The sequence below is a fragment of the Saimiri boliviensis genome, chromosome 20 (genome assembly GCF_048565385.1).
Source record: "Saimiri boliviensis isolate mSaiBol1 chromosome 20, mSaiBol1.pri, whole genome shotgun sequence".
NCBI lineage: Eukaryota > Metazoa > Chordata > Mammalia > Primates > Cebidae > Saimiri > Saimiri boliviensis.
In genome coordinates this window covers 11182218-11326396 of record NC_133468.1, presented here as the reverse complement: position 1 = coordinate 11326396, position 144179 = coordinate 11182218, and the positions used below count along the sequence as shown (strand labels likewise).

General features: G+C 48.2%; 1 protein-coding gene across 1 annotated transcript; it reads right to left on the bottom strand.

Annotated features, from left to right (window-relative positions):
• Window positions 1-26429: 26429 nt before the first annotated feature.
• SH3PXD2B (SH3 and PX domains 2B) lies at window positions 26430-133487 on the bottom strand. Its single transcript, XM_039460674.2, has 13 exons — window positions 133240-133487; window positions 100518-100598; window positions 84642-84717; window positions 76458-76534; window positions 66003-66094; window positions 58861-58886; window positions 51757-51891; window positions 47323-47427; window positions 42080-42197; window positions 37930-38156; window positions 34506-34555; window positions 33107-33232; window positions 26430-27971 (listed from the first exon to the last, which is right to left on the bottom strand). Exons 1-13 carry the CDS (start codon window positions 133312-133314, stop codon window positions 26430-26432), a joined length of 2730 nt encoding a protein of 909 aa, XP_039316608.1. The 5' UTR covers window positions 133315-133487.
• Between the last annotated feature and the right edge of the window lie 10692 nt (window positions 133488-144179).

Sequence of the window (144179 nt, the reverse complement as noted above, 5' to 3'; positions counted from 1 at the left end):
GTGACTGGCTGAGACTCAGCTACTGTTACAAAAGTGTACCCTAAGTTAGGCTTGTAGTTAGTTTACCTGCTAAGGTTACAATTTGTTCCATAAGGACTCAAGTACAGCGGCATCCTCAAGCCAAATTTAGTTTTAACAAGTTTTTCATTTTGGTCAACTCTCAAAAATTGAGAGCATTGATGCCACTCTCTGGCACCATTGCAAATGGACCTATTTGGTTTTAGTATGAAATTCACAAGTCACAAAGTCACAGCAGTTGAATAATTCTTGATGTTTCTGCTGATCTAATTGAAGTCAGACCATTGAACACTCAATGGATGGCTTCATATAGACATTTAAGATAGGCGTGGTGGCTTACATCTGTAATCCCAGCACTTTGTGAGGCTGAGGCGGGGGAATCACCTGAGGTCAGGAGTTCGAGACCAGCCTGACCAACATGGAGAAACCCCGTCTCTACTAAAAATCCAAAAATTAGCCAGGGGTGGTGGCACGCCCCTGTAATCCCAGCTGCTTGGGACACTGAGACAGGAGAATGGCTTGAACCTGGGAGGTGGTGGTTGCAGTGAGTCGAGATTGTGCCATTGCACTCTAGCATGGGCAACAAGAGTGAAATTCTGTCTCAAAAAAAAAAAAAAAAAAAGATAAGAGGATGCAGTGTACTAGGGGACCATTATGATGACTGTCAGGTGAATAATACTAAAAGACTGAAGAATACTCTTTAATAAGAGCCTTTATGAACCAAGCATCCAAATCCAACAAGTCAAGGTTCATACAATACAGGCATCTGAGTTCATTTGGTCATAGTCCTTGTTGGGGCACAATGGCAATTGAGGAACCATTCTACATAGTTCACTGTAGAATGAATCTGATTTAAAGAAGTATCCAGTTTTGTTGTTAGCCTATTGACACAAGTCATAGTAACCTGAAGACCCACTAGAAGAAGATAAAGATTGGAAAACCTTGGAAAAGCCAAGCTTGCCATCCACCGTTTTAGATGTCTGCAAGCCAACTGTTATTTGCTCCTGTAAATATATCATGTTTCCTTTTTCTTGAGAAATTTCCTTAACGTATTTGGTGGCAATATCTTAAAAAACAAACAAACAAACAAACAAAAAAAACAATATCAGGCTGGGTGTGGTGGCTCACGCCTGTAATCCCAGCACTTTGGGAGACTGAGATGGGTGGATCACCTGAGACTGGGAGTTTGAGACCAGCCTGACCAATATGGAGAAACCCCATCTCTAGTAAAAATACAAAACTAGCTGGGCATGGTGGCGATTGCACCCAGCTACTCAAGAGGCTGAGGCAGGAGAATCACTTGCACCAGGAGGTGGAGGTTGCAGTGAGCTGAGATCGCGTCATTGTAATCCAGCGTGGACAACAAGAGCGAAACTCCATCTCAAAAAACAAAAATCAGGGCCGGGCGCGGTGGCTCAAGCCTGTAATCCCAGCACTTTGGGAGGCCGAGGCGGGTGGATCACGAGGTCGAGAGATCGAGACCATCCTGGTGAACATGGTGAAACCCCGTCTCTACTAAAAATACAAAAAAAAAAAAAATTAGCTGGGCATGGTGGCACGTGCCTGTAATTCCAGCTACTCAGGAGGCTGAGGCAGGAGAATTGCCTGAACCCAGGAGGCGGAGGTTGCGGTGAGCCGAGATCGCGCCATTGTACTCCAGCCTGGGTAACAAGAGCGAAACTCCGTCTCAAAAAAAAAAAAAAAAAAAAAAAAAAAAATCAAAAACAAAAAAAACAATACTCTGCTGTTACCAAGAGTCAGCCTTCAAGAACCCTATTGGAATTGTTGCTCCATGGAAACTAACTTGTCTTCATACACTCAACAATTGCTCTTTTTTTTTTTTTTTTTTTTTTTTTTTTTTTACTGGAGTATAAACCCTCGCTAAAGCCATCCACAAGTTATGGTCCCATGGATTTTCCTGGAGCGAAAGGGAAAGGATTAGGGCAGCAGTGAAGAGGGGGTCAGGGAAGGATAAGGCTTTCATGGTGCAAAGACGTCTTGCTCCATGATCTTCGGAAAGATTCCACATCTGGAATGCCTTCTGATTCTGGAGGGAAAAGTTCACACATCAGCTTTTTTTTTTTTTTTTTTTTGAGACGGAGTTTCGCTCTTGTTACCCAGGCTGGAGTGCAATGGCGCGATCTCAGCTCACGGCAACCTCCGCCTCCTGGGTTCAGGCAATTCTCCTGCCTCAGCCTCCCGAGTAGCTGGGATTACAGGCACGCGCCACCATGCCGAGCTAATTTTTCGTATTTTTAGTAGAGACGGGGTTTCACCATGTTGACCAGGATGGTCTCGATCTCTTGACCTTGTGATCCACCCGCCTCGGCCTCCCAAAGTGCTGGGATTACAGGCTTGAGCCACCGCGCCCGGCCAAGGACAGTCTTTCTCTGATGTCATTTCCAAAAGACTCAATCTCTGAGTTTTGGACTCTGAGAGGTCTAGTTTTCATCTGCTAGTGGGTCATGAAGCCTTTTTTTTTTTTTTTTTTTTTTTCTACCTAGTGAAAATATGCTTTGGCACAATGCATTAAAGCCTTGCAGTATTAAACCATAGCAGATTTTATAAAAGTAAAAGATACATGAGGTTTTATTCTTAGGGGCATAGGCCTTCTAGGGACTGTTTCTTTCTTTTTCTTTCTTTCTTTCTTTTTTTTTTTTTTTTTTTTTTTTTTGAGTCGGAGTCTCTCACTCTGTTGCCCAGGCTTGCGTGCAGTGGCATGATCTCAGCTCACTGCGACCTCCACCCCACCGGTTCAAGCAATTCTCCTGCCTCAGCCTCCTGAGTAGCTGGAACTACAGGCACATGCCACGACAACCAGCTAATTTTTTATTTTTAGTAAAGACAAGATTTCACCATGTTGGCCAGGCTTGTCTCAAACTCCTGGCCTCAGGTGATCCTCCCATCTTCGCCTCCCAAAGTGCTGGGATTACAGGCATGAGCCACTGTGCCGGGCTCAGTGACTGTTTCATAGACAGTCAAGTTACATTTTCCACTGAGGGAGGACTCTGATTGCCATCAAGGCCAGTGGTAATACTGTTAGCCAAGACAATCCAGTCAATTCAGTTAACTGCCAGTTTCAGTTCCAAGATGCCATTTGTCCTTTCAACCTTTCCAGGAGACTAAAGGTGATAGCAACAGTAGTAATGCCATTGTGTTTTCAACACCTTATTTTATTGCTTTATAACTTTCCCAGTAAAATTGGTGCCTCTGCCAGTGGAGCATTCTCCAAGAATGCCCCATAAAGGAAACACAATTTTTAGTAAACTTTTAGCTACTGTTACAGTATTGGCCTTCCTCCATGGAAAGCTTCTATTCAGCCAAAGAACATAGACTATTAAAAGAACGTTCTTACATCCCATTGAAGGTGGCAATTGAGTAAAATCCCTGTGAAAATGTTCAAATGGCCCATCAGGTAGCAGAAATGAAGCAAAACCCAAAGTTTTGTCTTTACAGAATTGTGAGTTTGACAAACCAAACATTGGTTACCACATCAATGTTTTTTCTGTAATTTATATCATTTTTTTCTACTCCATGGTGAGCTATGGCGTGCATAACTTTTAATACTGGAATTTTTTTTAAAAATGTGATAGGGGCTGGGCGCGGTGGCTCATGCCTGTAATCCAAGCACTTTGGGAGGCCGAGATGGGTGGATCACCTGAGGTCAGGAGTTCGAGACCAGCCTGGTCAACATGGTGACACCCCATCTCTATTTAAAACAAACAAAAAAAATGAAATAGGGTCTCATTCTGTCACTCAGGCTAGAGTGCCGTGGCATGATCTCAGCTCGCTGCAGCTTCGGCCTCCTGCGTTCAAATGATTCTCCCACCTCAGCCCCTTGAGTAGCTGGGACGACAGGCATGTTCCACCGCATCCAGCTAATTTTTTTTTTTTTTTTGGATTTTTTGTAGAGATGAGGTTTTGCCATGTTGCCCAGGCTGATCTTGAGCTCCTGGACTCAAGCAATTTGCCTGCCTCAGCCTCCCAAAGTGCTGGGATTAAGACTTCATTTAGATTTTGATTTTGGGAACTTCATCAAAAATATCAAAGATTTAAAACATTTGATCAAAATAGGATCACAGGTCACTGTGAACAATAGTAATTCATTTAACCGAAGTGACAATTAAAAGCCTTCAAAAGCAAATACAGAAAGTTACATAGCTGTAAAAAAACCTTAGCTCAAGTGCATAAAACACTTTGCCTCCTGGGTTCAAGTGATTCTCCTGCCTCAGCCTCCTGAGTAGCTGGAAGGCTACTTACAGGCACGTGCCACCATGCCCAGCAAATTTTTGTATTTTTAGTAGAAATGGTGTTTCACCATGTTGGTCAGGCTGGTTTCGAACTCCTGACCTTATGATCTGCCTGCCTCAACCTCCCAAAGTGCTAGGATTACAGGCGTGAGCCACCATGCCTGGCCTGATCAGGTTTTTTTTTGGTTTGTTTGTTTGTTTGTTTGTTTGTTTTTTACAACCATGTACCTTTCTGTATTTAATCAATTAAAGTGACCAAAAACCTAATAAAAACAACATGAGGGCCAGGCGCAGTGGCTGATGCCTGTAATCCCAGAACTTTGGGAGGCCAAGGTGGGCGGATCACAAGGTTAGGAATTCGAAACCAGCCTGACCAACATGGTGGAACCCCATCTCTACCAAAAACAGAAAAAAATTAGTTGGGCATAGTGGTGCACACCTGTAATCCCAGCTACTCAGGAGGCTGAGGCAGGAGAATCACTTGAACCCAGGAGGCAGAAGCTGCAGTGAGCCAAGATTGCACCACTGCACTACAGCCTCGGTGACAGAGCAAGACCCCATCTCAAAAAAAAAAAAAAAAAAAAAAAAAAGAAAAGGCAACATGAGGCTGGTTTCAGTGGCTCACTCCTGTAATCCCAATACCCTGGGAAGCTGAAGTGGGAGGATCAGTTGAGGCTGGGAGTTTAAGACAGCCTGGCCAACATAGTGAGACCACATCTTTACAAAATAAAAAATAAAAAATTAGCCGGGCATGGTGATGAGCACCTGTAGTTCTAGTTACTTGGGAAGCTGAGGCATGGGGATTGGTTGAGCCCAGTAGTTCAAGGCTACAATAAGCTGTGATTATGCCATTGCACTTCAGCCTGGGCAAGAGTGAGACCTGGTCTCGTAAAAAAAAAATAATAATAAATAAAGCACAGGAAAATTTCTTGATAAAACACAGAATCTTTTTTTCCCCCTAGGCCAATTACTAAAAGGTAAAGAAAATATGTTCACAATTTTCTTTTTTTTTTAAGACAGAGTTTCATTCTTGTTACCCAGGCTGGAGTGCAATGGCACGGTCTCGGCTCACCGCAACCACCGCCTCCTGGGTTCAGGCAATTCTCCTGCCTCAGCCTCCCAGGTAGCTGGGATTACAGGCACGTGCCACCATGCCCAGCTAATGTTTTGAATTTTTAGTAGAGACGGGGTTTCACCATGTTGACCAGGATGGTCTCAATCTCTTGACTTTGTGATCCACCCGCCTCGGCCTCCAAAAGTTCTGGGATTACAGGCTTGAGCCACCACGCCCGGCTTCTTATTCTTTTTTTTTTAGGAGATGGGGTTTCACCATGCTGGCCAGGATGGTCTTGATTGCTTGACCTTGTGATCTGCCTGCCTCAGCCTCCCAAAGTGCTGGGATTACAGGCATGAGCCACTGCACCCTGTCTTTTAGTAGAGACAGGGTTTTACCATGTTAGCCAGGATGGTCTCGATCTCCTGAACATGTGATCTGCCTGCCTTGGCCTCCCAAAGTGCTGGGATTATACGCGTGAGCCACTGCACCTAGATCACAATTTTGCATTAAGAGCAGAGGCCAATACTCCAAGAAAATGTTGTTTTAACAGAAAGGATCAAATTATAGTTTTGGTCAGTGTAATTTTGCTATTAGTGCTCAATTTTTTAGAAAAAAACTTCTAAATAATTCCCTTCTAATCTTAGTCAGCTAGATCACACATAACATTTATATTACAAAATTCATCTTCCACACACCTACAACCTTCTTATCCATTCAGGTTTTGCTCCTTTGGAACAACTAACCATTCTCATTTGGAACAATTAACCATTCAACTTTAAGAAAAAAAATTACTCTCTTTTTCCCTTAACAAAAACACATTTTTCATACATTACCAAAATATGTAATATTTACCAAAAATATGTCTTACTTTCCTTGCATGCAGAGAGTTGTTTTCCTTATTATTTCTAGCTTTTTTTTTTTTTTTTTTTTTTTTGAGACAGGGTCTTGCTCTATCACGCAGGCTGAAGTACAGTAGCATGAGTAGCATGATCATGGCTCACTGCAGCTTTGACTTCCCAGGCTCAGACAATTATCCCACCTCCGCCTCCTAAATAACTGGGACTACAGACACATGCCACCATGCCCAGCTAATTTTTTCATTTTCTTTTCTTTCCTTTTTTTTTTTTTTTTTTTTTTGGGACAGAATCTCAGTCTGCCACCCAGGCTGGAGTGCAGTGCCGTGATCTTGTCTCACTGCAGCCTCCATCTCCCAGGTTCAAGTGATTCTCCTGCCTTAGCCTCCCTACTAGCTGGGATTACAGGTGTGTGCCACCATCCCTTGCTGATTTCTGTAGTTTTAGTAGAGACAGAGTTTTGCCATGTTGGCTAGGCTGGTTTTGAACTTCTGACCTCAGGTGATCCTCCCACCTCAGCCTCCCAAAGTGCTGGGATAACAGGTGTGAACCACTGTGCCTGGCCTAATTTACACATTCTTAACAAATATGCTTAAATTTCTCAGTAAATAAAGCTAGCCATTGAAGGAGTTCAGGAAATGCCACCCCTAAATATGTATATTGGGTACACATATTTGTAATATATTGATTACTTCAAGCTGAAGGCACTTGAACGGCAAAATACAGAGGTTTTCTGAGTTCCCCTCCATCTGCCTAAAATCAGAGATCCTACTAAAGGGTGGTGAGGGGAGTTTCACCATCTTTGCCATGCTGATCTCGAACTCCTGACCTCGAGTGATCTGTCTGCCTCAGCCTCCCAAAGTGCTGGGATTACAGGTGTGAGCCACCATGCCTGCCACATCAACACTTCTTTCAATTATAGCCATCCTGCTGGGTGTGCAGTAGTATTTCGTTATGGTTTTCATTTGAATTTTTCTGTTGGCTAATGAGCTTTATTTCAGGTGGTTGAAATACAATGTTGGCCATTTGCGTATCTTGGAGAAATATCTGTTCAGTTCTTCCGCCCTTAAAAAAAAAAAAAAAAGCCTCTGAAGATTAACTTTTACCGCAGGAGAGGAGGCCAGAAGTCCACCTCAGCCAGCTAGACTCTGTCACAAACCATCATCTAGTCTTCTAAGTGTCCATTTCTCTTTCCTGGTAAGCATTTACTCTGAGGATCTCTCTTTTCTTCACCCCCTGACCATTTTACGCATTCTAAGAGGGATTTGAGAAGAGTTTCAGTCAACAGAGAGTTTCCCATGGGAAGTGTCTACTTAATTCAGACACAAGGGTCTTTTAGAGTTGATTTGAAATCTTCACCAAAAAATATTATTTTCCCTCTTTGTCTCTGAGAGACTGATGATTGTCCCAGTAGTGAAGCCTTTGGGAGCTTCTTCAAGTGGAAAAATAGGGCAGGCTAAAGGGAATGGATAATTTCTTTTCCAGTGCCTGGCTGTTTGTTTGTTTATTTATATATATATTTGAGATGGAGTATTGCTCTGTTGCCCAGGCTGGAGTACAGTGGCGTCATCTCAGCTCACTGCAACCTCTGCCTCTTAAGTTCAAGTGATTCTCCTGCCTCAACCTCACAAGTAGCTGGGATTACAGGCATCCACCACCACACCCAGCTAATTTTTTTTTTTTTTTGTATTTTTAGTAGAGATGGGGTTTCACCATGTTGGCCAGGATGGTTTCGAACTCCTGACCTCAAGTTATCCACCCTCCTTGGCCTCCCAGAGTGCTAGGATTACAGGTGTGAGCCACTGCACCCGGCTGCTGGCTGTTTATGATAAAGGCAAACACCTCAGAATACAGGGTTCTTTTGCCTGGCACCCCTCAATTTGGTTTAAAATGTGTATGAGGAAGTCCTCTCGTCCCTTAGCTGTTGTGGTTATGAAGACACATGTCTGTTTGCCTTTTGCAAGGAGTTTCCCCACTCTGGCCACCGTAACCCTAAGTTACCTTTGCTAAACTTTACCCATTTCTCTAGAAAAGGATGGGTTCTGGGCTTATTCCTCTTAAACATGAAATTGGCTGCCAGGCACGGTGGCTCATGCCTGTAATCCCAGCACTTTGGGAGGCTGAGGCAGGTGGATCGTGAGGTCAGGAGTTCAAGACCAGCCTAAGCAACATGGTGAAACTTTGTCTCTACTAAAAAATACAAAAATTAGCCAGGCGTGGTGGGGTGCGCCTGTAATCCCAGCTACTCAGGAGGCTGAGGCAGACGAATCACTTGAATCTGGGAGGCCAAGGCGGTGGTGAGCCAAGATCTTGCCACTGCACTCCAGCCTGGGCAACAGAGTAAGACTCCACCAAAAAAAAAAAAAAAAAAAAAAAAAGAAAGAAAGAAAAGAAAAGAAAAGAAACTGGCTTGAGTTCCAGATGGAGTAGTTCTAGACTCTTTGGTTCCAGATGAATCCAGTATTTCCTGTTTTCTTTTCTTTCTTTTTTTTTTTTTTGAGACGGAGTTTCGCTCTTGTTACCCAGGCTGGAGTGCAATGGCGCGATCTCGGCTCACCGCAACCTCCGCCTCCTGGGTTCAGGCAATTCTCCTGCCTCAGCCTCCTGAGTAGCTGGGATGACAGGCACGTGCCACCATGCCCAGCTAATTTTTTGTATTTTTAGTAGAGACGGGGTTTCACCATGTTGACCAGGATGGTCTCGATCTCTTGACCTCGTGATCCACCCGCCTCGGCCTCCCAAAGTGCTGGGATTACAGGCTTGAGCCACCGCGCCCAGCCAGGTCCCACTTGTAAGTACCATGCGGTGACAAGCCAACCCTTTCTTCCTCTACTTACAGCACTAGCGAAGAGTGTATTTGAGAGTTTCTCTCTTCCTGAGACTCTCCATCTCATCCCCCATGGGGCATCTGGTTTGGATTGATAATAAGCACACAGAGTAAGTACACCTGGAAAGAGAAAGTCTCCTAATTGTGTTTGTCCTACTTGCCAGTGGCAGGATTAATCACTTAGTTTCTCAAACTTGACCTATTCAAGTTCCCTCGGGGACCCGGCCCTGGTGCCTGGCCCGAAGCAGCCCACTGCAGCCAACATTTCTTTCAAGTCTGCAGTTTGTCTTAAAAATTCAGATGAGGTGTGAATTCTGATGCATGACATATTCTTGTTTGTTTTAATATGAAAATGTCAAAATAACTTACTGGTTAAATTGCTTAAATCTTTATTCCCCAATTTTTTTCCTATTGCCAAATCTTTGGGTAAAAATGAAGTTTTGCAGGAGCAGCTTTAGGTATCTCTTAACACATTGCTGCTGTATGCCCCTGGGAGCCAGCGCCAGTGTGAAGGCGGTTCCCTGGGTGATCCCAGCAGTTTCTGAATAACTTCCAGAATACACACAGGGCTCTGGACACACTCCCCTACAGGAAGAGGGGAGACTGGTGGCAAAGAGATTTTTCAACCAGAGAGCACCTGCCTATTCATCCGAGAGTCTGGCACAGTTAAAGGAAAGTTTAGGATTAAATAGGACAACAGTTTCTCTCTCTTTTCTTTCCCTCCCTCTCTCCCTCCCTCCCTCCTTCTTTTTTTCTTTCTTCTTTCTTTCTTGCTTGCTTTCCTTCCTTTCCTTCTTTTTTTTTTTTTTTTTTTTTTTTTTGACAGGGTCTTGCTCTGTCCCCAGGTTGGAGGTGAAGTGGCGAAGTCTCGGCTCACTGCAACCTCTGCCTCCCGGGTTCAAGCGATTCTCTTGCCTTAGCCTCTCAAGCAGCTGGGATTACAGGTGTGCGCCACCATGCCCGGCTAATTTTTGTATTTTTAGTAGAGACGGGGTTTTGCCATGTTGGCCAGGCTGGTTTCAAACTCCTGACCTCAAGTGATTGGCCCACCATGGCCTCCAAAAGTGCTGGGATCACAGCAGGGAGCCATCGTGCTCGGCCTCTTCCTTCCTGCCTCCCTCTTCCTCTTTCTCTCTTTCTGTTTTTCTTCTCTGTCTTTCTCTCTTCTCTCCCCTCCCTCTCTCCCTCTTTCCTTCCCTTCTCTTCCTCCCTTCCTCTCTTTCTCTGTCTTTTTAGAGTCGGAGCCTCATTCTCTCACCCAGGCTGAAGTGCAGTGATATGATCATAGCTCACTGCAGCCTGGAACTCCTGGGTTCAAGCGATCCTCCCGCCTCAGTGCCCATTGATTACAGGCACGCACCATCACGCCTGGCCCAACACTGTTTCTTAAGTTGGATATAAAACCTCCCTATGAGACTACATTTTTTAAAAATGGAAAAAGACCTTCTCTATGAGAATGTTTAAATTCTTAGTTTCCATTTCAATGACATTGTAAAAAAACAATAGATTGGTAAAAGCCCTGAATTCAACACTATGCAATGTATCCATGTAATAAAATTACACTTGTACCCCATACATTTATAAAAACAAAATAAAATAAGTAATAGACAGATAGGCATATTCCGGAGAATCTGAACATTGGCCCCAACAACTGAGTTCTGCTGGCAAGTGAATTAAGATCTCAGGCTAGGACTTCAAATTTCATGAGCTAAGGAGAAAAGAATCAAGTCGACTTCATACATTAGTGATATATTGGTGCCAAATGAGTGTTAAATACACCACTATGTGCTGCTTTAACAAAGCTTTTCCCAGTATTTCCATTAGAGAAAAATGAGTCGTCACAATACTCAGAATATGTAGGCAGATTGATTCCAAAAACCTACTCCAGTGCGCTTGCCTCCATCCTGTCGGTGTGAGTGGAGATAGAATTTCAGCAAAGCTGAAAAAAAATCAGTGTATGTATGTATGTATACACATTTGTATGAATTAAAAATAAAAAGCACCATCAGGTCTCCTGTTAATGTTGTTAAGGTAAACTCTGTTGGTTTTGTGCTTAACCTGTAAAAGTATCTTTTTTTTTTGAGATGGACTCTTGCTCTGTCGCCCAGGCTGGAGTGCAATGGCATGATCTTGGCTCACTGCAACCTCCGCCTCCCAGTTTTAAGTGATTCTCCTGCCTCAGCCTCCCAAGTAGCTGGGACTACAGGCATTCACCACCAAGCCCCACTAATGTTTGTATTTTTAGTAGAGAAGGGGATTCACCATGTTGGCCAGTCTCGTCTTGAACTCTTGACCTCAGGTGATCCACCCACCTTGGCCTCCAAAAGTGCTGGAATTGCAAGCATGAGCCACTACTCCTGACCCAGTATTCATTTTTTTTTTTTTTTGAGACGGAGTTTCACTCTTGTTGCCCAGGCTGGAGTGCAATGGCGCGATCTCGGCTCACCGCAACCTCCGCCTCCTGGGTTCAGGCAATTCTCCTGCCTCAGCCTCCTGAGTAGCTGGGATTACAGGCACACGCCACCATGCCCAGCTAATTTTTAGTATTTTTAGTAGAGACGGGGTTTCACCATGTTGACCAGGATGGTCTCGATCTCTTGACCTCGTGATCCACCCGCCTCGGCCTCCCAAAGTGCTGGGATTACAGGCTTGAGCCACCGCGCCCGGCCCAGTATTCATTTTTTATTTGCATAATAGCTACAAGGCAGCATGTTTATGTCTGGCTTATGTATATAATATACATTAATGTTATAATTAAAATCATTTAAGTTTAAATACTGGGAGTCTATACAAATTGTATTATCTTTAAAATGGGTGGGTACAAACTCAAATTTGAAAAACTGTTGTCTTAGTCTATTTTGTGTTGCTATAACAGAATACCACAGGCTGGGTACTTTATAAGGAATAGGATTTATTTCTCACAGGTGTGGAGGCTGGGAAGTCCAAGGTCAAGGGGCCTGCATCTTGTGAGGGCCTTCTTGCTGTGTCATCCTGTGGCGGAAGCAGAAGGGCAAGAACGGCATATGCAAGAAAGGGAAGGGGACTCACTCATCCTTTTATCAGGATCCCGCTCCTGCAATTCATGACCTACTTCTGATTCACTTCCAAAATGTGATGGGAAATTGAAGTGAAAGTGGAGGTGTGGCCGGGTGTGGTGGCTCACACCTGTAATCCAAGCACTTTGGAGGCCAAGGCAGGTGGATCACCTGAGATCGGGAGTTCAAGACCAGCCTGACCAACATGGTGAAACCCCATCTTTTAAAAAAAAGAAAGAAAGAAAGAAAGAAAGAAAGAATAAATACATAATAATAATAAAATAAAAAGAAAGCGCAGGTGCTGTGGAAAACACTAAGGTGGTTCTTCAAAAAAATTAAACATAGGCCAGGTGCGGTGGTTCATGCCTGTAATCCCAGCACTTTGGGAGGCCAAGGTGGGCGGATCACTCTTGAGGCCAGGAGTATGGGACCAACGTGGCCAACATGGTGAAACCCTGTCTCTTAAAAAAAAAAAAATTAAACATAGAATTATCATATGGTCCGGCAATTATACCCAAAAGAATTGAAAGCAAAGACTAGAATAGTTATTTGTACTTAAGTACATAGCAGGATTATTTACAGTAGCCAAAAGATGACAGCATCCAAAGTATCCAGTAATATATGAACAAATGAACAAAACGTGGTTGATATAGTTTGATTATATCTCATGTTGAGATGTAATTCCCAGTGTTGAAGGTGGAGCCTGGTGGGAGGTGTTTGGGTCATGGGGTAATTTATAAAGAATAGGGATTTATTTCTCACAGTTGTGGAGTCTGGGAAGTCCAAGGTCAAGGGGCTCACCTCTGGTGAGGGCCTTCTTGCTGTGTCATCCAATGGCAGAAGCAGAGGGGCAAGAGAGACAGGTGCAAGAGACAGGGAAGGATCCCTCATGCCTTGGTGCTGTCCTTGAGTGAATGAGTTCTCATGAGATCTGGTTGCTTAAGCGTGTGGCACCTCCCACCCACTCTCTCTCTTGCTCTTGCTTTTGCCATGTGAGATACGGGCTTCCCCTTTGCCTTCCACCATGACTGCAAGCTTCCTGAGGCCTCCCAGAAGCTGAGCAGATACCTGGCACCATGCTTTCTGTACAGCCTGCAGAACTGTGAGCCAATTAAACCTCTTTTCTTTATAAATTACCCAGTTTCATGTATTCCTTTCTAGCAGTGCAAGAATGGCTTAACACAGTGATCTAAAATGACAATGGAATATTAACCTTAAAAAGGAAGGAAATTCTGACACGTGCTACAAAATAGATGGACCTTGAGGACATTATGCTGAGGGAAATAAGCCAGTCACAAAAGGACAGACGCATATATGAGGTACCTAGAGTAGTCAAACTCATAGAGCCTGAAAGTAAAATGGGCCAGGTGCAGTGGCTCACGCCTGTAATCCCAGCACTCCGGGAGGCTGAGGCAGGCGGATCTTGAGGTCAGGAGTTTGAGACCAGCCTGGCCAACCTAGTGAAACCCCGCCTCTACTAAAAATACAAAAAATATTAGCCAGATGTGGTGGCAGACACCTGTAATACCAGCTACTTGGGAGGCTGAGGCAGGAGAATCGCTTGAATCTGGGAGGCATAGATTACAGTGAGCTGAGATTGCGCCACTGCACTCCAGCCCAGGTGACAGTGCAAAACTCCGTCTCAAAAAAAAAAAAAAAAAAAAAAAAAAAAAAAAAAAGAAAGAAAGTAAAAGGTGGGTTGCCAGGGAGTTGGGGGAAGAGGGGAGAGTTGGCGGGTTAGTTTAATGGGCACAGAGCTTCAGTTTGGGAAGATGAAAAATTTCTGAAGATGGATGGTAATGGTGGTTGCTCAACAATGTGTAGCTAACACTGCTGAAGTGAATACCTAAAAATGATTGAAATGATAAGTTTTATATTATGCATATATTATCTCAATAAAAAAATACTGTAAAAGTAGTTTAGCAAATTCATGTTCACAGCAGCATGGACATGACCTGGATCTCAGATCTCCATGGAAGCCCCCATGTGCTTCCCAAGAGCTGCCTGAATCTTGATTTTTCTAAGAGGGACTTCCACAGGGCTCCAAGTGAATGTTCTTATGATCCTGGATAAATGCAGGGAGAAAAATCAGCAAATCTTCAGTTCTTTCCAAACAAAAGACTAACGTGGCCTGGGACTTCGTCTGTTTGTCTATAACAGAATACCACAGACTGCGTAATTGATAAAGAACAGGGAGTTATTTCTCACAGTTCTAGGGCCTAGGAAGACCATGATCAAGGCCCTGGCACGTGGTGATGGCCTTTTTGCTGTGTCCTCACCATGGTGAAAGGCGGAAAGGTAAGAGGGGGATGATTGCTGTGTCCTCGAAGAGCAGAAGAGCAGCTGGAACCCACTTCCTCTGTCAAGCCCCTTTATGATGGCAGCTAATTCCACTCACGAGGGAGGGGCCCTCATGGCCTAATCACCACTGAAAGGCACTACCCCTTAATACATAAAGGCCAATGTCACACTGGCAACATCTGAATCTTGGAGGGACCACATTCAAACCATCGCAGCCTGGTTCCCCTGCTGAGGATAGTAACTAACATGCACCACCCAACCCAGATTCCTCATATTTATTCATCGTAAGGCATAAACTAAATTTAATATAGTGAAGTTCTGAATCATGCTTAAAATTTAGGATCTACAGCAGCATACATTCCAAAGTATGTTCTGTGGGATGTTCATAAATGTTACATGTGAAAGAGCATTCTGTTGTCAAAGATATTTTGGAAGTAACTGGATTGAACTAGGTGAAACAGCTTGTTAATTGCAGGCTTTGGAGTCTTTAATGTGGCAGTGTGTGGCCCTCAAGGAGGGAGATTTGGAGGATATTCAGACAAGTGTTTGTCAAATAGATTTGGCCACAGAACAGCTTTTCATGATCATGTTGAAGGAGAGTGTTTCATAAACACACTTTGGAAAGATGTCCATTTTGGGAAAAAATAATAAAATAGAAGATAAATATATACTGGGCAGGGGTCGATAAGCTATATGGTCCTTGGGCCTAAACCTATCCAGTTGCATGTTTGTTTTTTTTCACAGAGCTAAGAATTGTTGGTACATTTTCAGACGATTGTTATTTTGAATAGTTATGTAAGTACTTGGATAACATTTTGGTTTTGCCTCTTGGTTTGCAAAGCCCTGAATATTTACTATCTGACCCTTCAAGAAAAAGTTTGCCAACTCCTGTACCAGGCAATAAAAGTGTCTGAAGTTTTTTTTTTTTTTTTTTTTTTTTTTTTTTTTGAGACAGAGTCTCACTCTGTTGACCAGGCTGGTGTGAAGTGGTATGATCTTGGCTCACTGCAACTTCTACCTCCTGGGTTCAAGTGATTCTCTTACCTCAGCCTCCCAAGTAGCTGGGATTATAAGTGCCCACCACCATGCCTGGCTAATTTTTGTATTTTTAGTACAGACAAGGTTTCACCATGTTGGCCATGCTGGTCTCAAACTCCTGACCTCAGGTGTTCCGCCCGCCTTGGCCTCCCAAAGTGTTGGGATTATAGGCATGAGCCACTGCACCTAGACTGAAGATTGTCAATTTGAAGATTCTACTTTTCACAGAAACAATAATAATTATTATGTGCTATCAGAAGGGCCTACTATGTGTTAGGTATAAATTATTTCCATTAATCTTTACAATAATTCTGTGAGAAAGCCACTACTGTCCCCATCTTATAAATGAGGACATCGTTTTAGAGAAGTGAAATGCATAATTTGAGCCAGAATTCTAACCCGAGTCTAACCCTAAAGCCCAGAATTGTTCCTTTGTCAGTGGACAAAGTGGATTCCATGAATCCCAGGGAGTACATAAGACAAGCCATTGGGGCACACTGAACCTTCGCTCTTTTCATTGTGTATTTTTTAGCATATCATTCAGGCATGTTTAATTTTGCATATATATTTTATTACAATACATAACACATCAACTAAAATTAGCCTAACCAGTAACCAAAAGACAGTTTCTTTATTTTAGAGTCAGGGTCTCACTCTGTCATTGAGGCTGGAGTACAGTGGTACGATCATAACTCACTGAGGGGTCAATCTCCTGGGCTCAAGGGACCCTCTTGTCTCAGCCTCCTGAGTATCTGGAACTACAGGTGCACACCACTGCAGTTGGCTTTTTTTTTGAGATGGAGTCTTGCTTTGTCACCAGGCTGGAGTGTAATAGTGCAATCTCGGCTCACTGTAACCTCTGCCTCCCATGTTCAAGCAATTCTGCTTTAGCCTCCCGAATAGCTAGGATTACAGGCATGCAGCACCATGCCTGGCTACTTTTTGTATTTTTAGTAGAGATGGGATTTCACCATGTTGGCCAGGCTGGTCTTGAACTCTTGAGGTGAAGTCAAGAGTTTCCGAAAGTGGTAGGATTATAGGTGTGAGCCACCACGCCTGGCTGTAACTGGCTGATTTTTATGGAGATAGGATCTTGCTACGTTGCCTAGGCTGATCTTGAACTACTGGCCTCAAGTGATCCTCCTGCCTTGGCCTCTCAAAGTGTTAGGATTACAGGTTAGCCACTGCTTCCATCCACAGTAGACAGTTTTTAAGGAGGCTAACAAATAGCTCCCTGTTCTCCTCCCCTGAGTTCAGAATTAACTGAGAGAGAGGAATCCGAGCGATAGAAAACAAAATGTTAGGTTTATTCTTGAGAGGACCGTGGAGAATCTGGCTTAGGTGTGATGCCTGGCAGTCGTGGTGTCTCAAGCTCGAATCTGAGAATGAAGACATGCTCACTGACGCAGTCACAGGCACCCCTGAAAGGCACTGGCCTTCTCCCACAGCCAGGGGTCAAATGGAATATGTGTCCCTGCACCAGCTGATCCTGAAGATGAGAGAGGCTGAGCTATGCATGCTGGTTCCTGCTCCCCTAAATCATATCAGTCATTCTTTCCTAGGGAGAGAGAGGGCTGGAGCCTGACTGTGATTGCAACTCCATTCACATGGAAGGGAACAAACCAAGCATGGGATGTTTGTAAGTTTCCCACCTAACAATATTGTCCATGTCATTTATTTATTAATCCATGTATTTTGTACATGTTAACATATATATATGTATATATGTATATATATGTGTGTGTGTGTGTGTGTGTATGTATATATATATATATATATATATATATATATATATATACACATATAATTTTCTTTTTTTAGATGGAGTCTTGCTTTGTCATCCATGCTGGAATGCAGTGGTGCTGTCTCGGCCCACTGCAACCTCCATCTCCCCGGTTTAAATGATTCTCCTGCCTCAGCCTCCTGAGTAGCTGGGACTACAGACATGCACCACCACACCTGGCTAATTTTTTTGTATTTTTAGTAGAGATGAGGTTTCATTATGTTGGTGAAGCTAATTGCAAACTCCTAACCTCAAGTGATCCAATCACCTCAGCCCCTCAAAGTTCTGGGATTACATTAGCCACTGCGCCCAGCCACATGTTAACGCTTTTACTGAAGGGTATGCAATGAAAACTGAAGTCCACTATTCTATACTATAATGTAGAAGTATCAAAGGTCTGGTTCCATGTAGCTGAAAGGGAATAAGAACATAGTTTATTGTAGGATCTGGGCCTCCTGGATCTTAATAGGAGATGAACGTGGGCTTTATTCATAGAATATGTATGTTCTGTACACTGTCATCATTTTGCAAGTCTCTAAAGGAAAACGTGTTTAGGAGGTAGAAACATTCCCTACCTGGTGGCTATTTTCTGAAGTTTCCTATATGTGGCAATCTCACTACAGGTTGAGTATTCCTTATCCAAAATGCTTAGGACCAGAAGTGTTCTGGATATCGATTTTTTTTTTTCTTTCAGATTTCAGAATACTTGCAGAATACACATACTGGGTAAGTATATCTAATGCAAAAATCTGTAATCTGAATGCTTCAATGAGCATTTCCTGCGAACATCAGGTCATTGCTTCAGATTTTGGAGTATTTCAATTTTGGGTTTTGAAATACTCAATTTGTATGGCCAGGCACTGTGGCTCACGCCTGTAATCTCAGCACTTTGGGAGGCCAAGGTGGGCAGATCACGAGGTCAAGAGATCAAGACCATCCTGGCCAACATGGTGAAACCCTGTCTCTATTAAAAATACAAAAATTAGCTGGGCGTGGTGGCACGTGCCTGTGGTCCCAGCTACTTGGGAGGCTGAGGCGGAAGAATCACTTGAATCCAGGAGGCGGAGGTTGCAGTGAGCCAAGATTGCACCACTGCACTCCAGCCTGGTCACAGAGCAAGACTTCGTCTCAGAAAAAAAAAAAAAAAACAACAACTCAATTTGTATGGGAAAATTCTTTCAGACAACTCCAAGGTAGACCAATGGCAAATAGGAAACCTTGAAGTTGATGAGCAGCTCTCTGTTGCAGTGAGTTACAAACAGAATTTGGGTGAGGGATGTGGCTAAGGTTAGACAGGTGTTATGGTTCAGGTAGAATGCAAAGCAGAGCTGAAATTTAAAATTTGACATTTTCCAGAGTTTATTTCATGGAACTGCTCCTGATAGATGCTCTGTGAATTGAATCACCATCAAATACATTTGAGAAACCCAATATAAATAAACCCCTTCTCAGACATTCACATTGCACAGTCTTATGTAAGAAGCTGATTACGCTTACATAAGAAGTCCTGCAGTAGCCTTTATTTAACACAGTAGTTCTCAAACTAATATATCCACAGAACACTAATTTCCAAATTCCTACTGACATTTGCTCTGGAAAACACTTTGGGAAATGCTAAGTGGGAAGATTATAGATTTGGGGACTTATAGTAAGGGCTTTGGGTTCAGATGTCTAAGTTTATCGTCTTACTAGCTGTGACCATGGGTAAATTAATCTCTCAGACTGTTAATTTCCTCACTGGTAACATGGATATAATATTTCCTATCTGTAAGAACTGTAGTGAAGATGAAAAGAGATAACAGCTATAAACTTCTCAACTAATAGCAGGTACTCAATAAATGTTAGATCCTGGCTGGGTATGGTGGCTTACACTTGCAATCCCAGCACTTTGGGAGACCAAGTGGGAGAATCACTTGAAGACCAGAGTTCATGACCAGCCTGACCAACACGGTGAAACGCTGTCTCTACTAAAAATGCAAAAATTAGCTGGGCATGGTGGCACACATGCCTGCAATCCCAGCTACTTGGGAGGCTGAGGCAGGAGACTTGCTTAAACCTGGGAGGCAGAGGCTGCAGTGAGCCGAGATTGCATCACTGCACTCCAGCCCGGGTGACAGAGCAAGACTCTTGTCTCAAAAAAAGTTAGACCTTTTTCTTAATTACAGAGCTAAGTTTGGGGAAGAGAAAATATTTCTTGAAGAAGATTTGGAATCCCAGGAAATAGTTTTATCAGGATGAAAGATGCGCTTTGATTAACACTGGGGAGGGGACATAGCTGCCACGAAAGGACCAGATTTAGTACCAGCTACACCAAACACTAGCTACGCGAGCCTGTGTCCAGCACCTTTATCTTTACAAAATGTAGTGCCTTCATATGTAAAACGTAGATCTCTACTTCACATTTTGCATTTTGAGGTTGGAATAAAATAGTGTATATATGGCCAGACGTGGTGGCTCATGCCTGTAACCCCAGCTCTTTGGGAGGTTGAGACAGGCATATCACTTGAGGTCAGGAGTTTGACCTCCTGGCCAACATGGTGAAACCCTGTCTCTACTACAAATACAAAATCTAGCCAGGTGTGGTGCTGCACCCTGGTAATCCCAGCTACTTGGGAGGCTGATGGTGATTCCAGCTACTTGGGAGGCTGAGTCAGGACAATCACTTGAACTCAGGAGGTGGAGGTTGCTGTGAGCTGAGGTCTCACCACTGCACTCTAGCCTGGGCAACACAGAGAGATCCCGTCTCAAAAAAAAAAAAAAAAAAAAAAAAAAAAAAAAGAAAGAAAGAAAGGCGAGAAAAGAGACAGTGTATGTAAAATGCCTTACAGTCCTGGAAATCAGTACCAGAGTATCATTTTTGAACATGTAGACTACACCAGGTAAGGTGCAAAGCCCAGCCATTTCTCAGGATGGAGCATGTGGATTATTTCCTTAGAACAGATTTTTCAGGATATTTATTCCTGCTGAGTTAGACTTTGAGGGAGTGAAGCTGAGAAATCTGTCTTTTAACAAACTCCCTGGTGAATCATTAAGGTCATTAAAATTTGAGAACCATTGATTGGGAAGCATGAGTTGCAAGATGCTGAAGAATCCCACGTGGACCAAATGGTACTTGGATGTAGAAGACCAAGGACCTGCCGTGATGGGACTCTTGGACCCAGAAACTCACCTTAGAGGAGGGAGTGTTTGCAGGTATGTGAGGGTGAGACAGCTGGGGCATGTTTAGCATGGCTAAAGCAGTGTGATGGGGCCGGGCATGGTGCTTCATGCCTGTAATCCCAGCATTTTGGGAGGCCAAGGTGGGTGGATCACCTGAGGTCAGGAGATTGAGATTAGCCTGGCCAATATGGTAAAACCCCGACTCTACTAAAAATACAAAAATTAGCTGGTGGTACATGCCTATAATCCCAGCTACTCGGGAGGCTGAGGCACAAGAATCGCTTAAGCCTGGAAGGCGGAGGTTACAGTGAGCCAAGATTGCACCATTGCACTCCAGCCTGGATGACAAGAGTAAAACTCCTTCCCCCAAAACCAAACCACACCAAACCAAAACAAAACAAAAAACAATATGACAGGGAAAGGTGAGTGTGACACTTCCAAGTGAGACCTGAACGAAGGTCGTGGGGCAGAAATGTAGTGAGAGAGCATGTAGCTCACAAAGAGAAAGCCAGGTTGGGTTCCTGATCATAGTCCCGTTGCCATCCCATCCCAGGAGGCTGATGCCCCTTCAAACCCAGCTGGGAAACCCACACCATTGCCGGTCCTGTTATCATTAAGCACTCTTGGTTTGGAAGAACTTGGTGAACCTGCTCCCATGGGGGCTCAGAACACATGACTTTTTCCTTTCTTTCTTTCTTTTCTTTTTTTTTTTTTTTGAGACACAGTCTTGCTCTGTCATCCAGGCTGGAGTGTAGTGGTGCGATCGCAGCTACTACAACCTTGAACTCCTGGGCTCAAGCAATCCTCCCACTTCAGCCTCCCAAGTTGCTGGACTGCAGGTGTGCAACACCACAACTGGCTACACTTTTTTTTTTTAACTTTCAGTAGAAGAAAAGTCTTGCTATGTTGCCCAGGCTGGTCTCAAACTCCTGGGTTCAATGGATACTCCCACCTTGGCCTCCCAAAGTGCTGGGATTACAGGTGTGAGCCACCACATCCTCTGACTTTTTCCTACTAATAGGAACACAGATTAACATATTTTAATATATTAATAACTATTATTCCAATGCAAGCTCTGCTGGAAGGTCATTATATTGTTTCCTCCAAGCAAGGATGAATATTGCATGTAAATCCCTTCCCTCCAAGTTCTTCTGTTCAGTGACTCTACTGGTTTTCTTCTTTCCTTAGGAAGGTGGGGTGGTGGTGTCCTGTTAGTCACCTGGGACCAAGGGGGCTCCACACTGGGGTTGATCTTGCCTTGGCACTGTCTTTGGGAAAGTACTAAAACATTAGGCAGTACTCTCCACCACCCAGATGGCTTGTGCAGTCCTGTGGCCCTAACGTGACGGCATTTCCCACCCCCCACTCCCAACCTCCACTGAGTATTTTTTTTTTCTTAAGACGAGTCTCGCTCTGCCACCCAGGCTGGAGTGCAGTGGCGTGATCTCGGCTCACTGTAACCTTCGCCTCTGGGATTCAAACGATTGTCCTGCCTCAGCCTGGGGAGGAGCTGGGGTTACAGGCACCCATCACCATGCCCTGCTAATTTTTGTATTTTTAGTAGAGATGGGTTTTGCCATGTTGGCCAGGCTGGTCTCAAACTCCTGACCTCAGATGATCCGCCTGCCTTGGTCTTCGAAGGTGCTGGAATTACAGGTGTGAGCTATCGTGCCTTGTCCCCTACCGAACACTCCCGATCATCAGAAGGCAACGGCAGCAAGAGGTTCACAAATCTCTGGACACAAAGGAAGCTTTCCCCTGGTTTGAGGACATTGTAGTTAAGAGAATGAAGGTGCACTTTGGCCCAGAGAGCGGTCACCCCTATTTCTTGGCAGTGTTCAGACACAGTTGGCATACGTTTCTGTTCTTGGATCCCAAAGACCCCAGGGCACAAAGCTATGTACCCTTTCTCCTGCCAAATAAAATCCACGGACACTGCATCTTGGCGATGAAGCTTGAAACCAGTCAAGCATTTTTATTTAAAAAAAAAAAAAAGGGAAAAAATTCCAATGGTAAAGTATATAGCCTATACATGCTGCAGCTAGTTCTCACCCCTCCCCTCATAGCCTATGTATCGTTTATTTAAAGTGTTAAAGGAAACAAAAGCCACCACCAGAATGCCAATTTGCCAAGAGGGTAGAGCGCAGGGATCTCCAGCGTCCTCCTATGAGCAGACACGAAGTGGTGGGCGGTGCCCACTGTTCCGGGAGGGAGGTAAGAAATGACCCTGTTACTCAGAAGCTCCCCAAAGCAGGAAATGTGGGTTGTAGTCAAAGTGACCATAGTTTATCGTCACCCCTCTAAGTGAAAGGGGTGCTAACAACAATTACATGGGCACAAAGGCGTACAAGGGCACACACTGGGGGGAAATACGGACACCACTGTTACATTAGAATTGCTTATTGCTGACGTAAGCCTGGTGGGGTACGTTCTTTTTTTACATGAATAGGACGTCTGAAAGTGAAGGCTACTGGCTGTGGCACTGTGGTTGGCCTCTCTGAGGACAAAAGAGGTCGAGCCCCTCATCCCTGATTGGAGCTAAGAAGGCTTACTTTGGAGTCAAGGATAGAAATGGGAAGATGGAATGTTGAAACACGAAGAGGAGCTCGATCACTTGGCAGGATAGCACCGGAAACCAGACGTCACCCCACGGAGCTGGGCAGTCCATTCTGTAGAAAGGTGCTCTGAAGGAGGTTTATGAGTAGGCAAAGATGTGGAGCCTCCAGTGCTAGCTCTGTGGTTCTGCCTGGGACCCTCGTGGAGACTTATTCTAGTTAGCAGCAATTCCTCCAGGCCAAGGGAGGGTGCCCTGCACCTCGGGCCTCCATGCATGCGGTCTACCTCCCATCAGCCCAGTCTGACACGAGGTCATCTTTGGTCTGTGGTAAGGTATGGTTGTCTGCAGTCTCTACAGAAGCCCTGCACATTGGGCCTGGACAACCCTCGGGGGATAAGACTGCCACGCATGGTTCAGGCTGTTTGGAATCCACTGTCACAGTCCAAAGAGAAGGGTACGGCCTCCACGGGGACAGCTTATCCCAACATGTAAGACACTTGGGCGCAATGAAAGGACAAGAGCCCACCTACGAACTTTTTTTTTTTTTTTTTTCTTTTTTTGAGACAGAGTTTCACTCTTGTTGCCCAGGCTGCAGTGCAATGGTGTGATCTGGGCTCACTGCAACCTCTGCCTCCCAGGTTCAAGTGATTCTCCTGCCTCAGCCTCCCGAGTAGCTGGGATTACAGGCATGTGCCACCACACCGAGCTAATTGTGTATTTTAAGTAGAGACAAGGTTTCTCCATGTTGGTCAGGCTGGTCTCGAACTCCTGACTTCAGGTGATCCAACCGCCTTGGCCTCCTGAAGTGCTGGGATTACAGGCGTGAGGCACCATAGCCAGTCTAATGTTTTCGTTCTTGATGCCAAGTTGCCAGCTATTGGAAGGCAGGAGCAGTTTCTTCTTTTTCCCACTCCGTGAGGGGTACCTGGGAGAGGCTAAATACCAGACTGTCCACTCCTCAGCCTAAGGTCCTTCGCAAGTCCTGGCATACTCAGCACTTGCTCTTTAATGTGGCACAGGTGTTCCCCCATTTTCTCCCTGGTAGTGAAATCCCCAGTGGGCACAAACGTTTTAAGGCCAAGAATATTGCCTTGGAAACGGATTCTCTGGCGTGGCCCTGTGGCGGAGGTTTAAAATGACTACTGTAACTTGGCATGGGCTCTAACAATCCCCAGATAGGGAAGGGCCATTAAAAGCGGTTTAAGCTAGAGCTCAGCTCTCCCCAAGTCTCAGCCGAGACAATGATACACACCCACCAAATGGTAAAGAAAGATTCTGAGCAAAAAATGTGAGCAAAGGCCTCTTATCGAGAGGTGGTCCTAAGACTCAGATTTTCCAAATTTTTGGAGGTACCACCAGCTGTCCCTTTGCCCTGCGATGTAAGGTAAAGTCATCACAATTGTGATGATAAGCAGGGGTGAAGAGAAGAAAAAAAAAAATCTTTGCCCACCTTTTGGGCTGCCATTTGGCCTGTGACCTACTGAAATGTGTGACCAAGAGGTGGAGGGAACAGACACAATTCAGAGGGAGGGTCACTTGATTCCCTGGAAGCCCTATGCACATTTCCCTACGAATGGCAGAGGAAAAGTCATGGGCAAGAAGATATAATAAAGAAACCCAAACCCTAGATCTGAGTCCCAGCTTGGCCACTATTTGGGCAAGGCTGGGACATGTGACTAAAGATGTTACAGGTGAGCAGAGGAAGCTCCTTCTCATGCAGAAGCAGCCAGCGCCCACGTGCCAGGGGGTAGAGCTGGGTGGCGGGGCAGAAGGCTGTACCAGAAAAACTCTGGCACTGTAAGCAGTGCACATCTCCCCAAAACACTGGCTTTGTGGGTCCAAAAGTATCTCAGCAGATGAACACTGTGAACTGGAGATCTCGGGCAGGGCAGGACTACCTCGGTTGGGTAGAATGAGAAGGAGTTCTGCTCTGCTCTCTTACTCTGGGCTGGGAGCTAGAAATGCTGGGTCCTGATTTGGTTTTTGCAGGGACTCAGCCATGCCTCTCCATGTCGCAGTTTGACAGATGACCACATCTGCCCTGGGCTTCGTCCAGGGAGAAAACAAATTTGTAGGTGCATGAAAAAAGGGCGGGGGGAAGACAAATGCCAGAGAGGTGTAGGAAGCAGCTCTGCCTGGCCCTGCGTTCCCTGTCTCCTTATGGGACTGCCGCATGCTATGCTTAGTCCCTCGAGGCCGGCCCGTGAGGCCACCTCAGCTCCCACTGCTCCATCAGCTCTATTTCCCAGGGGCAACAGCTTAGAAGCAGGGAACAGGGCTCTGTGCCAACCACCAGGACCCTGGCATTCTCCTGCTATGAAGACGCAGCTGTTGAGTCCAGGACAGCCTTTGGTATAAGCTGCTGTGGGCCAGAGGGATGGTGGGTGTGGGAGCAGCCACAAAGGCCCCCTCACCCCCACCACAATGAAGCCACTTGGCCACCTGCTCCTGGCACCTAGCCAGCTTCTATCTCTTCCCTGCCTGGTTTGCCTTTTATAGAGGGGAGAGCACAGGTATTGAAGTCAGGCAGGCCTGGACTCAAATCCTCTTCCCTCTTCTCCCTGGCTGGTGTGTCTCTTTCACATGGAGCCCGAGTTTCCTTATCTATAAAGGGGATATAATGTCACAAGGGAGGCTGTGAGGGTCCAAACATGAATGCAAAGTGCCAAGTACAGTGTTTGGCACCACCGAGGCACTCAGCAAAAGGGTGCTCACGAGGGCACGACTTGTGAATGGGCCTCTTACTCAGACTTTGAGATTCTTGCTTTAGGTAGGCAAAAATGAAATGCTCGAAGCTGGGGAGGGAATTCTTATTGAGAAGCCCCGGCGGAACCGGAGCCTACAGCAGGAAAATGTAGCACGTGCGGGGCTGGAACCACCCTTCAGGGCTGACCATGGTCCAAGACAGAAGGTGGGAGGCAGGGCTGCCAAGCGGACCTCCAGGCCCATTCCTGGGGGAGCTGCATCCAGTGGAACCTCAGAGGCGCACGGGCCTGAGGCCTAGGGGAGGGACACTTTCCCTGGGACTGGCAATGGAATGGACTTCTTCAGGATAAAGGTCTTTCTGGTACCAGGCATTTTAGGAAGAGTGAATAAAGCCACTGGGCTTTTAGAAACATGAAGTTGGAGCAAGTCATCAAGGACTGGGTGGGCTGCCCCTTACTGTGCCATGTCCAGGCCATGAGACCCCTGCTGGAGTTTCTCCAGGTGATGGGCTCCAGGCCTGGAGGCCTTGGAGAGTCCTGGTCCCACTGCTGGGTGGCAATGCCATTGGCCAGGAGGAGTTCTCTTAAGGCAGGGATGCTGACATGGACAGAAAGCAAGGGCTGTGGCTGCTGAGCCTCCAGGGATGCCGTGATGGGAGGGATCAGACCCAGGGGCACCCGAGGCATCTGAAACTCACTCTCTGCCCAAGGGAGGCAAGAAGCCACGGTATCCCAGAGTCTGTCTGCCTTGGAAGCTGCGTGGAGAATGATAAATTAAGAGGTGTATTAAATATGCGGTAAAGCCAGCAAGGACCAGCGGGCCCTCTAGGCAGAAAGGGAGTTGGCTACGGCTTCTTTCTAAGATAGTTGGAAGGAATCCACCCTTCCCAAGAAGGGGCTCCACTCAGGACCTGGCAGAACCACCAGCCACTGCTGTTCTTCTCCCGGACTTCAAACACCGTCCCTTCCTGGAAGCTGCTGGTGTCTTTGTCTCCTTCAAAGCTGGCCACGGCCACATACAAAGAGTCCTTCAGGCCATCGGCATTGGGGACGGAGGCTACAGCTGCTTTCTCCCAGTTTTCTCCGATCTTGCCGGTCCCCCGTGGCCCCAGGCTGCCTTTGCTTCGAATATCATCCTCGCCCCCTAAAGAGTTGGAGAGAAAAGGTTTGGCTTTTGGAGGGACTTGGAGAGCATGGCCTGGGGTGGGAGCGGCCCTGCTTTCTTGGGCTTCACGCTGTGGACCTCTGATCTCTAGGAGAGGCCCGGCTGACGAAGAGGTTTTCTTGGGAGGGGGTGGTCTCCGGGGTGGGACCACAGGTCTCTGCTGGGGAGCCTCTTGGAGAGGAACAGGCGCGCTCTTAGACACAGGATCTGTGGTCTTGGCTGGCCTCGGAAAGGCTCTGCAGGACATCTCTTTTGGACTGAGCCCATCCGGTTTGCCCGTCCTGTCCTGGGTGCGGCCAGGCCCCTCTCCTGGGAGGAAGCTTCGGCTGGAGGCCACGTCTTGACCCCCTGCTGCCTGAGGGCTCTCCCCATCCAACAGTGACTTGTCCTGGGATTTGGCAGGCCTGAGCTTACTCCTGAGGTTGCAGATGTCGACTTGGTCTTCGCCCTGAGGTGGCTCTGTTTTGGGGGATGGAGCTGGTTTTGGCCTAACCTGAGGTCTGGACTTCAAGAAGGGATTCTGGGGAGTGGCTTCTGGCTTCTCCTCCGGCAGGTCAGTTTTGGATTTGGAGACAGGTCGCAGGTTGGGCTTCTTCACTTCCTTGGCCAAGACCTTGTGGCCACACTCCAGCCCCATGTCATTTTTCAGCTGGAGCAGTTTGCTTTTGTCAGGTTTGGGCTCTGGCCTCTTACTGTCCCGGGCTGGAGGGGCGTGCTTGGCTGGAACCATCGGCAAAATCACGCCCGGAGGCTTGGGGGCGGGGGCCCGGAGCTGCTGCGTCCTCTGCCGCTCACGCTCCAGCAGCTCCTCTTCCGACTTGATGATGGATTCCTTCCGCGGAGGGAGGCTGGGCTTCTCCTCCATGTCAGGGTCGGAGATCTCCTCATAGCCTGCTGACGCAGACATGTCTGAAGACGCCTTCCTCAGGACCTCCTTACCGCCCTTCCAGTCTTTAGACCACGGCAACCCTGAGTCCATGGCCCCATGTGGTGCCTCAGGCAGGGGCCGGGAGGGGCCCGTGGCTTCGCTGCCCATGCTGCTCTCTAGCGCTGCTGCATCCCCCAGCCGGAGCTGGGTCACCTCATGGGGCAGGGGAGCCAGAAAGTTGGGTCTCGAGGCATTGCTGGTCTTCTTGTACTTGTCAATGAAGGTTGCCGGGGCCCACCCTTCCTTATCTTCAATCTGAATGTACCACCAGCCACTCAAGTTTTTCTCGATCACCTGCAAGGGAGCATAGAGAAAGGCACTTGGGTGCGATGCCACAGCCAGCAGATGGAATGGTTTGGGAGAACCCAACTGGAGCTCTAGAAGCTGTCACTTTGTACTTAGCAGCAACTCCTGCAAGTACAAGGGGACCACCAATGGAGATGTTACCATGTTCTAGGAATCTTTTACTGGGGGTAGATTCTTGTCTAACTGAATTCCCCCTAAAGCATTCCATGAGACATGGATTTGCGTATAGGTACTTTTGTGTGTGTGTGTGAGACGGAGTCTCGCTCTGTCACCAAGCTGGAGTACAATGGCACGATCTTGGCTCACTGTGACCTCCGCCTCCCGGTTCAAGTGATTCTCCTGTCTCAGCCTCCCGAGTAGCTGTGACTACAGGTGCACACCACCACATCTGGCTAATTTTTGTATTTTTAATAGAGACGAGGTTTCACCATGTTGGCCAGGATGTTCTCAATCCCTTGACCTCATGATCTGCCTGCCTCAGCCTCCCAAAGTGCTGGGATTACAGGTGTGAGCCACCGCGCCCGGCTGGGTATAGGTACTTAATTTGAGAGCTGGTCCTAGAAAATACAAGTAAGGAAGTAGAGAGAGAAAGAAGGGAAGGAGGGAGGCCAATTATGAGCAAGTTATTGCTCTGGGCCATGGGGTTTGATCTGCCAGGGACCCTCAGAGAGACCATGAAGACAGTGCCTCAGAATGGTCCCTCTGGGGAGGTGCGCATTTATCTATTAACTCCCAGCCCCTCTCTACCCAGGGCATTAACTCCTCTCCCTTTCTGGGAAGCTGTCAGCTTGCAGGGACCTGTGTGTAGGTGCAGGTGAATTCAGGTGGATCAGGGCACTGGCAGTGCCTGTTATAATTCTAAAGACAACGCACAAGCCAAAGCTACCCTGGATCCTAGCTTCTCTGGGTAAGCACTGGATGAAAAAGTTAGCTAGTATTTATAGAGGCCACAACATATGAAAAATACCTGCCTTGGTCAGGTGTGGTGGCTCACAGCTCTAATCCAAGCACTTTGGAGGCTAAGGTGGGCGGATCACCTGAGGTCGGGAGTTCAAGACCAGCCTAACATGGTGAAACCCCATCTTTATATATATATGTAAGAAGAAAAATATCTACTGTTTTTTTGAGACAGAGTCTTGCTCTGTCACCCTGGCTGAAGTGCAGTGGCATGATCTCAGCTCTCTATAACACCTCCCAGGTTCAAGGGATTCTCATGCCTTAGTCTCCCAAGTAGCTAGGATTACAGGTGTGTGCCACCATACCTGGCTAATTTTTGTATTTTTAGTGGAGACAGGGTTTCACCATGTTGGCCAGGCTGGTCTCGAACTCCTGGCCTCAAGTGATCTGCCCGCCTCAACCTCCGAAAGTGCTGAGATTACCGGTGTGAGCTGCCACACCTGGCCTGAAAAATACCTATCTTTGAACACAGGAATTACACTCAGCTCTAAGAGATGCTCGTGTTTATAAACAGGGGACCTGGAGCTGGTGGAGTAGAGTAGAATTTCATCTCATCTCTGCTTCCCTGTGGATACTCGCCTGTCGGATGGAACGGTGGGTGGAATCACCCATGTTGTTTAAGATCTTGTTCTGTCTCTTGTCCAGCACTGTATGGCTGAATTTACACAGGTGAAAGGTGTGCTTGCTATTATGGGCTGAATTGTGTCCCCCTACCCAAATGTGTATGTTGAAGCCCTAACCCCCAGTACCTCCAAATGTGACTGCATTTGGTAACAAGGCCTTTAAAGAGGTGATTAAAGTTAAAATGAGTCATTAAGGTGGGCTGACAGAGTTTGGATGTTTGTCCCCACCCAAGTCGCACGTTGAAATGGAATCCCCAGTGTTGGCGGCAGGGGCTGGTGGGAGGTGTTTGGGTCATGGGGGTGGATCCCTCATGAGTGGCTCGGTGTCCTTCCCATGGTAATAAGTTCCCACGAGATCTGGTTGTTTAAAAAGTGTGTGGTGTCTCCTTGCTACTCTCTCTTGCTCCACTCTCACTATGTGACATGCCTACTCCTGCTGTGCCTTCTGCCATGGGTAAAAGCTCCCTGAGCCTCCCCAGAAGCCACGCAGATGCTGGCGCCATGTTTTCCATACAGCATGCCGAACTGTGAGTCAAGTAAACCTCTTTTCTTTATAAATTACCCAGTCTCAGGCATTTCTTTATAGCTATCCAAGAATGGCCTAATATATGGGCCCTAGTTCAATATGACTGATGTCCAGATAAGAAGAGGAGATTAGAAAACACACAGAGGCTGAGGGATGACCGCATGAGAAAGAGTGGGCAGGCATCCATATAGAAGCGAAGCAGAGAGGACACAGGAGAAACCAAACCTGCTGACACCTTGATCTTGAACTTCTGGCTTCCCAAACTGGGAGACAATAAACTGCTGTTGTTTGAGCCACGCCACCCAGTCTGGTATTTGTTTATGCAGCCAGCAGAGATGCACACTGCAATTCCCTGGTAGGCTCTCTCTGTACTTGGAAGACACCCTGTGAGTTGGGGACTGTCACCTCACTTTACACATGCAGAACTGAGCCTCGGGAGAGCTGACCGACACACAGCAGGTCATGTAGAAAGTCTGGCAATCGGAGGAGAGTCAAAGGCAGGAGGGTGGGCTTCGGAGTCACCCAATCTCACCTCTCAGAAGAGACCCTGCTTGGAGAAGGGCTATGTCTGGGGTGAGAAATTGCAGAAGGAGCAGAGATGGCTGCGGGCACACTGTGGCCCCTCTGGGAGAGGGATGCCAGCCACAGACTCAGCACCAGGATGCAAAGTCTGGGCTCTGGGCCTGCAGTCCTGGGTTCTAGTCTTGGCTTTTCCGCTTACTGCCTGAGAGGCCCGGGGCAAGCCGTGTGCCTCAGATTCCACATCACAGAAGGAAGCCGATAAGAACAATTTAACACCCACTTGTAGAATTTTTGGAGCCTCAAGCGCTAGGGCATACAACAGCACTTGATAAACGCTGTGCACTTGATAAACGCTGTGCACTTGATAAACGCTGTGCACTTGGTAAATGCTCCTGTGATCAAATCTGAGTGAAGGTCACGAGCCAGCGGGATGCACTTGACAGGCAGCACTTAATGAGTCCCACTGGAATCTCCAGGAAGGGCCACTGATAAATGTAAGCTCTTTATGTGAGGAAGACTGGCATCTTATCAACACTTGATAGCTCTGGTAAAAATTACAGGCCATGCTAGGCATACAAGTCGTTGTCAGCACATTCATAAATTCAACATTAATACTTAATTCTGTGAGAAACTGAAAATAGGATAATCAATATTAGATGTATCAGTAAGATTTGTCAAGCTTACACTCCATGCAAAGTGTTGTGGTAGAAGCTCTGAACACGTGTGTTCTGAACCATGATAAATCGAGTTTTCGTTTACTAGAGGGAGGCCACGAGCTACTATGAATAAAAGCAAATGTGAGATCAGAAGCCAGGCATGGTGGCTCACACCTGTAATCCCAGCACTTTGGGAGGCTGAGGTGGGCAGATCACCTGAGGTCAGGAGTTTGAGACTAGCCTGGCCAACATGATGAAACCCCATCTCTACTAAAACAAAAAACAGAAAACAACGCTGGGTGTGATGGTGGGCACCTATAATCCCAGCTACTTGGGAGGCTGAGGCAGGAGAATCATCTAAACTTGGGAGGCAGAAGTTGCAGTGAGTCAAGATTGGGCCATGGCACTCCAGCCTGGGCGACAGAGCAAGACTCCATCTCAAAAAAAAAAAAAAAAAAAAAAAAAAAAAAAAAAAATCACAAGAATGAGGGAAAAGAAAAGAGAGTGGGCTTTAAAACCAGAGAGTCCAGGGGGCAGGGGAAAAACAAAACAAACAAAACAACAGAGAGAGCTGGCTTCACCTCCCAACTCCACCGCTTACTAGCTGTGTTACTATAGGCAATTAATTTACCTAACGCCTCTGAGGCTCATCTATAAAACATGCCGACAGAAAAACAAAAAGAAAAACCCACGAACCAACGAACCAATGCCATGCTGCTGGTAGTGACGTCGTGGGACTTCTGTGAAGATCAGTTATCAAGGAGGTAAGGCGCCTGACACAGAAGAGGTGCAGAGATGAATACATTAGACCTCTGCCTTCCCGGGTGGCGTGGGGAGGATCTGACCAACTCTTACGATGACAGATGGACTTGGTGATACCTGTGATTGGCTCACCTGCTTCTGAAACTGTCTCAAGAACCATCTTTGCCGCGGGGCGCAGTGGCTCAAGCCTGTAATCCCAGCAGTTTGGGAGGCTGAGGCGGGTGGATCACGAGGTCAAGAGATCGAGACCATCCTGGTCAACATGGTGAAACCCCGTCTCTACTAAAAATACAAAAAATCAGCTGGGCGTGGTGGCGCGTGCCTGTAATCCCAGCTACTCAGGAGGTTGAGGCAGGAGAATTGCCTGAACCCGGGAGGCGGAGGTTGCGGTGAGCCGAGATCGCGCCATTGCACTCCAGCCTGGGTAACAAGAGAGAAACTCCATCTCAAAAAAAAAAAAAAAAAGAACCATTTTTGCCAAAGGGTTCCAAACCCTGGCCCTTGTTGCCATCCCCTTACTTATAGGTTTTCTTGGAAATATGAGAAAGAACTATCTTTAAGCTCCAACCCCATGAAGAAAGGAAAGAAAAATACAGGAAGAGAATCCAGGGAATAAAGCCAACAAGCAGAGGGAGTGGGAAGAAAAGGAGAGAGGAGAAGCAAGAATGGAGGTGGGAGGTGGTGAAGAAAGGCACACAGCCAGTCTCACAAGACCACATACTGCGGGATTTCATCTGTGTGAAATGTCTAAAACAGGCACCTCTATGGAGACAGGAAGTGGATCAGTGGCTGCCTAGGGCTGGCAGGGACGATTGAGGGGAAATGGAAGGTGACTGTTGATGGATAAGGGGTTTCTTTTTTTTTCTGGAATTAGATAGTCGTGAGGGTTGTGCAACCCTGTGAATATCATAAGCCACTGAATTTTTACACTTCAAATTGGTAAACTGTATGGTATGTGAACTATAAAACTGTTCATCTCCACCCACCCAATGAAGTAGGAGGTGACAGGGGAGAAGGAGGAGGTGATGCCTGGAATCAGGAACCACAAGTAGGCAAAGGAACACCAGGGCCACTCACCTCGACCTTCAGGCCTGCCTGGAAGCTGATGCCATCTGGGATGGTGGTTTGGAACTCGGCGATGGTGTAATACTCTTCCTCCACTTGGGGCGGGATGGGTGGCTTCGGCAGGTTGAGGCCTCGAGGCTGGTATGATCACACACAGTGTTATCCCCAATGCTAAGTGCACTCCTGTGACCCTGTGCCAGGGGAGACTGAGGGCCTGGGGCATGCAATCATCCTTACGAGGGTGCTGGGGACCTAGTTGGATTCTAAGGGACAACACAAATAGGACCACGCAGATTGTCATTTCCTCGGTAAGATCTCACTGGCCCATTGGCTTTAGGGAGATGAGAAGAAACATGGGGCATCTGGTTACAGTCATGAGAATTTGGCGCAAGACCGTATTCTCTGAAATAAGAGGCAGTGAGGGTTGTGGCAAGAACTTGGGTTTGTTGGTTAGATCCATTTGGGTTGGAAATGCTGACAATGGGAGTGACCTTGGGCAAATCAACCCCTTCTAGAGCCTCAGTTTTCTCTCCTGTAGAGTGGGCATAACAGTGTCTACCTGGTGAAGTTGTTCAAGTATTAAATGAGTTAATGATGTGAGGCACTCAGCACACTGCATGGCACGCAACAGGTGTTTGAGAAATGGCAGACATTAAAAAAAATACAATCCCGACAGCGCAAGACCCCCATCTCAAAAAAATTAAACAAAAAAACCCCCAAAACCCAACAACCCATTGTTCAAAGTACTGGCTAAAAAGGTGCCTAGAATTTTACAAAATGGAGTATGAACGCAGACATAGACGGAGTATCAACACAGATGATATTTGTGTCTCACCTCAGCTTGGGCCACGTTGCTTGACCCAAGAAGACCAATCTAAGACCCAGAGAAGGGCTCAGGGAGCAGAAAGCAGGTCCCAAGGCCCAACTGCCACGAGAGCACTCTGGCCCTGTGGGCAAACTGTTGCACCTGCCTGCCCCTCAGTCTTTCCACCTGAGAATGGGACTAGCGTTTATAGAGCCTGTTTCTCAAGGCTGTTGTGTGGACAGGCAAGAGAGCATTTCTGGGCTGAGTGTGGTGGCTCGCACCTGTAATCCAAGCACTTTGGAGGCCAAGGCGGGTGGATTCACCTAAGGTCAGGAGTTCAAGACCAGCCTGACCTGACCAACATGGTGAAATCCTGTCTTAAAAAAAATTTTTTTTTTGTTTACATAGGTGAGGTTAGAATTGCCTCAGTAATGCTGGACTGCCTCAGTAATGGCAGACTGCCTCGGTAATGATAAAATTTTAATATTTAAAAAAAAAAGAAAAAAAGAGCATTTCTGGAAGGGTGAGGGGTGTGTGAGGGGCTGGTAGACACCCTTCACAGCCTTCAAGTCAGTGGCCACTCCCCAGTAGCAAGGGTCGACTTACAATGGTCATGTCCCGGCGAGGAGGGGGTCTCTGCCTCATCTTTGGTGATCCTATGAAGAAATGAGAGCTTATTACACTCACGTGCAGAGTGCTACAGATGAGATTCCTGAGCTGGGCACCAGGACAGATCTATTCTCTCCTGCAGAAGATTGAACACAGGCGTTCACATGCTGCTGCAACCCTTCCTGCGAGAAGAGCCTGGGCAGGAAGGAGCTGCTCACGCGTGGCTCATGCTTGGCTCAGGACTCCCTCCATATAGTTTTTCCTGGATCTTTTCTACACAGGAGTGAAAGGGGATGGTGGTGAGTTCTCAAGTAATGAAAACTCTCCAGAAAGGGCAAAAAGCAAAGTCTTCAGAATAACACATGGATGGGTTCCAATCCAGCTCCAAGGCTCGCGGCTGCTGGCACTGGACAGATGACTGGACTCTCTGAGCCACAAGGCCCTCATCTGTAGAACTGGCATAGTGTGTGCCACCCAGGGCAGCGGTGAGGATAAAAGGAAACATCAGTGAAGCTCTTGGCATGTGGCAGGCGTACAATAAATGTTAAGTGCACCTGGTTTTGTGCTCTGGAACAGCCCAAACACAACAATACACAAACACACTGAACCAAACACACTTGGGCTGATGACTCAGGGGTTTATACTCTGGAGGGGGCTGCCCTAGCTCTGGGTCTCAGGGCCAGGAGGATGAGGACTTTGCAGTGGTCCAAGGCTCCTGGCTAAAGGCGGAATGTTGACCAGGTTCAGCACGGGTCCATACAGAAGGGTAGTTTAGAGTTGGGGTGTAGAGGAGATTGCTAATCCCTTAAATTCCCATTTACCTGTCTTCTACTAGAAAAAATAGCAACAGCGTTTTGGCCAAGACACTTAGCTGCCTATATAAAGACTTCATTTCCCAGACACCCTTGCAGCCAGGTATTGCCATGTGACTCAGTTCTGGCTAATGGGATGTGAGACAAAGCAGAAAGTGTGTAGCTTCTGAGCTGTGCCCCCATTTCTCCCCCACTGCTTTTCATTGGCTGGACTTACAGTAGTGAGCCATTCTGGATGAGATGGATGAGGGCAACATGACACATGCAGAGTGATAAGACTCTTGATTGCCCAGAGCTGCCATACCAGCTCTGGACATATACACAGAGTATTTTGTGAAAAAGAAATACATACCTAGATTAACCTAGATTATTTGAGCCACTGTTATTGGATGTGGGTATATGTGTGCACTCAGTGGTGGTGGGGGGGTGTCTTTGTTTTAGCATCTGAATCTATCTATCTATCTACCTATCTATCTATCTATTTTTTGAGAGATAGAGTCTTGCTCTGTTGCCCAGGCTGGAGTGTAGTGGTGCAATCACAGCTCACTGCAGCCTTAATCTCCTGGGCTCAAGTGATCCTGCCGCCTCAGCCACCCTAGTAGCTGGGACTATAGGTGCATGCCACCATGCCCAGCTAGTTAAAAAAAAAAATTTTTTTTTGGTAGATAGGGTGTCTCACTACATTGCCTAGGCTGGTCTCAAACTCCTGGCCTCAAGTGGTCCTCCAGCCTCAGCCTCCCAAGGCACTGGGATTACAGTTCTGAGCCACTGAGCCCAGCCTGAACCTATATACTAACAAAGACATTGAGGTTGCAGAGTTTCATATGCTCCTGTAGTCTTAATGGGAATACACCTATCCTCTTGGCCATGATTGACAGATTAGAATCACACAAACTCAGCTGGATGTGGTGGTTCACACCTGTAATCCCAGTACTTTGGGAGCCTGAGGTGGGTGGATAACCAGGTCAGGGGTTCAAGACCAGCCTGACCAACATGGTGAAATCCTGTCTCTACTTAAAAATACAAAAATTAGCTGGTAGTGGTGGGTAGCTATAATCCCAGCTACTTGGGAGGGTGAGGTAGGAGAATTGCTTGAACCTGGGAGGTGGAGGTTGTAGCGAGCCGAGAGCACACCATTGCACTCCAGCCTGGGTGACAGAATGAGACTCTGTCTCAAAAAAAAAAAAAAAAAAAAAAGAATCACACAAACTCGGGGCTGGCCAGAACTCCCACCACAGCACGTGAGAAAACATGATCAGGCTGGGCATGGTGGCTCACGACTGTAATCCAAACACTTTGGAGGTCAAGGCGGGCGGATCACCTGAGGTCAGGAGTTCAAGACCAGCCTGACTAATGTGGTGAAACTCCATCTTAAAAAAAAAAAAAAGAAAGAAAACATGATGAGTGACTTCTCAGGGCAGCTGAGCAGAGTATGAAGCTTGAGGGACTGAAGGTTGAGGGACTGAAGAAATTCATTGCTACTTAAAAATAGTGGGGAGAAGCCCAGCCAGGGGTGGTGGCTCTGTGGGTAGCTCAAAGTACTTTCTTAACAGACAGAGTCCACTGCCCTGCATGACCAAGACAGGATCATGGGCACTGTGCATGAGTCCCGGGCACCAGTGTGCCCATGCAGACATGGTACGGTAGCCAGTGTGACCAGGCTGACCACAGTAATGAACTCTACTCTCAGGTGTGCTGGGAACATTAAATAGTAAAATATACACCAGGAGGCTTTGAATATACACTAGGAGGCAAGATGGGAGAGGCACTGGTGCCGTAGTAAACCCTACAGGGTCGTCTTCTTCCTCTGGCTTAGAAACAAGGCCACATGGAGGAATGGAGGGCACAGCACTGCCAGGTTCAAGTCCCTGTCGCTGACGTCTGCTAGCTGGGGGCCTTGGGCACACCCTCTCACCCGTCAGACTCCCAATCTGTAAAACAGAAAAAGTAGCAATTCCCTCAAAGGTAGTTAGGAGTCGTCGATGAGACTGATTAGAAGGTTTCTGCCATGTAGCAAGTGCTTGAAAAATAGTAGCCAGTGTGGCGACTGTGAGATAGTGGAAAGGATGTCACCTGGGGTAGGAAAGCAACAGCTCTTTTTTTTTTTTGAGATGGAGTCTCGTTCTTGTCACCCAAGTTAGACGCAATGGTACGATCTTGGCTCACTGCAACCTCCACCTCCCAGGTTCAAGCAATTCGCCTGCCTCAGCCTCCTGAGTAGCTGGGATTGCTGGTGCCTGCCACCACACCCGCCTACTTTTTGTATTTTTGGTAGAGACGGGGTTTCACCATGTTGGCCAGGCTGGTCTCGAACTCCTGACCTCAGGTGATCCACTCACCTCAGCCTCCCCAAGTGTTAGGATTATAGGTGTGAACCATTGCGCCCGGCCAGCAATGCCTCTTGACTCAGATTCTGCAACTCACGGGCTGAGTGATCTGCAACAAGTTATCTGGGGTTTCTGAGCCTGTTTTCTTATCTAGAGGATGGTGGGGTGGGCAGCTGGGCAGCTGGGCCACTGTGAGGATGAGGGATGATGTGAGGAGTCCTAAGCACAGAGCTGGCACACAGGGGGCCACGAGCATTGGGAGCTTGGGTGGGCATCACTCACTCTGCTTGGCATCGCTGTCGGGCACCGGGCGGCCTTCAAACCTCCCATCCTTCTGGCTGCTGAGCAGCTCCTTCTCCCTGCCCACCACGTTTGGTTGCCGGGAAACACCATCCGAGTCGAGGGCACCCAGATGGGCGGGTGAGCCGGGACCTGGCTTTGGGGGCAAGGGCTCCCCACTGTTCTTCTTTAGGTAGGAGGCAGGGGCCCAGCCTTCTTTGCCCTGGTACCTGTGAGGAGGAGGAAGGATGCTGTCAAACTGTTTTGCCAGGCCCAAGGGAAGAAGGCTTGCTCCTACTGGGAATCACATGACAGGTCCCAGGGAGCAGGAACAGGTTGTGACTGCCCAGAGCCAGAGGTTGGCACACCATGCACTTCCTCTTGATGGAGCCTAAGCCCTCAGCTTGGCATTTTCAAGGCCTTTCCAACCCGGCCTCTACTTTCCCCCTCACAGCACCCTCCATGTCCCACCCACCCAGAAAGGCTGGGCTTGGAAGCTCTGTGCTTTGCTGCCTCTTCCCTCCAGCCCCATTTCTGGGGCCGAAGCCTGGCATAGACAGCCGGAGCTCTGTTCACGCTGGCTAACACGGAGATTAAACACGTTTTCACATGGGATTAGCAGGTCAAGGGCTGGGTCCAGGGCTTACCAAGTGTCAGCTGGCCGTCACTAAACTGCAGAGTGATTGAGAACTTGACAGAACAGCTTGGTGTCCTCCCAAAAGGGAATTCGATGAGTGTCATCATCACCTAATCTTCTGCAGGACAGATTCAGTTTTTGAGCTAGGGTCTCCCTGTCATCCAGGCCAGAGTGCCGTGGTTCAATCATGGCTCACTGCAGCCTTGAACTCCTGGGCTCAAGCAATCCTCCCATCTCAGCCTCCTATGTAGCTGGAATTACAGGTACATGCCACCATGCCCAGCTATTTATTTATTATTGCTTCTTGTAGAGATGGGGTATTGCTGTGTTGCCCAGGCTGGTCTCAAGCTCCTGAACTCAAGGGTTCTTCCTGTCTCAGCCTCCCAAAGTGTTGGGATTACAGGCATGAGCCACCATGCCTGGCAAGATTTCAGTTTAACAGCAATGATCAGAGGGGTCAATGCAGACCAGGGGTGTGCTGCAGTCAGTCACACCAGCTGTGACAGCCAGTCGGGCACATCTCTCCCAATCTCTACACTTGGTCACATCACACTGATAGCTTGAAATCGACCACAGTGGCAGTATTTGCACCGTGGCAACTGGTGAACATCATAACTCACAGTACTTTTCCTTGGAGAGCTGGTTGTTAAACATTTACCAGCACCCACAAAACAGGTGTCCAGACCTTTGGGGAAAGCTGAATAGACCCAAAGGTAGGGCCAAAATTCTTGTCAAGAATTAATTCAAGAACTAAATAGCACTGGGTTTTAATGCAAAAAAAAAAAAAAAAAAAAAAAAAAAAAGTTCTTTCTTGACTGGAAGCAAATTTAAAAGGAGGTAGAACTCTGCAGTTTAGTGTCTATCAATATTAAACTACGTGCTGAGAGGGAATATCCTAATTAGAAGATGTCAGGCTGTATATCTGTATATAACCCACACCCTCAGTGTGACACTGTTCATTGTTTGGGGACACAGAGACGTAAGATGGGAGGTGATGTACAGTGCTGAGTGGGCTCTGAAATCCTGACTGCCATTTTCCAGCTTCAGTCAAATCTTCAGATGATGGCAGCCCTTATTGACTTCCTAACTGCAACCCCGGGAGAGATCATGAGTTTAATTAAGCTACTCTTGAATTCCAGAGCCACTAAGTTTTGGGACAATTTATTATGTAGCAAGATAACATACTATTCAATAAATGTTATCCCTTTTATTTTTTTTGAGATAGAGTTTCACTTTTGTTGCCCAGGCTGGAGTGCAATGGCGTGATCTTGGTTTATTGCAACCTCCACCTCTCGGGTTCAAGTGATTCTCCTGCCTCAACCTCCCAAGTACCTGGGAGTACAGGCATGCGCTACCATTCCCAGCTAATTTTGTATTCTTAGTAGAGACAGGGTTACTCCATGTCCGTCAGGCTGGCAAACTCCTGACCTCAGGTGATCTGCTCGCCTTGGCCACCCAAGGTGTTGGGATTACAGGTGTGAGCCACCATGCCTAGCTGTTTGTTATGCTTAAAAAAAAAAATTAATGTCTTTAATTTTAGAGATGGAGTCTTGCTGTGTTGCCTAGCCTGGAGTGGCACCATCATGGCTCATTGCAGCCTCAAACTCCTGGACTGGAGCGATCCTCCTGCCTCAGCCTTCTGAGTAGCTGGGACTACAGGCATGCAGCACCATGCCTGGCTAATTTAAAAGATTTTTATATAGAGATAGGATCTTGCTATGTTGCCTGGGCTGGTCTTGCTTTCCTGGCCTCAAGTGATCCTCCTGCCTTACCTCCTAAAGTACTGGGATTATAGGCATGAGCCACTGTGCCTGGCCCATGTTTGCTATTTGAGATGGTTTGGCTGTGTCCCCACTGAAATCTCAACTCGAACTGTAACTCCCAGAATTCCCAGGTGTTGTGGGAGGGACTCAGGGGGAGGTAACTGAATCATAGGGCTGCTTTCCCATGCTATTCTCGTGAGAGTGAATAAGTCTCACGAGATCTCATGGTTTTATCAGAGGTTTCTGCTTTGGCTTCTTCCTCATTTTCTCTTGCTGCCACTGTGTAAGAAGAGGTGCTTTTTGCCTCCCGCCATGATTCTGAGGCCTCCCCAGCCATGTGGAACTGTAAGTCCAATCAAACCTTTTCTTTCCCAATGTTGGGTATGTCTTTATCAGCAGTGTGAAAACAGACTAATACACTATGACTATCATTATCCTTCTTCAAATTTAAGTTCTGAGATCTCCCCCAGGAGATCTTCCTGACCCCCAAGCTGAGGAGCCCCTCTTCTGTATACCAAAGTCCCCATGCATCCCTCCAACACACGGCCAACCACCTGCTCTATCACTGTTTATGGGTTTGTCTTCTTCACTGGGTGGTGTGAGCTTCTGTGTCTCGCTCACTGCTGACTCCCCAGCTCCCAGAACACGGGACTGGGCCCAACAGAGATTCTTGGTGTGTGTTCGCTGAATGAATGAATGAATGTATTACTACATGCTCAGCTTTCTGGAAGTGGCCTGAAGGTCCTGAGACAATCACGGTGCAGACACTAGATCACAGGAACGTTGGCTTCCTCTCTCGCCCTAATTTCCTGTGGCCACACCCTGCTTATTGGGGGTGATGAGGAGGGGTTCCCAGGACTTTTATTACTAAAGTTGGAGAAGTAGCTGGGTGTGGTGGCTCATGCCTATAATCCCAGCACTTTGGGAGGCTAAGGTGGGTGGATCACAAGGTCAGGAGTTTGAGACCAGTCTGGCCAACATAGTGAAACCCCGTCTCTACTAAAAGTGTGAAAAAATTAGCCAGGTGTGGTGGTGTGTGCCTGTAATCCCAGCTACTTGGGAGGCTGAGGAAGGAGAATCGTGTGAACCTGGGAGGTAGAGGTTGCAGTGAGCTGAGATTGTGTCATTGCACTCCAGCCTGGGCGACAGTGTGAGTCTGTCTCAATAAATAAATAAATAAATAAATAAAAAATAAATAAATAAAACTGAGGAAATCCCAGGCAAGTCAGGATGAGCTGGCCACCCTGCCTGCCTATTTCATCATATAGGTGATGATTTCATCACATAGGTGAGGCTCTGATTTCATCACATAGGTGAAAGCTACGAAAGGTGTTTGGAATGCAGATGCCCTGCTTTTACCGTTGGACTTTGAGAGATGAAGGCAGATTATCAGCTTAGGATGAATTACAGTCCGTGACATGTTTATGCTCCATCTTGTTCTCAGAATGGGGCTGGAGGGGGCAGCTTTGGTCTTCAACCACTCATTATGAGAAACATCTGGAGGTGGAAACCAGCCTTGCTTAATGGGGTTGCTGCTATCTGTGGTTCAGTTGTTTGGAGAAGGTTTTGCTTATTACGGACTTTTAGGGAAGGATATGGGTAGGGAGGGAGACCAAACAACCCAGAGGAGAAGTATCCTTTTATGGTTCAGGCGGAAACTTCACCCAGATGCAATCACTTACTGACCTCTCTGAAGCCGGAGCCCATGTGACCCCAAACCCACCCAGTGACAGCGGGAGGCAGTGGCGGGTACCTGATCTTCCACCAGCCTTCCAGGTTTTTCTGGATGACCTCCACCACAGCCCCTCTCTCCAGGTTCATTTCATCCTGGTCCCGAGCTGTGTACGGGTAGATGACTGTGTACTTCTCCTCTGTGGGGACAAAAGGAAGCTGGGGTCAGAAGAAGACACCAAGAGGCCTGGGAGGCTGCAATCCCTGTGATGGCCTTGCTCATCGGAGGGAAGATTTCCTCCAGAGAGTTCTGGGCACACACCTGGCCCCAACCTAGCCCTGGATGGCCCTGCAGGTAGCAACAGAACACAGGATAAAGGGCAGGTCTCTAGCCCTCTGAAACCCCTCAGAGCCACACACTCAGCCTCACCTGCTCAATCTGTGCTTCGAGATCACCTTCCTCGACCACCTTACACAGTATTTCCATCCATGGCATTCTCATCCCCCTTATCCCAATTTATTGCCCGCCACCCGTACCAGGAATTATTTGGCTTATTTATTGTGTTTCGTAAGGGTGTGTCTCTTTCCTCTGCTAGAATATGAACGCCATGAAGGCAGGGCTTTGTCTGTCTTATGCATTCCTATGTCTCCAGCACTGGGCATGGTGCTTGGAATGTTTAGCAAATCAGTCAATATGCAGTAAATGAGCAAGACCTGAAGCCCCGGTGGGAGCCACTTTGATCACACAGAGGGGGTTAAGCTGTCTGCGGCTCTTTACCAGCTCCTGCTGGTGGAGAAGCCGAACTTTGGCAGTGAAGGGTTTCAGGCTGAAATCACTCCCAAGGAGGACACGGCTCATGATTTTCATTACCTTGCTGGTGGCTGATCTTCACTTTTTATTATGTTCAAGTCTTTGAATTCGGCCATGCTCAAAGCCTGAACTTTCATTCTTGTGACTGGAATGTCTTCTGCCCCACTCTCTGCGGTCCCCCTGACCCCTGAAGCCGTTCGACCATCCTTATGGCCTCACCCTCCTCCCTGAGAGCAGCCCACAGCTGTGTCCCCTCCCACAGTAGCCCTGGAGGGCCTGGGCTCAGCGGGTCGGCTTGCTCATCATCGCACTCTGGCAGGGTGTCCCACAGAGCCAGGAACAGCTCCCACCCGCAATGTTATCTGCTATGGCAGCTGAAATGGAGAAAAATGGATTTGTGTCTCAAGGGAGCCAGGCAAGGCAAGGAGAGGGCTCTTTTGTTTTGGTTACATTTCTGCCCCCGGTGAGTGCCTGAGCCAGCTGTGGCCTGGTGTCATGGTTAATATGCTGCTGCAGACGCTATCTCTTTGGGAAAACACCACATGCCGTCTGAGGCCTGCCCAGCTGGTGCAGAGGCAGGCGGAAAACACACAGGGCGTTTATTTACTGATTGATCTAGCCTGCTGACCTGCTCGGTGGGGGGTGAGCTGACTCAGGCTGCACATATCCTGTGCTCAGCACAGGCAGCTGCCCCCTCCTTCGTGGAAGCTGCAGGCTGGACTGCTGGGCTGGAAGCGGTGGAGGAAGAATCCAACCCTAGGTGCACAGAAGTTCTGTTTGGTCCAGGTGGGAAAGGGTGCCACCTGGGTCTCAGAATGAGTGCAGTCAGTCCTATGAGCCTGGACTCCTGGGGCCCGCACCCTTCAGCTGAGCTGCACGGAAGGATTTTCTATCACTGGAGTCCCTCTCTGAGATCCATGGGATGCTCAGTGATTGCACACACAGCAGAGGCTGGAAGACCTGTGGACTGCATGCCTGCGGAGGCTTCCTCCCTCGCGTGCATTTGCCCTTCCTCTGGTGGTGCTATCAGCCTCTCTCCCCATGGCTTAGTGAGGCCAAGCTCACCACCTCCTGGAGGGAAGGAGTAGGTGTGAGACCCTGACCTGGCCAAAGTGTTGCAACTCCCAGCCACTGTGACTGGCTTCATGGATGGCAAGTGACCCTAGTGGGTCAGCTGGAAACAATCCTAGGACTTGTGTTGAAGGAGAAGCTCTTTCTTTGGTGATGTCCCTGAAAGGTACTTGGAACTGCTGTCATCACGAGAGAATGGTGCCAACAAGCAGAGAGGTGGTGAGAGTTCCAGGTCCTGATGACAGTGTCAACCCCCTGGATCCAGCTCTGCCTGAAGCTAGCCCTACCCTGGGTTTTTCAGTGATATAAGTCAATATACTTCCCCTTTTGCTTAGCCTGGTTTATGTGGATTTCTTTCCCTTGCAAGTCAAATGAGCCTGAATGAAGAAACAGGTCACTGGTTCAGCCTTATAGAAACCCGCCGGCATCATTTTTTAACCCGAGACACTTTAGAGCCCCAAGGCCAACAATACCCCAGGCCCACTCCTCCCAAACCCACATGCCAACAACATACACGTCACACAAGACAGACGAGATCACTGTTTCTCACATGCAACAAGCACGGGCGGTCCCAGAGCAGGGAGGCTCATGCAGGTGCAGGGACCTGGCTCCAAACACCAAACGGGGAAGAAAACTCCGAGGTAGGCACCTTGACGCCAGCTGATGGCATACAAGTCCCCCAGAGTCCGGCGGCGGCCCACGGGCCGGGGCAGAGACCAATACCTCCATGAGACTGGATGGGCAGCATGTAGGGGGGAAGGGCAGAGGGCAGAGGTAAGAAGAAAGCACCACAATGTGTAGAGGCAAAGGTGGCACGAAGCACATGTCCCCACCCGGGATAGCATTATTTCTGAGTCTATTCCAAGCCCCAGACATCTTAGGAAGACCAAGTTCCTCGTATTAATTGTGAACTGGGGTGAAGAGGCTTCCAGTAGACATAATTCCATTCCTAGCATGTATAAAGAGGTGCTAGGCTGAGGTGGGAGGATCACTTGAGCCCAGGAGTTCACGGCTGCAGTGAGCCATGATCATGCCACTGCACTCCAGCCTGGGTGACAGAGCGAGACCCCATCTCAAAAAAACAAAAACAAAAACAAAAACAAAAACAAACAGACAAACAAACAAAAAAAAACGCCAGGTGCTGTGGCTTACGCCTGTAATCCCAGCACTATGGTAAGAGTCCGAGGCCAGCCTGGCCAACATGGCAAAAACCTGTCTCTACTAAAAACACAAAAACTAGCTGGGTGTGGTGGTGCCTATAATCCCAGCTACTCAAGAGGCCGAGACAGGAGAATTGCTTGAACCTGGGAGGTGGAGGTTGCAGTGAGCTAATGCCACTGCACTCTAGCCTAGGCAACAGATAGAGACTCCATCTCAAAAAACAAAACAAAACAAAACAAAAAAAGGTACCACGTGTGGTTGAGGGAAGAAAATAAATGTACAAACTCAGGAAAATGTGGTCTTCTGGCCGGGCGCGGTGGCTCAAGCCTGTAATCCCAGCACTTTGGGAGGCCGAGGCGGGTGGATCACAAGGTCAAGAGATCGAGACCATCCTGGTCAACATGGTGAAACCCCGTCTCTACTAAAAATACCAAAAAATTAGCTGGGCATGGTGGCGCGTGCCTGTAATCCCAGCTACTCAGGAGGCTGAGGCAGGAGAATTGCCTGAGCCCAGGAGGCGGAGGTTGCGGTGAGCCGAGATCGCGCCATTGCACTCCAGCCTGGGTAACAAGAGCGAAACTCCGTCTCAAAAAAAAAAAAAAAAAAAAAAAAAAAAAAAAAAATGTGGTCTTGTTCTCGTCTTCTGGCTGTGTGACCCTGGGCAGGTCTCCTTCCTCTCAGACCTCATTTCCTCATCTGTAAAATCGGGACTGTCGTGAATGCCTGACAGAGGCGCTCTCACGGTGGTCATCATGAACCATCTCAGGGGCTCTAGTTTCCATGCAGCAAATCACTAAGGGATGAATTTAACCCCTTAATCTGAGTTAATTCTGGTGGTAACCTCGTGTTACCCCCAGTGCCTGGCGGGCCCCACAAACACAGAGCAAACCAACAGATGTTTTACTCTGAGGGGTGTTGGCTGTAATAGAACTCAATGCAAAACCCTATGTCAATTTTTGCTAACCTTTGAATATAGAAATATCTCCCTTCTCCTCATCCTCTTATCTGATGAAGATATGTTTTATATGGCTTTGTGCTTTCTCATAACAGTCAACTAAAAGCCAAGAAAACTCAACTCTAGGTCAGGTATCGCTGATACAATAATAACTGTTCCTGGTCATTTACTGTTCTAAGTTTCTTTGCATGTGGATCTCATTTAATTTTTTTCAAAAATCCCATGATATAGATATCACTGTTTCCATTTCTAGATGAGGAGGCTGAGGTTTAGAGAGGTTAAATTACTGGCCCAAGATCACTGAACCAGTAAGTGGCGCAGTTGAGATTAAAATTCAGGCGTGTCTGATTCCTAAACCCCTGTGTTTTTTTGTTTGCTTGTTTGTGTGTGTGTGTGTGTGTGTGTGTGTGTGTGTGTGTGTGTGTTTTGAGACGGAGTTTTGCTCTTGTTGCCCAGGCTGGAGTGCAATGGTGTCATCTCAGCTCACGGCAGCCTCTGACTCCCACGTTTAAGCGATTCTCCTGCCTCAGCCTCCTGAGTAGCTGGGATTACAGGCATGTGCAACCATGTCCAACTAATTTTGTATTTTCAGTAGAGACAGAGTTTCTCTGTGTTGGTCAGGCTGGTCTTGAACTCCTGACTTCAGGTGATCTGCCTGCCTTGGCTTCTCAAAGTGCTGGAATTATAGGTGTGAGCCACTGTGCCCGGCCTCCCAAAACCCCTGTTTCTAGTGAAGGTGAACTCATGCCCTAGTTTTAGGAATGTTTCTATGGGAGAAAGGGAGTTGGTTAGGATTTAGCATTTCTGGCATGGCAGAAATCACCATTCTGGACATGTGTAGGGAGGGTTCTGTGGGAAACAATGGAATGTGAGTGTGTGGGTGAGTGGAGAGGGACACCTGGTCAGGGCCACTGAAACCCACAGAGAAAGCAGAGGCCTTTAAATAGATGGGGTCAAATGTCTTGCAAATGAGCTGAAGCAGCTCCACAACCTTGGCCACCAGAATAATTCTAGGGAGGAACAGTGAACTGCTGTTGGGGATCAGGCTGATCTGACCCCTCCCGGGGTCCCATGGAAGGGTTAGGGCTTGAGCTCTGGCCAGGCTCACCTAGGTTGCTAGTAAAGGCCCCTAAGAGAGGGTGGGCTTGCTCCTCTGCCCTAATACCATGGCCTGGTTTTTGGTTCACAGGCTATGGAGCCTGAGCCAGTGAGCTGCTGTGATGCAGAGGCAGAGGCCAAAAGAAGAGATTGGGTGAAAAGGCAACCCAGTATGGGTGATGACTCTACAGGTCCTCTCCAGCGAGCAGAGGCTGGAGCTCCTTCCTACCTTCTTCAGGCTGCAGGGAAAATTCATCCTGCACCCCATCCTGGCCTTCGAGGCACGTTGCAGGGACCCAGCCTTGCTCCTCAGCAGTGCTGACGAACCACCAACCTGGGGAAGCGGGAGTGCAGAATGGTGTTAGTTGGGTCAAGTGTGAGGTATAGGGGTCAGAACATAATAATCTATTCAGCCAGTACACCAGTGAACTCCTGGGATAAGGCTAAAGTTACCATTTTACTGGTAGAACACAACTACCAATGTTACCTGCTAATTGCTAAAAGCAGGTCCAGAAACTTGCTCCTGAACCCGAGACAGGGAAGAATAAAGTTCTCCTAAATGACAACAATAAAGAGGCTGGGCATGGTGGCTCATGCCTGTAGTCCCAGCATTTGGGTGGATTGCTTGAGCCCAGGAGTTCAAGACCAGCTTGGGCAACATGACAAAACCCTGTCTCCACAAAAAGTTTAAAAATTAGCCAAGCATGGTGGTGCATGCTTGTAGTCCCAGCTACTCGTGAGGCTGAGATGGGAGGATCACCTGAGTCCAGGAGGTCAAGACTGCAGTGAGCTATGGTTGCACCAATGCACTCCAGCCTGGGCGACAGAGTGAGATCCCATCTCAACAACAACAACAACAACAACAACAACAACAACAACAACAACAACAAAGTTCACCTTCACTAAGATGTGTGATGCACCCATCATTTTACTTGCATTAAATGTAATCTTCACATTATCGTCCCAATTGTACACATGAGGAAACAGGCTCAAAGAGGCAAACAGACTCATCCAAGTTCACATGGCTTGTGGAAGGGCCGTGATTTGTGCACAGGGCTGTTTGATTCTAATGGCGTTGTCCTTATCTGAGACGCAGATTTAGCATCTGCTTCACAGGTCTCTCACCCTGGGAGGCTCAGACATTCCCTAAGGAGAAGGGCCTGCGTGGGGCCTGTGGTAGGGAGAATAATGACCCTTTCCCCGCAAAGATGTCTCTGTCTGAATCCTCCAAACCTGTAAATATATTAAGTTACATGGCAATCATTAAGGCTGCTAATCTGCTGACCTTAAAGTAGGGAGTTTATCCTAGATTCTCTGGGTGGGCCTAATATAATCCCAGGGGTCCTTAAGTAGGCAAGAAGGAGGCAGAAGTCACGGGGACATGTGGCCGTTGGGGAAAGACACAGAGAGCTGCAATGCTGCTGGCAGTGAAGAAGGAAGAAGGGGCCATGAGCCAAGGCAGCCTCCAGGATCTGGAAAAGTCAAGGAAACAGATCCCACTGGGAACCTGAAGAAAGCAATGGGGCCCTGCCAATTCCTTGATTTTAGGCCAGTGAGACCATGCTGAACTTCTGACCCACAGATTGTTAGGTAAACACGTGCTGTTGGCCGGGTGTGGTGGCTCCTGCCTGTAATCCCAGTTACTAGGCGGACAGAGGCAGGAGAATCACTTGAACCCAGGAGGCAGAGGTTGCAGTGAGCTGAGATCGTGTCACTGTAGTCCAGCCAGCCTGGGTGACAGAGTGAAGCTCTGTTTAAACAAACAAACAAATACATAAGTACTGTTTTAAGCCACTGAGTTTGTAGTAATTCATCACAGCATCAATGGGAAACTATATAGGGACCAACTGGCTCTGTATAAAATAAATGGAAAAAAGAGATCTGTTCCCCAAGATCACACACCTCCAAGCCCTAGAGACCCCAGAGGAGAAGAGAAGGAGGGAGCAGACTCTTGAGCCAGACTGCTGGTCTCACAGAGAGGCCCGTGCTCTCCACCTTCCCGAAATGGAAGCTGCCTTCGGCTTTCCTCGATGTCAGGTTCCAAAATACCTGTGATGGTGGCTGATTGTTCTGTGTGTGTATGTGAGTGAGAACAAATGGAACTCTGGGGCTATGAAACCTGTGGAAAACCAGGAATTAGAAAATAGGCCCTACGATTTTCTAAAGATTCATATTTGTAAATATTTGTATGAAGATAAGGAAACGGTCATAAAACAGTAATAGCAATGACAGCATTGACGTGTCAGATACCGTCCAGGGTGCTGCACGTCCACTCCTACCTTGCTACAGCCCCACCACAGCCTTATGAGGTGTGTACTATTACTGCCCCCATTTCACAGATGGGGAAGTCAAGGTTCAGCAACTCTCTCAAAGTCACAAAGATAGAAAGTAGCAGAGCCAGGTTTCAAACCCAGGCTGTCTCTGAGCTCTGAACTATTTTTACTAATGCCTCACGCATTGCTAGAGGGAGGATAAATCAGAACAGCCACTATTTTGGAAGTAGATAAGTTGATGGTATCTTAAGACTTAAATATGTGTATCTTGGCTAGGCACAGTGGCTCACCTGTAATCCCAGCAGTTTGGAAGGCCAAGGTGGGTGGTCAGGAGTTCAAGACTAGCCTGACTAGTATGGTGAAACCTTGTCTTCACTAAAAATACAAAACGTAGCCAGGTGTGGTGGTGTGAGCCTGTAGTCCCAGCTACTCAGGAGGCTGAGATAGGAGAATTGCTTGAACCAGGGAGGTGGAGGTTCAATTGAGCCAAGATCGTGCCATTCCACTCCAGCCTGGATGATACAGTGAGACTCCATCTCCCCCGCCAAAAAAATAAATAAAATAAAATATGTGTATCTTATAGTCCAGCTGTTCCACTTCTTGGAATCTAACCTAAAGAAACTGACATGCACACTGTGGCACTGTTCACAATGGAGTATGAGTGCAAATATATGAACATGGCTTATTCAGGCACTGAATACTATGCAGATGTGAAAAAGTATCAGAGGAGCTAGACAGTAACTAAAAAAAAGTTAGCTGCAGATCAAAATGTATACAATAACACTACTGGGTTTTTGTGTATATGTGCATGTATGTATGTATGAATGAGTACATGTGTATGTGTATATTCACATGTACACACATACACGTGTGTATATAATATATTCAAGAAAGGGTCATACCTAATGAATAGAAGGGTTATCTGGGGCTCAGAAAGGGGGTTAGGGTTGAAGCTGGTGGAAAAAATAGATTTTAGTTTTATCATTAATGTTTTAAGAATAATGTATCCAGGCATTACTTGGATAAGTACAATATAATTAAAAATAAATGTCGTTATTGTGTTGGCTACTTGAAGATGTACGCACTCATCCTCTCCCTTCTTTCTGCTACCCTCTGGACATACCAACGCTCATTCCTGGCCCCCACTCTTCTTCCCAGTAACCCAACTTTCCTTACTTCCTGCAAGCTGGGGGCTCAGGGCAGTGGGTGCTCCTGTCTTCTGTCTTTATGTCCCCATGGTGTGTCCTAGCCACATCACACAATCTGCACACATTCATTCTCAAGAATTGGAAAGTCACATGGCCTTAGGGGCTGCTGGAGTTGGTTTGGAAGTCCAGCTCTGCAGCCTGTTGTGAGATGTGGGGTGAGTGACTGACTCACTTGGAGTCATGGTTGCATTAGCTGTGAAGCAAGGATGGCAAGTCCTATACTGAGTAATGAAGGAAGTTTGGCTGGCTGGTGCTGGTCTCATGACTAATGCCACCATGATCCAGATGATGTTGGAAACATCGTCTTTCCCCTGTTCTTTGGATCTCAACTAGCCATTGGGCTGTCACAGAGACTGACACACTAATGATATGATTAGCTAACATCACATGTTAGCCACAGCAAACCCAGTGGTTTCCACTGCATTTTCTCAGGGAGGATCTGCTTATTTTCTGCCCTTTGCCTTCAGTGGCGTGCAATGGCTGCTTTGTGGCTAAGGAAGGCAAAGGGGAAGGAAACTCACATTTTTTGAGCATCTACTATGTGCTAAGCACAAGTTTAAGCACTCTTTACATATTATGTCACTTCATCTTTACAATCACTCTTTAGAGCAGAAGTTTTTATTTTGTTTAAGAAAAGTAACAGAATAAAGCTACCTGAACCACTGTGAAATGTGGAATTCCGATGGAAATCCAGGTTAAGTGTCTCAATCATAACACATTCTGCCCTAGACCCAGCCAGTGTCCATGACCAATGGTCCCTGTGAAGGGCAGGTAGGCTAAGGACACAGGGAATGTGTCTGTCCCATTCATTAGAGCCCAGAGTGATGGAGCTTTCTTGAAGACTCCCATGGGTAAGCAAAGGCAAATCAACAGAGCACATTTCCAGTGGAGTGCTGGACTCTGTGTCTGCAAGTGCTTTAGAGCCAGAAGGAATGTTTATAAAATGTGAACGTCAGAACAAATAAGTACCATCTGACCCAACAGGATACTGGTGAGTGGTGACCAGGTGGGATATTCGAGCACAGTGATCAAACAGGGGCCACTTTCTAAGAGACCTTCTGCCAGATCTATGGGAAGTGGCCAGCCTGGATTGGCCATTTCCGTTTCTGAGTTTCCAAATGTTTCCTGTCCTAGGGGCTTGGTGACAGGGTAGTAGGAGAGGGAGGTGGTCTAGGTCCCCACCTGACTCATTCTTCTCGATGATGTCCACCACCTGCCCCACGCCGAGGCTGATCTCTGAACTCTCCTGCTTCTGGTAGTTGGCCACCACCACATACTGCTCCAGGACCATGGGGTCCACTGAGGTTTGGTCACCTCCTGTGGATAGGAAAGAGACATGACATCTGGCCACCACCCATGCATGAAAGAGCAGGAGCCAGAGCAGTAGGGTGGGTCAAGAGGGCATTCCAGATAAAAAAGAAGCAGTTACAGGACTCATCCCAAAAGTGACTTCATCCATTCATTCTTCTATTCATGTGCTTATTCAACCACCCAAATTGACCCAGTGCTATTCTGTGCAGGAACAGGGGATTCAGAGTTGATTAAGATATGGTACCTGCCCTGAAGATGCTGACACCCTAGTGGAAAAACTCATTCATTCATACTTAGCTATCCATCCATCCATTTTTCCATCCATATGTCCATCTGTCCATCCATACGTCTGTCCATCCATCCATCCAGCCAGCCAGCCATCATATGCCATCATCCAACCATCCATCCATCCATCATCCAGCCATCCAACCAAACATTCATCTATCTGCCCTCCATTCAACCATCTATCCACTCATGATAGATCCAATTAAACACCATCCTCCATCAACCGTCTCATCATCCATCCAAAATCACTCGCCTATTAATCTATGAAATCACCAGTGATGTTGATTCCAGATACTCTGAAGAGTACAAAGGTGAATAAAACAGCTGTGACTCCCAGCCTCAAGTAATTCAGTCTAGTCACAGAGATAGACACATACATATGTGATTGATAAGATATAGAATTATATAAGCATGAGTTTATGATAAATTGCTGGAAACAACCAGGATGTTGGTACAGAAAATGAAGGGAAAAGACAATGCTGTATTAAACGGGGTGGCTGGCAAGACCTGAGGCAGGAGGAGGGATCATGATGAGAATGGGGGGAGAGTGGTGTAGGCACACTCTGAGATGGGAAAGGACTTGGGACCTTCGGGACTGGGAGGAGGCCAGGCAAGGAAGTGCGTGGAAAGAGTGGTTCTGAGTGAGGTCCCCAAGGTAGGCACGGGTCAGATCAGGCAGGATCTTCGGGGCCAACTAAAGAAGTTGAATTGCTTTTAACCTTGAAGAGGAAAGTCGATCAAGGGCTTTAAGAAGAGAATTACAAGATAAGAGTTACATCTTTAAAAAGATAATTCTGGGTGGGGCATGGTGGCTCACGCCTGTAATCCCAGCACTTTGGGAAGCCAAGGAGTGTGGATCACCTGATGTCAGGAGTTTGAGACCAGTGTGGCCAACATAGTGAAACCCCATCTCTACTAAAAATACAAAAAATTAGCTGAGCATGGTGGTGCACACCTGTAATCCGAGCTACCCAGGAGACTGAGGCATGAGAATCACTTGAACTCGGGAGGCAGAGGTTGCAGTGACCTGAGATTGCACCACTGCACTCCAGCCCCGGTGACAGAGTGAGACTCCATCTCAAAGACAAAAAAAGACAATTGTGGAGTAGCGCATGAAAGCCATCACACAGAACTGACTTTGTGCCTCTCTCCCACTCTGTTGGGTGGCATCGTGTTGGTAGCTTGAAATTGGCCATGGTGGGAGTATTTACACCACAGAAATTGGCAAATGCTACAAAGCAGGGCTTCCCCACTGGAGAGCTGGTTGTTATGTATCTACCAGCATATCACTGCACTCCAGCATCTGCAACCAGAAGCAGTACAGAAGCCCCTTGTTAGAGCCATGCGGTCTGGATTTTTGATATGAACAAGCAGAATAGGGCATTGTAGCTGGGTGAAGGGTCCTGCTTCTTAGCTCTGTGCCCATGCTCTGGCCACTCCCGCTTCCTGCCTGATGGTAACAAAGAAATGGGAGGGCCTTTAAGCTGGGGACAACCCTGCCACTTGCACCCTGCATAGAGAACGCACAAGGAGAACAGAGGAAGAGAGCAGGAAAGAAACAGAAAGATGCAGACTGACAGTTCAGAAGAAAGGGCAGGAAGCAGCCTTCATGAGGGCCCATTACCGGCCACAGACAGCACATAAACCATCCCAGCGCATCTGCCCTGCAAGCTGGGTACTGCCACCTGCATTCTGTGGGCATGTGCCACAATGTCTGGCTAATTTTCGTGTTTTTAGTAGAGATGGGGGTCTCACCATGTTGACTAGGCTGGTCTTGAACTCCTGACTTAAAGTGATCCGGCTGCCTTGGCCTCCCGAAGTGTTGGGATTGCAGGCTTGAGCCACCATGCCCGGCTACAATCTGTTTTCAATATAGCAGCTAGAGCAATCCTTTTAAAAGATGTATCAGAACATGTTTCTCAAAGGTCAAGTCTCTGATGGTCTTCACCTCACTTGTGAAAAGCCTCAGTGGTCTACAAGGTGCTGTCTAATCTGCCTCTGATCACTTTTCTTTTCTTTTCTTTTTTAAAATAGAGATGGGGTTTCGCCATGTTGCCCAGACTGGTCTTGAACTCCTGGGCTGAACCAATCCACCTGCCTCAGCCACTCAAAGTGCTGGGATTACAGGCGTGAGCCACTGCGCCGAGCCTGTTTTTATATTTTTTAAGCGCTGTAAAGAAGGAGGAGAAGATTGAGAGGATGAGAAATAATTATTATTAGTAGTAGTGACAGCAACTGTGTGTGGCCCATGAAGGCTAACATATTCCCTATGTGACCCCTTAGACAAAGTCTGTCAACCCCTGGCCTAGAACATGGATGACTTCTTACCAGGGCTCAGTAAGTGTCTGAATGAAGGAAGGAACCAGTTTAAAACTCAGCTTTGCTGGGCATGGTGGCTCACGCCTGTAATCCCAGCACTCTGGGAGACAGAGGCAGGCGGATCATGAGATCAGAAGTTGAAACCCCATCTCTATTAAAAATGCAAAAATTAGCCAGACATGGTGGCACATGCCTGTAGTCCCAGCTACTTAGGAGGCTGAGGCAGAAGAATCGCTTGAACCCAGGAGATGGAGGTTGCAGTGAGCCGAGATCATGCTACTGCATTCCGGCTTGGGCAAGGGAGTGAGACTTCCTCTCAGAACAAACAAACAAACAAACCCCTCTGCTTGAATGACTTCCTATCTCAGGGAGCATTCAAATGCTTCCTTCACATTTCATTTTGTTTACACAGGTGTCTTTTCTACTAGACTATGAGAGTGGTTTCCACCTGGGGACCTAGAGCACTGCCAGGTACAGATACAGTTCCTCATTCAATATTAAGCACCTAATAGGTGCTTAAATAAATTATAAATTAGTTATACATTAAATAAATATTGAATGAATAACCATACCTGTCTTGTTCATTCAGCATCCAGCACAGGTGTGCAACAGACATTTGTCAGGTGAATGAACAAAGGATAAATGAAGACTTCTAGAAACCCTTCCTACTCTATACAAGAAATGTATGTAGAAAGAGGGCTTCAGTTAAGTGAAGATCCAGTTGTCAGGTTACTCTGTCCGAAAAGCTCAACTTTTGCCACCCAGTTTTAACACCTGATGGTGGCACAGTTGCACCACACACAGTTTTCAGGACTCTGATGAATGCGCCGGGCATTTCTGCACTAACTCTCCTAAACAGTTTGCCAAGGGGATTTGGCAAAACTATGAGCAGTGACAGAATGACAGAACCAAGGAATCATATTTGCTGTGAGCAAGACATCGAGCCAGGAAATGAGGAGGGCAGGGAGCTCTGGGTTGGGACTCTGGGTTAGCTGGAGCAGAGCATGGACTGGCACAGGGCTCAGGGATGGCACTTCCTCCAAGACTTGCTCTGGGACCAGGTCCAAGACTACCATCTCCTTGCTATTTTTCCGTGGCAGTAGCTTAGACTAGCTCTCTGCCATGAAGTGGTTTGGAGAATGCATAGAGTTGCTGTTTCAGCACTAGTTCTTCCAGAGTAAGTTGGTTGATTTTACTCAGAGCACTCAACTTATTGAAACTGATGAAAAAAGTTCATTCATTTGATCCACCAGGAGTCTCAAATTAGGCTTCAGGCTATTTACTTGTTAAGTGAAGACACCTACTGGTGGAGGGTGATATTGCGGCCAAGCTCTATAATGCCACAGTAATTGCAATGTCTAAACGTTGAGGCAGGCAGCTAAAGCGAAATTCTAGGAGTTGCCAAGTGTGAAGTCAAAGGATTCCTAGGCAAGGATATCACTTTTGTGGTCCAGTCAGAAATATGAGAGAAGAGGTGATGAGAAAGAGGAAAGTCTGACATTGGAAGGGCGATTTTATTATAAAGTGTTATAAAATATTCTTAAGATGTATAGTGCCTAACCTACCACAGAAGTTTTCTATTTGGGCACATTTTTTCTTCATGATGATATGTCTTGAATTTTTAAAATGACGGGTAAAGTGGGATTTTCCTTCCAAAGATTTCACTATATTGCCAATCTTGCTAAAAGAGTCAGTAAACAAAGAATGCTTTTAAGTAAAGGTTAGAAAAATCGGGAAGAAAGATGCTCCTCAAATAATTGGATGATCTCTTGACTTTTGGTAAGAAGATTCATTTTCTGCAATTTGAGACCATATTAGCCAAAGTCTGTAGGAGCCAGCCAGCCAGTCATGACCGGGAAATGCCAGAGGCAGACAGACCTTCCCCAAAGCAGAGTTTTGGTACAGAGATCTCAGGAGTTTGTCTGTCAATGTTAGATCCTATTAAAATTCAATCCAAAAGGCCAATTCTAAAATAAAGGAAGTGTTCAAAGGTCAATAAGATACACGGCTAATCCCAGCTTGGGTTCTTAGTTTGAATGAAGAAAGATGCTATTTTCCACCGAGTTGAATTATAAATAATCTGTCCCCATCATTTCAGGTGAATGATACAACAACAGTCACCACAAATTAGAGCTTCTTCCCCCTTTTCCAGACAAGACCCTTCATCAAGCTGGTTCCGACTGGACATTTGTGTTTGTCACAAACCAGAGCTGTCTCTTTCCTCTCTTCTCTCCCCTCCCACACTCATTCCTTCTAGGGAAAGTCTCTACACACTCAAAACCAGAAACTCTGCCAGCCCAAGAGTGGCAGCTCCTCTTCTCTCTGCTCTTTTCTAAGAAACATATAATTATCCCCGGGGCTCAGGAACTATTTGCAGCTTTAGCAGGATACCACAGCTCTGGCCAGTACCTATTAAACTAGAAAGAAGAGCTATAAACAGACTGGTTGGGAAAAGGCTGAAGTTAATTCCGACGCCATTCCTTGAGGCAGAGAGAATGACGGTGGGGCCTGTCAGGTTGACCACAGGGCCCGTACTCAGGGGCAGCAAAGGTACTGGGGCTGTTTACTTTGGAATTTCTACTTGATATGGTTTGGATCTGTGTCCCCACCCAAATCTCATGTCTAATTGCAATCCCCAATATCGGTGGTGGGGCCTGGTGGGAGGTGATTGGATCATGGGGGTGGGTCCTTCATGAACGGTTCAGCACTATCCTCTTGGCGCTGTTTCGAGATGGAGTTACCAGGAGATATGGTTGTTTAAAAGTGTGCAGCACCTCCCCTCTCTCTCGGTCCTGCTCCTGCCGTTTAAGAACTGCTCACTCTCCCTTTGCCTTCCACCATGATGGAGAGCTCCCTGGGGCCTCCCCAGAAGCTGAGCAGAAGCCTCTATGCTTCCTGTAAAGCCTGCAGAACCATGAGCCAATTAAACCTTTTTTCTTTATAAATTATCCAGTCATAGGTATTTCTTTATAGCAGTGCGAGAATGAACTAATACACCACTGCTGGTCAGGGGCACCCATGTACTTTAAGTAATAGTAGGAGTAGCAGTAAAAACAGCATCAAACATACATCACCGGCCATGTGCCAGGCACCGTTCTAGGTACCTTACGGATATGATTATAAATCCTGTAATAATCCCCTAAGGCAGCCTGCCATGATAAACCCCATTTTACGATGAGGAAACTGAGGCCCAGGAGAGGATGCATCCTTTTTCACATCTAGGATCTCTGCTTGCACCCCTGATCCTTATCAACCCTCTCAAACCTCCTGGAATCCTAGGAAATTAAACAGTGTTGGATTCTGGAAGTTGTGAAGTCCACATTGGCTCCAGGTGACGTATAGGTTGGGGCCTTTGCAGATGACCTTGGGTGGCAAGAAGAAGTTGGGCCACTGTTTACATAAAGTTATAAACCCCAGGGGAGAGCTCAATCATTCCTCTGTGCATTCCCAAATCCCACCTTCTCTTTCTCCATGCTTCTGAGAGAAGAGTTGTGTCATCTAGGCAATGGAAAGATGATTAGGAAGGAATGTAATGTACTTTAGGGAGAATGGCCATAGGGATGGGAATTGCTTGACACTGCATCTGTCATTGCCCAAAACAGGGGCTGGGCCTGGTGCCGAGGATGTCCAGTGGATACGGCCCAGATCTACCACACATTCCTGCCCCCCAGCCTGTGCCTGGCCATCCCCTCAGCCCAGGATGCCCTTCGCTCTGTGGAAAGCTCCAGCTCCTTCGTCGAGACCCAGGAGGAAACTGAGGCCCATGAAAGGGTGCATCCTTTTTCACTTCTGGGATCTCTGCTTGTACCCCTGATCCTCATCAACTTCCTCAAACCTGGAATCCTAGGAAATTAAAGACCGCTGAATTCTGGAAGTTCTGAAGTCCACATTGGACTTCCTTCCGACCCCTTATCACACCTGCAAAGAATGCTCTCAGCTCTCAGCTACCACATTATTCTGTATAAAGTGGAACAAAGGCATGTACCTCCCAATATCATAGCTAGGAAGAAGTCTGTCTCCCCATTTCCATGAAGGCATTCCCTGGAAAAGACTCCAAGTCTCAACCACTTGGCAGTTTTTTGGTGTATTAGATGAAACAACCTCAAATACTATTTTTGGGAAATGGGATTGGGGTATTACCCAATCAATCAAACATCCATCCATCCATCCATCCATCCATCCATCCATCCATCCATCCATTCACCCATCCTTCCTTCCCTTCCCTCCCCTCCCTCCCTCCCTCCTACCCACCATCCATCCATCCACATCACTGTATCCCCAGCATGGAACCCAGGACCTGGCACACAGTAGGTGCTCAGCTGGAGTTTGCTACACACTGAATAAAGAGAAGAAAATAGAGAATATTCTTACCAGATTTCTTTTTCCCAGCGTGCTCCCTGTACAGGAAAGAAAGGGAGTGGGAAAGAGAAATGAGTCAGTACTTGCCATGTATTAACATGAGTTATTCTGCTAGAAAACTGACATTCTCCACCCCCGACAACATCATCAGTGAATGAATAAAATCCAGGCCAACTGGAGGGATGCTGACTTCTTCAAAGAGAAAGAATTTCTCTTAATTCTGCCCCTTTGCCTGATCAGTGCTCTGGTGCCCTGGGGACCAGTGTCTCCACTTACTTGTAGACTGGAAGCCCTGGAGAGGAGCTGAAGGGGGATGCACAGTTTGAAAATAGGAATTAGGTCCCCCCGCCGCCATGAGCCTGATGCCTACCTCATCAGCACAGCACAGGTCCCTGCCCCATTTCTTGGGGTCCCCTAAGCCGTAGACATGGGGCAGAAAGTGCTTGAGACTAAGTATACAGGGAACACACTAAAACTGGGCAGAAGTCTGGACAGCAGTGAATACAGTACACCTCCCCAGTAGAGACGGGGGGGACACTACCATGGGCTGGAATTCATGGGGAATGATGAATAGTGACTCCCTTACATTTGTCGACCATGTCAGAGTTTATAAATGCAACTGTATCGGTCAGGGGCAGCGACTCATGCCTGTAATCCCAGCACTTTGGGAGGCTGAGGTGGGTGGATCACCTGAGGTCAGGAGTTCGAGACCAGCCTGGCCAACAAGGTGAAACCCCATCTCTGCTAAAAATACAAAAATTAGCTGGGTGTTGTGGTGCACACCTCTGGTACCAGCTACTCGGGAGGCTGAGGCAGGAGAACTGCTTGAATCTGGGAGGCGGAGATTGCAGTGAGCCAAGACAGCAAGATTCCAACCTGGGGGGTGGGGGTGGGGGCGGGAAACAACGGCATCCCAAATGCAGCATTACAAATTAGGGCTTACAAAGCACTTTTAAAGTAAGTGATCTCATGAATAATGTTTCCAGTGGTTGGGCTGGGATGGACATTGTGGCAACAGTAGCATTAGCTAATATTACTAAATGCGACTAGACCTGGTGCCAGCACCCTGCTAGGCACTTGTAGTTTACTCACCCAATACTCACGATGATCCCCGGAAATAAGTATTATTATTATTATTATTGAGACAGAGTTTTGGTCTTGTTACCCGGGCTGGAGTGCAATGGCGTGATCTCGGCTCACCACAACCTCTGCCTCCCGGGTTCAAGCTATTCTCCTGCCTTAGCCTCCCAAGTAGCTAGGATTACAGGCATGCACCACCACGCTCAGCTAATTTTGTACTTTTAGTAGAGATGGCGTTTCTCCATGTTGGTCAGGCAGGTCTCAAACTCCTGACCTCAGGTGATCCACCTGCCTTGGCCTCCCAAAGTACTGGGATTACAGGTGTGAGCCGCTGTGCCTGGCAGGTATTATTCTTATTCCCACTTTACAGATGTGGAACAGAGAGGCTAAGTAATTTGCTCAAGGTCACACAGCTTGCAAGTAGCACAGCCAGAATTTGAACCCAGCTCTGACTAACTTTAAAAAAACTGAAATATTACTGACAAACCATAAACTCATCTTTTAGGCTAGGAGCAGTTGGTCACACCTGTAATCCTAGCACTTTCGTAGGCCCAGGGTGGGCGCATCATCAGAAGTCAGGAGTTTGAGACTAGCCTGACCAACATGGAGAAACCCCATCTCTACTACAAATACAAAAATTAGCTGAGTGTGGTGGCATGTGCCTGTAATCCCAGCTACTTGGGAGGCTGAGGCAGGAGAATCGCTTGAACCTGGGAGGCGGAGGTTGCAGTGAGCTGAGATCATGCCATTGCACTCCAGCCTGGAAGACAGAGATGACTCTGTCTCAAAAACAAAACAAAACAAACAAAAACTCATCCTTTAAAAGTATGCAATTTACTTGTTTTCAGTATATTCACAAGGTTGGCCAACCATCACCACTAATTCCAGATCACTTTCATCACTCCAAAAAGAAGCCCCGTACCCATCAGTAGTCACTTCCCATTCTCCCTCCTCTAGCGGTTGGCAACCACAGATCTGCTTACTGTCTCTTATCTGCCTATTCTGGACATTTCATGTAAATGGAATCATACAATGTGTGGCCTTTTGTGTCTGGCTTCTTTCTTTCTTTCTTTTTTTTTTTATTTATTTATGTCTGGCTTCTTTCATCTGGCGTAATGTCTTTGAGGTTCGTCCGTGTTGTAGCATGTATCAGTACTTCACTCCTTTTGTTGCTAAGTAATATTCCATTGTGTGGATGGACCACAATTTGTTTACATCTGGGCTCACTCATTACATCTCACACATCCCTCTGAAGATTACTCTATTTTGTAGATGGAGATACTGAGGCCCAGAGAGGTGAGGTATGAGGCCTAAGACTGGAACCCAGGAAGCCTGGCTGGAGCCCACTCTCCTGACCACCACCTGGACCGTCCTGGGACTGAAGTTCCCCACTGGGCTGCTGTTCCAAGATGCACTAACCAAGGTCCCTTCAGTCTGCTTCACAGAAAGCAGCAGCTGCCGGAGTTGCCTGCGAGCTGAGCCGTGGTCTGGGCTTAAGTACTGGGCTCTTACCGGGCCACGCACCCTGGCTTCTATTGTCCCAGGCAGAGCAGGGGAATGGGGCCGGCAGGAGACTCCAGCGTTCAGGCAGCTGCAGCATGTGTTGGCTCAAGCAGGTGCGTCATCTTCTTGGTGTGACATGCTTGGGGTGTTCCCACGTTTTCCTATTCATGGCAGCCAAAACCCTCCTCCAACAGCACCAGCTGGCTAGGAAAGACCCCCAAAGTCCATCTCAAGCCCTAACATGGGATGAGCTTCAGGATCCTGACCAACAGAGCAACCCCACTGAGTATAACCTTCAAGTTCACTATCCGTAAACCAACAACCAGGGCCCAGATGAGACTGCCTGCTGCGGCTCCAGAACCATCTCTTGGGCCCTTGGCAACCTCCCCACCTTCCTTCCTTTTCAAATCCTGGCTTAAAGACAGGACGACATCACTAGGTAGGCACCTGCCCTGTGCCAGACACCGTCCTTTATGGGCGGGATCTTGCTTAGTGCTCACAACAAGGCTGTGGGCCAGGGCAGTGGCACCACTTTACTAATAAGGAAATAAGCTCAGAGAAGTCAAGTCATTTGTCCGAGGTCACACAGCTGGGAAGGGACAAGGCGATCTGAACCTTCCCTTTCTTTCCAGGAAGGCTGTCAGAACCAGATACACATACTCCAGCATGACGCCTGCTAGCTTAGTTCAGCTGTTTCTTGGCACTTTCTTTGGTACAGTCTAGGCTGTGTTTTGTATTTTTAGTGGATGTTCTATTTGTGTATGCATGGGTGCCTGTATACCCACGTGTTCACGCCGCCTTTCCCACCACTGTGGAAGTCAGCAGGCCCTCCTCATCTGCTGATGAATGAAGAACAAAGCCAGTGGCCTTGGCTGGATGCAGCATGGGCTGAGAAATCCTGTCCTACAAGCTCCAGCCAGCAAGCTAGGGAGGCTGCCTCTGCCATCAAAGAGAGGAAGCCAGAGAGTGCAACAAAGCCACCATGCAGCCTCCAGGAATTCCCACCTCCTCTTAAGGGCTGGCTCCCACCCTGTGTCCCGGGGTGTCCTTCCTTCTTGTAGATGACCAGACTCCTCCCAAGCACAGCAGCTGCCCTGGCCTGGCCCTCTCCCCTCTATGTGTCTAAGTTGGTCTGATGCCTGCTCAGAGAGTGGGGCCACTGCAACCACCTTTGCCAGGGAGAGGCCAAAGCCATGCTAGCACCAACATTCGGAAGGGCTGCCAGGGCTGGGCTGCTTCGCTTCGGGTCTATGTACAAGATTCTGCACAAATGAGGACCCCCTGAAACTGCAGGTGCAGTTACCTTCCCTTTCAGGAAGAGGGAAGAAAGCTTTTGCTGGAATCTCTAAGTGGTCCATGATGCTCCCCAAAGCTAAAGTCTCTGGGACACTGAGATAAGGGAGCAGAAAATCTGGCTATCATTGAATCCAGGGGGCCGAGGAACGGAAACCAACGTCAATACTACTCTCACGGCTGGTGTTTTCTCCTTTCCCTGCCCTGGGGCAATCAGGTCTGTAGAGCTTGTCCCAAGTGCTTTCCTCTACATCTCATTTGATTCCCCAAGCAATGCCGTGAGGGAGGTGTCATCAAGCCCATTTTACATAAGAGGAGACTGAGGCAAGGCGTGGAAAGACCTGCCCAAGCTCACCCAGTTTGAAAGTGGCTCCAGTAAACTGAGTTCATACGTGGAAACCCTAAACCCCAGCTTGATGGTGCTTGGAGATGGAGCCTTGGTGGGTAATTAGGTCATAAAGATGGAGCCCCAGGATGGGATTAGCACCGTTATGAGAAGAGAGGATCATTTGAGCCCAGGAGTGTCAGACCAGCCTGGGCAACATAGCCAGACCCTGTCTCTACAAAAAAAATTTTTTTTAAAAGAGAAGACATAAGAAAACAGGCTTTCTCTCTCTCTCTCTCTTTATTTCTATCATGTGGGGACATATCTGCAAACCAGGAAGTGGCCTTCACCAGGCACTGAAATAGCTGGCACCTTGATCGTGGACTTCTAGCCTCCAGCAAGTGAGAAATACAGTTTTGTTCCTTAAGCCACCCAGTCTGTGGTGTTTTTGTCACAGCAGATGGAACAAACTAAGACAGCGGTCAGGTGATTCTTCCTGCTGAGTGTGTATCGGGCTGGGCATCTTGATCAACTCTTAAGAGGCAGTCCCGGAATAAAGACAGCAACGTCTGGGCATTCCGAGAGGGGCAGTACCATGAGCTGCTACCTCCTGAGCAGCTGGCATGGTCTTAGAATTTTTCCCTGTGGCAGTCACTCAGTCCTCACCATTACCCTAAAAAGTACAGTTACTCCCATTTCACAGTGGAGCAAGTGTGGAAGCCCAGAAGCAAAGCGAGGAAGGCCCATGCCACACAGCCCAGGAGTGGTAGAGGCGGGATTCGAACCTGGGTGTACTAGATTCCAAACTCAAGTTCTTTTCTATTAAGTAAGCCTCTTGTGTGGGACTGAGCTTAGGTTCAGACTCAGACTGACACAGGAAAAATTCATCTTCACCTCTTCAAAACTGTGCCCCTCTTTCATTATTATTTTGTTAAAAGTCTCTTTTATCATTCTGAACCTCAGCTGCCTCATCTGTAAGCGAGGAATGACAGGTTTTCTGTTTGTTTTTGAGACAGAGTCTCCTCTGTTGCCCAGGCTGGAGCGTAGAGGCGGTAATCACTGCTCACTGCAGCCTCGACCTCCTTGGCTGGAGCAATTCTCCCATCTCAGCCTCCTGAGTACCTGGGACTAGGCACCACGCCACCATGCCTGGCTAATTTTTTTGATTTTTAGTAGAGACAGGGTCTCATTATGTTGCTCATGGTGGTCTCAACTCCTGTGCTCAAGCAATCCTCCTGGCTCAGCCTCCCAAAGTGCTAGGATTACAGGCGGGAGGGAATGACAGTTTTTATGTGGCAGTTTTGTGAGAAAATGAAGTGGAAAGGGAACACAATGAGCTCTGTATCCTTTGATTCACCTTGTGCAGAAATTATCATTGAAGCCAGAGGCTATGAGCCTGAGTGGCAGTTCACTCCCGCGCCCGGGAGGACTGCAGACAAAGGCGGTCTGAGAACGTTTCCCCATATTTCCTGATGGCGATACAAGTCGGGAAATGCTCACCAGATACCAATGCCAAAGACACTAAGAACAAAAACATTAACCAGCATGAGCTTAACATCCCAAATGATCAGATTTATATTCTGTATCCTTATGATTATTTTTAAATTTGTGAAACCGTGTCTTGGCTCCTGTGTTGGCAAGACATTCCCTTGTGATGTGTGATTCAAAGGGTTACTGCTGCCTCTTACAGAATGTCCCCCTTGACTCCAAAACCACGCGCTTCTGTGCACTGACTGTGAGAAGCTGTATTTACTCGCTCCGTGCTCATCACAGGAAACGGTGCATACTGGAATGTATTTTTGCAGGAACTTAGGTCTACTCAGCTGTGTGCTAGCAAACCATCCATCCTGAGTGGTGCACTCGGAGATCTGTGGCCTGTGAACTTGATTTTGGAGGTCACTGTGTATATGCATAAATTATAAATGGCCTGACTTCGCTTGTTAAAACACTTTGATGCTTTCCCCTCACGAGTCTATTTCAAACATTTTTGTGACTCCAGCAGATCACTTCCAAAAGGCAGCACGTGTCTTTCTCTCTCGATACATGTACGGTGCTCAGCACACCGCCCGTCACGCTGGCTGTTCGGCAAACTCACCCTTGGTTATGGCTGCTGCCTGGGGCATCCAGCGAGCACAGGGCTAAGAGCGGCTGTGCCTACTTCTGGAACAGAGCCTGGCTGGCACTTTTTAGCCCTTCTCAAATGAGCCCGGACGGACCCCAAACTCTGCCCACTCTTGCTCCTGTGACCCCAGGACACTCCCAGCACCGTGGGCAGGTCTCTTTTCCCCACTGCTATTTCTCCATTAGCCAGATCCCTTCCTGCTTTCCCCAAAGCAGCATGCGTATGTCTGTTTCGAGGCAGCCAGGGTGTTGGTGTGTAAATGCAGGCAGGCAGACGGTGCTTGGGTTTTATGTGGTGTTGCACTGTGGCATCTGGGCATGTGGCCTGTCCACTGCAGGGAGAAGCGACAGGGAGGCAGGGCTGTGGTGGCCATTTCGGGCAGCTTTGGAGCCTCGCTGAGCAGGATAAAATACTGGCCCTGTCACTTGCTGGCAATGGGATCATCATCGGTTTGGTTTGCTCCTGCATTCACACCCCCGGCAGTTCCGGAGCACACCCACCTCTGTGGACAGAAGCTAGATGAATCTACGGCTCAGCCCCTGCCTCGCAGGCCCAGTCTGCCCAGTTTTGACACACCCTGGTAAATGCTGTGGGCAGGTGCAGAGTATTACGAGATGACAGGAGTGGCACTCAGCCAGTTTCCTTCACCCGTCAAACGGGACACTTACTATCCGCTCACAGTAACTCTGAAGGCTACGTCGAGTGTGGTCTCACAGGGGCTCAGCTGATGAAACCCACTTTGGGCTGCATTTTGCTTTACTTGGGGGTGGCTGGACTGGCAGGAGGGAGGGCTGTGGGGCTCCACCTGGGGAAGCCCACAAATGAACTTACTCTTTGGGGGGATTCAAGTCTTCAGGTCTTGTCTCAAAAAACTGCAGCACCTCATCACACTGAGAGATGTAGGGGGGCAGCTGGATGAGGGCCTGGAGAAGAGAGAGACAGGTGAGTGCAAAGGAGGAGAGAGGGCTGGGCGTGGTGGCGCACACCTGTAATCCCAGCTATTTGGGAGGCCGAGGCAAGAGGATTGTATGAATCTGGGAGGTGGAGGTTATAGCGAGCGGAGATGGTGCCACTGCACTCCAGTCTAGGTGACAGAGGAAGACTTTGTCTCCAACAGATACACACACACACACACACACACACATGCATGCACACACACAAAACAAAAAGCAAAGGAAGGAGAGAGGTGTTAGGAATGCCATACACCAGTGCTCTCAAACCCAGGAAGGCACCAGAATCACCTGGAGGGCTTGTTAAAACAGATCGTGGAGCCCCACCTGAGTTTCTGATGCAGCAGTTCTGTGGAGGAGCCTGAGAATGTGCATTTGTAAAAAAGTTTCCTGGTGATACTGCTGGTTTGGGGAACAACACACACACACACACACACACACACGCGTCACAGTATATTTGTTCAAGTAATACATCCACATTTAGGCAAAATCAGACCATACTGTACAGGCTATTTTGTAAACTGATGCTTTCACTTAGCTATAAATTGTCAACTTCATGACATTTCATTATTCTTATTTATTTATTTATTTTGAGACATGATAGTGGTGTAATCTCAGCTCACCACAACCTCTGCTTCCCGGCTTCAAGCAATTCTTGTGCCTCAGCCTACCAAGTAGCTGGGATTACAGGCATGTGCTACCGTGCCTGGCTAATTTTTTTTGTATTGTTCGTAAAGCTGGGGTTTCGCCATGTTGACCAGGCTGGTCTCGAACTGCCAGCCTCAAGTGATCAACCCACTTCAGCCTCCCAAAGTACCGGGATTACAGGTACCTGGCACATTTCATTATTCTTTTATAACATCATCTATACTGGATATTGGATGTCTATCTATAGCTGTATCACACTTTATTCAACTAGTTGTCTACTGGTGAATCTTTAGGTGTTTTCCAACATGCTCACATATATGTCTTAACTCACGAATCTGAAGCATTAAAGTGAAGGGACTGTTTTATGATTTGGAAAGAGGTTCAAAGTCTCCAAGTTAATAAGGGGTTGAAATAGATTTTCCATTAGCCAAAGTCCACATTAATCTGCCCCAGGGACTCACTGGCTGTGTCACAGAGCGTCAAGTGTGTCTGGCAATAGGTTGGACAGAGGGTAGGTGAAGGGCACAAAGTAGCCCTCCACAAAGTTGGTTTAACTACTAGCAGGTATTCATTCAATTATTCAATGAGCATTTTCTTTTTTTTTTGAAATGGAGTCTCGATCTGTTGCCCAGGCTGGAGTGCGGTGGTGCGATCTCGGCTCACTGCAACCTCTGCCTCCTGGGTTCAAGCGATTCTCCTGCCTCAGCCTCCTGAGTAGCTGGGATTATAGGCATGCACCACCACGCCTGGCTAATTTTGTGTTTTTAGTAGAGACAGGGCTTCTCCATGTTGGTCAGTCTAGTCTCGAACCCAACCTCAGGAGATCTGCCTGCCTCGGCCTCCCAAAGTGCTGGGATTACAGGCGTGAGCCACCATGCCCAGCCTCGATGAGCATTTTCTTTGTGCCCAGCACTGCACTAGTTTCTGTGCCAAATATAAGAGAACTGCAGGGGACACTCTGCTCATTAAGGGATCTGAAACTCAGACATGGCCGTCACGAACAAACAGCTCGGTTTAACAAATATGTACTTAAGCCTCCTTTGGCCCAGGTCCTGGACCAGGGTAATGAGGATGCAGATCTGAGGGTGGTTCAGGTGGTTCACGCACACGTTCTGCTGCAAACCCCTGTGCAGACAGCACATGTGCATATGCATGAATTGCACAGGTGATTCTGCCAGCCAAGCCACCCAGGCAGTGCCTGCTCTGCATGAGGCTGGATTCTACTCTCCTGGAGAGCCTCCGTTTCCTGGTGCCTCTCCTGTGCCTTCTCACCATGCTCAGCCTGAGTTTGGAGTCTGGGTTAGAACAGAATGTGTCTTGCATTTTCTACATAACCAGCCCGTAATAGCTCACCACCCAGCTCCCGAAGTGACATGCCAACCCTGCAGCAGTCCTGGACTCTCATGGGCCAACGGAGAGACGTACGGAGTCTCCAGTGTGGTACCTTTTACTGGGCTTCGGGGATATTTTGTCCCTACATGATTATTTCTCCCATTAAAAAAATTAAATTGTGGTAAGTACACACAGTAAAAAGTTTACCATCTTAACCATGTTCCAGTGTGCTGTTACAGTGCACGGAGTATTTAACACATTCACACTGCTGTGCTACCAGCACCGCCATCCACCCACAGAACTCTTTTTTTCTTGCAAAACTGAAACTCTGTACCCATTAAATAACAACTACCCTTCCACCCTCCCCCTGGGAACCACCATTCTACCTTCTATCTCTAGGGATTGATGATTCCAGGTAGCTCATGTAAGTGGAATCACACGGTGTTTGTCTTTTTGTGTCTGGCTGATGTCATTCAGCATGCTCATCCATTCAAGGTTCATGCTTGTAGCAGGCATCAACACTTCCTGCCTTTTAAAGGCTAAGTAATATTCCATTGTATGGATACACCCCCTTTTGCTTAGCATTCACCTGTTGAGGGACACTTGGGTTGCTAATCCTACATGACTTTGAGTAAGGCTCTAACTTTAAGCCAGCTCCCCTGAGGTGCGATCTGCTCCAGACTCAAAATGGAAAAACACATCTTGAGGGATGTGGATGGCTTAATAGGGCACCCTCCCCGGTCACTGTCCACCCTTCTATCCTTCTGCAGGGTGACTAAAGGGCTCACCGACTTTTAATTTTTTTTTGAGACGGAGTTTCGCTCTTGTTACCCAGGCTGGAGTGCAATGGTGCGATCTCGGCTCACCGCAACCTCCGCCTCCTGGGTTCAGGCAATTCTCCTGCCTCAGCCTCCTGAGTAGCTGGGATTACAGGCACGTGCCACCATGCCCAGCTAATTTTTTTGTATTTTCTTTAGTAGAGACGGGGTTTCACCATGTTGACCAGGATGGTCTCGATCTCTTGACCTCGTGATCCACCTGACTTGGCCTCCCAAAGTGCTGGGATTACAGGCTTGAGCCACCGTGCCCGGCCAGGGCTCATCGATTTTTAACATTAGCCTTTAAGTAGCTCCTGCTCTGCAGCAAATCCTTAAGGACGGACTGTTTCCAGAGCTGAAGCAGGAAGTCCCAGAGACAGGACAGGCCTTCCCTCCCCCACCTCCTGTTTCTGGTCCCCCTTCATTTTCTGGTTAGAGCAGTGAGTGGTCATTCTCCTGGCCAGGATGAGCTGCTGCCGGCTCCCCACTCCCCAACGGCCTCTTTTGCCTCTGAAATCCCGCAGCCCTTGCAGTTGGAGCCACGTCATGAAGGAGCTGATTATATGCTGGACTGTGGTGTGTCCTGGCTGCTTTGTGTGCAAATATCTTGTGGCTCCCCCAAGACTGCAATAACAGCACTCCCCGACCTTGGCTCAGCACTGGGTGGCTCCTGAAAAGTGTTCATCTGTGTCACTTTACGTAACCCTGGGAAGCCTGGCCCATGTAAGAAATGGGGAAAGGGAGGCTCTGGTGAGGTGGCTCGGACTTGAGAGTTTGGGAAAGGCCGACTGCAAACCTGTACCTTTAATCCACAAAAGGCGGCAGGGTGGCAGCTGTTCCTCCACCACCTTCCCTGTGTGCCTAGACGGTGCTGGGGAGACCCTAAATAACGTGACGGAACCACCTGGTGCTGGCCATGTGTCTCTGTTAGAGGAGAGCTGGGTGGGTGTGGGGCCCCACACCTGGAGGTGGTCACTGTCTCTGCCTGGAGGGGGCCTCCTAGGATGGGCAGAGGCCCCATATGGACCAGGAGGGGAAGGGACATGACGCCCATGGAAACCTCCCGATGATGCCAAGTTCTCTTCTGGTTTTGAGCTATTCCTGGGAAGTAAAAGCCAAACCAAACCCCCAAACCATAAAAGAAGTCAAGTTAGTAATAAAAGGCAGGGCTGAATGCTTTGATGTTGGCCCGTTTCATTTGGGATGGACTTGGCCACCAGTGAAAAGTGACCCGTGGTGGAGAAAGCATTCTGCTTCTGCTTCCAGGACTGTCCTAGGTTCCGTCAGTAGTGACAAAGAACCACAGCTCCAGCAAACTCAGTCCTGTTCTGGAAGGAATTCTGGCGCTTTGGACAGAGGTGGCTGATGCAGGCACAAGAGAGGAGAGCAAGGCCTGCTTGCAGAGGGAAACAATAAAGGTCAGACAGAAACAGCTCCTGATTCCAGCCTTGTCACTTCCTGGCTGTGAGATTCAGGCCAAGTCCCACTGCCTCTCTGAGCCCCAGTCTGCTCATCTATAAAGTGGAGCTAAAGAACACCCATCTTGGAGGGCTGTGCTATAGAATGAGGAAGTGGCTGAACTGTTTCCACCGTACAGCAGCTGCTTGACAGACGCTGGTTAACCCTGTTGGCTCTCTATACTGCCCCAGGTACAAGAATATAGTGGTTTCCAAAGACAGTTTCAGAGGCAGCCAGATGACTACGTTAAACGACAATGCCTTGGTTAGAGAGAAGGTTCAGGTTTTTTCAGTTCTCTTTCGACCCTCTTTGTTTATTTATTTATTTATTTATTTAAAGACAGGGTTTCACCATGTTGGTCAGGCTGGTCTTGAACTCCCAACCTCAGGTGATCCACCCGCCTTGGCCTCCATTACAGGCGTGAGCCACCATGCCCAGCTGACCCTCTTTAATTTAAACAAGAATGCCCCAGAGAATAACACTTGTCTAACTTGCTTCCTGAGAGCAGGACGGGTTCTGCAGAGCCTCTGGTAGGCAGGCAACAGCAGCTAGCTAGATTTAAAAATGTTCTGTTGTTGTTTCATTGCTTTTATTTTTACTTTTATGGCAGGCACATAATACTCATTTTTGTTTTGTTTTGTTTTGTTTGTTTTTGAGACGGTGTGGCTCTGTCCCTCAGGCTGCAGTGCAGGGTAGGATCTCAGCTTACTGCAGCCTCCACCTCCTGGGCTCGAGATCCTCCTACTTCAGCCTCCTGAGTAGCTGGGATTATAGGTGTGCATCACCATGCTTGGCTAATTTTTGTAGTTTTAGTAGAAATGGGGTTTCGCCCTGTTGCCCAGGCTGGTCTCAAACTCCTGGGCTCAAGTGATCCACCTGCCTCGGTCTTCCAAAGTGTTGGGATTACAGGCATGCGCCATTATGCCCAGCTGATACCAGTTTTATGTTATGGTTGGGATATAAAGTTTCCTCTAATATATATGTTTTCAGAAGTTCAAAAAGTGAGGAAGCCCTCTTAGCACAGTAGGCAGCACATCAGTCTCATAATCTGAAGAAGTTCAAAAAGTGAGTTGAAGAAAAATATTAATAATAATACAGGTGGGTAGTATATGACAGAACTCCAGGAGGGAAGTCTCAAGTGACTGGAGCCTGGTAAATCTGCTGTTATGTTGCCCGTAGTTTAAGATACTACAGCAGGGGGATGCACACTCACATGTGTGTAGGTTTGTGTGTGTGTTAGATTTAAGCTATACCATAGGAAGGTTAGTTAATACCTGAAGTTCCCTCATTGGGAATGAACACTGGTGCAAGTGAAAGACTCTAATTAGAAGTCCTTATTTCAGAATAGGCTGCTTCAGGGCTTTAGCTGTCTTCATAGTGGATCAATGAAGTTAGTCCTTTATTCATTAGTCTAACTGTTGTTAGAAAGAATTTTTTTTTCTACTGGTAAAATGATCCTAGAAATATTCTCAGAAACTCTGGCCCTTGCATGAACAGAACCTGGTGAGCCCACTACTGTATCTCCTTCAGAACAGGGCCCTGGGTCTAGGATTTGGGGTTCAGAGTCTTCTTGAGGATTTTACCGTCAGACCACGGTTAGGATGAGCTGATCCTGCCTCTAGAACGTGGCTGCATCTGCCTCGAGGAATCACTCATGCAAAGAGGTATCAAACAGACAGCTGGTATTTCAAGGAGCTTCCAGAAAAATTTGAGTAACTTTTATGAGGCAGCTTGATAATAAATGCTTGTATGCATGGCAGGATTCAGCTGACTCATATTTTCATTGTGTCTTTCTCAATGAACAGAAGTTCTTATATTTAATGTATTCAAATAAATCAATCTTTTTGTGCCTGGTATGCTTTTTGTACCTTTAGAAATCTTATACCTAGAGATTATAAATATATTTTCCTATGTTATCTCCTAAAACCTTTTGTAACATTGCCTCTTACATTTACGTCTTTAATTTTCTTGGAAATGATTTCATGTGTGGTGGGAGGCAGGGGTTAGTTATCTTTTTTGTTTTTTCTTCCCTTGTGGATACCCATTTGTTGAGGAATGATCTGCAAGGCTGCCTTTGTCAGTATCACAGTGTCTATCCAAATACACACAGACCTGTTTCTGGGTTTTCTATTTGTTTCAAGGGTTTGTCTATCCCTTGTGCTAACACTGTGCTATGTTAATTACTGTAGCTTTATGATAGGTCTGGTAAAGCAGAAAGTTTCTTCCATTGCAAAATACACCTGGTAGCTAGCTTTGGGATATCATCTATAGCCCCCATCTATCTCTATCTGTTAGAGACCTTCAATTTCTACTAAAATAAAGCTAATTGTGATAGATCAAATCGGCTTAAGTTGGTTCGCAACATCAGTAACAGATACCCAAATGTCATGTAACAGCCTATGCAGTCTATAAAAGAAAGAGATCGTTTCATCTCTCTCCAGGAGGGCAGTTGCTTTGAAGCTGAGCCCAGGGAATCTGGCCAACCAAAACTCCAAATATCCGCTCTATTTCTTACGTTTCATTAATAGTGGGGGTAGTAACTTCCATGTGGCTCATTTAACATAAGCAGTTTCCTCCCTGTGGTTAGTCCAGGTGAATTGATTATCTCTGTACCATTCCAAGCATCAGGCAGATGCAGTCAGCTGCTGCTATCCTGTATTACTTCCGGATTTTAAATTTCCTTTTCAAAACCGAAAGACTAGGAGTTGGTGAAGCCCTGGGTACAAGGAAAGTCTGACTCTGGAGAGAAGTCAGGTAGGCTAGGGAAGAGGCAAAACAGGCTGATTTGGGCTGCAGGACAACAGATTCTGGGGAAGGTATGAACTGGAATTTCCCAGCTGAGCAAGGTGACCCTTTTTATTTATTTATTTATTTTTTTGAGATGGAGTCTCACTCTGTTATCTAGGCTGGAGTGCAGTAGTACCACAATCTTGGCTCACTGCAATCTCCAACTCCTGGATTCAAGCTGTTCTTCCATCTCAGCTTCCCAAGTACCTGGGATTATAAGCATGTGCCACTATGCCCAACTAATGTTTGTATTTTTAGTAGAGATGAGGTTTCACCATGTTGGCCAGGCTGGTCTTGAACTCCTGACCTCAAGTTATCTGTCTGCCTCGGCCTCCCAAAGTGCTGGAATTATAGGTGCAAGTCACTGTGTCTGGCCGTTTTGTTAATGTGGTACGTTTCGAGATATAGACGTCTGTAAGACCATTTAATTAAGTTCAGTTTTTATCAGTTTTTTTTTTTTAAAGGCTCACACTTTTGGGGTCATAGCTAAAAACTGCCCAACTCAAGGTTGTGATAACTTTCTCCTATGTTTTCTTCTAGAAGTTTTACAGTTTTAGCTCTTATATTTAGGGTTATGATCCACTTTGAGTTGATTTTCATGCATGGTATAGGTGTCTAACTTCATTTTTTTATGTGTATAGCTATTGTGGGCTTTATTGTTTTGCTCCCCGCCCCCATTCATATATTAAAGTCCTAACCCCTAATCCCCCAGAAGGTGAATATATTTGGAGACAGGCTCTTTAAAGAGGTAATTTAAAGTAAAATGAGTCATTAGGGATGTGCCTTAATCCAATATAACTGTGTCTTTATAGGAAGAGGAGATCAGGACATAGATAGGTATAGAAAAGACCTTGTAAAGACACAGGGAGAAGAGCCGTCTCATCTATAAACCAAGAAGGGAGGCTGCCTACACTTCCAGCCTCCAGAACTGTGAGAAAATAAATGATGTTGTAAGCCACCCAGTCTGTGGTATTTTGCTACGCAGCCCCAGGAAACTAATGCAACAGCTAACTGTCCCAACTGTTTGTTAAAAGACTATCCTTTTCGGTCCGGCATAGTGGCTCATGCCTGTAATCTCAGCACTTTGGGAGGCCGAGGTGGGTGGATCATTTGAGGTCAGAAGTTCGAGACCAACCTGTGCAACATATAGTGAAACCTGTCTCCACTAAAAATACAAAAAAAAAAAAAAAAAAAAAAAAAAATTGCCAGGCCTCGTGGTGGGTGCCTGTAATCCCAGCTACAAAGGAGGCTGAGGCAGGAGAATCACTTGAACCCAGGAAGCGGAGGTTGCAGTGAGCCGAGATTGTGCCACTGCACTTCAGCCTGGGCAACAGAGCAAGACTCCATCTCAAAAAAAAAAAAAAAAAAAAAAAAAAAGGATGATTCTTTTCCCATTGAATTGTCTTGGCACCTTTGTGGAATATCAACTGATCAAACATTCTGTAAGATTTTATTTCTGGACTCTCAATGTTGTTCAGCTGATCTCTATGCCTATTTTTGTCAGTACCATGTTATCCTGATTACTGTACCTTGTAGTGAGTTTTGAAAATGGGTGGTATGGCTCCTCTAACGTTCTTTTTTAAAAGTGTTTTGACTGTTCTGGGTCCTTTATATTTCTACATACACTTTAGGATTTGCTTGTCAATTTCTTTCTTTTTTTTTTTTTTAAATAAAGACGGGGTTTTACCATGTTGGTCAGGCTGGTCTTGAACTCCCAACCTCAGGTGATTTGCCCGCCTTGGCCTCCAAAGTGCTTGGATTACAGGCGTGAGCCACTATGCCCAGCCTTGCTTATCAATTTCTATTAAAAAAACCTATAAAAAAGATTTTGACAGGGATTGTATTGAATATGTAGATTCATTCTGGGAGGAGTTCCATTTTAACAATATTGAGTCTTTCAACCCATAAGTATGGAATGTCTCTCCATTAATTTAGATCTTCTTTAATTTTATTAAAATGTTTTGTAGTTTCAGTATATAAATCCTGCACTTCCTTTGTTAAATTTATTTCTAAGCATTTCATTATTTTTGTTGCTATTGGGAGTTGGACTGTTTTCTTAATGTCACTTCTGGATTATTTGTTCCTAGGATATAGAAATACAACCGTTTTCTGTATATTGAGGTTTTATCCTGATCTTACTAAACTCAGTTATTTGTTCTAGCATTTTTTTGATGATCTCTTATGATTTTCTACATAGAGAATCGTGTCATCTGTGAGTTAAGAGTTATATTCCTTCGTTCCCAAACTGAATGCCTTTTCTTTCTTTTTTTTTGTGCTTATACTGACTAGTGCCCCAGTAAAACGTAGAACAGACGTGTAAGGGTGAACATACTTGCTTTGCTCCTGATTTGAGGCGGAGTTCGTTCACTCCTCCATTTAAGAAACATTTCTTGCTATTCCTACCCCTCTCCTATCAGAATTGCTAGTGATTTTAAGTTGGAGAAATAAATATCAAAGATAAGAAAAGCTGCTGAACAAAATAAAAACATGCTTCGTTCTGACTGTAGCCTCAAGATGAATGAAATATAACCAAAAGGCAGGTCCCTTGTTTTTTAGAACATTCAAGGGACAGGAAGCTGCTGTACCATCAAACAAAAGGGGTTAGTTAAATAACTTCTGAAGCATGCATGTATAACGGAATACTACACAGTCATTAAAAGTAGGCTTAAGATTTTTTTTTTTTTTTTTTTTTTTTTTTTTTTTTGAGACAGATTCTCGCTGTGTTGTCCATGTGGGAGCGCAGTGGTGCAATCTCGGCTCACTGCAACCTCTGTCTCCCAGGTTCAATCGATTCTTCTGCCTCAGCCTCCCAAGTAGCTAGGGCTACAGGCATGTGCCACCACACCTGGCTAATTTTTGTATTATTAGTAGAGACGGGGTTTCAACCTGATGGCCAAGCTGATCTTGAACTTCTGAACTCAGGTGATCTGCCTGCCTCGGCCTCCCAAAGGGCTGGGATTACAGGCGTGAGCCACCATGCCCGGCCAAGAGGATGTTTTAATAGAAGGGAAATTCTCATATACGAATTAGGGCAAAAGAGAAAGACAGATACAATAACAAATATTGAATGGTCTCAACATCATTAAGAAATGCACATAAAGAAAAGGTGGAAAGGAAATACATAAATCCCTTAACAGCTGTTGTCTCTCTCGGTTTAATGATTTTCCCCCCTGATTTCTTTACATTCCATTGAATTGCATAAATTTTTATCAGTGAGCATCTCATAGTCAGAAAAAGAAAAGAAAACAGAATACAGCTACAGGGAGGGCTGTGTGGGCATTTCCCAGCCTTACCTTACAGTATTCATCAATCGGTATCAGGCGTTTGACAGCCACGTCCCGGATGTGGCTTCGTCTGAAGAGAATCTTACCTGCAGAAGATGAGAGCAAGGACAGTGTTGTCAGGGAACAGGGACAAGCGCTCAGCAACCTGAGAGCGTGTGGACGTGGCCGTGTCTAAGGCAGGTCTGAGTGGTGCCCGAATTCCTGACTGTGGTGAAGGTACCCCTGCTGGACTTCCGCGGGGCTTGGATGAGCCCACGTTAGGTCCCCTGACCCCCGTTCACAGCTTTAGCTCAAGAGCTTGGGGGAGTCGGATCCATGGAATAGGTTTTGGCGAGATAAGGGAGGCTGAAAACCACTGTGGAAGGCGGCCACTCCCACCCGATGCAGAAGGCTGGACCCAAGGATGCGAGGCGCTGTCCAACTCCAGGATTCTGACCGGGCGAGCAGGACAGTGGCTAAGCAGACATGCCCTTAGCAATAGTTCCGTCTCCTTCCCCCGTTTCTTCATTCACCTTCTGCTTTCTCCTCATGTTCCCTAAGCACCCATGCTCGACCGTTCTGAGCCCTCCCCTCGGCGCGCACACAGCCCGCGCAACGCATCCCACAGGTTCAGCGTTCTTGGCTCTTTCTGACTGCTCGCATTATTCATTTTTATAGCACGTCTTTTAAATTTATTGAATTAAATTTTAATTTAAAAGAATTTATTTAAATTTATCTAATTATTTAATATTTATATACAATATATACTTAAATATAAATTAATTAAGTTTAAAATTTATTTTTAATTTTTAAAAAGCACTTCTTTTTAATTTTACAGCACATTCCTCCCTCCCTCCCTTCTTTCCTTCCTTTCTTCCCTCCTTCCCTCCCTCCCTCCCTCCCTCCCTCCCTCTCTCCCTTCGTCCTTCCTTCCCCCCTCCCTTTCTACCAGTCCTATCATATGCGCTGCACGGATAGGAACTGACTGCATCTCGGTCCATTTGGTGACACTAATGTTTGATAAATGTCTGAATGTAGCTTCCACCTACAAAGATGACAGATCCCTTCAGTCCCTTCCCCAATCAGTGTCTGTAAGAGAACGGTTTTGAGTCCTGTTTCACCCAGTATTAACTACCTGCTTTATGACATCTGAAACTCTGGGGCATGGGGCTATGAACCACCAGTATGACACATGGGTAGAGAATGTGGGTCACAGGAAAACATGGGTATACACATGATGCCACTGAAGATCTCTGGAAATATCCAAGACACTGACGTATCATGGGCGACGTTTGTTTAAAGCAAATCAGTGGGCTCAGAGTCTAGATAGAATATCCTCTCTTTGGGAGATGGAGGCGGAGCATACAAACTAAAGACTAAGATCACCTGGCTCACCATCCTGGATCTACCACAGTCGGAGGTGGGGGAAATCGGAAATAAGACATAAAGAAGGGCCAGAGACACGGGGGATGGAGAGAAGCACCTCTACCAAGCTCATGCAAAGTGACCAGGGGGACTCTATGGGTAGGTCAAGGGGAAGGCGTGGGAAGACCACAGCTGCTCTGGAGAGCACAGCATGGAGACCTATTAAGAGCTCTCTATATTTTCTGGTCCTAGGATGTTGGTTAAAAAGACGAATTTGGGTCACGAGCCTGGCAAGGTAAGGAGAGATTACTATTGATCTAAGATGGTTTCTGGTGAGACGGCTGTCTCCACAGATCAAGCCTGGGTGAGCAGGGATAGGATGGCATAGAAAAGGCTAGTAAGGGCCGGGCACGGTGGCTCATGCCTGTAATCCCAGCACTTTGGGAGACCGAGGCAGGTGGATCACTTGAGGTCAGGAGTTTAAGACCAATCTGGTCAACATGGCAAAACCCTGTGTCTACTAAGAATACCAAAAAAAAAAAAAAAAAAAAAAAAATCAATCAGCCAGGCATGACAATGCATGTCTATAGTCCCAGCTACTCGGGAGGCTGAGGCAGGAGAATCGCTTGAGCCCAGGATGTGGAGGTCGCAGTGATCTGAGATCACGCCACAGCACTCCAGCCTGGGTGACAGAGTAAGTGAGGCTCCCTTTCAAAACAAAGCAAAACAAACAAAACAAAAACGGTTAGTACAGTCAGAATTTTCATAATATGACAGAACTGGAAGGGAAGCTGAAAAACAACCCTACTGACTTTTGAAGATTGGCAATGCAAAGTAGTAAAGGAGGTTTGCACCCAAAAAGACCATATGGCTAATCCAACATTTTAAATAATTGGACAACTTTCTCTGGTGCCAAAGGACACTATTTGGAAACTAGGTAGACATGGTAAATAATAATTTAAAAAAAAGAGATAGAGAAAGCCTTCTTTTCTCTCTCATTTTCACCAATTTAAAAAATATCTAGGCTGGGCACGGTGGCTCACGCCTGTAATCCCTACACTTTGGGAGGTGGAGGTGGGTGGATCACCTGAGGTCAGAGGTTTGACACCAGCCTGGCCAATGCGGTGAAACCCCGTCTCTGCTAAAAATACAAAAATTAGCTGGGCATGGTGGCACATGCCTATAATCCCAGCTACTAGGAGATTGAGGCAGGAGAATCACTTGAATCTGGGAGGTGGAGGTTGCGGTGAGCCGAGATCGTGCCATTGCACTCCAGCCTGGGAGACAAGAGCAAAACTCTGTCACAAACAAACAAAATCTAGATGAATCAGCTTCACAGAGTTCAAAGTGCTTGTCTTTGAGGAATAGAAGAGAATTCTGGTTTTCTTTTTTACACTTTCTCCTCAGTTCCTGCTGTAAACATTTATTGCTTTTAGAATCAGCAAATTTTCATGTCATTAGCGAAAAAAGGAAATGAGGCAGTGAAGCGGGAGGGTTTTTGAAACTGGATTTCCCTGGAGCCGATGATCTTACTCACTGAACAGGTCCAGTCTCCGTGTGAGCCCTTTCTGTGCCATGCTTTGGGGCTAGTGGGGAGCAAGACGGCTGTGGCCTGCCCTCCTGGTGCCCACAGCTGGTGTTTCCCAGAAGCAGGGGAGGGGACCCTGCTGGAGTTTGGGTGGGGCAATGCTTCCCGGGACTGGCCCCGCCCTCTAGGGTGTTTAGCATCCTTGGTCCAAATCCAGATGAAGCTGGTAGCCTTCCCAACCCCACCCACCTCCAGTCATTGTGACAATCAGATACTCCCCATTCCATTTTATTGTCCTCGTAGGTGGAACTACTTGCAATATAGAACCCCAGGAATGTCCTCAGCTTTCAGGAAAAACAAAGAATGTGTGCCTATGAAGAGAAATCCTACCCAGCAAATGCTCCCTGCACTCGAATTTATGTCTCAAAATGGGAGAGGGGTCCCTAATAAAAGATATTTTGGTCCCCTTCTGAAAATTTTTCCTCTGGAAAACAGGAAGGGTGGAGGGTGGGTGTATAGCCATCTTACTGAAAAGGTCGTGAGCAGGCTCAGAATATCTCCAACCTCACGGGACAGCACTGGCCCATGGCAATAGGCACAGGCGTGTCCTGAGGCTGCCCCCGACTAGAGACCAAAGGTAAGGATCCACGCAGGGCTCGGTCTACAGGAGCTGAGAGGGAACGGAAGACTCGGGCGCACTTAGCATTTCCTAGGGGGTGACACAAGGACAAAAGTGTCACTCCTATACCTGTGTGACCTCAGTGAGATGGGAATCTCTGGGCGCATGTCTGGTATCTTGCCAGCGATGAGGGCAGGATGCCCTGTGGCAGCCCCGGGGCCTACTGGAGAGGCTCTGCAGTCAGTGAGGCCCTGGCCAACCCCAGGCAGCGCCGCTTTGGGGAATGCATTTACCTTCCGGAGCCTCAGTCTCCTCATCTGTGAAATGGGACAGCAGTCCCTAGCTCTTAGAGGCCATCTCCATGATACCCAGCACAGGGGTGGCCCTTAGTAGGTGCTTGCAAAGGGGCAATTCCTTCTTATTTTTTTTTAGACTTTAGATGACTCATGCACTCCCAGCTTTCTTAAACCTGCCCCCTATGGGCTAATTTGTCATTTATCCATAGCAGAGCCCGAGTTGTGGCTCAGGTCCTGGCTGTGGGGCAGAACCGTGTGGCCAGTGGTAGGCACGGGAGCCAGCACCTCCTTGGCCCGGCCTCCCTGGTGAGGTGCCATGGGCAGCAGCCCTGGCCTGGGCCTGACGTGAGGTGTTTCTGAGAGCATCTTGGGGAAGGAGGGGGAGCCGGCTGCCTTCCTGGAGCGGAAAGGGTGTTCAGAGGCGAGCAAGGCCTTTGGTGGGAACGGTCGGCTTTTGTTTTCCACCGTGGAGGAAGGCCAGACTGTAATTCCTATTTTTCAGGCAGCATCCTCTGCCAAGTTGGCTTCCCCAGCTCCTGCTGGGATGGAAAACTGTGCAGGCTGCTCCCCTCCCCTGCCTTTGTGCTAACATGAGACCGGCTTTTGTTCTGCTGACGCGGCAGTCTTGGCAGAAAACTGACCCTAGAAGAGGGGGCGCCTCTCTGTGCTTCCCTGCCTTGGCCTCACCCTCAGCCTCCAGGAAAAGCTAAGAGGCGGCTCAGAAGGGGTGGTCTGGGGTCCTGGGGCCCAGCGGGACCTCTCCAAGCCACAAGTGGGTGACTTGAGCAGGGACCAAGTCCCTGGGAAGGGCATTTTGATTAGTTCTTTGGTGGAGAAGGGTTACGCAACCATGAAAGCGTTTTAAGAGCTTGGGAGAGGGTCGGCTCAAGTTCTTCTCTGTCTTGGCTAGTTTTCCAGAGCTGGTTTTGCCGTTTTATCCAGTAAAGAGTTAGAAATCACTGCTTTCCTTTCCTTTCTTGATTTTTTTTTTTTAAACCCCACATTTGGAGTCCAGTTTACCTTGAATATCCAGAACGGTCATTTAAGGAGGTCTCTAACATGTGAAACCAAGAGATTCCAGAAGCATCCCAGGACCCTGTTTCTGCCTTTACCAAGAATCTACTATGTGCCAGGAACTGGATCTTGTGAAGTAGGGGTCACTGTCCTGTTTTTAACAGATGTGGAAACTGAGGCTCAGAGGGGGATGTCGTTTGCTGGAGGTTGCAGGCTGGTCCGTTTGACTCTGAAGCACACGCTTTGGAGCGCTGACATTTGGCTGTCGCAGCTGGCCAGCTGGGTTTTTTTCCAGCAGGAAAGAAAATTCCAGCATGGTTGTATACTTTGCCAGTGGAAGAACCACAAATGTTAGCTTTTTTAGGTGAAGGATTCTCCCAGCAGAGGCGGCCTGGCAAACATATGTGCCCTGTCTCTAAACCCATTAAATGGTGGCAATACCTGAATAACCCACTATGTCCTGGACTAGGTGGTTGGGAGACCGGACTTGTGTGACCCAGGGAGTCCCCCACCATCTCTGAACCTGTTCCCTTCTCTGAAAAAAGATGTTTTTTTTTTTTTTTTTTAAATTTCTGAGATGGAGTTTCGCTCTTTCGACCAGGCTGAAGTGGTGCAATCTCAGCTCACAATAACCTCCACTCCCTGGGTTCAAGCCTCAGCCTCCTGAGTAGCTGGGATTATAGGTGCCCACCACCATGCCCAGCTAATTTTTGTATTTTTAGTAGAGAAGGGGTTTCGCCATGTTGGCCAGCTTTGTCTCAACCCCCTAACCTCAGGTGATCCACCCACCTCGGCCTCCCAAAGTGCTAGGATTACAGGTGTGTGCCTGGCCTTGAAAAAATATCTCAAGGGCCCACCCAGCTCTAAATATCTGTGACTTAGGGTGATTGTCAGACTGTTGATTTTCAGTACATAAAAATCATCAAAGTGCTTGATGGCTGTTAGCGACCTGGTAGGCATTTACATAATCATCATAACAACTTCATTATTTTAGTACCATTGTTACCTCCAATTTGCAAATGAAGTCATCTACCCAAGGTGACAGAGTTGGTGAGGGGGGCATGCTGGGATTGGAATCCAGGTTGTCTGACTCCAGGCATGAATTTTGGAGCCAGCCATACCTGTGTCTGAATCCCAGTTTTGCCATCTGTGCAAGGGCCTATAGGTTCCCTGAGCCTCAATTTACTCATCTGTGAAATGGGCACAGTAATACCTACAATGCAGGGCTGCTCTGAGGACCAAATGAGGTAATGAATGTAAAGCACTCAGTGACTAGCCCGCAATAGGGAGCTATTATTATACTTGAAGCAGTAATGCTGGCTTGGGTAACCCTCTCTTTTTTTGAGACAAAGTCTCGCCCTGTGGCCCAGGCTGGAGTGCAATGGCGAGATCTTGGCTGGCTGCAACCTCTGCCTCCCAGGTTCAAAGAATTCTCCTGCCTCAGCCTCCTGAGTAGCTGGGATTACAGGCGCCCGCCACCACACCCAGCTAATTTTTTTTTAAATTGCATTTTAGGTTTTGGGGTACATGTGAAGAACATGCAAGATTGTTGCATAGGTACACACGTGGCAGTGTGATGTGCTGCCTTCCTCCCCGTCACCTATATCTGGCATTTCTCCCCATGCTCTCTCTCCCCAACTCCCCACCCCACTGCTGTCCCTCCCCTATTTCCCCCCAACAGACCCCAGTGTGTGATGCTCCCCTCCCTGTGTCCATGTGTTTTCATTGTTCAACACCCGCCTATGAGTGAGAACATGCGGTGTTTGATTTTCTGTTCTTCTGTCAGTTTGCTGAGAATGATGGTTTCCAGGTTCATCCATGTCCCTACAAAGGACACGAACTCATCGTTTTTGATGGCTGCATAATATTACATGGTGTATATGTACTACATTTTCCCTGTCCAGTCTATCATCGATGGGCATTTGGGTTGGTTCCAGCTAATTTTTATATTTTTAGTAGCGATGAGGTTTCACCATGTTAGCCAGGCTGGTCTCGAACTCCTGACCTTGTGATCTAACCACTTCGACTTCCCAAAGTGCTAGGATTACAAGTGTAAGCCACTGTGCCCAGCCAGGGTAACCCCTCTCTTTGAGCTGAAGCCATGACACTATTCTTTGGTAAGAAATTTGGGGGGATGGAGACTGACTGCCTTGGGAACAGAGACTACGAATAATTGCATGAAACACTGCACAGCAGCTGGTGTGGTACCCGGTAAGCTGTGTGAGGTAGGTTCATAAACTTTCTAAAATATGCCCCAAAGATGTGCCGCCCTAATCCCCAAAGCTTGTGTATGTGACGAGCTATCATATGCCTTATACCTTAAAAGAGGGAAATTATCCTGGATTAGTCAGGTAATAATCGTATGAGTCCTTAAAAGCAGACAGCTTTCCCTGACTGGTGGCAGAAGCCGAAGTCAGAGGGATCCGAACCCAAGTCAGATTTGCTGCTGGCTGGGAGATGGAGAGGGCTCCTGTGATGAGGGATGCGGGAACCTTTTAGAAGCTGAGAGGGTGACAGCCAGCAAGGAAGCAGATCTTGGTCCTGTAGCCATGAAGAACTGAGCTCTGCCAACAATCTATGTGGAGGCTGGAAGCAGACTTTTCTCTAAGTGTTCCAGATAAGAGCTTGCTTAGCTGACATCTTGCCTTTAGCCTCATGAGACCTTGAGCAGAACCCAGTTGGACTAAAAACTCTGCCTGCACTTTTGGCTCACAGACCTGTGAGGTCATATATGGGTGTTTTAAGCTGTTAAATTGGTGGTCATTCGTTATGCAAGAATAGAAAACAAATACCATAGCTATAGAAACAGAAAGCACTCACTACAAAAACTTACTGAGGCCGGACGTGGTGGCTCACGCCTGTAATCCAAGCACTTTGGAGACCAAGGCAGGCCGATCACCTGAGGTCGGGAGTTCAAGACCAGCCTGACCAACACGGTGAAACCCCCGTCTTAAAAACAAACAAAAAACAAACAAAAAAACTTACTGAGCTTGAATTATTCCCATTTTAGAGATGGGAGCCAGTGAGGATCCCAGAGGTAAAGGGTTTTCCCAAGGTCATTCATCAGCTAGTAAATGGTATAGCCTCTAATGTCAAAACCCAAGTACTTAGTCATTAACCTGCTTATGCTTAGCGTTCCATTATTGGAATGCTAAGTATGTGGGAGTTATTTATCTCCTACTGCTTAAGGTCACCACTAAGGTCTGATTTTTTCACTCACGCAAAAATTAAAAAAAATTGCAACCTCTGGCATAAATGGGTTAATTTCTACAAATGGCTGAGATTCTGGTCAGTGGGATGGGGTCCCCTGAGAAACGAAGAAAAGCTGATAAAGTGTCCCAAGGGTCTGGGAGTCCTCAGTGTTCCAGACTGAGAGCACCCATCTCACCTACCTGGCAGAAAGGGAATGATCCGCTGCTTCGGGTCCTTCTGTCCTCCTTCCATGGGAAATTTGTCCAACATCTGCATCTAAATAGGGGGGAAAACACCAATAACAGAAACCTTTCATAATACAATAAACAACATCTCGGACCTTTTAAAGGAAGGATGTGAAATATGTGATGTGACATACAGAAAGTTCACTTCATTCAGCTTTCCAGAAACCCAAGCTAATGGGAAAGGCAATTTCAATTGGATCTAGAAACTCCATAAAAATAATGTTTATATCGACAGCTGCCAGATTTGTGAAGGTTCAGAGTTAAGAGAGACCATTCCTGGCTTTCCCGGGGTTCTCTATCCACAGGATCTGAAACGTGAACAATACTCTCAGGGCCACCAGGATTTCACGGACAGCAGGTCATCCTGTTTTTTGAGAATTGCTGGGTTGAGGTAAGGAATGAATCACTAATATTCAATCAATGTGGTTAGGTTTACGCTTACGAGAGAACTGTATTCCCCTGACCCAGAAAGAATTCCCCAGGTTGGCTCAACAGACAGCTTTGGGTCTGGCTCTGTGCTAGAGGTACAGGGTACAGCAAGGAAAAGATTCATAGTCTAGAGAGAGGACTGAGAAGAAACTGATCATTACAAGGTGGTCTAAAGAGAGGGAGGTGTAGGCTGCTGTGGGGGAAGAGGAGCAACAGGGCAGAGTCCCCAAAACAAAACATTTATGGTACATACCATCAATGTATCTTCTGGCGCTTCAAGGACTTAATGTGAAATATCTGATTTGGCATACAAAACCACAAGGATCTGCTGCTTACTCCCCATGGGGTCTCAGGAAAGTGACATAATGCTTTAGGGTCTCATCTTTAAGCCTGCCATCAGGACACCAACTTGCAGCGTTATTTTATGGATTAGAACTGGGCCGCAGAAGTCATTAATGCTGTTGTCAAGTATTTCTGGTTCTTCTTCTGAGTACATGGGACATTTGTACTTTCCCCAGTCCGTTGAAGAGGGATGTGGCCAGTTTCATGTGAGCTGGAGACATGTGTCACTTCGGGGTGGAAGATGATGACTGGGCTATTTCCCTCTTCCTTGGGGACTGACCACGCTCCACTCCAGAGCCTGGCTTCTCTGCTAGCCGCAGTCATGGGATGAGGTCCAAAGACCCCAGTGACCTCTGCTGGACATGTGGCCTGAGTGAGCGACGACAAGATGCCCTTGCTGTACAGCGAGGTTATTTGTGTGAGCACCACCTTCACCTACCCTGTTTAGTACTCGGGTCAAGGAATCAAAGCAGATGGGAAGGCAGTCTCAGGCCTTGAGGAGTTATGGTTGGAATGTGAAAAGTGAAAAGCCTGCTCATAGGAAAGTCACTCTGGCACTCGAGATCCGTCCCTCTCATGTAATAAAAGAAGCTTTGAAAAGTCCAGGAGAAATATGTGCAGCTATGGTGCGGGCATCTGGGGAGGAGGGGGGGACCTGAAGTGGGAGAGGCGAGAGATACATACATCGAACACCCACCATCTGTCAGACATGGGCTAGGTTCTTTAGAAATATTCCCTCATTACATCCTCACATCATTCCTTTAAGGAAGACATGACTGTCCAGGAAACTCAAGGCCTGTAGCCACCAAAGTGCAGGGACCAGAGACTGAAGGCCACGTGCTTCATTAGCATCGAATCACCCCCGGCTGAAATGCTATTTAGACAATTAAAAAGGACAGGGCTGCTTTTCCAGGCTGGAGCACCCAGCCTCTTCGGTGCTGTGCCACAGGATGCCCTGGGCAGGTGGGTCAGCCTCAGCTTGGCCGGGCATCCTGGAAGATGCCGCGATGTGCGGCCTTGCCCCAGAAGTCTTTAAACTTTTAAACTGTGGGTTTTCTTTTTCCTCCTTCTCTCTTTTTCTCCTTGGTCTCTAGCTAGGAGTTTATTAATCTGTATCGTTTCAAAGAACTTACTTTTAGTTTCACTATTTTTCTTTATTGTTTTTCTGTTCTCAATTTCTTCTTTTTTGAGACAGGGTTTGCTGTGTCACCCAGGCCGGAGTGCAGTGGCACGTCACAGCTCACTGCAGTCTCGATCTCCCCAGGCTCAGGTGATCCTCCCAGCTCAGCATCCAGAGTAGTTGGGACTATAGGCGTGTGCCACCACGCCAGGCTCCTTTTTTTTGTATTTTGTAGCGATGGCTTTTGCCGTGTTGCTCAGGCTGTCGATCTCTTATCTTAATTACTGCCTGCCTTTTGTATGCTCTGGGTTATCACTTTTTTCTCTCTTTTGTTGCCCACACTGGAGTGCAACGATCACAGTCTCGGCTCACTGCAGCCTCCACTTCCCAGGTTCAAGCAATCCTCCTACCTCAGCCTCCCAAGTAGCTGGGACTATAGGTGCACATTGCCACACGAGGCTAACTTTATAGTTAGTAGAGACGGGGTTTCACCATGTTGGCCAGGTTGGTCTTGAACTCCTGACCTCAAGTGATCCACACGCCTCGGCCTTCCAGTGTTGGAATTCCAGGTGTGAGACACCGTGCCTGATCCGGGTTTTCACTTTCTAGTTTCTTTTTAATTTTTAAAATTTAATTTTTAATTGACACATAATAATTGTATATAGTCATAGGGTACATTAGTAATGTTGTGATTCACATAATACGTAGTGATCACATCAGCATATTTAGCATGTCCATCATCTCCAACATGTATCACTTATTTGTGTTATAACTATTCAATGTTTTCTTTCCAGCTATTTGAAACTATGTAATACACTATTGTTAACTACAGTCATCCCACAGTGCTATACAACAGTAGCACTGGCCTGGCATGATGGCTCACGCCTGTAATTCCAGCACTTTGGGGAGGCCGAGGTTGGTGCATCACCTGAGGTCAGGAGTTCGAGACCAACCTGGCTAACATAGTGAAACCCCGTCTCTACAAAAATACAAAAAAATAGCTGGGCATGGTGGCGGGTTCCTGTAATCACAGCTACTAGGGAGGCTGAGGCAGGAGAATCACTTGAACCCGGGAGGTGAAGGTTGCAGTGAGCTGAGATCACACCATTGCACTCCAGCTTGGGCAGCAAGAGCTAACCTCGGTCTCAAAAACAAAACAAAATAAAAAACCCCAAACATTAGAATTTATTCCTCCTATATAGCTGTGACTTTGTATCCTTTTACAAATCTCTATCTCCCCACTTCTCAGCCTCTAGTATCCTTTGTGCTACTTTTTACTTTTATGAGATCAACTTTTTAAGCTTGTACATGTAAGTGAGAACTTCTGTTCCTGGCTTATTTCACTTAACATAATGTCCTCCAGTTGCATCTATGTTGGTGCAAATGACAAGATTTCCTTCTTTTTGATGGCTGAATAGTGTTCAATTGTGTAAGCATGTCACATTTTCTTCTTTCCTCTTTTTTTTTTTTTTGAGACGGAGTTTCACTCTTGTCACCCAGGCTGGAGTGCAATGGTTCAATCTCAGCTTACTGCAGCCTCCATCTCCTAGGTTCAAGCGGTTCTCCTGCCTGAGCCTCCTCAGTAGGTGAGACTACAGGCATGCACCACCAAGCCTGGCTAATTTTTGTATTTTTAGTAGAGATGGGGTTTCACCATGTTGGTCAGGCTAATCTCAAACTCCTGACCTCAGGTGATCCACCCACCTCGGCCTCCCAAAGTGCTGGAATTACAGGTGTGAGCCACCATGCCCGGCCCATACCACATTTTTTTATCCATTCGTCTGCTGATGGGCACTTAGATTGATTCTACACCTTGGCTGTTGTGACTAGGGCTGCAATAAACGTGAGATGTATTATCTCTTAGATATATTGATTTCCTTTCCTGTGGATAAATGCCCAGTGGTGGGATTGCTGGATCACATGGTAGGTCTCTTTACAGTGTTTTGAGGAACCTCTACATTGTTTCCCATGGAGGCTATACGGGTTTCTGTTCCCACTAACTATGTAGAAGTGTTCCCTTTTCTCTACCTTCTTGCCAGTATTTTAAACGTGGTTTTATTTGTGGTTTCTAGTCATTATCCCCTGCTCAGTGCTGCCTGGTGAGGTGGAAATGCTTGGTCCACTGTCATTCAGAGACAGGTGAGGCCACACTGGGGCCTTGCTGGAAAAGGCAGCCTTTCTTTTGTGAATCCAAGAGCTCTCCAATGCCAGCACATAGTAGGTGCTCAACAAAAACTGGCTGAACCGGATGTTGCTAGGGGGAGGCTGTGAGTAGGGAGGACAAGGGGGTATGTCCTGTACTTTCCAGTCAATTTTTTCTGAGACCCTAAAACTTCTCTAAATACGGAAGTTTATTAATTAAAAAAAAAAAAGGACTGAACCAAGGAATGCAACTGAGTGAACGCTTTGGGAGGCAACTTCAGGAGATGCTTGCTAAGTAACTCTGAGGAGTCATATTCATATTACTAATATTAAATAATAATTAGTAATCACAACCCACATTTCTATAACAGTTCACGGTGAACACGTCCTCTCATATACAGTTTCATGTGACCTTCACAGTAACCCTGTGAAATAAATGTTACAATCCCCTTGTCACAGATGAGGAAACTGAGGAGCAGAGAGGGCAGTGAACTTGCCTGAAGTCACACAGCTAAGTGGTGGGCCAGCCAGCCCAAGCATCTTTGTCTAAATTCCATTCTTTTTGCCTAAGACCACTCTTTGAAGCAGCTGCAGAGTGTCATTTGAACACTAAAGTCAGCCTGAGATGAGGTGAGTTTAATATTCTGTGCACATGTGGACAGCATGCTTTCTTTTCAAAAGCAGAGCCATTAATCAGTCTCAGCTGTGGAGTATTGTAGAGGTTTATAGGTTTTTGCCTAACACTATCTACTTTTTCCCTTCTCAATTTTATTTGTTAAGACAATGAAACATCGTTAAGGGGAACTTTTTTTTTAAAGAATGCACCAGTAATCCGTCCACCCTAACACGACCATTTCCAATCTCCGAGTTCCTTTGCAGTCCTTGCCTGAGTGTACATGTCAGCCAATGAGTCCCCGGCACTGCTGTGTTTTCAGTCCTCAGAGGGGTCAGTACTGCCTGGTCTTAGGAAGCTACTTTCTCGCCCTTTGTCCTGACCTGGTTTTACCCAGATCGGCATGGCCCAAGGAGTGGACGGGCTTCCCTTTGTGTTATTTATTTATCGGAGGAGGCATTTCTGGGTTTAAATGCTGCAGAGTCTAACCACAGACATGACTGCTGGGGATCCAGCAGCCCTGGGGTTCAATCCTGATGCTTCTTCATGCCAGCTGTGTGTCCTTGGCCAGACACTTCATCCCCCGGGCCTGTTTGGTCATCTGCAGGATGAGGGACACGGTCTGCTCCACAGCAGGGCTTGGCAAATGAGTGCCGTGTGGAAACTCTGGAGCACACCAGATGCTCAGCAAGAAATCCCCCTCCTTGCACTCTGCCCATATCGAATATTATTTTGAAAGTTATTTGGGGATAACGTTTAGTGGTCTGTGAGGCTGTATGGTTTCTTTAAATTGTGTTAAATACATAAGATTTACCATTTCCACCACAGTTAAGTGTACAGTTCAGTGGCATTAAGCATATTCACAATGTTGTGCAAACATCACCACCATCCGGAACCTCTTCACCATGCAAAACTGAGACGGTACTCATGAAACTGTGCTTCCCCCCACCTCCCTCCCCCTGGGTCCTGCCATGAAACTGTGACTCCCCCCACCTCCCTCCCCCTGGGCCCTGCCATGAAACTGACTCCCCCCACCTCCCTCCCCCTGGGTCCTGCCATGAAACTGTGACTCCCCCCACCTCCCTCCCCCTGGGGCCTGGCAACCCCAACTCTGCAGAACGTCTCTATGAATCTGACTGCTCTAGCTACCTCCAGTAAGTGGATCACACAGTATTTGCCCTTTTGGGACGGGCATATTTCACTTAGCATACGATCCTCAAGCTCCATCCATGTTGTAGCATGTGGCCTAATTTCCTTCTTTTTTAAGGCTTAATAGTATTAGATTGTGAGGCTGTGTTTTAAGGTTGGCAAAAAAGCCTCTCAGGACTGCCCAGGTAGTCCTGTAGCTGGAGTGGGGTGTCTGCTGGAACTTTCTGCCATGACGGAAGTGTTCTACATCTTGCTGTCCAACCCAGGGGCCACCAGCACCCAAGTAGCTATTTTTTTTTTTTTTTTTTTTTTTTTTGAGACAGAGTTTCACTCATTGTTTCTCAGGCTGGAGTGCAATGGTGCGATCTCGGCTCAGCACAACCTCCGCCTCCTGGGTTCAAGCAATTCTCCTGCCTCAACCTCTCTAGTAGCTGGGATTAAAGGCATGCACCACCATGCTCGGCTAATTTTGTATTTTTAGTATAGACTGGGGTTTCTTCATGTTTGGTCAGGCTGGTCTTGAACTCCTGACCTCAGGTAATCCACCTACCTTGGTCTCCCAAAGTGCTGGGATTACAGGTGTGAGCCACCAAGCGTGGTGCCCCCAGGTAGCTATTGGGCATGAGAAATGCTGCTCCTGCAACTCAGAAGCTTGATTTAAAATTTTTCTTTAATTGACTTGAATTTACATTTATTTTATTTTATTTTTTTTTTGAGATGGAGTTTCGCTCTTGTTACCCAGGCTGGAGTGCAATGGCGCGATCTCGGCTCACCGCAACCTCCGCCTCCTGGGTTCAAGCAATTCTCCTGCCTCAGCCTCCCTAGTAGCTGGGATTACAGGCACGCGCCACCATGCCCAGTTCATTCTTTGTATTTTTAGTAGAGACGGGGTTTCACCATGTTGACCAGGACGGTCTCGATCTCTTGACCTCGTGATCCACCCGCCTCGGCCTCCCAAAGTGCTGGGATTACAGGCTTGAGCCACCGCACCCGGCCTTGAATTTACATTTAAATACCCTCATGTGACAAGTGGATACCATCCCGGACAGTGCAGGCTGGACTATGACAATTATCCTCCTATGTAAGCCACATCCAGTGTTCTCTCACTTTCTTCATCACGGTGTCAGTGTTAATGGCCATCTGGAATTTTGCTAGTTGCAAAGACTAGGACTCAGCGTAAGAAGGTGGGAGGAGATTAGAGATTTGCAAGCTTTCCTTTCCGAGCTTGGTGTGCCCAGGTGTACCCGCCACCAACTGCATCTATGTGGAGAACTGTAACACTAGGCACCCGAAGGCCTTGAAGCAGGTTCTCCAAGGGACCAGGCCCAGGCTGTGTGCAGCACCAGGAGCGGAGGCACGCCCCTCAAAGTCTAACCAATGTCATCCTTGGTAATGAGAAAACCCACCACCCCTGCTCCCTGCCAGACAGCAAAAGAAGGGGTGCTCAGGGGGAGGAGGACTGGGAACTGAAGAGGAAGATGAGTCATTTGGGGAGCAGGAAGGGAGAAGGAGTCACATCAAGTTGCCACATCACAGGCTTCCAAGAAGAAAGAGAGAACACTCCATCAGCAGTTTCAAGACATCAGCTTGCGGTAGAGGGAATGCGAGACACGTTGTCCAAAGAAAACGCCAAGGAAGCTGCCACCGCACGTGGTTTGTGTTAGCGGCGGCCGTCAAGGCCAAACTTGGGAGGGGTTTACCCCCTCAACATCACAAAAGCCCCAAGTCCCAGAGGAGCCCGGGCAGGAAGTGGAGAGAGGCCTGGGACCATCACGTGCAGCTGCAGGCTGGGCCTCGTCACCATCTGTGCCTTGTTGTCTTTGAGGATTCTGCCCCTGCCACGAGCTGGTCTAACTGTCAGTATACCTGGCGTCCTGATGGACACGCCGCACGGAGGCTGCTACCACCTCCGGTCGACTTCTCTCCATACTTAGTGCTCCCGCTAAGTCCGTGTTTGTATCTTCTCAGTTCCCCCTCCCTACTAGTCCGTTTGCCCTCTCTTCTGCCCCACTACCTCCTCACTGGTACATGCAGGCACCTGTTAGATAGCTGTGTGAAGAATGAATAAATACACGAAGGAGCGAATGAATGAAAAAAATGAATGAGAAAAAGTGGTTAACTGGTTTGGTGAACCACTGTCTGGGAAAGGAAAAATTACATACCAGGTGGCAGCAACGGGGCCTGGACCTCAGCTTAGCTGCAACTGCCCAAGATAATCATGCCTCTTTCTATTTTAGAAATAAAGAATTGCTAACTGTGTGGAAAAAGGCAACTACTGTATTTTCCCAGCGACACACCTTCCATATGGTAATAGCTTTTAGTGGGAAGGGAAAACTATTCCATTTAAGTATGCACAACATGTTGGAGGCATACTCCAATTTCAGAAGATAATGTCTGGGGAAAAACTGTGTCTGAGGATGGAGTCAAGGCAGTATTAGGAGAAATACGGTTGGTGGAGGCTTGGGCCAGATGTTGGCTGGGATCTTGCTGGGAAGGCTTCCCGGCCAGGCAAGGCCTGCCTAGGGAGTGAAAACTCTTCGATTCTGCCAGCCCCAGACCTGTCCTCAGAAAAGCTGGAAGAAAACACTCCCTTCCCTTTGGCCTCTGTGGTGGACCATGCGGGCTTCTGAGCAGACAGTCCTATAAAGCACTGTACGTTTGGCGCTGTCAAACTCCCAAGAGGGCCGGGGTGGAAAGACCAGGATCTTAGAAGGGGACAGGTCAAGGCTGGGTGTGGTGGTTCACGCCTGTAATCCCAGCACTTTGGGAGGCCGAGGCAGGTGTGATTGCTTGAGGTCAGGAGTTCAATACTAGCCTGACCAACATGGCAAAACCCCGTCTCTACTAAAAATACAGAAATTAGCTGGATGTGGTGGTTTGTGCCTATAATCCCAGCTACTCGGGAGGCTGAGGTCGGGGAATCGTTTGAACCCGGGAGGCAGAGGTTGCAGTGAGCTGAGATTGTGCCACTGCACTTCACAAAAAGGAAAAAAAAAAAAAAAAAAAAGAAGGGAATGGGTCAGTCTTAGCTCAGTGGAAACTGGAAACAAGTGGTTTTTGCTGCATGACTTGGGACAGTTTCCGGAGAGACAAAGGCATAGTTGGAGGGGCAGCCTCCACCTGATTTGATGCATCTAAGAAGTGCTCAAGCTGCAAGCCCCTGTGCCTACCAGCAACCCTGCAGCACGGTGTGCAGAGCAGGAGAGGAGCTGGAAAGGCGTCTCTGGATTTCTGCAGCATGAACTTCCCAGTACGGAGTATTTCTTCTTACAGATGCGGCTGGCACTTCTCCCAAGGGCTCCCTAACAGGCAGAGTGACTCAGCTGGCTCTGTGCCCCCTGCCAATGTCAGAGTTCTGGAAGATGCCTAGCTAAGGCTGCTCTATCACACCTCTGCACCTTTGCGTATAAGGCGTCCTCTGCATGCAGTGCCCTGCCTGACTCGGAGGAGGGGTAACTCCTTATTCATTGCGAAGACCCTGCGCGGATGTCACCTCCTCCAGGAAGCGAGCCCTGCCTGAGCTCCCTGGCTAGGAGGGAGGTCCCTTTCTGAGCACCTGGGTTTATTTCTATCTGAAATAACATGTGCATATTCCCACTACACTGGAGGCTTATGGAAAGCAGAGATCCATCTGGGTCCCTTATGGCGGCTCAAGGTCTGGGTCTGCAATGTTTAACTGTGCCTTGGGTGAGGGAAGCCCTAGCTCCAGTAATGACCATGACTCTTGGCCTGGGTGACACAATGAACCAGTGGGAAACTCAGAAGGCAAAGATTGCACAGCACAGTGTAGAGTGCACCCCTTACTGGTCTGAGATCTGTTTGCAATGTGCTCATGTTTTGGTCAGAACTGGCCTCTGCGGGATAGATGCTGCCTGTATCTTAGAGGGAAGAGCTAAGTGGGCCTTAAGAAGGGTCAGCGGTGGGCAGGACTCTATGTGGGCAAGTCTCTTTGAATAGACAGATTCAGAGATAATCTGGGAGCCAAAGGAGGCTGGGAGGTTTGAAGCGCAAGCAGCCACACCTGGGCTTGAATCCCGGCCGTGCTGCTTTCTGGGCATGTGACTCTGCCTTTCTGAGCTTCAGTTTCCTCATCTGTGAAATGGATACAATACTGACCTCATGCTCGTGAGGACTGGAGGAGAGGGCATATAAGACGGGCATCTGGCACCTTCCAGTTAATGACTGCTCAACCTGCCAGGCTCAAGGGGGATCCTCCCACCTCAGCCTCTCGAGCAGCTAGGACTACAGGTGCGCACCATCGCACCTAGCTAATTTCTAAATGTTTTGTAGAGATAGGATCTTGTTTTGCTGGCCAGGCTGGTCTTAAATTTCTGGGCTTAAGTGATTCTGGACTGAGACTGTCTGCCTCAGTCTCCCAGAGTGGTAGGACTGCAGGTGTGAACCATTGCACTCAGTGACCCAGGGAGCCTGGGTCATGCCTCAACTCCTGAGTGGCCTCTCTGAAGGCTGTTTTCTCTGCCTGAACGTCCTGTCCCCATTGGAGGGGGCATATTGTTTTCTATCACCTACAGGCTATTTCCATGATGTTCTCCAAGGAACCTACCACTGCTCGGTTAGTCTCCATGCATTGGCAGGACACTGATTCCACTTTTAGTCCCCAGGCTGGTCCCGAATAGGCTGGTCATGTGACCCAAAATGAACCAATGAGACTTTTGCTTCAACTGTTAGGTGTTCTCTCTTTCCCTGAAGTCACTGTGCTGATCTGTGGGATGCAGCCTGGAGCTGTGCCTGCCACCAGACTGGACACCACGTGGCCTGGGCACAAAGAAAACCAAGAAGTGAAGAAAGCCAAGTCCTCATTGACAGTATGGCGCCTAGATCCAGCCACACCTGAAGCTGCTCTCCTTAGACTTCTCAGTTACATTCAGCTAATCAATGCTCTGTTTGAATAATCCATCTTGACTGGGCTTCTGTCATTTGTACCTGAAAGAGTTCTGATGAAAACAAGATCTCATGGCCAGCAAGTGGCAGAAGTTGGATCAAAGCCCAGTCCTGTTTAATCTGAAAGCCCAGGATCTTCAGCACTCTATTGACTGGCATCATCTCCTCCTTTAATCTTAATGCCAAGTCCTAGCAGCACCCATGCCCATCAATAATCCTAAGAGCTGGCATCTGCTTGGTGCTCAACAGCCTAGAAATTGCTCTGGCACTCACCATCCCTTTTTTTTTTTTTTTTTTTTTTTTGAAATGGAGTTTCCCTCTTGTTACCCAGGCTGGAGAGCAATGGCGTGATCTCGGCTCACCGCAACCTCCGCCTCCTGGGTTTAGGCAATTCTCCTGCCTCAGCCTCCTGAGTAGCTGGGATTACAGGCACACACCACCATGCCCAGCTAATTTTTTGTATTTTTAGTAGAGACGGGGTTTCATCATGTTGACCAGGATGGTCTCGATCTCTTGACCTCGTGATCCACCCACCTCGGCCTCCCAAAGTGCTGGGATTACAGGCTTGAGCCACCGCGCCCGGCTTCACCATCCCTTTTTAAAAACCCTGAGATATACTTCACATACCATAAAAGTCACCCTTTTAAAGTGTACAATGCAGTGGTTTTCAGTATATTCATGAAGTTATGCCTCCATGACCACTAAATAATTCTAGAACATCTTCATCACCCATAAAAGGTACCCAGTACCCATTACCAGTATCTCCCCATTTTCCCTTAGCCTCTAGCAACCATGAACCTGCTTCTGTCTATGAATTTGCCTCTTCTGGACACAGACGATAAATTTTAACTCATAAGAACCTTGTGAAGTAGCCACTACAGAGAGGAGCCCCAGACAGCAGAGCAGCTAAAAGTGTGGATACTGGGGTCGATTGCCCAGTTTCCAATCTGAACTCTGAGGCTCACCAGCTGTGTGACTTCAGGCAAGTGACTTAACCTCTCTGAGTCTGGGTGTCTTCATTTGTGTAATTGGATAAGCTTGTCTGGAGGACTGAATGAGTCACTACATCTAGATGTTTAGCAGGATGGGGCCTACATTCAGTGCTCCAGAAATGCCAGCTGTTTCTATTGTTATCACCGCATGTCACCAATGAGGGCTCTCGGGCACAGAGGGGTTAACGGGTGTTCCCAAGGCCACACAGCTGGTGGGTGGCTGGGCCCCAGGTCTCCTGACTGAGTCCTCTGCTTTTTCCATTACGCCGCACTGGCCTTGCTGCTCCTCCACAAGGCTTGGCTCTCCCCACGCTGTTTGGGCCAAGTTAACTTCTGAAAAAAACCAAGGCTGCTTGCCAGACAGGAGGGAGGGGAGGGTGGAATCATGAAATCATCTAACTCCAGGGTGTTGCAGGCCCGCGAGGGCTGGTGTGATCCTGTGCTAACCTCTTCCAGCTTTCCCCGCTGGGGTGTGTGGGGGAGGAGGAGGCCGGTTCCAGGATGCTTCCAGGATGAGGAGGACCCTCTAGAATTCCGTGACTTTCCCACTCCAGCCCCACATCTTGTCACTCTGGATGCAGCCCTGCTTTAGACAACTTTGTTACAGGAGGGAAGGCTGATGCGGCAACCCCCCAGTTGTTACCCATTATGCTAAGCATGGAGGAGAGCCTTAAAGTTCTGGTAGAAATAAGAGAGTTGAGTCAGAACAGGAGAGTGGAAGGAGCACTGGCTTTGGGCCAGGAAGACCCGTGATCAAATCCTGGCTCAAGTATTCCCATAGGGTATCAGCTTGGGCAAGTCACACCAGTGCAGAGGACAGCTGACAACATGCTTACTGAGCCAGGCGTGTCCTGCTTAACTGGCGCAAAAATGCACGAGGAAGGCATTTTCATTTCTACTATGCAGATGAGGAGGCTGAGGCTCAGAAACACACAGAGGTGGTCCCAAGCTGAGCCCTCAACAGGCAAAGCTGAGATTTGCATCCAGGTCTGTTTGACCGAAAGCCAAGGTCTTAAGCCTTAGGCTATGCTGGAATAGGGAACTCAGAGAAGCCAGTCCACCTTGCACCGAGCCTGGTCCACAAGCCTCGACATGTCAGCAATGAACAACATTTACATAAGCAGTTCTACGGCCTGCTTCCCACTCCGCTTCCCACTCCGCTTCTCATCAGATCTTTTCCAGATGACTCCACATCCCCACCTCCCCAGCAACAGCTGACAGGCTCGGCAGTGAACTATGATTCAGGACCCTTGGGACAGTCAGATTCTCCCTGCTGGAGACTGGAATCAGCATCCAGAAACGCTATTGCTTTGACAACAGGGAAGATCACTGCAACTTCGGATGGAAGGTGCTCACTGGCGGATGCTCCTGGGGGATGTGGGCGAGTGGGCAACTGGAGGAAGCAGTCCAGAACAGGCTTGATGGGAGATCCCGAGGCCATAAGGACCGACGGCCCGGGAACTGCCAGCTGGTTCCTGGCCCTTGCCAAGGCTGGCTGCATTTTCTGCTCTGAGTTTCAGGGAACACACCTGCCTCTTCCCATATATCCACCCCCACCCCTCTCTTTGTGCCTAAGCTAGCTTAGTGGGCTTTGCTCTGTGGATGTCAATAATTCCTAAGATACCAATCACGTGTGATTGTTTCCTACCTTCTCTTCTGCTCCTTGGAGGTGTCAGGCCCGCAAGAGGCCTGAAAGCAAAATACAGGTAGCCCTCCCTATCTAGACCCTCACTGCATAAAAAGTCAGTCCAGCAACTTGCAAAAATGTTTACCCAACACTCACTCTTTGAAGATCTACTATAATGAATCTGCATAAATCACCATAGAGCTAGGTAAAGAACGCAGAGGGTCCTCCATTTGTATCTCACTCATTCTCAGCCAGGACTGCGTCTCCTGCCCATGGCATCACCACTGTGACCCTCCCTTCCTCTCCCCCAGGGCTTTAAATCTTTCTTCCCCTGCCCCCAGGTTCGCTCCTGTCAAGTTCACTTTAGATGGTATCTTGGCATCTTTAACATATAGCTGCTTTGTTTATTTACATTCTGTTTGCTGCAGAGCAGAAGCAAAAATAGAATTGGTTTATAATTCTGTTTGATATTATTGCATACTGAACACAAAACATCACTGACGAGTTCATTACATTTTAAATAATTAGGTAACTGGTGTCTCACTTGCTTTATATTAGGCAATGAGTCTCGGCAGTTTGTTTTGTAGGCGTTTTGGCAAACCAGTTAGGAACACATTATTTCCCCTCCCCCTATAAAATAATGAAACACAAGCTCTGAAAATTCTCTATTCCACACTGTCAGGAGCAGATTAGGTCAGAGTAACGAAGGATGCCAACCTTCTCAGAGAAACTGTGAGGCAAAAAGACAGGACGATGTACAAAGGACACCGGCGGTCTTCTGACGGCCCAGAAATGTCGACTTCACCTCTGATCACAGCAGTTTGTGAAACTACATCTCTCTGGATCTCGGTCTCCACCCTTATTGACTTCTGGCGTGGAGCAGGGGCTGTGGCAAGCCCACTGGCTGGCACGTTTCTCACTCATGTTGATTGGCATAGAGTTGAGCCTATGACACACAATAATGTGTTTGCTGGGACTTCTGACAAGTGACTTTGACCCTTTCCTGCTGGGTGTGAGCCCAGAGCTGTTGTACCATTGTGTAATCATGTGGGATTCCAGGATAAAGCCAACACCATGGAAGTAGGAACTGGAATGAGAGGAAGAAGCCAGATCACGTGACACCACAAAAACCTTGGATGAAGATGTGCCTGAAGCCTGGGGGACTTACTCTCCTAGGACATTCAGTTCCACCTGCCAAAAAACCTCCTGTTTACTTCAACCAGCTTGAGTTGGGTTTCTGTCACTTGTAACAGAACCATTCTGACTGAAAAGAAGCTCGTCATCTCAGGATGGAGATGCGTGTTGGCCTGAAAGGTGACACGACCCCTTACCAGGAGGCTGGGAGAAGACACATGTTCAGAAGCCAGGCAAGTTCCCAAAGCCTCCGGAGGGTTTTCTAAAGAACTCCATTATATGCTACCAGGAGGAACCGTGACTACTTCTCATACTTGCTGTGTTACTTGCTGTTAGTGACCTCAAGAAGAAACTACCGACCCATCGGTTAAACTTGTTTTACCCTAGATAGGGATGGGCTTATACCAAGCTATTCAATTCTGCCTGGCTCCCTGTAAGCCTGGTGGTGTATATGGTGTTCATTCGTTTATTCGTTCATTCATTCATTCATTCATTCACCAGACACTGACTGGACACATGCTGTGTATTAGGCCTTGAATAAATTATTAAGGACACAGAGGAAGAGAAAGATGTGGTTATGATAGTGATAGTCTAGGCGAGGAGACAGACAAGCAGACAGCTTTAACACATTGCACTCCAGTCAGAGCAACAAGAACAAAACTCAGTCTCAAAAAAAAAAAAGGAAAATGACATCTATTACTTCTGGGACACACATAATGTGCTTTGGTGCTTTATGCTTTGATATTTCATATTTCCCCCAAAAGAGAAAGGGTACCTGTTGACTGCTCCAGAATGGAGGGTAACCTGGAAATCATTTCCAAATGGCTTTGGCATGCAGCGTTTGAACTTAAGTTTTGAATGATAACTTGTGTTTGCTGGTGAGCTGGGTTTGTTGAATGTGTCTATACTTTTGGGGTTGTTCAGCTCTGAAGACAGACCTGAATCTCCTGCTTCACCTTGGCTTCTCCCTGCAGGCCTTTGCCCTCCCTACACGCTCCTGTGCCTTCCTGGCTCACTCATGGCTCAGGTAACCCTTACTGCCCTCTCTGCCTCCCGGGTTCAAGCGATTCTCCTGCCTCAGCCTCCCTAGTAGCTGGGATTACAGGCATGCACTACCACATTTGGCTAATTTTGTATTTTTAGTAGAAATGGCATTTCACCATGTTGGCCAGGCTGGTCTAGAACTCCTAACCTCAAGTGATCAGCCCATCTTGGCTTCCCAAAGTGCTGGGATTACAGGCGTGAACCACCGCACCTGGCCATGGATGTCATTTTTAAGTCTGGAAAATAAAAAAATTCTGGACTCTAAAGCTGTAGAAGAACGTATGTCCAATTAAACTCTTTCCCACCATGCAGCTCACCAGAGACCTCAAATCCTTACCTGGAGGTCAAAGAACTTGCTGTAGCGCCGGTAAATGGCCTCGGTGGAGCCGCTGGACCACGTGACCCGGATGATGTAGACCTGCAGGAGCAGCAGAGGAGATGGGTGTAAACATCCAGCAGCCTCCCGGGCTCTGGAACCAGGGGGAGCACAAGACTCAGAGTCAGAAAGATGTGGGTTTCAGCCTTAGCTCTGCCAATGACTGGCTGGACAAGCTGCTTGCTGTAAGCCTCAACTCCCTCCTCAATAAAATGGGTATAATAACCCCCAACAGAGTCGTGCAAAGGATGAATGACAGCAAGTGTGGGGATGCAATGGCACCGTGTCAGCTCGGGAGAAGCTACTGTTTTCAGCACTGCCGGGATTTCTCACAACCCGGTCAATTCGGCAAGCTGCGGGCTGGCTATCTTGCCAGTCATTCCTAAAACCTCGACTTTCATCAGGAGATGTCACAAAGATGTGCAGCTCTTGGCCATCTTCTGTTTTCCACAGGCCAGCCCATCATGCCGTCTCCACCAACGAGGTCCTGGGCCAAGTTATTTTCTCCCTGAGTCCCAGTTTCTCTTGTGAATGGGGCTAACAGCATCTGCTTCCTCTGCCTCCCAGGATAGATGTGGGGCGCTGACGAAATTAAGGACAAAGGACCATTTTATAAACCATTGGGCTGCACTTCCAATCTTCGTCACACGTCACAGCACACACAGAAAACAAGGCACTGATAACAAATCCGGGCAAACTGAGGTGACTATTAGAGGTCAGAGGTGCCTGGCTGGGGCCTTCGCTGGCCCTGGACACACCAGGTGGACATCTAAGAGCTAAGGGGTCAGCATACCTATGACCCATTCTTGGATTGGGTCAAGAATAGCCTAACTATCTGTTGCTATAGGATAGTTGTGACCATTGAAATACATGCATATGTGAAAGCTGTTTGGAAACAGAAATGTCACAGAAACACAAGACGCTCAGTGCCGTCAGAAGCCCTGGGGTTCGCTGGGAAGGTCCCTGTCCTCCACGAGCTGAGAGTTAGCAGGAGAGACAATGCATACATAAGTGAAGATGACTGACTCCTGGGATCCTCTTTCCCTACCTTCAGCTCATTCCCTTGGATACAGAGGGGATACATTCTCCGTTCATGGCGATTGGTTGAAGGGAGAAAATGTGACTTGAGCTGGGCCAATCAGAGCTAGTAGGAGCCCGCCCTGGGACTTTTTTTTTTTTTTTTTTTTTTTGGGAGATGGAGTCTTGCTCTGTGGCCCAGGCTGGAGTCCAGTGGCATGATCTTGGTTCATTGCAACCTCCGCCTCCTGGGTTCAAGAGATTCTCGTGCTTTAGGCTCCCAAGTAGCTAGGATTACAGGTGAGTGCCACCATGCTCAGCTAATTTTTGTATTTTTAGTAGAGACCAGGTTTTGCCATGTTGGTCAGGCTGGTCTCGAACTCCTGACCTCAATGATCTGCCTGCCTCAGCCTCCCAAAGTGCTGGGATTACAGGAGTGAGCCACTGCCCCCGGCCTGCCCTGGGACTTTTGCTCCAACTCTCAAGAAAATCAAGCTTTCCTCCTGAGATTGCCAGGCTGTCAGGATGTGGAGCTGCTGGGGGCCACCTATTCTCACTGAGGGGTGCAGGGGAGCCTGCCTGAGAAAGGAGCCACCATCCCAATGACACTGTCTAAGCTTACATCCAGCTCTGCCTGAAGCTAAATTTATTCCTGGACTGTACAGTTTCCTGGGCCAATAATTCCGTCTTGGGCCACATCACTCTCTTGAACAACTTTTGCAGCCAGTTCAAGTTGGGTTTCTGACCCATGAAATCCAGTCCAGGTTGATACAGGAAGTGGGCAGGAGAGAGATTTCTGAAGCCTTGAGTCACCACAGTGATGGACCTGTAGGATTTAGACAGCAGGGGAGGAAGGCAGTGGCTGCGAGTGGAGGGGAATGAGGGTGGAACAAAGACCAGCTCAGGGTGAAGTCACACTACGCCTGGCAGCGGTTTCCACCGTGGTTTTAGCCAGAGTCTCTTTTCAAATGAGTTCTGAGGAGAACACTCATATTCTAAACAGAAAAATATAGAGCAACTTTAGGGGCTGGGGCCAGACACTGAGTGTGAACATTAAGGATTTATAGGGAAAGATTCTCCAGGTGAGAAGAGATGAAAAATGTGAAGATAAATCGGGACAAGATTGGAGGTAACCTTGAATGCCAAGCTAAGCAACTCACCAGGCATGGCCTCGTCAAACTCAACATGGATTTTATTTCAAAACATAGCAGACGCGGGGAACTTTGGCTCTAGAGTCAAGAAGCTCTGGACTCACACAATTTCCTAACTCCTGGAGCCCCAGCTTTCTTATCTGGTCAAATGGGGTCATCAAGCACACAGAGTTGTGATTATCACAAGAGGCAAAACTCTGAGCACCTTGCCAGGGAAAGAGAAAATGTTCATGAAATCTCAGCACCTTGCTCTCAGACCGCGCAATGCCTACCCCGTCCCTGCTCATAAAAACAGGGTACTTTGACACCAAGGACTTGGGCATCCAGCCCACCCTTCTTCCTTGTTCCCTGTTCCTAGGTAACTGACAGAGCCAGGGAAGAGGGCAAGGCATCCTTTAGGAGGTAAGCATCAGTTACCATCTCAGAAAGGTGACTTTGTGATGAAAAAAAAAATCCTGAACAGTCGTGGTGAGTTTCATTTAACAAGCAGCCTTCAGATCTGTTTCTTAGCTTTCCACCCTGCTTCATCAAGACTCCAGCGTGGAGATTTTGACTGGTTTCCATTCATTCACTCTCCAATATCTATTAAACACCTACTGCATGCCAGGCCCTCTGCTAGGTGCTGAGTTACAATGGGGAGCAAGGCAGACCCAGACCCTGCCCTTGTTAAGGGGAAAGACAGGCAATAAACCAGCAAACCTGCAAACTGCTGGGCGGGACCCCAAAGTCTGCATGAGGGAGGTAGGTGGGGGACCAGCTACTTAAGATATGGGGGTCTTGGAAGGGAAGGCCTATCTGAGGAGGCAACCTTTGAACCGAGAACTGTGAAGGGTGAGGAGCTCGTTGAGAGCTGAGGAAAGGGTGTACAGGCAGAAAGAGAAGTGGGAAGGAAGATGTGGTGGCAGGAAAATGCTCGCCTGTGTGGGGAACAGAGACTGTGACGGCGGACAGCGCTGCGGGAGGAAGGGGCTGAGTGGGGGAGGAGGCAGCAGCCGATGATGAGGGGTTCACAGGCCACAGAGAAGTGTCTGGATTTCATTCTATTGAAGAGTCTGAAGGGGTGGGGGCGGCGTTCGACAGGATCCAGGGTACGTGTTTAAAAATATCCACGCGTATCCCTCCAGCTGCTGTGTGGAAATGGCTTAAAGAGGGGCAGGGACACCAGTAAGGCAACTTTTGCACCACTGACAGGAAGTTAGAGCTGGAGGGGACCACAGAATGCAGCTCATCAAAGGGCTGCACCTTCCAGATGGGTAAACTAAGGCCCAGAAAGGGAAACTACCATACGAATGGCCCCTGCCACCGGGGATGCTTAAGTAAGGTTTGAATGACTGTCAAGGACACTGTCAACAGGGATTAAAAAAACAAGGAAAAATTATAAAAATTGTCAAATAACTGATTTTTTTCTTAAAACCAACAAAAAGCACACTTCCATAAATGGAAAAAAAAAATCTGCTTACACAATTCATCCTTGGTCTCTTGTTTACAATTTTTAAAGTTCTGAACGTACAGTACAAGGACTCTGCAGCAAGCCTAATTGGTTTATTGGAATCAGCCCCTGAACACAACGTGATGTCTGCATTTTTAGGCGGAGATCTAATTTTTTAGTGAGAGTTGTCCTAGTGCAGAGCTTTGTCCCTGTCCTGGGTTTGGGGGCTGGTGAGAGAGCACGCACCCCGGGTCCCAGAGCCAACTCTGCTGCTAGAGAGACTCACAAGGCACTCACCTCTCCGGCCACCCACCCTTCACTCTAAAATGAGTACAGTAATCTCCCTCGATGGGTAAGCCACAACAGCTAATGGAGATGGGGCCAATGCCTGGCACGCACTAGGAATGCCAGGTTAGCTTCCCCTCACAGCAGTCAGCCCATGTTCCTGCTTGTCCGGTACCTTCCCCTCCTTTCGGTAACAAAATCCTGATTTCCCATGGAGAATCCCTCCTGTGGTCTTCATGACGGGAGTGGGCATGTCTCCCTCCCAGACCCAGCCAACCACAGCACTGCCAATGAACAACTGATTCAGGGATGGGCACATGACTGATGAGACCCCATTCTGGGACTTTTGATGGCACTATCAGGGAAGAGACCCTTTTGCCTGCTCAGTGGCTGCTGGGAGAACTCTACACCAGGAGTTTCCCATGGAAAGCACCTGTCACACAGAAGAAAGCAGTGCCAGAGAGAGAGAGGGCTCAGACCCCATGGTAGCATTTGAACCCCTGGATCCAGCCTGAATCCGGGACATTTCCCAGATGCATGCCAAAAGAGTCCTTTTCCTGTTCACGCCAATCTGAGTTAGTGTCTGTTACTTGCAACCAATGCAATCCTAACACACTAGACCTTTACTTTATTACATCCCCAACCCAGGTAATACATAGCGGCCCAGGGCTAAGGAATTAAAGGCTTCCTCACAGTAGTGTTATTCGCAAGAGCCCAAAGATGGAAACAACCCAGTGTCCATTGATGGACAGATGCATAAAGAAAATGTGGTTTATAAATAAAATGGGACATCATTCAGCTCTAAAAGGAAAGAAAATTCTGACACATGCTACCCTAGAAAGGAATCTTGAGGATATTTGGCTATGTGAAATAAACCAGTCACAATAGAACAAATACGGTATGATTACAGGAGGTACCTGGAGCAGTCAAATTCATAGAGACAGAAAAGAGAATGGTGGTTGTCAGAATGGGGGGATTGGGGAGTTGTTATTTTTCATCTTTTTTTTTTTTTTTTTTTTGAAATGACCTCTGTGATCATAGCTCACTGCAACCTCAAACTCCTGGACTCAAGCAATCCTCCCACCTCAGCCTCCCAAAGTGCTGGGATTACAGGTGTGAGGCACCGCGCCCAGCAAACAAACCACTTTTTAAAGCAGGTTTCCTGCAGAGATTTACATACTGCATGTCAAGTGCCCTAGAAATGACACTAAAAACTTTCTCCACGGTACAGCCTTCAAAACATGAGCTGCACATCTGAGAAACAACTTATATGCAGAATACATTTCTTGAAGTCTTGGTTGCAAGGAAACAACCAACGGAATTACAACACGGACAAAAGACTTGAACAGACACTTCATCCAAGAGGACATATGGATGGCAAGGAAGCACATGAAATATGGTCACTGTCAACAGCCAGGCAAAGTGAAACCAGGAGGAGACGCCACTACTCATCTACCAGACTGGCTAAGATTAAAAAATACCAACAGTAACAAGTGCTGACGAAAACGTGTGGCAACTGGACCCTGCATTGCTGGTGGAGAAGCAAAATGCCACAGCCACTGTGGGAAGATCCTCAGTGGGTGCTGAGCCGCTGGGTAAAAGGCTGTTGAACAGGATACTCACACGGTGTCAAAGTATAACCCCATGATTACTTTCCTAGCCAGGGGCAAAACGTGTAACTCTGTACAACTGTAACCAGGTGACCAAACCTAGCATCACTGACAGAGGGAAAATCAGTTACTGTGTGGCCCTAGAGGTGACGAGATAGGAAGTATACACAATCTGCTGTCCGTACTGTTGACAAAAATGTTTAACCTGAACTCAAGTGCTTGACTTAGATTCTAATTTACAAGAAATATAGGAGGTAGGGGAATAAGATGAATGACATCATAAGGAAGCAGGCAGATCTGGAATGGGGAATGTTCTACAAGTCAACTAGCAGGGCACAGCTCAGATGCTACTGCCTCCGGAAAGCCCTCTCTGACTGCTCCCTGCCCACCAGTATGAGGTCGGGTACCCCTACTATAGGTCTCCTTAGCACCCACTTTCCCATCGCAAAGCCAATTACACTTTACTGAAATTGCCCAAGTGTCTGATTTCCTGCTGGGTTGTACGTTTCACGGGAGCAAGGACGTGGCCTGTCTTGTTAACGGACTGCTGTATACCCAGCACTGGGCAGGGTGGAAAAATCTATGCTTTGTGTATAAATTGGGAAGAAAATGAGATGCCAGAAGGCCAGGCTCACAGAGGGGAGTGCCTCTCCTCGGCAGGCCTTTGGTCTCTAGAAAGGGACCCTGGCCCTGTTGCTGAGGCGGTCCTGCCTCCTTGCTTTTTCTCTCTACCCCCTGCGCTGCTTCACCACAATCGGCAAACACCCCGCCCTTCGGGACCTGCTTGTTTTGGGCAGCAGCTGGGACTCCTTCCCTCTGCTCAAGGAACAGAGAAGCACAGAAACTGGGGTTAGAGGGTCATGGAGGTTTCCTTCTGTTTCCAGACAGGTCTTGAGCCGGAATCACGCACCCTCTAAATCTCTTCTTACACAATTTCAGTAGCGGGGCCTGTGTGACCTAACCAAGTCCAGACTCTCCAACCTGATTGTAAACTCAGTTTCACCAGGACCAGAAATCCTGGGTTTCCTCACTTCCTCTAAGTCGGTCAGAAGCTGAACTGCTGGAGAGGGGACGGTGGGGGGCATTGGGGTGTGGTGTGCTGAGCCATGGCCAGGATCCTTTTGCAGAGGTGGGTAGATGGCTGAACTTGGTCTCTCCCAAATCCCCGAGCCAGCAGCCCAGGCTAACACTTCCCATGTTTTCCTAGCAAGGGACAGAGGCTCAGAAATACAGTGCCTACGATCACACAGCTATGACATGCAGAGCAGGGACTCCAACCTAGATCACCTCTAATCCTGCCATGCTGTGCCCCGGCTTGGCTGCAGCTGGAGTGTGGGCCAGCAGGGAGATGTCTGCTCACCTTCCTAACTGTCCGAGTGACCAGAACATCCTCCTACTGTCCTGGGAGGTTGGGGAGTTCTAGGGTTACGACGACCTGGATTTACACCCCGCTTCCTTCTCAGCTAGCTTTGTGCACTTGGGCAAGTGTCTTAACCCCCATGATTCAGTTTCTTCATGTAGCAGCATCATTGTGAGCACAGGGTCACAACACTGAGGGAGCCCTTGTCCCTGCTCCTTATTCCTACAAATGAACTTCCCACAGCCTGTCCCACCTCTCTCAATCCCACACCCATCTACCTGGGCTCTGCCTTCTCCACCTGTCCTCTGTTCTCTGGGTCCCACAGGGGTGCAGGGGGATGGCCCCCCATAGTCCTTGGAATGCAGTCCCTCCTTGCCTGAGGCTGTGGCACAGGTTTCCCAGCTGCCGGAGAGTCAGGGCTCTGTCCCTCTGCATGGGTGCCTGTGGGGAAGGCCCTGACACCCCCATCCCACCCAGGGCCTTACTCTGAATGGAAGGGAGCCATTATCCAAATGCTAACTGCCACACACCGAGAGCCTGATTGGTGCCCACGCTTCATCTTCTCTGGCTTTCTTCCTCCACTTAAGGTTGAGAACTGTCCCGGGGGTCCCAGGTCAGCCTGACCTTGCCAGGAGCTGCCATGGGAGGAAGAGTGACATTGCTCATAGATAATGTTAGGTGTTTTGTGGCCTGAGCCAGAATAACCCCCTTCCTCTGAGGACCAACCCGTCTCAGGGCCTCCAAAAGCCACTTTTCTTAAACTTGGACACTTTGAAAAGGCAGGAAAGAAAATCACACCCCCTGGTCAATATGCCCCACTTGAGAAGTAACCACCTGTTCTTGTTTTTTTTTTTTGAGATGGAGTCTCACTCTCACTCAGGTTGAAGTGGAGTGGTGTGATCTCGACTCAAAGCAACCTCCACCTCTGGGGTTCAAGCGATTCTCGTTCTTTGGCTTCCCGAGTAGCTGGGATTACAGGCACCCACCACCCCGCCTGGCTAATTTTTGTATTTTTAGTAGAGACAGGGTTTCACCATCTTGGCCAGGTTGGTCTCAAACTCCTGGTCTCAGGTGATCCACCCACCTCCGTCTCACAAAGTGCTAGGGTTACAGGCGTGAGCTACCATGCCCAGCTGTAACCACCTGTTCAGCCTGACTCCCATCGCCACAGCTGATTGGCCCATGACCACACTCAGTCACGTGATCCAAGCCTGGCCAATCAGGTTCTTCTTTCTCAGCAATCTGGGATTAGCCCTGAACATGCCAGCTCCATCCAGAAGAGCTGCAACCTGGAGCCATGCTCCAAACGTTAGGTTTGCAGAGAGGAAGAATGAAGGAGAGGTGCGGGGAGAAGAGCCACGGGGAGGGCCTGGCTTGGCTTTGGGCAGCACTCCAGTTCCTGCTTCCCAGGCCTGCCTGCCCACCGGAGGCTTCTATGACTCACAACAGGGGCCTGGGCCTTCCAGCTAATTCCCCTTCTGGCATGATGAGGGTTTTTGTGCAACTACAACAATTCCATCAATTACAGGGGAAAAGTTCAGACATTATCTCAGGTAAAAAGAACAAGCTAAAACAATGTAATCTCAATCTCGAAAAAATTCTATAATGATATCAACTGTATATAAATGTGTGTGGGTGTTTATATACGCAGAGAGCCATTGCACACACACAAACACAGCTGATGCTCATTGTTCGCGGTTAGTTACGTTCTGGAAAGTCACCGAGAACACCGATTTAGCAAATACCCCAGGAAAAATACAGGGTTAGGGTCTTTCAAGCCTATGTTTTGTTTTTGTCAAGTAATCAATACATAACTTTGTTGCACGTGTATTTCGGTTTAAAGATACTTTATTTAGGCTGGGCGCAGTGGCTGGTAATTCTAGATTATGCCTATAGTCCTAGCACTTTGGGACGCCGAGGTGGGAGGGTCACCTGAGGTTGGGGGTTCGAGACCAGCCTGGCCAACATGGTGAAGCCCCATTCTCTACTAAAAATACAAAAATTAGCCAGGCGTGGTGGTGGGCACCTGCAATCCCAGCTACTCAAGAGGTTGAGGCAGAAGAATCGCTTGAACCAGGAGGCGGAGGCTGTAGTGACCCGAGATCACGCTATTACACCAGCCTGGGTGACAGAGAGAGACTCTGTCTCAAAACAAAAACGAAAACAAGCTTATTTAATATGCACGGTTAATTCATCAACGTTGAACTCGCAGTCATTAGCACCACAACTCGTGCCTGAATGAAGCTTCTCCATAGGCACATCACAGCCATCTTGCATTTAACATCACCAGACAGCATGTCAGCATTACATTTGTGGGCCATACTAAACAGCAAAATCAACAAAAAATGTAAAAATGTACAAATGCAGCACTAAGTAGACTAGGGTAAGGATTATTGTTCAGAGTATGGGAGCTGAAATGAGGGGGGGAGAGTCCCTCATTCAGCCTCAGCTGGGAACGTGCATGTTGGATGACTCAAATTCTTCACCACTCTGCACATGCCCACGTCCGAAAATGCCTGCAAAAGTGCTTCAAGTGTTGCTTTTGGGTTACAAATACATTTTAGCAAGTGGGCAAATCCACAAACATGGAATCCATGAATAATGAGGATTGACTAGCCGGGTGCAGTGGCTCATGCCTGTAATCTCAGCACTTTCGGATGTTGAGGCGGGCAGATCACCTGAGGTCAGGGGTTCAAGACCAGCCTGGCCAACATAGTGAAACCCCATCTCTACTAATAACACAAAAATTAGCCAGGCATGGTGCGCACGCCTATAATCGCAGCTATTTGGGAGGCTGAGGCAGAAGAATCACTTGAATCTGGGAGGTTGCAGTGAGCCGAGATCACGCCATTGCACTCCATCCAGCCTGGGCAACAAAAGTGAAACTCCATCTCAAAAAAAAAAAAAAAAAAAAAAAAAAAGAAAAGAAAGGGGATTGACTGTACTGCATCTCAATGTGTATACACACACGCACGCACGCACACACGGTTGTGTACCACCTAACAATGTTTTCCAATGATGGGCTGCACATACGACAGTGGTTCCATAAGATTATAACACGGAATTTTTACAAAATCGTTTCCATGTAACACAATGGTATTTGTATATTCTACTAAAATACTTACCACTGTGTTACAATTGCTTACAGCATTCAGTAAAGTAACACATGTACACGTTTGTAGCCCAGGAGCCATAGGCTATACCACAGAGCCTAGGTGTGTAGTAGACTATACCATCTAGGTTTAAGTACACACTATGATATTCATATGATGAAACTGCCTAGTGATACATTTCTCAGAACTATCCCTGTCGTTAAATGACACATGACCAAGCATACATATGTCAGTGGCTCGCTTTGGGGTGGTAGGAATATGGCGGATTTAAAAAATTCTCTTCTTGATGCTTGTATTTTCCAGATTCTTTACACTTTATTTTATAATCAGAAAACAGTTGCCACTTTCTAGGAGCACTGAAAGAAACCTGTCTGTGGGCACTATCTTGTCTTGAACCCCAGGCCAGCAACTTCTCCGTTATCCTGGCTCAGTCCTAGGGCCATCAAGCAGCCCCTCGCGGGTACCATTCTGGCTGATGGCAGAGGGATGCCCGGGTTGGGGGTGGGAGGACACTGGCTCACCCGCTAGAACCAGCAGATGGGCCCCAGCCCATAACTTACTATGGGAGTGAGGTTAAGTCGTTGGCCTCTTACAGCCTCTCTGTTCTCTGAAAAATAGAGATAAGATCCATCCCACCTTGCAGGTTAAAATCTCCAGAAATGGAATCCATGCTGGTTAGAATCTCTGCTCATGATGGACTTGAGGGCAAATGTTCACTGAATGTTGCCCAACCCTTCACCTTCACTTCCTTGCGGGGTCTAACTCCAGTCTAAGGGGATGGGGACTCCCAGTGTCCAGAGGGCTCCCATTATGCATGCAGGAATTTGGGCCCCATTGCCAAGCAGTAACAGCCAAGGGGTCAGCTCTTCGATGAATAAAGTGCTAACATTCAGTAGCAGAGTAGATTGACTACAGTTAACAAAAGTGTCCTGTATATTTCAAAATAGCTACAAGAGAGGACTTGAAATGCTCTCAACACATAGAAATGAAAACTATTCAGGGGGACAGACACCCCAAATGCCCTGATTTGATCATTACATGCTCTATGCATCCAACAAAATATCATAAATGTCCCATAAAAATGTACAAATATTATGTATCAATAAAATATAAAAAGATTTAAGCTAGTATAGAGCTTAGAGACCCTTGAAAAACAACAGGGCCAGGCCATAAACAGGCAAAGATACCTCTGCAAGCTCCCAGCACCCCTGGGTTAGCTGACATCCTCATCCCTATCGACCCACGGGCCCAGATCCCTGCACAGGGCTGTAGCTCTTGGAGAGGCCCCAGAACTCCATGGATATGCTGTCCCCAGGGCAGGATGATGTGACACAGCTGTCAACCTGCCTTGGCCTCCCAAAGTGCTAGGATTACAGATGTGAGCCACTGCGCCTGGCCGGTCTCCTTTCTTAAAGAAGGAACAGAAGACCTCAGAACAGGTGACACTAGCCAGGAAGAACTTAACACATTGATTTTCTCTTTCTTTTGAATTTCATTTCCTTCTATTTTTAGCAAGTGCTACTCGTGGTTTTCCCCATGTATAGCAGACACCTAAATTTTCCATTTAAAAGTAATTTAAGTAAAAATGTGAGTCAATCTGAAGAACAACACTGTATTAGGAATACATACTGTAGGGAGTTTGTGGATATGCCAAAAATTGTGATGGTGCCAGTAGGATGGAGAAGGAGGATGGCACTGTGTTAGTGAAATTTCCTGCCATTCTCACTGTATCTTTTTTGTTTCTTTGAGACAGGGTCTTGCTCACTCTGTCATCCAGGCTGGAGTACAGCAGTGTAATCACAGCAGCCTTGAATTCCCAGGCTGAAGTGATTCTGCAGCCTCAGCCTCCCGAGTAGGTGGGATTACAGGCACGCACCATCATACCTAGCTAAGTTAAAAAAAAAAAAAATTGTAGAGATGGGATCTCATTATGCCAATTAAAGTGGTCTCGAACTCTTGGCCTCAAGCGATCTACCTGTCTCAGCTTCCTAAAGTGCTGGAATTACAGGTGCGAGCCACCACACGTAGCCAAGTTTTGTTTTTTTATAGATTGACAGCTAGAACCTTTTTGAAGTCAGAGCCCTCTACGAGGCTGATGAATAGCCAGGAACAAATTGGGTGACTGAATGGGGCTAGGGCTGTTTCCTTATAAGGGCTGTGAGAAAGGTGCATCTGCGAGAGAGAGCTCTGTGGTCCATTAGCAATGTCTGCTAGGATCGGGCAGGGGCTGAGGCGTAGTGAGATGGGTGCTACCTGCTTGGCATCCCTGGTCTAGATCAACACCTCTATTTTACAAATGAAGATAGAGAATGGCCGGCTGAGACGTGCAGTGACTCGCTCAGGGCTGCGCTCTCAGCTGTGGACTCTTTCTGCCTCCATGGCAGTGTCTGAATTTCCTTGCAGGTCCCTTGTGCCTCTCTGGGCCTCTTGCCTAAGAGACTTCCCAGGGAGCTTTACTCTGGAGGGCTCTTGGAAGTGACTCAGGCCGGCAGTGAAACTAGCCTCCAAGAAGTCCCAGGACCCTGGAGAGGCCCTGTGGGTGGGCTTCTGGGCCGTCCACCCCGGTTTCCATAGTGCAGAGCCAGTTTGGGCTCTTCTCTATACACTGCAGGGTGTAACCCCGCAGCCCGCAGCCAAATCACCACCAGAGCTCCTCTCTCCAGGGCCTGGGCTCCTTCACTGCTCACAGCCCTGTTCTGCCTGCTTCAGGCAGACAGCAAAGGGCTCCAGGCCTTTAAAAAATTGGAAAACCCTCTTCTAGACTATCCTTCATTCTACAGTTAGGGATATGAGGCCAGAGGGGAAAGGGACTTGCCCATGGCCATGTAGCCAGCAGAGAGAATAGCTGGGACCAGAAGCCAGGACTCCCACGGGGAGGTGCTGAGAACACGGGCCCTCTGCTCCAGACTGCTGTTTCTCATACGCACCGAACAGTAGAACCCCGTGGAGAGGATGGGAGGAAATATGCTCTCTCTCACAGTGCACGGAGGGGCTAGGGCTTCTGCTCACAGGCTACACAGCTTCTACAGCAAGTCATTAGACCGTGATTGCCAAAGCCATCCCGCTCTGCAGCCAGAGCAAGCCGAAACACCAAAGCACAGGCAGCGTGCTGGCTTCAAGATCCAGGTGAACTCCCTTCCTGCAGAGAAGGGTTCAGGACTATGTCCGAAGGTCCCCAGGAATCCACAGACTCCAGTTTCAGAAGGCGACTGTAAGAGGGGGTCTGGATTCCCTCCATCAAGCTCCTATACTGGTTGGGTTTCCAGGCGGCGGATCCTGGGAAGAGCTTGGGAGTTAGTGACTGGCTGGGTTGCAGATGGCCCGCTCTGGGAATACGCCATCTTGGCCACGTAGGCCCAAGGTGATGAGTATGGCCCTCACGGGTGCTGGGGAGGGAGAGAAACAAGGGCGGAGGAGAGAGCAGGGCAGTCGGATGGAACGCCAGGGGCTTGACTAACGGGAAAGCTGACTGCCACTCTTCGTGAGACCCTGGGCTCCCTTTGGTTCTGATTTGTCGACTCTCCCCAGCTTTGTGTCCAACATCTGGCCTATGAGGTCGGCACCTCCGACCTCTTCCTGGAACTGCAGCACCCGAAGTTTGTTTGATTTCCCCACACCCCAGGGCAGCATCACCGCCAGAAGTGCCGAAGGGGGAGAGGAGGAAATCGAGGCACAGAGCCATGCTGCGCCTCAGGCTGAGGCCGGGAAGTGGGTGATGTGGCATCCAATTCCAGCCCTGCCAGGCTCCAAAGCCTCCTCGCTTTCTTCTCCCAGCATCCCCAGGCCTTGGCTCTCCTGGCCTCAGGCCAGAGCTTTCCAGTCCCCACATCAGCGCCAGGAATCACCAAGCTCAGCCTCTGCAGCAAGTGACATACTGGAGGTGGCAGGGTGCCAATATTTTGTTCCCCTAGTTTTTTCAATTAAGTGAATGCTTGGATTAGGGCCCAAATACAAGTGCTTGTGGTGTCTTGCATCAGAAAAGATGCTCCAGCTTCAGGCTGTGCTCCCACCGTGCTCTGTCCACAGGGCACACAGTGAAGGCTGGGGTGGCTGGTTGAGCTGAGGGCTCTGCCCTTCCCTGTGTGCGGAGGTGTGCCAACAGGGGAAATGGGGGCAGGAGCAGGGGCAGAGGAGCAGCCTCCAAAGTGAGAATCTGATCTCTCTCTCCCTGCCTCAAACTCTTCAGTTCATTCATTCATTCAGCATAGACACAGAGACCTACTGTGCACCAGGCTCTGCTCGAAGGGCCTCAATCAAGAAAGAAAACATGTGGCACAGGCAAAGCGAGGGGCTTAGGAGCCTCTGCACGCTGCCCCTCCTCCGCTCCAGCCTGGCTGGCTTTCCCTGGCCTCCAGGACTCCAGGCCTGCCACCGCCTCTGGCGGGAACATTTCCTCTCCCTTCCCAGCTCAATCCTCTTCATCGCTCCAGCATCAGCCTAGAAGTCACCTCTCCTTGGAAAACGAGTCTCAGTCTAGCTCCCATTCTCTGGGTTCCCACAGGGCTAGGGCCACCCTCTCTCAGAGCCTGCTCCTCTAGGGGTGCTGTTCTGTTTGCATTACTGTACCCCCACTGGTCTGGGGGCCCTCAGGGGCAGGGCCAGGTTTGTCTATTCAGCATGGTCCCCCGGTGCCTGCCGATAATGAGCTCTCAGGAAATGTGCGGAGAAAGAGACAAAAAGCCAAAACCGGGCCACACAGTCAAAAACCAAGGTGACCTCACTCAAGGCTCTCTGCGTCCGGAGGGTAACAATACTTGTGAAATGGCTGAATGAATGGCTCTACTGCCAAGTGCGCCAGAAACAGAGCCAGCTTTGTCACATAGAGAAAGCAGGCAGGCATGGGACCCAACCCAAAAAGAGAAAGTCCCCATTCCACCCTGGGGCTTCTCTGGAGAGGTAAGAGAGAAAAAGAGAATACCCCAGGAGCAATTTAAACTCCAGGGGCATGCCTCATCCCATTGCATTTCAGAGACAGGCAAGCCTGGGGGAATTCTTTGGGGTGTTGGAATTGCTCTGTAGTGGTGGTTACAGGAATATACACATCATAAGATGTTATACCAAAAAAGGGAACTTTACTGCCCAAACCTAAATTAAAAAATGAAAATCACTCTTTGACGTCATTTAAAAAAAAAGGGGGGGGGGACGACCGGGCGTGGTGGCTCATGCCTGTATTCCCAGCATGGTGGGAGGCCAAGGCGGGCGGATCACCCAAGGTCAGGAGTTTGAGACCAGCTTGACCAATATGGTGAAACCCTGTCTCTACTAAAAATGCAAAAATTAAGCAGCCTGTGGTGGGGTGCACCTGTAGTCCCAGCTACTCAGGAGGCTGAGGTGGGAGAATCGACTGAACCCAGGAGGTAGAGATTGCAGTGAGCGGAGATTGCGCCACTGCACTCCAGCCTAGGCCACAGAGGGGGACCCTGTCTCAAAAAAACAAAAAACAAACAAAAAAACACACAGGCGCTGGCTTTAGAATACATGGCTCTGAATCTTGCCTCTACAGCCTCAAGCTGCTGTGACTTTACAAGTCACCTCACAGCTCCGAGCTTCCATTTCTCCGAGCTTCCATACTGTTCCCGCCGTACAGTACCTGCGTTAGAGGGTCGGAGGGAACAGTACCTGCGTTAGAGGGTCGGCTGAAGGCTAAAGGCACTAATGCATGACAGGCGCTTGGCACACCGTCTGGGCACAGACAGCCTCCAGGGCCGTCACTAATAACCCATTACGGAGATTAGACGCTGGAGGCTCCAGCCAACTGAGTAGCCATCTCCCTTGGGCCAACTCAAGTCTCGCAAAGTGAGATATATTAAGAGGAAAAGCAGGAATGTCAAGCTGTAAAAACCAGGTATGCACACATGCACACCACATACACATACACCACACACACACCACACACAACACATACACTCACCACACACACACAACACATACACCACACACAAACCACACATGCACATACAATACACACCACACACACACCACATACACACCACACACACACACATACACCACGCACACACCACACACACACCACATACACACACCACACACCCCACACACCCACACACCACATACATACCACACACACACCACACACACACACCATACACACACCACACACACACAACACATACACACACCACACACACACATACATACACCACACACACACCGCATACACACCGCACACACACAAAACACACACACTACACACACACAACACATACACCACACACACACTGCACACACAAAACACACACCACACACAAACCACACACACCACACATAAACCACACACACACCACACACATACAATACACACACCACACACACACCACATACACACCACACACACACAAAACACACACACCACACACACATACACACACCACACAAACCACACACACACCACACACACAACACATACACACACCACACACAAACCACACACACACATACAATACACACACTGCACACACACACCACACACACACAACACATACACACATCACACACAAACCACACACACACCACACACACACATACAATACACACACCACATACACATACCACACACACACCACATACACACACACACAGAGCTGCCCAACCTCGGGGCCCATTTCGCTCCCCTAACTGATGGAATCGTACCCAGTGGCATGGGCAGTAGGAACTATTTCCAGGGCTGGCCGGGCCAGGCACCTTCACTCCTGCCGACGGAGACGCTGGGCTGGTGGAAACACTCGCGGCTCCAGGCGTGCGGCTCCAGCCCAGGCCTCTGCTGCCAGCTCACGCACTGCTACTCGCACACATCTGGCCCGAGGCGGCGTGGGGAGCTTTCCAATGGCAAGCAGAGGTGCTGGCAGCTGGAGCCCAGGCTCAGCCGGAACCAACCTGAAGGCTAGCTTTCTAGGAAAGTCTCCAGGGCAAGCACTTAGGGCTTGTTGAGATCTTCAAGGCTGCCAGGCCTCAGAGGAGCCTGGGCAATGCAGGAAACAGACCCGGGTGAAAGATTTCAAGTGACGACCTCTCTCGTGTTGACAGGGCTGCCCAGAGTGAATGGAGCCACCAACAAAAGCACCCACTATGCGCAAGGCAGTAGCATCAAAGCTGTCTCCAAGAGGCACATGGTCGAGATGGCAAAGTAGCAATCCTGCACATCCTCCAACACAGTCACCCGCCTGGGTTTCTGCCCCTCTGCCTCCCCCCAGATCTGGCCTCCTACCTCCAGCAGCCATTTTGGCCCTGCCTTGATGGAGCTGTGGGCAAGGGCGGCACCTGGGGATGCTGTGCCTGCATCCAGAGTCTGGGTACCAGGACTTGGATTTAACAAGTGGGCAGGAGAGTTCAGGAAGAACATCCCTCCCAAAGTGCAGAAGGAGAATTGACACATGTCCTTCGTTCACCTTTCGGCCCCACAGCCCAAGCCAAAAATGTAGGAGCAGAAAACTGCAGAAGTCGAGACAGTTCAAACCCAAGCTCCCACTCAGGGCTAGAAACGGGGGCTCCGGCAGGCAGCGTTGTGGGGAATCTCAGGAGGCAGCCACCAGGTCCCAGGCAGGGGGTTCCTAGAAAATGTCCGGGGCTCTCCCAGCTGTGAGGCAAGGTTATGACACATGCAATCGGCAACCGAGTCTCAAGACAGCAATGGTGGAAACGGCAGACCTTGGGCTGGACAGACCTGGGTTCAATCCCGACTAGACTTAAATGGGGTCCGAGAGAAGCTATTTCGGAAGCTCAGTTTTCCCATCTGTAAAAGGGGGGTGCTGATAGCCTGTCTCTTGGGGGCTGCTGTAAAGTGTAAATGGGATTGTGTCTGTAACACCCCTGGGACAGTGATGGCTTATAACCCCTTTCCATGTAAGCAGAGTAAGTTCCACAGGCCCAAATCAATCCCAAAACATTAGGATGAACCAAGTGAAATTGCCATTTTTATGGGCTAAATGTTGACGATTTCATATGGTTCGACTTAACAACATCCCAGGGGCTACAGGATCTCAGCTGTGTCCACTGAACTAGACTAAAAATCAGTACTCTTCACTTCAGTGTCTGTTAGGCCTGGCGATGACCCTCCTTCCCCCTCATTTAGAGATGAAGAAGATACTGAGCTTCTGAGAGGTTAAGTTTAAACTCAGCCCAAATCACGTAACTGGAAGGTGACAGAGCCAGGGTCTGCACTCAGGCCCGGCTGCCTCCAAAGCTTGTCGCTCAACCACTGTGACACACTGACTGCTCGGCCTGGGCCAGCAGGGTTTCATCACGTGGAATGTGACTCTGTCTCAGCACCAAGGACGTCAGTGGCTGTTGCCTTAGAATCACGGGACTTTGGGACAGGCAAGGCCCAAGCAGTTAACAGCTTTGTTCAAGAAACACACTTGGGCTGGACATTTACTCTAGGCAAGGCCCTGAACACACAATGGGGGGTCATACCCTAGATGACGATGAACTCAGTGTGTACATGTGATGATGGGGTTGGTGCACTGGGACCTCAGCGTCAAAGCTGGGTAGCCTGGTGAGGTAACGGAAGGGTTGCTCAGAAGAAGCAGGCCAACCAGGCTGGTTTAGGATCTCTGAGAATCTCTAGAATCTCTCTGGCATCTGAGGAAATCCATAGATCCCTTCTCAGAATGATTTAAAATGACGAAAACACATAGACTCCAAATGAAACGAACGATACTGAATGATAGTTATCAAAATGTTTCAAAAGACAAAATTGTGAATATGTGTACACTAATATCACCGCGGGTTGCTGCCTGCATTCACAATAGAAGGCAGTGCTAAATTTCAGTTGGAGGTTAGTGAAAAATCAGATATCATTCTTCCCCTTCCACATTCAAGGACGCTCTGAATTCCTCCCATGTAAAGAACCCCGCCACTAGTCGGCTTTCCCAGACCCTGAACACCCCGAACTCTCTTGACAATAACCCAACTGAGTCCAGCCTCATCCTCCCTTCCCACTGAGCTTAGGGTCTATAGAAGGAGACGAGAATTAGGATAGGAATGTAAAGAGAGTCTCCTCTCAGATCCTGGGGACAGCCACCTTTCAGTGGTGTCACAGGGGAGGAGAAGGGATTCCTGCATGAAATCATATGTGGTCCGATTTCTGTGGGTCAGATTCTGTGGGTACCCCTGGCCACTCCTGGACCCCTCCCTTTTTGGGCTCCTAATCTCGCAGAGACTAATCCCTGCCCCTGTCCCAATTTGAGCCCTGTGTGGACTTACAAGCCATCCTACACTGTCCTCTCCCCTCTAGAGAACGCTTGGATAATACATAAAATGTAGACAGTTTGCCGTAATCACTAACAACATTCAAGAGTCTAGAATGCGCTTAATGTGCTCTATCTTAGCAATTCTGTGAGGTCGTGCTATTCTATCGTCTCCATTCTGCCATGGAGGAAAGTAAGGCCCAAGGAAGTTGGGTGACTTGTTCAATCTGGGAATAAAACGGGCTGACTGCAGAGTCCGAGGTCTTAAAAACGATCCATTTCCACCATCAGAGATGAAGCTCTGAGCATACCTCTTCTCAGACCCTTTTTCTATGCATAGAAAGATTTTTCAAAATTAAGGTCACACTATACATATGATTTGGCTTTTTTCATTTGGATGGGATAGCAGGGATTTCCCCATTTCATCAAACACCCTTTGGACAAACCACTTTTAAAGATGCCCTTATAGTCCATTGTAAGGCTCTGTATATCATTTATTTAATCATGGCTCTAATGATAAACATTTAGGCTACTTGAACATTGTTTAAATTACCATACTGCTGAATATCCGAATATATAAATCTTTGGGGGAAAGCAGCTGCAAATTTTAAGGAGTACATCCTTAATTAGCGTCTGTTTCTTAATATGTGGTCATTCCAGATGGCCTGTGTCACGTCATTTGGGGTTGCTTATTAAACATGCACATCACTAGTTAGATACATGATGATGACGATGATGATGATGTTATAGATGATAACGGGTAATTTACTCAGCACTTTTACATGCCAGGAAGAACTCTAAACCCTTTACATGAACAATCCACAGTGGATCCTCTTGTTATTCTCATTCTGTAGAAGAGGAAACTGAAGGACAGAGAGGTTCAGTCACTGGCTCAAGATCACACAGAGCAGAGCCAGGTCCAACCCATGCCATCTGGCTCCCAAGTCCCACCTCTCTACCCAGGGGTCTTTCATCTTTCTTCAGAGCCATATCTCTCTGGCATCTGAGGAAACCCATAGACCCCTTCTCAGAATGATGGATGATGAGTGAAACACAGAGATCCCAAATAAAACCAATGATACTGAATTATAGTTATCAAAATGTTTCAAAAAACAAAATTGTGACTGCATGTACATCTTTATTAAGACCAGAAATAACAGAACCTAGTGGTGGGTCTAATGACACCACAGCTTGGAAGTCGTGAGGCGTATAGATACTCTGTGGGGATCCATGCAATGACTGTCAAGTAAGACGAAAATATCAGGGAATCGCTATGGGTGACAAAGTCACAGGTATTACTAATACCACTGCGGATTGCCACCTTCATTCATAATAGAAGGCAATGCTAAATTTCAGTTGGAGGTTAGTGAAAATTAAGATGTAATTCTTTTCCTTCCACGCTCAAGGACCCTCTGAGTTCCCATGTAAAGAACCCCGCTGCTACTCGGCTTTCCCAGCCCCTGAACACCCCTTTGCTTTTGAGCCCACCTGAGAGTGCACCTCTCTGTCCCAGCAGGGACGGGTACTCCAGGCCCCATCGCAGCCCTTATCCTATAGAGATGCATTCTGAACAGACGGTGACCTCTGTAAGGACAAGACTGTGCCTGATCATCTTAGCCTCTCTCCGGCTCTGGGTCAAAACTGGCCCAGGGCAGACAATAAACCCACATCTGTGGAACTGACTGGAAGCCAAGAGTGGCCTGAAGCCACAGGCTGCTGATTCACACCTTGGCTGAGGAGGAGGAAATGGTGACGCCACCGCGTGGGTCCTAGCTTTCTTTGCCAGCACAGCAGGCGGGGGGCCATGCGATTCTGCTTAACGAAGCAAAACAGAAAATACCATGCTTGTGTGCTTAAAGGCAACTTTTTCCTTCAGGACTGAGATGGGAGGTGGAAAGGTGACTGTCCCCTTACAAAGAGTCAATGATAGGCGGGGGATCCTGACAAACTGCTTCACCTTTCGAAGCCTCAGTTTCCACATTTGTGAAATGGGCCAATAACAGCATCCATGTAGCAGACATGTACTGTTTTTGCCTGCCCAAGCTCCATGCTCCCTTCTCCCAGCAACGGTGCCCTGAATCTCCTTCCACAGCGATCCCTCTCACTACCTGCAGTTCCAGTGAGGCCGTCGATCTCACTATCCCACTCACGCCTGGCCTATAGGGTCAGGTAATCTCATTGGGCCAGTCAGTCTCTCCTTCTGGAATTGGACTCTTGAGTGGCTAAAAGGTCTGAAACTGGGTGGATCAGCTGCCTGCCTGGTGATGTCCTAATACCTACTGGAGTTCCCATGCCCTGGATGGCTCCAGCTGCCCACGTTCTTTTCGAGACTGGGTGCTGAGCTTTTCCCTTGATTCTGCCAGCCCCACCAACTGGAGTTTGGCTTAAGTTAGCCACGTCTAACTTAAGAGACTAACTCAATACAGCCTGCTTGGCTTAAGTTAGCCACGTGTGTTTCTGTCACGTGCAATCCCAGAATCCTAATACTCCTTATCTCTCAGAGCTGCTGTGTGGATTCAAGGACATAAAGCATGAAAAGCCTCGAGCACATAGTAAGCACTCAGATAAATGATAGCTCTTCCATACTGTTAATAATAAAAGTTACTGTTGAATCTTGAGAACGAAACAAATTTGGAGTTACTTAATCACCCTGGAAATTCTGAATTAGTACTGGCTTGCACAGTCCCCTCTAATAACTCTCCTCCCTCCCTCCTCTTTCTCCCCCTCCATCTCCACTGTCTGCACATGGCTCCCCATTTGGACAGGGGCTCCTGGGTCTCTGTGCTCTGCCTCCTGCCTTCTCCTGTGAAGGGCTCTCCTACCCCATCCCTCAAGCTGGGGAACTGCTTCTGAGCACCAACCAGCTCCTCCTGCCACTCCAGCGACTTGTATCCTGAACTGCCTCTGGTCCCCAGCCTGGTCTCAGCCTTCGCGTGCTGTAGTGGGGCTATGGTCTTCCTCAGGGGGGCCCATGCCTTCTTTCCTGGTTATCGGGCCAGCCAGGAGCCCCCAGATCCTTCCTGCCCCCACCTGCCCACAGAGCTTCATCTCCATCACTCAGACCTCTCCTGCTTTTTCAGGCACTCCATGTGCCAGGGTTTCCATTTCTTTACCCTCCTGTTTTCTCTGCCTGTACTACCTTTGCCCTGGCCCCCTTGGCGGCACCCCTCTCATGCTTTGTGACTGTCCTCAGGTCACCTCTGCGGTGCTGCCTTCCCCAGGACCAGGTCCCCAGAAGCCCAGGGCACCTGTCTGCCTGCCTGTCAGGACACTAATCTTCTTGAGGTCTCAGTCCCCATTTTGCCTATCCACGTTTATCTCTGTCGCCCAGGCTGGAGTGTAGTGGCACAAATACGACTCGCTGCAGCCTCTATCTCCTGGGCTCAAGCAATCTTCCTGCCTCAGCCTCCCAAGTAGCTGGGATTACAGGCAACAACCATCACACCCGGTTAATTTTGTTGATTTTTAGTAGCGACAAGGTCTCACTATGCTCCCCAGGCTGGTGTCGAACTCTTGGGCTCAAATGATCCTCCCGCCTTAGCCTCCCAAGGTGCTGGGATTACAGGCATGAACTACCACGCCCAGCCCGTAAAATGAAGCTTTCTTGGTGGTTGCTATTGGTTTTTCGAAGTGGTAGTTCTGGCAGCCTTGCCAGATAAAGAATAGAATGCCCAGTAAAATCTGAATTTCAGATAAACAATGAATAATTGTTTCTCATAAATATGTCCCAAATATTGCATGTTTATTTGAAATTGAAATAGAACTGAGCATCCTGCATTTTCTTTTTCTTTTTTTTTTCTTTTTTTGAGACAGAGTCTCACTCTGTTGCCTAGGCTGGAGTGCAGTGGCACAATCTCAGCTCACTGCAACCTCAATCTCCCGGGTTCAAGCAATTCTCCTGCCTCAGCCTCCTGAGTAGCTGGGACTATAGGTGCCTGCCACCACGTCCGGCTAATTTTTGTATTATTAGTAGAGATGGGGTTTCACCATACTGGTCAGGCTGGTCTTGAACTCCTGACTTCATGATCCACCCACCTTGGCCTCCCAAAGTGCTGGGATTACAGATGTGAGCCACTGCACCTGGCCAGCATCATGCATTTTCATTTGGTAACTCTGGCCACCTTCAGCCCTGGGACAGCCTGAGACAGGGCTGCAGAAGCAGGCAGGTGAGCTCTGCCCACAGCCCCTCCTCCCTTTACCATTTGAAGGCGGCCCTGGGCTGAGAGTCACGCCCACCTGCAGGCGTGCATCTAGGCCAGCAAATAAGGGAGGAGGAAGTATTGCAGTTTGCAGAGTGGAGCAGAGTCCGATGGCTTGTGGTAGAGCTCAGGTTTGCAGGCTTCTGCAGAGGCAGAGTCCTGAGGAGGCAGCCACACAAGCCTGGGCCCCGGCCCACTGCTGGAGGCGCAGAGCCTCCTGAGTCTATCATTTCAGCCGGTTCCCATGTCACATCATGGGAAGTTGGCAAAGGATGCCAACTTCACCCAGGAGCCAGCTGACCCCGCCCGCCAACCTCAGACAAGGGCTCTAGGATAGGGACCACAGAGCCTCAGGTTCTGGGCATTACCCAGGCCAGCAGCACCCCTCCTCAGGCATTCTGCATAAAAGTTCATTGGATCTCCCCAACAAAGCCCCCTATTGCCCAGAGAAGGCTCAGGGCCAACAGCGATTGAATGACAGAATCAAATTAGAACCCAGGCCCAGACTGCAGAAGCCACATGGCCTTCTCAATAAACCTCATCTTCTCTTTTGGCCACGTGTGGGTGCTCACAACTCACTGGTTGAACCCACCAGACTAACAGGCTGCTCAGGGGACAGCAGTTTCTTTTCCTGCAGCTGCAGGGACCCACAGCTGGCTTCATCGCTAAGGGGAAGGGGAAAACTGAGTCATGCAAAGCAAGACTGCTCCCCTGACGTTCCCTCTACCACAGCTCTCTCTCCGAGGGAAAAAGGACGCACACTTTGCAAGCAGGACATGAGTGTCATGGAGGGAATGGCACGGTCCCTCCAGCCTTCCTTGTTTGGCAGTATGGTAACTGGGCTGCTTGCCAACCTGCCAGTACCTCCGGGGGGAAGCAAGAGGACACACGGAACGCCCAGGGAAGTGGGCTGTAGGGCACATCTCTAACCTGGATGACGTTTCTGGTGCCCTGTGACCTCAGACTACAGACCATGCCGGATCTGCAGAACTTAAACCTGCAATTCTTCCCAACCCTATTCAGCTGTAAGCGCGATGGGGCAGGGCCTGGACTTGCTGAGCAAGGAGCATTTTAACCAGGTAAGCATCTGCCCAAGCCTTCCCTCGTGGTATTTTAAACTCATCACTTTCTATTTCTCTAGCTCACAGACTGGGAAGCCACATCCAGAGACCTCCCTCTGCGGCAGGAGTTGGGAAAGAGCCTCTGAGGTGGAGGACAGGAGAATCCTTTGGGACAGGGTGGACAGCAGGATGTGGGGATCTGGCTGGAGCTGCCCCAGCTTCTTTTAAAAAATGAGCATTTGCTGTTTTTTTATTTTTACTAAAAACAAGAATATGTGTTCCTTGCAGAACATTCGGAAAACAGAAAAGCACAGAGAAGCAAAAAAAAAGGAATGAGATTTTATCAGCTGTATTTCTGAGCTTACACAGACTCATATTTTCATCCTTCATTTGTAATCAGGTGAAAATCAGCCTGAGTATGTTATTCTGCAAACCAGCTTTAGCTATTTAATATTCTTGTGATAGAAGATGGAATAGTTTTACCATCTTGATGGCATTCTAGCACACGGACATAGCACATTTATCTTGTTCTCTACCGATGCAATTTTAAGTGGTTACCCACCTTTTATGATCATAAATGATACTAGGTTTGTACACTCCGAATACAGTTTACCATTATCAAACCTCAGTTAGATGCTAGGCCCCTTTAATTCTCACATTATTAGCACTATGAAATTGCAACTATTTTTATCCCTATTCTATAGATGAGGAAACCGAGGCGCAAAGGCTTGTCTGAGGTCACACACAGTTGGTAGGTGGCAGAGCAGAGATTTGAACCCAAGTTGTCTGATGCTTTTTCTCACCCCACCAGAGGCACAGAATGGCACTGATTCAAAGTCTGAACTACAGTGTAAAAATTCTTTTTTTTGAGACGGAGTTTTGTGCTTGTTGCCCAGGCTGGAGTGCAATGGCACGATCTCGGCCCACCGCAACCTCCGCCTCCCAGGTTCAAGCAATTCTCCTGCCTCAGCCTCCCAAGTAGCTAGAACTACAGGCATGCGCCACCATGCCCGGCTAATGTTTGCATTTTTCGTAGAGACTGGTTTCTCCATGTTGGTCAGGATGGTCTCGAACTCCCGACCCCAGGTGATCTGCCCGCCTCAGCCTCCCAAAGTGCTGGGATTATAGGCATGAGCCATCATGCCCGGCCTAAAGTGACATTTAAATAGTTTGTAGATATAACTGCTCCACCTCCTTTGGCCTTGAGACACCTGCCATACACAGAGTGTAGCAGAGCAGGCTGCAGCTTCTCCCACTGAGAATGACCGGCCAGGTGGGCTGAGGGGCTTGTACATTGCACCTATAGGGTGGGGGACGGGATGGGGGAAAATGGTAAGTCTCTAGCAGAGCAAAGCATCAACACAGAAATGCCCTTTGCTTGCCACTCACTTGGCATATATAGCTTGCCTATGTGACAAGCACCTACTTTTTCCCAATCAAAAGAAAGCAATAGTCATGAAAGAAAAACCTACCCAAAGGGTCTTAAGAGGGCCCTACCTCTTGCGATACAGACACAGTAGAGGACAAGAACCCCCTGCACAATAGGTAGGAATGGCTCTGACTTGCTCCTGGGCCTATCCCAGCAGCAGCACAGGACCAGCCTGGGGCAGGCATCCCCCAAAATGCCTCTTAAACGAAAAACCATGAAAACTGTATAGTGTACCCTTGGGGCAGCAGGCCGGAAGGTGGTGCAGAAATTTAGATCTGACTATTATTATCATCAGTTGTACTTTTCATGACTACCACTTACTGAGTATCTTTATTTCATTTGATTTTAGCCAAGAGATTCTCCCTTTGTCACCCAGGCTGGAGTGAAGTGGTGCAATCTCAGCTCACTGCAGCCTCCACCTCCCAGGTTCAAGAGATTCACTGAGTGCTTTCTATACCCATGAGGCTCAGTATTGTGCGCCAGGTACTATGACTATTCCCATTTTACAGATCCTCACTCAGTTCAAGGTCACCCCGCTCAGGGGCTCTTGAAGAGAATTCAAAGCCAGGTCTTTTCATCATGAAGGTAACGGTGGGTTGGTAAGACACATGCTAGCAGTTGGGATTCTCTCCAGCAGCAGGGCTGGAGTACAGATTCTGTGCATGCATCACCCAACGCCTGCGCCATCATCTTAGAAGGAAGTCACTGCACCTATCTTACAAATGTAAAAACAGGGGGACATTCAGCGAGCTGCCCAGGGCCATGCAGACCTGAACCCAGATGTTTGGCTCTAACACCCAAGTTCTTGCCACTCCACTTTGCTGCCGTGCCCTGTGTGTTCCTGCAAAACAGATGCCAGGGATAGGAGGGGCGCGGGGAATGGTGGCTGGAGAAGAGAATGCAGCTAGTTTGGGCAGCAGATCCGTGGTTTGTCCTAGACCATTGGGTTCTCCTGCCGGAGGCCCCGATGGGACTGAGAATGCCGGCAATGCCTACTAAGGGCACAATCTACTCTTCCAAACTCAGCTGCTCAGTACAGTGACCCCCGGGCTTCCGGAGCCTGGCAAATCGAGGAGGGAGGTTTCAGAGCTGGCAGCACAGAGCCTGCAGAGCCATCACACCAGGGGTGCAATCCACCCAGAGCTTCCCGGAGTGAGAATGACTGAGGGCTGGCGGCGGCCTGCACTTCTTCAGTCAGGGCTGAATAAACGGTGAGATCACAGAAGGGACTGGATGGCTCCAGTATTTCATACAAGAGGAAACCAGGGCCCAGAAGCCTAAGTGACCCACCCAAGATCACTCAGTTCCATGGTGGGATCACAGGGTCACCCCATGTCTCTCCCAAACAGAAGGGCATCTAGCCCAATTCCCACGTAGCCACTCCTTGCTGTGTGACCTCAGGCACATGCTTCCACCTCTCTGAACCTGCAGTCTCCTCAAGGGGAAAACAGAAAACTAATGTAATTACCCGAAGGATTAGTATCCCAAAGGTATAAATAAATCCCATCAATCCATAAAAGACAAATAACCCAATATATTTAAAAAGAGGCAAAGGATAAAAACTGGTAATTCACAGAAGAGGAAACTGAAATGGCTGATAAAGGTATGAAGAGCTGCTCAACCTCACTGGCTCTATCGAATTGGCAAAAACTGAAAAGTCCGATAAATCGGAGTGTTAGCAAGAAGAGAGAGCAAAGGGGATGTAAATGAAAAGTTGAAAACACACAAACCACAAGGCCCAGTAATTCTACTGTGGATCCCTGTGCAAGCAGGCAGCTGTAAGACAGTCAACTGCTGGAAACACCCTAACAGTTCCCAGCAGGAGCTTGAAAAAAATAGGGGCATATTCATCAACGCCATCGTAACCAACAGTTAAAATGAACTGGAGCTACCTGATCGACACAGATCTCAAAATTGTTAACGCTTTTACTTTTTTTGAGACGGAGTCTCACTCTGTTGCCCAGGCTAGAGTGCAGTGACACAATCTTGACTCACTGCAATCTCCACCTCCCGGGTTCAAGCGATTCTCCTGCCTCAGCCTCCTGAGTAGCTGCGATCACAGGGGTGCGCCACCACACCTGACTCATTTTTGTATTTTAAGTAGAGGTGACTTTTCACCATGTTGGTCAGGCTGGTCTCAAACTCCTGACCTCAGGATCTGCCTGCCTCGGCCTCCCAAAGTGCTGGGATTACAGGCATGAGCCACCACGCCTGGCCGTGTAATGCTTTTTTATGGTTTTAATACATTCACGACAATACAAGATTTTAGGGAATGGTAAAAATGAAAAGACATTAAAAGGTCCACGGGCTGGGGTGGGAAGGGGACTGATCGCAAATGGGTGTAGGGGGTCTTTTTGGGTATGATGGAAATGTTATAAAACTGGATTGTGGTGATGGTTGCACAGCTCTATAAATTTACTTTAAAAATCAGCGAATTGCACACTTACGATGGATGAATTTTATAGTATGTAAATTATACCTCTAGAAAGCTGTTAAAGAAATATCCTATCTATTAGCCTATTTTTCACAAGTGCATGGGAATGATCAACATCAAACGCAGGATAGTGGTTTACGGGGGGGGGGGACAGCACTGGGGAGCGTCACAGTGGGCTATGCATCTGCGACGCTTTATTTCTTAAAAATTAAAAAGTTTTGAAACCAATATGGCAAAATATAGAGATCTGAAGACTTGGAAGGTATCTAGACATAGATATTTATTTTATTCTATGTATCTTTTCTATGTGCCAAATATTTTATTGCTATATCGACAATATACCTATTTGAGCCGGGCGAGGTGGCTCACGCCTGTAATCCCAGCACTTTGGGAGGCCAAGGTGGGCAGATCACCTGAGGTCAGGAGTTCGAGACCAGCCTGGCCAACATAGTGAAACCCCATCTCTACTAAAAATACAAAAATTAGCTGGGTGTGGTGGTGAACGCCTGTAATCCCAGCAATCCGGAAGGCTGAGGCAGGAAAATCACTGGGACCTGGGAGGCGGAGGCTGCAGGGAGCCAGTATCGCACCACTCCAGCCTGTGTTACAGAACGAGAACCCATCTGAAAAAACAATTATATATGTACCTATTTGAAAGGGCTGCTGTGATGCCTAAACACACCTAGAGAGCCTGACCCAGTGCCCTGCTCAGGTTACTGAGCCACTGTTATTCTTGCTGCCATAAATACTATAACCATCTTGCTCCTCTTAACATTTACAGATGTTGAGACAGAGCCGGCCAGCATCTCCAGGCCCCTGCTGCTGAGACTAATGCTTCTGCACATCCCTCTCCAGTGTGGGAAATGGGGTGATCCAAACAAAACCCACAAATTCTACCTGGAGCTCTTCTTCCTCCCCTCAAGCCGAAGATAACCTAGCTGGGGAGGGTCTCCCAGGATATCATCCTCAGAAGCCCCCTCTCCATTCATCCCCAAGCCCTCGGGCTGTAGTGCAGGAAAGATGCCAGCAGAGAAAGGAAGCAGCCCCCCAAACCTTCATCTCCCTGCTCCCAACAGAGGGCAGTGGCTCCAGGGAGGCCCTCTCCAAACAACATTATGGATAACTGTCATCAACCTGCCAGGATCTCAGAGGCCCCTGGAGCCTCTGGCCCCGCATTCTCCAGGCCTGACCTGTGGCTCTGCCCCTGGGCCCATGGATGATGGCTCTGCCTGTGGGTGACTGAGCCTGGGCTGGAGAGGATACCATTCCGATCTTGGAGAAGGCACCATTTCAGATGGAGCAGGTGGCCCAGTCCTGATGGGCAATCCTGAACTCCGGGTGCAGTTCTCCAATGCCATCTAAAGCACCCATGATGTTGTGCATCACAGGCAAGTGGGTGGTGAGCATGTGGTGGCTGAGATGGCTGCAAATGGGGAAGGGGTAGTGGAAAATTAGGGGGTGCAGTGAAGGGGAATCTAAAAAACTGACTTGTGTATTCTATGGTGCAGTGGCTGGGGTAGGATGTGTGTGATGCTACCACACACATGCAGCAATCAATGCCTGGAGACCTTTTGGGTGTCACAGCTGGGAAGGGGGATGACTAGTGGGTAGAAGCCAGGGATCTGCTAATCACCCTACAATCCACAGGACAGCCCTATAACAAAGAATGACCAGCCCACAATGGCAAAAGTGTTGAGGCCGAGAAACTCTGCCGTTGAGGGACGTAGCGATATTTACACAGAAGCTAGAGCTCAGAGAGGCAAACCAACCAGTCCAAGGTCACACAGTAGGACCGTTCAACTCCCCAGCTGATGCTGTCTCTCCAGGGTGGCTTCAGAAAGAGGGATACCAAATGGGAGTCAAAGTCCAGGCCCGCCAATAGCTGCCTTCATGCCCATTCTTTCCAGAGTGTGTGTGGGGCTGGGGCGGAGCTTGGGACCAGCAGTCGTGTTCACCCACCACAGGCATCCATTTCCATTGGGTTCGGCCCCCCTGCCATCATGGCAGTAAAGTTCCTGTGGATGACTTGGGCTTCAGTTCAGCTCATCGCCCCTCCTCATCTGATGAACCCAGAAGGCTGGGCCAGAAGGGAGAAGGCCCCTTGAATCACATGAGTGACTAAACCCACATGCAGAAAAACAAGGTCTTGGTGAGTCCCCCCAGCATGTGACTTTGGCATGTTCCCAATCAGTGACAAGATATCTCGGGACAGGCAGGCAGGGAGCTAATGGTTAGGGAACTCCACCCCTGCCTGCCACGTGGCTGCTCCCCCAGGAAATGGACAATACCATCCCCATTACACAGATGAAAAACTGAGGCTGAGAGGCGACACAGCTGCCAGCTGGGAAGCCAAGATCCGAACCCCAACCTATGTTTTAACATAGAAACTTGTCTCAGGGGGCTCCTAAAAAGTGGCTGAAAGCTTCAAAAGATGCTTCTCAAAGCTGCAAAATCTTCAGAAAACTGGCAGTGATGGAGCTGACAGAGCAGAGAATGAAAAGCTTCCAGGTTTTCACTAATGATATGAGATTTCCCAGTTTTTCAGAGGACTTTACTCAGATTATGGGGGTACTGGATCTGGGAAGTGGTGTGGTCTTTTTGGCATCCAACAGACCTGGATCTACATCCCTGCTTGGCTCCTGACCGTGACCTTCAGCGTGGGACCTCACTCTGCTGAGCCCTGGTTTTCTCATCTGTCAAATGGGTTTAAGACCCTCAAGCGTGATATGGAGTGGCCAGAGAGGGTGCGTGGACCACGATGGCCGGGCCTCAGTGGCGGTATCTATTCTCATTTTGCCAGCTCACAGACCTGGTGGGAGGTGGCATGGAGAATTCCAGACTTCCTCCTGTTGCCATGCTGGTGAAATCTGTCTTCATGCCCAAGAGGCAAACTCAGTTACGCACTAACAGGCTCAAACAAGAAACTAAGATTTGGCAGCATTTGAAAACAGTTAACAAAAAATCAAAAAAGGAAGAAAAAAAAAAAAGACAATTTAGCTCAGCTCTGGAATCAAGGGAAACTTCACTCTATTTAAAGATGCCACAGGTCCAGGAAATAGCTTCCCAGTGCCTGGCTAAAGGCTGAACAACTGGCTGCCCAGCCAGTAACAATACAGAATCACACAGCACACCCTTTCTTGTGGAGAGGGTGGAATGGGTTCCCGGCTATCTCCTTTCAGAATTTCACAGGCTATTCATGGAAGGCATGTAGATCTACTGTGTAAGAATTAGTTCTTTATAGAAAAAGATTTGAAGACGTCTTCCAGGGAGGTCAAGGAGCTGAATTTAGCCAGCCAACGCCCTTTTCTATTCATTGTTCTATACTTCTTTGTTAGGATTTTTTCCCTCCCTCTTACTCTTTTTCCCTTCCTGGTTAACTTCTCTGCAGCCAGGCTCAGCCACTGCCCACTTCTCACCGCCAGAGACACTCGAGCCCCCTTCCTGCTGTAATGAGGCCCTCCCCAAGGCCTCCTGTGGGCCCATCACCCCACATCCCCTTTATCTCCACCCAGAACCTGAAGAGGTGGTCCCAGGGCCTCCTGAATCTGCAGACGCGTCCCCTAGGTTGCTGCAGGGCCACTTTCCACCTGCAGGTCACCGTCAGCCCCAGGCCCCCCTTTTAGAGGGAGGGAAGCTCGAATGCAGCTCTGCGTTCTAGGACCTGCAACCCCTGAGCCTCAGCCTTCTCATCTGCACAACAACGCTACTGTCCCATTTTCTCAAGTTCCTGCCAGCTCCAAACAAGATTTCCATGTTCCAGAGGGAGATGCCAGGAGAAAACTTTCATCCATTTTTTAACAGAAGTTCCTGGAGAGAGGGGGCAGGGGATGTTTTTAACCCTTTAAAGGTGCAGCCACTCAAATGATCCATGCCGAGAGATCTCCTCCATCGCCCAGGCTGGCTCTTGCAAAAGAACGGAGTCAAACTCGGCGATCCCTACAGGGGCTACCTGTGGCTGGGCACTGCGGGTCTGCGCGCCTCTGGACAAGGAGTGGCAGGGCGGGCGGCCTGGGAACAGGCGCTTCTCTCTCTCCCGCTTTCTGTCTCTGCCCCCTCACCGGCTGGGGCCAGACTTTTCCACTCATGAGCAGGACGGGAGTGGGGTGGGGGGCACGGAGGAGACAGAAAGGGGTAGAGGAGCCGCAGAGAGGCGAGTATGCGGGCGAGGCGGGAGGAAGGGATGCAGGAGGAGAACGGGGCAAAAGCGGGAAGGGGAGGCAGGGGGGAGGAGTCGGGAGGGACCCGGGCAGCGCCGCGGCAGGGCCGAGGGGAGAGCAGGGGAGGAGGGGACGGGAAGCGCTGGAGGCAGAAGTTTTCCGAGCCGGGGGCCCTCGGTCGGCCCCGGCGGGGCGCGGGCTCCAGGGGGCGTGGGGGCCGCGCCGCACTCACATAATGCTTGTTGGGCACCCGCCGCTTCTGCACGTCCAGCACCTTCACCTCCACGATGCTGCGCCGCGGCGGCATGGCCGCTCCTCCGCCCGCCGCGGGCCGAGCGCGGGTGCGGGGGTCGCGGGGTGCGGGGAGCACGGGGGGCGCGCCGCCGCGGGCCGGGAACCTGGAGCCGAGCGCGACCGCCACCAGGACAGAGCACGAGCCGCCGCCGCCGCTGCCGCCGCCCTTCGCTCGGCGAGCACTCCAGCCCGGCCCCGCCGCCGCCGCCCGCCCCCGGCCCGCCCCCCGCACCGCCCCCCGCGCCGCCGGCCCGCCCCCCTTAAAGGGCCCGGCCCCGGCCCCAGCCCCCCGCGCGCGGACCCCGCCGGCCACGTCCGGCCCCCGCCCGGCCCCCGCCCGGCCTTTGTCCGGGTGCTGAGCCGCCGGGCCGGGGGAGGGGACGGGCCTGCACCCGCCGCCCGTTCATTGACTGAAGTGTCGATTCAATCCCGCACGCTTGCTCAGGCAGCCGCCTCCACGGCCAGATTGGAGAGCCAGACTCCCGGGTTCGAATCCCAGCTCTGCCGCTTTTCCACTCTGCGCCCATAGGTGAGTTGCTTAACCTCTCTGGGCTGGGTCTCTTCATCTATAATATGGGCCTAGTAGTACTGCCTGCCAGTAAGCCATTCCGCAGTGCAGTCCATGTTAGGAGTGCTGGCAATCCTACACCCACCCCAAGCCCTGATGATTCAGGAAGAGCAAGAGGCCAGCGACCAGGTTCGCCCAGGCTCACAGTCTGGGACATGGGGAGTGAGGGAGAGAAAAACTGCAACAATTGCACGTAGGTAAAATGTAATTGCGATGAAAGCAACAAAACAGGGTAAAAGGGTGGTGACGATGTGTGAGGGGCACCTGGGTGCTCGATAGCAAGGCCATAGGTTCCCAGTTGCGGAGCATTTACTGCTCAGCGGGTGCCGCGGGCCCTGCTTTTCACAAATATTGTCTTTGCATCCTCAGGCCGACTCTAGGAGGAAGAGGTGGTTGACCCATTTTACAGAGGTCGCGGCAGAAGGCGGCCGCTAGAATCGGGGAGTAGGTGGATGGAGCTCATCACTGCCTGGCTGCAGGCGGATCTCACTCGTTGAAGCTACGGTGGCTGGGGCAGCTCCTTGTTTCTTCATCTAGTGCCTCCTAGCACTGGCTAGGCACTGAGTCACTTTCAGGAGATGTTGGCTGAATGAATGGATAAATGAATATATAATACATGGACGGGAGGTTTAGGCCCCTAGCCAGTGTTCTTACAGCCAGTAAGGGGGCTCTTTTCAACAAACCGGATGACTCTCCTCGCTGCCACTCCGGTCCCGGATCAGCATTTGGAAGAGGGTGGGCTTATCCAGGGGAGGACTGCTCTCAGCTACCCTGGCCAGGCCACATGGATGATTTGGTGCTGATTCACTTTGGATCCGCCCCTGCATTTGCTCCTCTGACTTCCTTGCCAGACTTTACCATCCTGCTCGCGCCCCAGAGGCTGGCCTGTGCGGAGATCACTGTCCTGGTCTTCCTGTTGGGCTTGGCGGGTGGGAGGCCCTGGGAGGAGGTTGAGGGCAGGGGAGAGGGAGGTCTGGGTGTTTAATCCCCAAGCGCCTCCTCCCTGGTGGTTTTTACCAAAGGTGCCCTTCCTCCTTACGTGGTCTCTCTCAGGGTTCCTGAAGCCACTTTTCTGCTCAGGACGGTGACAATCTTGCTGCTGCAAGCCCTGAGTACTGCGCCATCTGGGCTCTCCCTTAGCCCCACCCACACCTGTGTACATTGACCCTTTACTAAACTGTCTTCATGGACCCAGCTTGAGGGTGGCATCTGTTCGGTGCCAGGACCGTCACTGATAAAATTCCTGTAAGGCACATTTTTCTGAAGTACAGTTCCAAAGTCTAAGGGTCCTAAGGTCTCATTGGAAATGTCCAAAGAAGTGAAAGTCTGCTTTTCTGTCCCTGCTACCTTGTTCATTGCCTTATTAGGAGACAAGCCTTCCTAATAAAGCAGAAGCTAGAGACCATCTGTGAATCAGCCAACTTCCTGGGTTTTCCCAGAGAAGCAAAGAGACCTGCCTCCAGCCACACCCTGAGTGGCAGAGGCGGGTCCTCCTGAGTGTGCCCATCTCTTCTGCCCTGGCAGACCTGGCCTGGGGAAGACAGAGTTCCCCCCACAACCACCTGCAGCAGAAGTTGCTGTCCCTGCATCTTTCCATATCTTTCCTTTGTCTTTTTGATTGTAGTAAAAAATACGTAACATAAAATTTAACAATTCAGCCATTTTTAAAGCATACAGTTCAGTGGTATTAAGTACACTCACGTTGTACTATCCCTCTCCAGAGCCTTTTCATCTTTGTAAACTTGAGTTCTGTCCCTAATAAGCACTGACTCTCCACCACCCTCTCCAGGCCTTGGCAACCATCATTCTTCTTTCCATCTCTATGAATCTGACTACTCTAGGTACGTCATGTGAGTGGAATCACACAGTGCTTTTTTTTTTTTTTTTTGGTCGGGCTCATTTGACTTAGCATAATGTCCTCAAGTCTCATCCATGTTGTAGCATCTTGGAAATAGATGTTGGAAGTAGATGCTCAGTGCTGCAAAGAAAAATTAGCACTGAGACAAAGGATCTTTCAGCAAGGCAATTTTCACTTCCTGGACTGCAGGAAGGGTACCCTCGCTAGCCATCATGCCATGAGAGTACAATGAACAAAGGAAAACACACAAATCGATCCCTTACGCATTTGGGGTTGTCGTTACTGCTGTGTCTGATCTCTGCTGGCTGGAGCCAGACCTCACAACTTAAACTAAAACCCAGCAGGCTAACAACTCTTAAAACTTTTCTAAACAGGTAAAAGCAGTGGAGAGCTGGGACATGCCTGTGAGCACATCCAGCACAGATATCTTGGTAAAAGTACAAGGACATAGAATGTACTATGTACCTGTAAGCATGGCATGTCTAACAGCTACATAGGGTAGGGCTTAACAAAATTAGTAAGAAAGGAAACTTTAAAAAGGAACTTTTCTACTTCCCACATAGCATGTGTCAGAATTTTCTTCCTTTTTATGGCTGAATAATATTCCATTATACATACATATATATATAGAACTTTTTCTTTATCCATCTGTCAATAGTCACTCAGGTTGTTTTCATCTTTTGGCTATTCTGAATAATGCTGCTGTGAACATTGGTATAAAAATATCTGTTCAAGTCCCTGCTTTCAATTCTTTTGTGGATATACCAAGAAATGGAATTGCTGGATCATATGGTAATTCTACATTTAATTTTTTTTTTTTGAGGAGCCCCTAAACTGTCTTCCACAGGGGCTGTGACATTTTCCATTTCCTCAGCAATGCACAAAGATTCCAATTTCTCCATATCCTTGTCAACGCTTGTTATTATGTGTTTTTGTTTGTTTTGTTTAACAGTCTCACTCTGTCTCCCAGGCTGGAGTGCAGTGGCATAATCTCAGCTCACTGTAACCCCCGCCTCCCAGGTTCAAGCAATTCTCCTGTCTCAGCCTCCTGAGTAGCTGGGACTATAGGCACCCACGATGCCGGGCTAATTTTTGTATTTTTAGTAGAGATGGGGTTTCACCATATTGGTCAGGCTGGTCTTGAACTCCTGACCTCAGGTGATCCACCCACCTCAGCTTCCCAAAGTGCTGGAATTACAGGCATGAGCCACTGTGCCCAGCCTTGATTTGTTTTTTAAGAGACAGGGTCTCATTCTGTCATGCAGGCTGGAGTGCAGTGATTTGATCATGGCTCACTGTGGCCTCTATCTCCTGGTCTCAAGGAATTGTTTGCTTCCGCCTCCCTGGTACCTGGGACTATAGGTACCCATCACATCTGGCTAATTTTTAAATTTTTCTTTTGGAGAGACAGCATCTCACTATGTCGACTGGGCTGATTTTGGACTCCTGGCCTCAAGTGATTTTCCTTCATTGGCCTCCCAACGTGGTGGGCTTACAGGCTTGAGCCACTGGGCCCAGCCTGTTTTTATTTGTTTATTCATTCATTTGTTTTTGATAATAACCATTCTAATGGATATGAAATGGAATCTCATTGTGGTTTCGATTTACATTTCTCTAATGATTAGTGATAGTGAGCATCTTTTCATCTGCTTGTTGGCCATTTGTATGTCTTCTTTGGAGAAGTGACTATCAAGTCCTCTTCCCATTTTAAAATTTGGTTCTTGGTTTTTTTCTTCTTGCCTCCCTATAGCTCCCATTTACCTCCTAGACACCTTGGGCTTTTCTGAGTGGCCACCATCGTTTTTGGAGAACTGGTTTGTGATCTAGTGATGCAGTTTAGGCTGGCTGTTTGGACTGGAAAGCTCCATTTAGGCTCTGCTTGGGAGAACTGAAGATTATCTGCTGAGAAAAAGCTCAACCCAGATGGTCACTACAGTTCACTGGAGCTGGACTAGTTCCTTGTTACAGACACAGAACACTTCTGCAGATTCAAGTTCATCAGGGAGCCCAATCCTAAGGGAGAATGCGAATGGAAGAGAAATCCCACTTGGAATTCGAATCCTAAGAATGGGTTGTCACCACAGTTCTGTTTCTTGAGGTTTGCTGATGGGGCTGGTCCTGGGTTCTGGTGCTTTATATACACGATCTTAATTATGATAATAGCCCTGCAAGTTGGATGCCATTTTTCATTTGCTGGTGGGAAACGGAATCTGAGTGAAGCGAAACAGTCTAAGGCCACGAAGCGGGACTGGAGCAGGCATCTGGGGCCAGCCTGACTCCAGACTGTGTTCAGCTGGGAATCGGTGTCCAGTGCTTGCTCGGGCACTTACCAGCTGTGTGATCTTGGACGAGCCACTTCACCTCTCTGTGCCCCAGTCTCTTTATCTGTAAGGTGGGGATAAGACCTGTAGGCTTGTTCTGAGAGCATCTAAATTAGATCACATGTTTAAAGCCCCATGCATTTTTTATTATTTTGCTACTGGCCAAACTGACAACGAAACATCTCCCTTTAACCTGCATCCGTATTTATTTTGGATGGATATCTTTACCCATCCAAATCTCAAAGCGGATTTTCATGTGAGTGCTGCTCGCAACTGCATTCGCTCTTTTCTCATCCGGACCGTCTTTCTAGCCCCTGACTGGGTGTCCAGGTTCACCTCCCACCAGTCACCTCCCTTTCTCCGTGTCCCAAAAGTAGATATCACTTGTCATCTCTAGAAGAAAATAGATTCCATTTTTTCCCACTGTCAGAGGTGTTTGAACCAGAGTGAGTCCAACTTGTATAGGGGCTGGGTAAAATGAGGCTGAGACCTACCGGGCTGCATTCACAGGAGTTTGAGGCATTCTAAGTCACAGGGTGAGATAGGAAGTGGGCACAAGACACAGGTCACGAAGACCTTGCTGATGAAATAGAATGCAGTAATGAAGCTGGCCAAAACCCACCCAAACCAAGATGGCAGTGAAGGAGATCTCTGGTTGTCCTCCCTGCTCATTATACATTAGTTATAATCCATTAGCATGCTAAGAGACATCCCCACCAGCGCCATGGCAGTCTACAAATGCCATGGCAATGTCTGGAAGTTTCCCTATATGGTCTGAAGAGGGGAGGGACCCTCAGTTCCAGAAATCCCTGCCCTATTTCCTGGAAAACTCATGAATAATTCACCCCTTGTTTAGCACACGATCAAGAAATAACTCTACGTATACTAACAGTCTAGCAGCCCCGAGGCTGCTCTGCCTATAGAGTAGCCATTCATTATTCCTTCACTTTCTTAATAAATGACTTTCACTTTACTCTGTGGACTTGCCCCTAATTATTTCCTGCATGAGGTCCAGAGCCCTCCCTTGAGGTCTCAATCAGGACCCTTTCTAGTAACGTTACCAACTTGCCTTGCCCTGTGCAGCTCGTTTTCCCACCTTGTCTGCTGGTGAACTCTCATTCGGCCTTCAAAGCCCACACTGAACGTTGCTGGCATCGCTTCCTCTAGGAAGCCCTGTCTCCCAGGAATGGAATTGTCTTCCCCGCTGGCTGCCACTGTGCCTTGTTGCAGCTGTCATTCTGGGCTGTGATTGTTTTCTGAATATCCAACTCCTTTGCCAGACTCCAAGCTCCCAAGGAGCCGGATTGGCCTTCTTTGTCTCAAATCCCCCACCCTTGGCATAGAATTAGCAAAGAGGGACCCCAAAGACATGCTGTGGGCCGAACGAACTCGTCTCCATCTCATGAACTCTGACCTAAGTCCTCAGAGACATCAACTAAACCTCCGGGGCTGGGCTTGCCGTCCCCCTGCCCATTCCCCAGAGCTCTGCACGCTGCTTCCCTGTTTCACGCTGCTCCGGGAGCCCTGGCACTTCCCCTGATTGCGGTGTGGAGTGTAGAGGATAGAAAAGAAGGTACGTCTTCCACCTTAGCTGACTTCATTCCTCTAAATTCCTGTTCTAGAAGTACATTTTTCAGGCTCGAGAGCTGCAGACCATAGAAAATCAATGCTGGAGCCGACCGTCCACAGAGTTCCACACGGCAGGTTTCTTTGTGACTTGTTCAAGGGGCATTGAGTCCATCGACCTGAATCAGCTTCTGCTCTTTTCGTGATTTCGCTGTCTGCCTGGCTGGCAGGCTGCACTTCTCCCAAATCCAAATCTGTCCCCAGGACAGATAGCCAGGCCCAGGGAGCTGAGGCCTGCCCCTTTTACTCTGTCCATCCACAGCCGCTGGGAAGAAGTTGGGCTTGGAAAGAGATTCCCTCTGTGACTGCTGTCTGATTGGCTGGCATTGCAGGGTGGTCATAACTAATGTGGCTGTGCTTTCTAATGCTCAGTGGCCTGGCACACGTGGTTCTGTGAAATAGACCACAGGCTATAAGAAAGCAGACCTTGTGGCAAAATTCCAGGTGCCTGGGTTGCAGGGCAGAAGAGCCTTGGGGGTGGGGAGGAGGTTGAATGATGTTATAGCTCAGGACAGAGAGAAAGAGAACTCAGCTGCCTCCGGCCCATCTTCTCCCTCTTTCCTGGCTGCCAATTGCATCTTCCTAAAGGGAAGCTCTGTGGATCCTCCCCTGCTCAGAAACCCTCACTGGCTCCTACCACTCACACATGCTCATGAGCTTTAGGCTGGCATTAAGGTTTCCACGGCTGGTCCGTTCAGTACTCCTGTCACGTGTACTTACTTTGCATTTATAAATTGTGCATCTCTCTCTCTTTTCCCCACTTTGCAAATGGATGCGTGTGTTGTAATGTAACTTTCCTTGAGCACTACCAATCACTGAATACGGCACCACATAGTTTATGTCAGTTTCTGTATCTAATATGCCCAAGAAGTCTGCAGAGCACATAGTATTTTTCCCACTTCAATGAGAAAATAGAAGCTTAGAGAAGTTGCCGATGGTTGTAGCACAGGAAAACTGTGGAGCTGGGATTTGAGCTCAGATCTGTCTGGCTGATTGACTTATGTTCTTTTCATTGAAGCAAAATTTCCCTTGAGGACAGGGGCTGTTGTCCACTCTCCTCCATGACGTAGGTGGGAGTGGATACAAAACTAGGAAGACACCAGTCCCTGTCCTCTAAGCTGCCCTTTATCACTAGCCAGATGGGTCTTTTGAAAAGGCAAGTCAGATCCTATTTCCCACCCCCACCCCAACTTTGTTTAGAATGCTCCAGTGACTTCCCATTGCACTTAGAATAAAGAGAAGGTCCTCACACCCAACCCCCAATGCCCTAGAGAATCTGGCCTCTGGTGGCCTGTTGACCTCATAACATCCTGCTCCCCAGCACACTCCCCTGTAGCCACTCTGACCTCTCCATTCTGCTTTTTTTTTTTTTTTTTTTTTTTTTTTTTTTTTTTTTTGGAGACTGAGTATCTGTTGCCCAGGCTGGAGTGCAGTGGCACAATCTCGGTTCACTGCAACCTCTGCCTTCCAGGTTCAAGCAATTCTCCTGCCTTAGCCTCCTGAGCTGGGACTACAGGTGCCCACCACCATGCTTGGCTAATTTTTAGTGGAGAAGGGGTTTTGCCATGTTGACAGGCTGGTCTCGAACTCCTGACCTCAGGTGATCCACTTGCCTCAGCCTCCCAAAGTGCTGGGATTACAGGTGTGAGCCACCACGCCCAGCCATTCTCTCCATTCTTAAAACACACATCTCTTTGCACATGCTGTTCTCTCCTCCTGGAATGCTTTTCCCCTAACTCTCAATCTTTCAAACTTCTCTTTAAATGTCACCTCTTCTGAGGCCTTCCCTAAAGTAGCTTCCTCACCTCCCAGTGTATTTCCTTCACAGTACTTACTGCTGTTGTCAAATGTCACCTCTTCTGAGGTCTTCCCTAAAGTAGCTTCCTCACCTCCCAGTGTATTTCCTTCACAGTACTTACTGCTGTTGTCATTCTTTTCTTTTCTTTTTTTTTTTTTTGATGGAGTCTCACTCTGTCATCAGGCTGGAGTGCAGGGGTGCGACCTCAGCTCACTGCAACCTCCGCCTCCTGGGTTCAAACAATTCTCCTGCCTCAGCCTCCCAAGTAGCTGGTATTACAGGCATGTGCCATCATGCCCAGTGAATTTTTGTATTTTTAGTAGAGACGGGGGTTCACCATGTTGGCCAGGATGGTCTCGATCTCCTGACCTCACGATCTGCCCGCCTCGATCTCCCAAAGTGCTGGGATTACAGGCGTGAGCTACTATGCCCAGCCTCCTTTTCTTGTTTCTCTCCCAACTAGAACTTCCCTTGAAGGCAGTCCAGTCTGTCTCATTAATTTTTATCACCCAATGCCAGCACATGCCAGCAGGCTCTTAGTGAATAGTTGTTGAATACGTGTATGGCTGTCTTTTCCACAGAAAGGGCAGGGAGCCTTCTGTCCCACAGTATCTGGCCCCTGGTGTGCTCAGCAAATCTTTGTTGAATGTGTGGATGGGTGAATGAATGGATAGATGGACGTGTGCACATAGGAAAGATCATGTTGATCACAAAAGAGTTCTGGGTTATGTTTTATGTCAATGGGCACATACTCCAGTGGTGTCGGAGGCATCCAAGCCTGGTGACTCTCATCTTGTTCACAGAAGCCTGGAGATACCTGCAGAGACTAAGGGTGCTTGAAAGATGGAAGTTACCTACCTTTGAGCTGCTTGGGTGCATTTCCCTTTTTAGCCACAAGGTGGCAGCGTGCCATGGCCGCCAAGGCACCGCCTCCCGTAAGGAGCAACAGTTAATGTTTAATAATTGCTCCCCTGTGCGTCCCATGCCTCACATTCCCTGGGGAATCTAACTGCTTTGTTACCCCGCGTTCGTTCTGTTGACTATAAAGATTATGGTTCAGCCTTTCCTAATCTAGAAAGTGCTTCAGAACATGATCCAAAAGCGCAGGGAGCCTAGTTAATATGCTCACCAGGTCAACAAGTCTTTACCGAGCGCCTGCCACGTGCCAGGCACTGTGCTGTGAGCTGCTTGGGATACATCAGTGAACTAAACAGGTGAAGATTCATTTTCTTGTGGCACTCACATTCAAGCAGGGAAGTCAGGCAATAAGCAATAAATATACCTAAGGAAATTGAACAGCCTGTTAGAAGGTGATGAACAAAATACCGCTATGAACGCGACAAGCGCGAGGCAGGGTTAAGGGGGACGGGGCGGCTGGGGTGGCGACAATAGGAGGCAGCTTAAAACAGGGTGGGAGGTCTTCAGGGAAAGTGACATTTGAGTAAAGACCAGGAGGAGGTAAGGGAGGGAGCCCGTGCAGGTGCCTGGGGGAAGAGCCTTCCAGAAGGCAGCAGCTGTCAGTGCAAAGGCTCATAGGTGGGAGTGTGGCTGGTAGGTCTGAGGAAGGAAAAGGAGGTCAGCGTGGCTGGAGTGGAGTGAGAAAAGGAAAGAGAAGGAGGACATATGGGGACGGAGAGGCACCAGGACACCAGGGCACGTGGAGCTTTGCAGGGATCATGGGAACACTGGCTTTGACTCAGGGAATTGGAGCGAGAGGAGCAGGATGACTGACTTCTGTTTTGGGGAGCTGGCTCTGTCTAGAAGGATGGGCGTGGGCTTGGATGGTAGTCTTCTACCCCCTACCACTCTGAGTGGGTCCTGTGACTTGCCTGGCCATTGAAATGTGAAGAGAAGCGAAGTGCTTCCCCTCCAGGCAGGAGGACCCGATGGGCAACTTTGCCTCTATTTTGCACTTGGCAGTGCTCCAGATGGTGTCAGTCTCGGTCTTGGAGAGACAATGAGGAACAGAGCGCCTCTGCAGACCTGCACCAAAAAGTGAGAGCAAACCCTTTGTTGGCTGAGTGACCGGGCTTTTGATATGATTTTTTACTTCTGCCTATTGCATCCTATCCTGATTGCTAGAGGCAAGCATAGAAGGGGGCAGCCTGCTAGGAGCTGACTGCCATGGTCCAGCTGAGAGGTGATGGTGGCCCAGACCAGGTATGAGCCGTGGAGATGCTGAGACGGGGCTGGATTCTAGATATGGTGAATTTTACCTTGTTGGGTGCTGGATATTTTTATAATCATATAAATATTCTCGAGCTTTGTTCTGGAATGCAGTAAAGCTATTTGACAATGGCTTGATCCTTTCAGATCTCCTCTATATATTTAGGCCATGAGAATCGCATTTCATCTAGGGTTAACTTTTCCCCACTACTGAGGCAAGATCCTTCTTAGAAATCTGGCTGATGCCCTGTGAGTTATGAGTTATGATCTTACCATTCTTACCATTGGAAAGCAGCACTATTCCTAGCCATGTGTGAGCTTTTTGAGATTTTGGCTGTAATCTTCAAAGGCAGTTCTTTCCCTGGCATTGAGTCCTTTCCTTGTGCACATGTGAATCTTTCTCCTCCTCAACTCTGTGCCCTGAAAACTCTTGTTGCCTTGACTTTCCCTGGACTCCCAGCCTCTTCTTTATAACTCAGGGAGGCTGCCAGGGTTTCCCCAGCCTGTGCTGTGGTTGGATAACCACAGGGCTCCTCTCATT

Coding starts and splice junctions, on each gene's coding strand:
- SH3PXD2B (XM_039460674.2), bottom strand. CDS start 133,314: ATGCCGCCGCGGCGCAGCATCGTGGAGGTGAAGGTGCTGGACGTGCAG. Junction 51,892..58,860: donor CGCTGGGAAAAAGAAATCTG/GTAAGAATATTC, acceptor TCCTATCCACAG/GAGGTGACCAAACCTCAGTG. Junction 33,233..34,505: donor CTCGCCGGGACATGACCATT/GTAAGTCGACCC, acceptor TGATCATACCAG/CCTCGAGGCCTCAACCTGCC.